The following is a 121,896-nucleotide window of genomic DNA, read 5'->3' as shown; positions in this document are numbered from 1 at the left end:
TTTTGAGATCTGGTGAAAGTAAATTCAATTTATATGTTTAAGTGAACGAATGATGTTTAACACACTGATTTTATATAAAGTTAAACAGTCACTAAAGAGTGACCCACAGTATATGATCAACATTTAGCGACAGTAGTATTTGTTTGGGTATAGGGGACTAGACTAAATAAATTACTAAAGCTAGTTTTTTTAAATACATTTATTAACCAATGTTAACACATTAAATGAATCTATATATTGCTAGTCAGAGCAGCTTACAAAATGCCAGAATGCATCATAGAACTGGACAGCCACAATGAATAATTACAATGTGCAGAGTGGCTAAGCTCAACACCTCGATATAGCTTTATGATTTGCAGAAAATTTTTAATAATGATTCCTAAAACAATCAATTGTAATTTTACCTAAAACTTTTACAAAACCAGGCCACAATCTCTTTTTTTAATTTTGTTTTTTTTTAAACACACAGTTTTCACGCTGTAGTAACTTGGAAATGTGCAACCGTGTCAACAGAGACAAAAAAGCCAAAGTAACACGAATCTCACTTTCATGCAGCTATCAGTTAAATATTACATACTCTGGAATGATTTTACACCAAAAATATTTCCACAATTACTTGCTCTCATAGGGGTGGATCGAAGTCTTAAAACTTGAAAAACAATCAAAGAAGGTTAAGTGTTCTCGGTTCTGACATCTCCATCAGCGCCACACACTGTGGCAACACTGACTAATTACACAGCAACAAGGAGGGAACGATGATGCCAAGTTACTGCATAATTTAGGTACATTGTATGAAATGGGGCTACTGGGTACTTTTTACAAAATATTGTGCACCATTTGGCAGTAGTTTGTCAATTAACTTGTGTCACCACCATCTGCAACAGCATCGAGATTAGATGGACGATATTTCACAGAAGACTTAGTTACATTTTTATCTTTAGAGTGACCCTGACAAACCTGGAGAAAACTTTTTAAAAGGCTTTTCTCCTGATTCTTTCACTCCCATTGTGAGTAATTGCTTTAATAAATATCAAAGGTCTAAATAAATATGTACAAATTATTTCTCTAACCTCAAAAAATAACTAAATGATAAATGGGAATTTGACTTGGTCTAAGATCAGGCTTTAAAAAAAAACATATAAATTGTGAGATATTTTAAAAGAAAAGTAATTTAAGTTTTCCTGGCTGTATTTTATATATCTATGTATAAAAAATCATTATTCAACTATCGATCCATTCCTATTGGTAATGCTTCTTAATCCAGACATTCCGCAAAATACAGACTTTTTACAAATCACGGCATCTTTAATACAAGAAAATTAACATGCATTATTCTTCATTCTGTGTACAGTGATGGAGTTCATTAGTAGGCAATGACCCATTACCACAAACATAACGGCTTCTGTGAAACTTAAGTGCTTTCTCTTCTTTTAGTATTAACTTACGATACATGAGGTGACACCAGATAATAGGCAGTGAGATGATATGTGGGAAGGGAAGGGAAGCATTAAACAAATTCGTATGCCTCATCTATAATTTCACATATGGATAAAGGTAGTTTTTGGCTTTGTTTTTGTTGTTTATTTTGTTACAAGCACTCATGTTAGGACAAAGATGAAATGTGCAAACTTTAAAATTTAAATATTCATTTTCTCTAAGATCCAGCTCAGTAAAAGATTACCCCAGTTCCCTGCAATTTTAAACTACAAGATCAAAGCTAATAATTTGTTATAAAAGTTATATATTGAAAAGAAATAATGAAAAACACAATTGGGAAATATTTAAGAAAAAATATGCAGGACTAGCCCTGCTGTGTCAACCCTGTTCCCTAAATTCAATCATATACCGACTGGTGTGACCAACAGATAATGCCTTTGAACAGTAAATTAAGCTGAACAAAACCAGCTCAACAAGGTTAAGAAAAAAATGTCACATCAAGGTAGTATGTTTTATTTCTGAAACAGTTCTGTAGTTCTTACATTCAGATCTATTCTAAATGTTTCTTTGTTAAACTCACTTGTATTCACCTGTTTTTTAAAGATCTGTTGTTTAAAGGTTAAAATCTCTGTAAAACCTAAAAATGTTTTAAAATTTGCTGAAAATGCAACAAATTCTCAATTAAAATTTATTTAAAATAATACCCTCCACTGATGTTACTTTTACCCCCTGAAAAACTTCGGAGGAGCATTAACAAAAGATTTAAACTACTGTGCAAAATTTCTTCACGAAAAGTGTTTAAAGGCTGGTGCAAAATGGGAAGCAAATTCTAAACAATTTTGGCTTCTTGGAAACAAAAACCGCTGTGTCTGAAAAGAGTAATCATCGGGGTGACTCCGGGAAGGGCCAGCTTCATCTTTTCCGGCGGCAGGTGCGCTTGTGCTCCGCGTGCCAGTGCTCCTGCTGGCACTTGATGGAGCAGTAGGACGTGTTCCAGCAGCAGTGGTACATGGCCTCCTCCTCACAGTTGTAGCACTGCAGGTAAGAAATCGGGGCAGTCTTTAGACTTGGGTGTGGATGTGTAAGAGACTGGTTAAAATGGCAAACTCTTGAGGTGGTGCTTTTAAAAGATCTTTCTGGCTCAACCTTTTGTGGAATCTGAATACGTACGCACAGAAGATGGAAAGGGAGCCCTGGGGATGACTGCAGCTCATGCCTGGTTGTCAGCAAACTCAAGCTGCTGTCAGGTGGTACCTGACACTTCCCGTTTTTTCCATCTCTATGGGAGTCATTCCCGTTTCTTTTCTTAAAATGCTCTTGACTTCACATCCCTTTCCAGCTACCACTTGCATTTCTCTGCTCTCCACAAGCTCCTTGAAAGACTTGCCTAAACTCCCTATTTCAAATCCTTCTCTCATTAACATACGCTGCAGTCTTCACTCATCCCATGCCACTAATATACTGCTAGCAAGGTCACTTACAACCTCAAATCTAGTGGCCAAGTCTCAGTCTTCATCTTATTTGGCAATGTCTGGAGATATTTTTGACTGTAACAACTTTGGGGCAGAAGGTACTAAGGCGGACAGAGGCCTGGGATGCTGTTAAACATCCCACAATGTACACCTCCCACAAAGAATGTTCTAGTGCAAGGGTCCATAGTACCATGGTTGAACTCTGGTCATGGGAGAAGAGAAGAGTGAAAAAAGTGAAGCTAAAGTTCCAAGCTGGGTTGGTGAACTAATGGTAGTACCATGAACAGACACCCACAGTGAGGCAAGGAAGATGAGAGACGTTCTGGATGCAAACACTTGACAACAACAGGTCAGTATAAATATGAAAGTTCTGTAGATAGACACATGCAGATTTGATGGCTGTGAGAGCCCTGGAGGAAGAACCCAGGGACAGTAGCCTACATTTGATACCTAAACATTCTAATTTCCTTCCTGTGTATTGTATGCATTATTATGCATTATGTCAGCAAGTGCACCTTCAGTAAAATCCCCATTAGGTGCAGAGTCAGTTTTGGAAACGGCTTGGATGAGGCGTGTCGGGATTCACATCTGGGGTGTGTACCACCCACTGGTCATGTGGCTTCAGATCAAGTTATTTAACTTCTTAGTTTCCTCATCTTTAAGACTTTACACAGCACCACCATCCCTTCTCCCAAATATCCTATTATTTCGCTTTCAATTTCTCCCTTTCTGTGGATATATTTAATGGATGCATCTATCTGTGTTTCTCGTGACATCCATTATTCGGCATCTGGCATACCTACATGCTTTCTGTCCTATTAATACTATTCTATTTCTTACAACAATGTAAGATGTAATTGGGAAGAAAGAATTCTTTATTCTTTGAGACAGAGTCTTGCTCTGTCGCCCAGGCTGCAGTGCAATGGCACAATCTCAGCTCATTTTGATCTCTGCCTCCTGGGTTCAAGAGATTCTCCTGCCTGAGCCTCCCCAGTAGCTGGGGTTTCAGGCACACGCCACCACGCCCGGCTAATTTTTGTATTTTTTGTAGAGATGGGGTTTCACCATGTTGTCCAGGCTGGTCTCAAGTGATCTGCCCGCCTCGGCCTTCCCAAGTGCTGGGATTACAGGTGTGAGCACCGAGCCCGGCCGAGAAGAAAGAATTCTAACCCTTTTACTAGAATGTGATGAGCACAAAAAGCTCAGCTCTGCCAACTAGGTTTTTAATCATTCTGTTTAATCTCATAAGCCTCAAATTCTTCATCTTAAAAAAGAGTACAAAAATACCCACTTTAGCTGTTTCACAAATGGTAAAGTGCTATATACAGTATTATAATTATAGCCTCCTCTTCCCATTTTCTTGATTCTTTAGTAAACTTAAGAGATTTCTACTCATAAGAATTTTTTGGGACAGGGTCTTGCTCCATCGCCCAGGCTGGAGTGCAGTGGTGCAATCACACCTCTCTGCAACCTTGTACTCCTGGGCCCAACGAATCCTTCCGCCTTGGCCTCCCAAAGCACTGGAACTACAGGCATCAGCCACTACCCCTGGCGTATTTGGGTGTTGTGCTTCTGTTATCTTCAGCACACCTTAATTCCCATCTAATGATATTGTGAGAGTTGATCACACAAATTCGGTCATTCTTGTCATACTCAACTAAAACTGAGTTGAGAAGCTGGGGGGAAAGGCACCTGGAACACAAAATGTTGGCTGCAACTCTCAGACTAGTTTTGCCGACTGCCATCCCTCACCAATCAGAGCTTCTCAGCTCCTCAAAACCTTACGAGCACCAATGAAATTTCTTAAAGAACATGGAAAAGTTCTTCTTCGGAGAGCATGCTTTCACTTGTACTGAAGGCTGTAACACCCAATGTGCAGGTTGTTTTTTTAACAGAAAATAAAGCTCTCTTTTTCCCTCCACAGATCTCCTGGTCTTTTGTTAACAATATTTATTTTGTTATTCACCAGCTCTTCCTACCAAGTTATCTTCATCTATTCGAAGTTTCCATTTTCCTTCTTGCCAAATCTTTGTCACAGATTTAAAAATATTTCTTTCATGAAAAGTTTGTGTGTATTTATATAATATAGGCTAGATAAAATGAAGAATTAGTTTATCACAAAACTTTATATAGTCAATTTATTAAAACTGAAACCAAGTTATGAGCTTTCGGGAGCAAAACTTTTCCCTAATTCACTGAGCACTGTGGCGGCTGTAAGACGAGCACTTGGACCCTGTGCACTCAGAAGCTCCCACTCTAGTGGGGAGGATGAGACTCGCGAGCAGGACACAATGACGAATGACACTAGTCAGGGATAAGGGAGGGTAGTTAGAGACCAATGAGATGTCACTACTATAAAGTAAAAGTAATTGATTTCTTTAACAAAATTTAATATATAAATGTTAAGTGCAGGGAAATCTGAAACTCTTTAATTTATTGTGATAATTACATTTATAATTTCACCATTTGAATGTTACCCATCTGAAATCACCAGGTAAAAGTCAGGGCCAGCCAATTTGCCCAAATAAAATATTTGCATAGATGGAGAAATTATATAAGTTAATTGTAATAAATATGTACTAAGGTATTATAATCTCAATTTAACAAAATAATCCTGAGCAGTACACAGTAATATGGGATCTGGGGTTGAGAGATCATAGGACTTTTAATAAAATTTTTAAAACTAAAGCTGACCATTTCACATTTGATCTTATTTCAGAAACATCTTCTGCATGTGCCACAGCTACCTTCTGAATTAACTGGCATCATACCTGTGGTACATTTTCAGAAATAAGAGTCTAAAAAAGACTGGTATTTACCCACTGCTTCTTCTTGGTCTGAGAAATCAGTTGCTTGTGCTGTGTTGCCAGCTTCTTGATTTCTTCTACAAATTCCTCCTTACACTTTTCCTTTACTTGCTTACATTTTCTGTCCATCTCACCCTGCATGTTGGCTACAGCTTTATTTACAGCTTGTCTCTTTTCTTCTTCCATTTCAGAACGCAGCTGGAACAAAAAGACAACCCACAGTAAGTCAGCGCACAACTTAACACAGACCGTCTACACTGGAACAGAAACTTAACAATTTGCATGAGGTACCTTTTCCCCCTTCATTACATGTGTAAAAAATTTAGGTGAGAAAAGTATCATTATTACTTGAAATGCTGTAACAGATACTGGTGTCATTATATTGCTACATTTAAAAGCTGCTACTGGGTTGATGCATGAGTGAAAGGAGCCTAACCATGACAGGAGTGCTGGCTGCAGCAGGGCACCCACAGTGGCGACAAGCATTACCTTCTCCAGAGCTTCTCGGACAACACGCTCTGTCTCCCGCTTGTGGTCCGACTTCATCCGGTCTTTGAAGTCATTGAAGATCTTCGTGTATTTGTCATGGCACATGCTCTGACACACGCCATCATTTGTGGTCTGGGTGCTCCGATGCAGCATTCTTGGTGAAGAGGCACTTAACTTCTTGGTCTGAGTTGACACGGAGACTTTTTCGATTGGCTGAGGCATCGTGGGTATTTCCTGGCTAGAACTTACTGCTTCTGTTTCAGGCTCTGGTTCCTAAAAGGTAAGACAAGAGTTTAGATGCAAAACAAAGCAATATAATTCACTAGTTCAAGAACTACTCTATTAGGATAAAAATACAGTGATATACATAAATAGCCATATAATAAACTGCTGTTAAAAAATGTGGTTAGGATGGTAGATTTCATGTATATTTTGCCACAATTTAACAATAAACAAATCTCCCCCATCAGTGAATGAAAAGAACATGCAATTAACAGCTACAATAATTATAAACATAAGCTTCATTTATAATTTTACGTAAGTTTTGTTGTAAAATAAACACAAAAATTTATAGAATATAAAAATTATTGTCAACTTATAATTACTTCATTGGACTAGATTCATTAACAAATTTCCTAAAATCCTAAACCACTTCTCACTGAATATGTGTTTGAAATGTGCCCAGATTTACACAGTTTTAAAACATGCGGGACTTATATCACTTAAAACGGCTGAGCTCAACCACAGTCTCCTTCAAGTTTTTAAATGTTGGCACAACTGATATACTGCATAAATGTGTTGTTTTTAATAATACTTAGGAAAAATATCAGAGCTCCCAGGAAATGTATTAATAGCAACGTGCCCTTCCTACTTAGCCAAGCTTTGGTCAGTGGCTGTTTAATTAAGATGGAGACTTGGAGCATGTATGCTATTCCAGGGTAACAGATAATGACAGGGAAGCCAGAAGACTGGTTTCAACTTGATGGATATTATTTGACTGACAGCAACTGAATTTCACAAGTATCCACCAAGAGTGATTGTCTTTGAAATACAAAATACTTTGAAAATATTTCCTGTTTCATTTGCCACCTGGATACTGCGAGGTGGGCAACTTACTTCCTTTTTGGGCTCCACACTTTGATTACGTCGTCCTTTCTTTGCTCTTGGTTCTTGAGTGACCTTTAGCTGTGGGCATTATAAAAGTAATATATTATTCCAGACACTAGGAAATACTTCTCTGCTGAAAACACTCATAGTGGACCCACAGGTGAGAAGTGAATACATTTCTACCTTTTGCATCCTTCCATCCACTCAGTTACCACTGACTTAATTACTGTTCTGGTAACTGCAGGCTTGAAAGAGCCAGCGCACCTTCAGAGAGGAGCAGTTGTACTTAACTCTCTTGGTACTGGCAGGGTCAAGGTCATTGATTGTTACATCCATGTATTTGAACTGGTTTTGGTTTACTTTTGCAGAGCACTTTACAAATGTAAAAAAGGGAAGGAGAATGTCAAAATCTGTTCATTACAGTGAGGAGTGTACACTAAGATTTCTGCATTTAAAAGTAATAATGAATAGGCACTTCCTTCCTGAGACACACTCACCTGCTCATTACTGGTGGAGGAGATACTGGATTCTGCCTCTTCCTCACCTCGGTCCTCATTCTTAGATTTCCAGAATCTCCCTTCTCGTAGGAAACGCTGATGCAGCTCCAGCTCATCACAGGCCTTTTTCCAACCCATACTGCGCTTCACGTGCAGCCGATGAATGTTGACTGTGATATCTTGAATGTTTTCAGAAGGGATCCAGGCCCTAGGAAAAACACGTAAAGGTACCGTTAGAAACATCCCAAGAGGGCTTCAGTGGACCCTGCCTGCCATGAAGTGCGACCTGTGGCAGTTCTCGTCTGTTAGCTCGGTGCAAAAGCCGTTACTTTTAATTGCAAAAACCACAATCACTTAGGCTTCGTCATAGGCTTTGTCATAGCTTGAATAAATAAACTGTTACCAAGCGGAAAATAAATGAGATTTGTTTTGTCTTTCACAGTCGACAAAAGTTCTCAGAATTGGATTCACAAATGACTCCCAATTGTTCACAATTTAATCAGCTTAGCTTGTCCTAGTTCATATCTGTATTCTTCATAAGTCCTTTTAAAGTTATTTGTTGTTCTGAATACTGTAAACTAATATAACCCATCTAGCTATTTGCAGTTAGCACTAAAGAATCACTTGAAAATGCCCAGAAATTTTCATAAGATACATACATATATTCATATAAAATGGGAACATCTAAAAATATTATTCAGTAAGTCATATTTGTATCATGTCCTCTACTCATTAGAGAAACCAGATTAACAAACAGAGCCACTGATTATTTAGCCACAATGTACTTAGCTGTGAACAGAAGTGCAATACATATCTGAAACTAGAGAATGAAAACTGCATTTGGTTCTGTTGGAAAGAATGCTAAAAATTCAAGAACATTTTTTTCTGGGCACTGGTCTCTTTCTCTGTTTAAATTCGTATCCAACCCAAATGTTGTATTCAACAGACGTTTGCTGTGTCCCAGGGGAAGGCACTAAGAAGATGGAAAAGTGAATGGGGTCTATTTGCCTCCTTTGACAGCAGCAAGAGATGCTGCCCACAGGGGTTAGGGTTAGGGTTAGGGTAAGCTATTAGTGGCTGGAATCTCTCGGGTCTTCTGATTATTAGGATGGCACTTCCTACACTGCGTCTGCCTTTGAGGGACTTACACTTTTGTCAGAAAGAACTAAGGAATAATTATAATGCAATGCAGCAGGTGGTAAGGTACTCTACGGTGCTATGGAGAGGAAGAGTTAACATTTGGTTGTGAGTGGTCAGAACATTTTATTCGGCCTTGGTCTTGGAAGATAAGATTTAGACAGCAGACAGTGTGAGTGGAGAGATTCCAGGCAGAGGGAACATCACAAATGAGGTAGGAAACTGTATGGATGCATGAGTAACAGACATTTTCTACGGTAGAGCACAAGTTGCGATATGGTACTATAAACACACGTATTTATGCTTTTCAGTTTTCTGTTAAAGATTTTTGTTCTGCTATAAGTATATATGATATCACAGTTTTCATCCCTGGCCTGTAATTATAGAGCTCCAGAAATACTGGGCCTATGACTGTTGGAAGGAATCTCTTAGGGAATCATGGCCACATGTGCCTCAGCCATAAGTAACGATTTCTACTTCCTTGTACAAGCCAAGCTTTATAATCTAGAAGCACACTTTAAATATACAATACTCTATACCATTAGATGCTAACAGCAGCTAAAATTGTTAGATTTGAACTTCCATAATGTTATTTATGAATATATTGGTTAATATTATATCAACTATGTCTCATCTGGCATAAGTACTTTGTGAAAAACTAAACTCTAATGCGGAGTACAAATGAAATCATGCTTGTGGAATAGTTTCTTGCCATTAGATTTTGAATATATTTACTCTTCCAATCAACAGATATTTACTGATTTCCTATTATGTAGTAGGAATTCAATAAAAGTGGTTTGTTCACTTTTTCAAAGTAGTTTGCTTTTGAGAGAGAATTCTGTTACAAGCAGTGCTGACTACCTGGAATGAACTTGTATCTGTAAGAGTATTTTCCTTATTTATCTTAAATAAAATGGATTCACATCTGTTCTTTAAATGTACTTCTATTCTCTTTTAGTCAGCTCCAGTACTGTAGATAATCAGATTTCAGTTTAAAAAATTATCACAGGGTATGTTGATCTACAAAAAAATAAAAATAAAAAAGCAAACAAACACCCCACAATTTAAGGTAAGTCTAATAAAAAGAGGACTAGTCTAATTTGGCTCTATGTCTGTCAATGCTCTGACTATACATGCAGAATAAAATGGTTCTGTCATCTGATGTCAGTGAGCCCAAAGTGCTCTACCTCTTTTTTGTCTGTACCTGGTTTCCTAGCTTGGGCCATGCCATCCAGCAGCCACTTGCAGCAGAGAGATTCAGCCCCCTTAAGACAGGTCTTATGAGCTACTTTTCTTTGGCACGCAACATCTTGCAAATCCTACAAAAACCTCACCAAAGCGGCCTCACATGTAAACACAATCATACTCGACTCTTTTGCTGGAGATGTACAACGTGCTCATTGTCTATGAAGGAGCAGCATATTCTATTCGCGTGTATAGGAGGGAACGGTACAAAACCTTTCCTTTTTTTTTTCCTGCCACTTACATGTCATGATATGATGGACTAGCAGAAGAAGAATTATTAGCCAAACCTTGCAACCAGTGGCTCATCAACCAGAACCTTTTGAGCATACGTTGCTTAAATAATTAAAAATTCATGATTATAATTTCATCAAAAATTTTAAAACATTCTATCAAATTTTTTACAATAAACATTCCAATATGGAAGACTATAAAGTATATCCTAACCAATCTTTCACTTCAAATTGTTCACATTGTATCCAGGAAAAAGGAAAATGATTTTATTTTCTAAAATAAAGTCCTTAAGAGTCCCATCTGTCTAGAACTATTTAGATAAAATCTTCCAGGACCTAAGAAGCTTGAGGGAAAAAAAATAAATACCTCTGAAAATGTAATCTGATGTTTCCTAATTCTCTCTTCAGGTGACAGACTACTCTAGGACTGCTGCAGATTAGCACAAATATTATTATCTTTTTGAGACGGAGTCTCGCTGTGTCGCCCAGGCTGGAGTGAAGTGGCACAATCTCGGCTCACTGTAAGCTCCATCTCCCGGATTCACGCCATTCTCCTGCCTCAGCCTCCCGCGTAGCTGGGACTACAGGCACCCGCCACCATGACCAGCTAATTTTTTGTATTTTTAGTAGAGACGGGGTTTCACTGTGTTATCCAGGATGGTCTCGATCTCCTGACCTCGTGATCCACCCGCCTCGGCCTCCGAAAGTGCTGGGATTACAGGCGTGAGCCACCGCACCTGGCCTAGCCCAAATATTCTTTAAAAATATTTTCTGCATAGTATACTGAATGACATCTAACAAGTTAACTCGTTATTAATATCACTCATGGTTGAAGACACTATAAAGCTACTTGCAAGTTGATGAAAAAGAAAAATATATAGATAAAAAGTTCTAATTATCAGTTTATTCTTACCTATTAGTATGGCTATAAAAATAACTGAATTCTTGTTTTTTATAAGTTAACTGTGTTTTATTTAATGTGAAAAACATTGAAGCAAACTTTCCCCCGTTATTCCTTGAATATCTGTTGTATTATAAAAGCTGACCTTTATTGAGTATTCACTATGTGCTAGGTACTATGCTCAGGTCTCTCTATATAAACATTTCTTTAAACCTTACAAAAACTCTTATGAGGCCCTTATTGTGCTAAGGCTCAGAGAAACTGACTAATGTATCAAGATTAGTGTAGAAGACGGTGAAGCAAGGACACAATCTCACATAAAGACTTACCCTAACCTACCAAAAATACATTACTTCTTTGCCTATTCTGACAAGAAACTGAAATCATCTGAGTATGATGTATTAAGCATATGTTAAAAATTACCACTTAATAATGTAATTAAAACATTCATTTTGTATTGAGTTATTTTATTGGATCATTATTTAATGTTTCTTGACGTGACAGTGTCAGGTAAGTGTGTATCTACCTATGAAAGAACAGAACTACCTTCTGGGAAATTTACAGTATTTATAGGTTTCTTATAACTATACTTCTGTTGGTTTAAATTAATAAAGACTAAGTAAAAATTTACCACAGGGAGGAGTAAGGTCCCTCATTGTGTAGCTTCTCTATGCACTAATAACCTCCTGGCATGACAGGAGACACCTCATGGACTGTTCATTTAAATCCTTGCAAAGTATGACTTTTTTGTAGCTGACTTCTGTCACTTCCACCTTATCTCAATATCTGTGTTAAATGAACCAAATAAACTGCATGTGAATTCTTTATTCCTATTGTGGCTTATTTTTACGCACACTTCAGGTATTTACACACATTCTAAGATCACAAGATTGATGATTTAGTCTACGTCTTTAACTGAGCCTTGAAGATGGCTGGAGCAACTAGAGTAACTGTGAATACAGTAATGGTAATTCCGTTACCGTATTATGGAATGGACATATTCTGAGGCCCTTCTGCCCACTGTACTATAAATTCAGTCTTAACACTAATGTGCTTCTGAAGTTCAACAGTGTCAGTTATTAAAAATTCCTGTTTAGTACACAATATCTGAAAAATATCTGGAAGCAATTTATCTTGGAACGTATTCTTGGATGCATAATGTGCTTTTTTTTTTTTCAATTTAAAATAAACTTCATGCATCTGTGATGGAGAAATCATCAAACTTTCTTAAGGACTTCATAAGCACAGCTGTGACCGCTGAACATGGGGTCACAAATTACCTCTGGTGGTGGTGGCCAAAGAAGCGAACGTCAACTTGATTGTCTTCTTTCTGCATGACTTTGGCTGGCCAAAACCCAAAACCTTTCATTTTAGCCCAAACCAGCTCATGATTAGGTATCTGGAAATTAAAAGTAATATAACAAGGTAAAACGTTTAAAGTATTAAATGCAAGTGTACCATTAATATTAAACTAGTCACGTATAATGCATTATTTCTAAAATATTTCTTTCGTAACTCCTAAACACATACAAGATTTTTTTCTGGGATTGACTGATTTTATATTTGCATCAGAGTGCCAACATGAACCTTATTCCTCAGAAGAGGTCGGGACTGGAGCATGGCCGCCCCTGAAACCAAGGCCATCCACATGTATGATAGTGGCAAACAAGAGCACCCACTTTGCCAAGTGCAGCCAGGGGAGCCAGCAGCTTCAGCACCCCCTGGGAATTTGTTAGAAATGCGGAAATTTTAGGCTGGCACAGCACTGTCTTCACAGGGCTGGCTTCTCTCAGGCAGCCAAGGCTGCCGGCCAAGAACGCTCAGAATTCCCTTTGTCAGTGCCCGGTTTGAAGACGTATCATTTTGGGGAAATTATACAGCTACAGACAAAGGCAAAGCCTTAGGTCTCTTGTGAAAGAATGAAAGGAGAAACAAAAATTCACTTTATTAAGGGACCCAGATGCTGGGTGTGGTGGCTCATGCCTGTAATCCCAGCACTTTGGAAGGCCGAGGCGGGAGGACTACTTGAACTCAGGAGTTTGAGACCAGCCTGAGCAACATGGTGAAACCCCATCTCTACCAAAAATACAAAAATTAGCCAGGTGTGGTGGCGTGTGCCTGTGGTCCCAGCTACTCTGGAGGCTGAGGTGGGAGAATCACTTGAGCCTGGGGGAGGTCGAGGCTACGGTGAGCCGAGATCACACCACTGTACTCAAGCCTGGGCGACGGAGTGAGACCCTGTCTCAAAAAGAAAAAGGACCCAATATTTATTTTTATTCAGTATCTCATTTTAAAATCAGAAATGGATAACAAGCCCTGTTACTTTTTTTTCATTTCAGTTGTTTATACTCATTAAACCCATATATACTATGATATTTTAAAAATTTAGGAAGAAAATTATAATCTTTAACCAAACTGGAAATAAACTTCCTTAGAGCTGTATGTTACACACTTGAGGTAAAAAACAAAAATCACAAAATTTCACATACACAAGGATAACAGAACCAGTTGTCAGGACGAGCATTTGACAAGTAAAAGCAATTCTTGCAAAGCTGCAGTTCATCCAGCTGAAAAAGAAAAGAAACTACTTTAGCCTACATAAAATATACATACACATTAAACTATATAAAATGTATCCATGTAAATTAACATTCACGTATATAAATAGTGTTGAATTTTGTTCCTTAATCTTTTAAGCTTAAATTTTAAAGTTTTCAATAAATGGTACTGGAAGACCCTGTCACTGTCCTCTTAGAACCATGTCGCTGGTCTCAGGCCACAGCTGGAACAGAAGCCGAGGCTGGTCTGACTGGGCCCTGCCCGGACCTCACTGGTTAGCACTTCAGACTGAATATTCCTCAGGAAGGTAACAATATCTGCTGCCAATCACAGCAGTCCTTACCTTTGCCTCATTCTCTATTTTAGTTCCTTGTTTGTTTTCTTTCACAACATTCTTTTACAACTTGTAAACAGACATATTTTATCTGTTTCTTTTTTCTTTTTCCCAGTCTCCCTCTTCAGAATGTGGCTCTATGAGCAGGAGGCCTGCACTGTGATCACCTTTTACTCCTCACATACTGCCTGGCACATAGGAGGCACCCAGTAAATGCTTATTGAACAAATAAAAAACAAAAGTCAAATTTGAAATGAATTCAAGAAACAAAACTTTTTGCATAAACTGAGGAACTTCTGCAAAGATAGTATGGTTACAGGTGAGTGTTTTAAGTCAGACCACCAAAAAATATACTTCCTTAAATGTACTTCATTTATTGTATGAATATGTACTTTGTTGTTTGGTTGGGTTTGCTTTTTGCCTATGTAGTTTAGAAGGGATGCAAATCTGGATCCTTCATTACAAGAGGGTAATGTTTATTGCACATCTGCCCAGCAAGATACATTTGCATGCAGCATCTAGCTAACACTCACAACAGTTCTGAAGGTGGCTGAGAGTTTCCTTGTAGAAGTTAATTAGTAACTAAATCTGACTCCCAGGATTTCTCTTTGAACAGTTTTGCCAGAATTTTTTTTTCTATTTGCATTATTTCCCATGTATGTCAAACGTGAAAATAAAAGACCTTGTTTTGGTTTGTTTTGAGACAGAATCTCATTTTGTCACCAGGCTGGAGTGCAGTGGCGCAATCTTGGCTCACTGCAACCTCCACCTCCCAAGTTCAAGCGATTCTCCTGCCTCAGCCTCCCGAGTAGCTGGGACTACAGGCGTACACCACCACGCCCAGCTAATTTTTGTATTTTTAGTAGAGACAGGGTTTCACCATGTTGGCCAGGATGGTCTCGATCTCTTGATCTCATGATCCGCCCAACTTGGCCTCCCAAAGTGCTGGGATTACAGGCGTGAGCCACTGTGCCCGGCAATAAAAGACATTTAAAGGAAATGACACAATTAAAATGTAGATAAGAGTGGAATCCTGAAGTAAATTTATTTCAGTTATAGAAAGAGTATAATTATTGGGCAATGAATAGTACCTCATGACATGTGTCTTTATATAGCATCCTCGCAATGTCAGCTTGCTCACTGTCTGCTGTAATTAAAAATAGATATTACCTATAAGCAATAGTCTGCAAATATAAGACTCAAAGTTAGTATCCTTTTCTTTCAGTTTGCAAAAGTAGACATCTACCATTTCAAACCAAAATGTCCATTTAAAATAACGATAGCAAAATAAAATTACACAGGCAGCTTTTGTTTTCCATCCAATACAACCACTAATTCTCTAGGTATAGAGAGTGACCTTACCTTTGGATGATGTGATACTAGTGGGGAAATGATCAGAATTAATCATAGTGCTTATTAAAAACCTCTCAGCTAAAACAAACACATATAAAACTGTAAAGAATAATTGTGTTTTCATCATTTAGTATACTATGATTTTGTTTTTGGCCAGTCCGTTCCATAATCTATATCACCAGATATTCCTAACCTTATACTCTGTCACTTACTTGTAGATCATTAAGGTATTAATTCTTTGAAAGTAATGTTTTATAAAAGATAGTGTTCAACATGGAATGTAAATGGTGTGTTTAAAAATGCATACACAAAAAAACACAAAAATATTCAACCTCCATAGAAAATCACGGTATTGTGGAGAAGCAGCTGGGCATCAGCTTTGAACTCTTCATAACTTCGGTATTTCCCTTCATTCACTTTCTGCAGAGGGCAAAAACAGAATGACGAAAAGTTACCAGTGAAAATACTTGTCTGGACTAAGTTCATAGGACAAGCAGACTTTTCTAGGATGGCATCGGGATGACCACTGCCATCCCACAGTATTGACAGAGAATGTGTGTAAAAGAAGCCAACAACTCCACCTGCGGTTTTAATAATACAGTATAATGAAGCATGGCAGGTCGGATATCCCACAGCCACAAAGACACTACGTTAATTTACCAGAGTGAACTTTAATGGCTTGAACATCTCATTTGACAATAATGTAGAAAGCTGCTGCTAAGCTTTGTTTGGGCCAGTGTGGGTGATGAGACCCTAAGCACAAACCTGTCATTCTTTACAACACAGGAAGATCGAGATTGAAAAACAGAACTGTTAGCCTCTGTGACAGTTTACCATAACTACTAAGATATATTTATAATTCTGAATTGGGGCTAGGAATTGGTTTAAAATATTTTAAAATAATATCTCAGGTGTCCCTCTCTGTGCCAAATCTTAGAGGATTTCAACAGGAGGGAACCTGCATGAGTAAAGGCAGCAGGGAGGAAGGGACGTCTGGGTTCTTACATATTCTGTAGAGGTCTTATAGTTTAGAAGGGGCTGTGGCTGGGGCTAGGAAATCTGGGGGTAGGAGGTAAAATTAAAACTACTTGGTTTTGTTCCAGGATTTACCAGTTACTTTAACGGAAAAACCTTCATTTACCCTTATCTTATATTGAAATAATATAGCTATAGTCTTTCTCGGGTACTAAAGAAACTTGTGGCCGGGCGCGGTGACTCACGCCTGTAATCCCAGCACTTTGGGAGGCCGAGGCGGGCGGATCATGAGGTCAGGAGATCGAGACCATCCTGGCTAAAACGGTGAAACCCCATCTCTACTAAAAATACAAAAAATTAGCTGGGCGTGGTGGCAGGCGCCTGTAGTCCCAGCTACTCAGGAGGCTGAGACAGGAGAATGGCGTGAACCCGGGAGGCGGAGCTTGCAGTGAGCCGAGATCGCGCCACTACACTCCAGCCGGGGCGACAGAGCGAGACTCCATCTCAAAAAAAAAAAAAGAAACTTGCAAGATGATTTAAAATTATTCCTGTGGTCTCCCTATAGGCTATAATGACCAAGCGTAAGATTTTAAATTTCCAACATGACACATGAGGTGCAAAATCAGAAATTCAGTAACCCTGACTGCAAATATGTCTATGTGTTCTACTGGATTTTGTTGCAATTTGTTACTGGACATGAACAACTAACAATCCTCAGCTATAGTCGGTAAAATTAAGACCTTTAAGAATAATTAACTTTTCTAATCATAATTTTTTTTTGTTCATTTTATTGTTTCCCAAGACTGCAGATCAGTTCTATGCTTTACTTTTTTTTCTGAGAGGAACTCTCAGGTACCACTGCTAAACCTGGAAAACATTCTTTACATCTGAAATGCTAAATTGCCCAGGCTGTAAGGCATTTTCTTAAATCAACAAGGATCAAGAAGCTATAAGCTGCTCATCTTTAAAACCAGGCCTTTTAAAGATGACACCTAATTTGCATTAGAGTAAGCACATGAAATTTACAAGTTAATAATGCTTCATTTGGTAGTTATGCCTGTCTTTTATTTTAGGAAGTGGAAAAAAGTACACTTTCAAGGAAAGAAGAGCAACCAAAATCTGCTTAACTGCTACATTATTCTTTAACTTGTTAGTTAAGAAAATGTACTTGAAGTGGAAATAAAAGAAACCGACTTTACCTCTTGAATGGTGGGAACGTCCACAGCTGAGTGCACCAGCCTCCTGTACATCGGGTGTTTATTGTCCTTCCCCTTTTTATTTAGATCTATAGCCTAAGAGGGTGTTAGTACATCAATTTAAATGTGGTTAAAGGAAGGCAGGTAAGACATCAATTCCTAAAGCTCAAAATATTTTCTACCTTTTTATTTTTTATTTTTGTAGAGACAGGGTCTTGCCATCTTGCCCAGGCTGGTCTTGAACTCCTGGGCTCAAGCAATCCTCCTGCCTCGGCCTCCCAAAGTGCTGGGATTACAGGCGGGAGCCACGGCGCCCGGCCAATATTTTCTACCTTTAAAGCAAAATCTCAGAGGAAGTACTTTAAAACTTAACAGAAAAAAATGTACATATACTACTATATAGTTTAATATGACATTCCTTAAAGTTGTGATAGTTATTCTGAAAAATTATTTTCAAGTTATTTTGAAAAATTGCCTTTCATTTTAAAGAGTCATCATCAATGAAAATGTTCATTCTGATGAATGAAATTCAAAAATGTAAATATTTCTAATCTCATGTAGCTTATGTCAAAATGTCTATGTCCAAAACAGACAAAACAAAAAAATCTAACCGCCTGCTATAGAACTGTTCACTGCAGAAAAGAAATATGACATGACGGGGTACTCTCCACACTTCATATTGCTATGTACAGATTTGTTACTTCTTGATCATTCAACTTGAAAGAATGAACCACAGTAAAATATGTTTTGGGATATTCTGAAAGATTCCCTGAGCAGGACTCACCCTCTCCTTCATGCGGGAGACAATGAATCTCAGGTATGTGCCCATCTCCTGTTTGTTTGTATTCTTCTTCTTAATGCTCTATTGGAAAAAAAAGAATAAAAAAATGGTACAAAATCTGATCATTCTTATGTCTATATTCATGTAAAAGACATATATGAAACACTTAGATAGTATGCAAAGAGTTTATTAAAAGATGCTCTTTTTCCAACATATCTGACAGAGAGAAATCTTTGACATTTGCATAAAAAAACAGCATCTAATGTAACAAGGTGAGAATTTTAAAATATTATGTTGTGCCTGATATAATATCCTTACAGGATTATATATTTTTTCCTTTCTTGGTATTTTAAAACTTAATTTTTAGATAAACAAATAATAGACATAAGGGAGAATCGCTTATTTTACAAACAATATCAATGGCTAAAGTCCTTTGAGGGAACATCTTAAATTAGCAATAATGAATGGTGAATTTCAATACAACATTATTCTTTGTTTAAAAGGTAATTTTAAAAATCTGTGTCACTTACTTTGTACAGCGCAGCTGCATACTAACATCTCCATTTCTTAGCATCATGGATCTACTCAGTAATAACTCCAATTCTTAGTCTAGCCTGCAAGCTAATTAGGTTCCTCAATTTATTGCACCAAAAAAAGTCTAACTTCACATGAAGAAAATATAGGATTCTACACATGTTATTTCTAAACAGCTAGGAAACAAGGACAAGTGTGCCTATTTCCTTAGTTAAAGTCCCTGATATTACAACAGCCTAAAGGAAGCAAAGGCAAAACTCCAGGCACGCGAACATCATCAGTTCATACTGCAGAGGAAATGAGTGGGTGTGGCCACTATTTTAATAGATGCTTTAACTTTTTCAGGTCACTAGATGATGATTCTCTGCCCAATGGTATAATTCTTCCTAAAAGAACTGTAAGCATAGGAAGTCACTTCTGTACACTAAATACAGTAGAGGAAAGGACAAATATTTCTCACATAACTGAGAACTTTTAGCTAGGGCTTCAGTGAATTGATTATACGTATGTACACTGTTTATATACACATAAAATATCTAAATAACAAGTGGAAACACATTTTATTAGTGAGAAACTAAACTGAATTTCATTTACCTCATGTCTGCACTGCACCTTCCTGACCCCACTTCTCACCTAGGGTCTCTGGCAACGCAGTCAGTGCTCTCTCCTTATGCCACTTTGTGGCCTGTGCCCACAGCTGCTCCGTTTACGCCAATTACAGAGCAGTTCTTCTCAACCCTGGCCTTGCATCAGAGATATGGACTAAACTTTTATACAACGCGGCTGGGCTTCACTCGCTGAGCATCTGGGTTGTGATTTCTGGAGGCAGGGCCTGTGATTTGTATTTGCTTGTTCATTTGTTTATTCCTCAGGTCACTGATGCATGGCCAAGACAGAGTGCCCATGGCATAGATATGGAATATAAAGTGCAATGAAATTTCCTGAGCCCCGGGTTTATAATCTTTTTTTCTGGTGGGGGCGGGGGGAGAGAAATTGATATAACTTGAGAATTCTCTTTTTGAAAACTAACAGAAGAACTTAACTGAATTTAAAATGAGTGACACAGCCACATGAAGGAGGATATGAAGAACTCACGTAATTTATTAGCACAGTATTTGGCCATATGCACTGTTTAGAGATAAAACTTTAAACAAACACTGAACTCTAGTTATTAAGTTTGTTTAATCAGCAGCATTGGTTAGCAACTCTTTAAAAAACTTTGTAAAAATTTTAATCGGCAAAATGAAATTATATATACTTAATGGTGTACAATCTGATGTTTTGAAATACGTGCAATGGCGAAATAGAGCTAATTGGTTTTTGTAGTGAGAACACTTAAAACCACTCTCATTTTTAACAAGATCCCCGGTGCTTTTCACACACACACATTTGCGAAATACTAGCAGGCACCTCTTGTACACTAGACTACAGTAAAAAATGATCCTCCATTTTTGCATTCAGCATGTCTCACAGGAATGCAGAAGGCGCGCTCTCTCCCTGGATCTGAAGCACAATCAGCTACTTACTAGTATGGACATCCTTCAGTGCACTGCTTTCTGTACTAAATAAGCAGTTTGATGAACCGTCAGATACAGGGAAGAGAAAACATAAGAAGGCTGGAGATTGCTATGTTGTTCTTGGCGCTTATAAAATGTACATTCTTCTTAAAAGGAGAATAAAAACACATGCTTCTAGCTACATGGCCTTCTCTCATGCCAACTCAAACTCTGGGTGCACTATTAAAACTGATTTCAAATATCAATGTCATTAAAGTTTGAATTTATTTAAATTCAGACATAATAGCAATCTACACCAGGTTAGAAGTCTTGTAATACTATCAGTGGGGTTATGGTTCCTTTAATAGGAAACATATTATTCAAAGGAAAGATACAACCAACACTGTTAGGTAGCACTGAAATATAATTTTAATATTCACTAAATATCATGCACAGCCTTCCATCAATTCAACAGGGCAGGAATCCCTTCCCCTCTGGATCTTAGCTCTAGGCTCTGTGGTCCCTTGAGTAGTGACAGTGGGAGAGGAGGCCTGAGCCCTGCTGACCAGCCTGGCTCCATCCAGCACAAGGCCTCTTGCTTCTGTCTCAAGGCACTGTGTGCTGCCTTATGTGCAGGAGTTGTTGTTGTTGTTGTTGTTTCCTTTCTGCGCTTTCACCTCTCTTGTTTCTAACTCTTTAGAAAATAAAGCCATCCACTGTTTCTATATGGGCAAAGATAATGCACTGCTAGAATCAGAATTTTATATCAGAATTAATATCACTATAGCTAAAACATCTTAACTAGATTGTTCTTACTTTGAAATGGTAGTACGGAAGTTTAGGTAACACTTGTTCATGTAATTACCCAGTTTAAATAAAGGTCTATATTCAGGTTCTATCTTTTTAAATAGAGAATTAACATAAATTGTGGATATTACACGCTCTCATAAACTTGGTTCTATCTGTTTAAACATTTTTAAATGAATTGCTAATTTGGTGTAACCATGTGCAAGCAACATTTCCTTATTTTTGGAAAGACAGAATGCATACAGTTCATGCTGAGTGCCTTAATTTCACAAAACTAAATGGTATAATAGAGGATGAAAGTCTGATTTTGTCTGTTTAAATTTGCTTAGAACTAGTTTGCTAGAGTATCTGTCTCCTTCTGAGTGCAATCAAAAGTGGTAATCTGCGCCTGGAAAAATGAGTGAGTAAAGCATGACAGGAAACAAAGTCATCTGGGTAGGGCCCACCCCATCTTCTCAACTCTGATGAAACTTCCAGAATTCTTTGAAGATATTACCTTCATAACTACCCCAGGAATGTCTTCTACCTCATTTTAACAGAGCACCATTCAGGTTCAGGTATGCTACTTAAGTGTTCATTACGTTAGAACCACCTGGGAACCCTTTAAGAAACATCAACATCTACTTCTATGAAGTTCTAAACAGGCCAAACTCATCCCTCATGGAAAATAATCAGAGGAATGGTTGTCTGGGGAGAGGACGTGGCAGCTGGGATCTACTGGCCCAGGGACAAGAGCGAGCTTCCCCGTAGCTTGATGGGACTTGGGCTGCACCAGTGCTCGCCCTTGTCCGTTCTTCAAACGGCACACCTAAGACTTGTGCGTGTCAGTGTGTATGTGAATTTTACCTCCAAGGAAAAAGCCCACCAATGTCTTAGGTGCCGCCCCCAGAAATTCTGATGCAATCGGCTGTGGGATGGCGTCTAGGCATTCACAGCCCTAAAAGCCCCCAGAGGTTTCTGATAGGTGTGATTAAGAGCACTGCCCCAACTTCCTAAGAGACCTCATCATATAAACACGGACGAGCACACGCTGGTGCAGCAGCCCTGATTTTAACCTTTGCTGGTGTGCTGAGAAGATGTAAAGTGGTGTATCTTCAAATGCTCTTTTAAAGGGATCTTGAGGTTAACCTGAGTTTTTATTTTGAACCCTAACGTATCAGCTCTAGGATGGTCTCAATCTACTTAATTGCATAAAGAGGAATACTTCTTTCATTTATATGCTAAGGGTGCTATGGGAGTTATGTTTTAAGTATTTGGGTTGGTTTTCTCTTCAGTTATCATAGTTAGAAACGTCAATGATTTGGGCTGTATAGAAGGACCTACCAAAAGGAATTTCACAGTCAAAGGAGATTATTTTGTTGAAAGCTTCTATGTTCCTTTTATTTACTTGTTGCCCCATCCACCTTTTTGGTGATAAATGAGGGATCTATTCCAGACACCATGAAGCGCTTCTCAAGCACTGCTCTGTGATGGGCCTCACACTACCCAAGGGAAGGCCACAGAGGCTGACAGAAGCTGCTCCCAGATTCACAGGCTGAGGAGCTTTCTCGGTGAACTGACACAAACAAAAAAGAGGACTCTTGACAGAACCAAAATCCCTCCCAGTGATTTGCAGGAACAAAACATTTGCTGTAAGATGCTTTCACATTTGATAAACTTGAGGGTTTTCTTTCCAAGACTTTCCAGTTATAATTTAGAGACTTGGTATTTCACAAAAGAAATCAACAGGACATTGCACATTCTGTCCCAGGGCTGTACAAGGAGATTTCTGGGGATTTCTGAGGTAACAAGCTGTGGAGCGACTTTCTGTGACGTTCACACTGAAGTGCTTCAGCTGGTACCTGTCAGCCAGACCAAAACATTTTCAATGACTTGAGAAAAAGCTACAACTAAGAAAGAGGTAGCTTCTGAAGTAAACTAAGCAGATAGCTCTTGACAAGGTCAGAAAAACATAAAAACAATGCTTTATAATATGTACAGATTATTTCTGATCCAATTCTTTCTCAGGCTTAGAAGAATTATTCCTATTCTCTATTTGCAGGCCTGAGGATTCTTCAACCAAGGCCTCCCTGTAACAGGGTCCAGGTCAGAATCCAGAGTTCGTATCACCTGGTGGCATATGGGAGTGATTGTGGTTAAGTTTTACAAATAATCAAGAAAGAAACATTCTATGAGATGGCAAAGTTGTTGTATTTAAAAGTGACAGTAATCACATGCCTGAAGCAGTGTTGTAGATGTTTGTGTAAGAACTAAAGCAGATGTTGGGGCTGCCTCCTTTAAGAAAAAATAACAGAAAATTTGAACATCTTGAACAAGGGATTCTTAAGCCAGTTGTAAGTAACTGCCAGGCTACACTGAATCAGATGACTCTAGGTAGAAACCACAGACAAACCATGGTGCCCTTCGGTGTTTCTGCCTGGAAGACACTATTGGCCACTCCTGATCTTGTCCAAGTTTATCCATAGCTGATTATTGATAATGATGCCCAAGGATCATTACTTAAAGGAGAATTCAGGACTAAATACCTTTATTAGTACAGAATTTTCAGCTCTTTATAGAGATACAGTTTTTCAGTCATAGAAACCTATTTTGGCAGAAAATGAACTTGTGGAGATCTTGGTCATTTTGGTTCACTGACTATCCAAAAGCAGGAAAGAAGTGCAAAATTGGAAATCTAGACTTCTTTTTTCAGACATATTTATCTATGCAGCTAGAGTTCACCTCAGCCAAGTCCCCATGTCTATGATTAAATGAGACAAGGGCTTCAAACTTTCTTGGGTGTTCCCAATACCCAGAATATTCTTTACACAACAAACTAGACCAAAAGTCAACAAACATTTTGTGTAAAGGGCCAGATAGCAAATATTTTAGGCTTTGTGACCATGTGGTTGGTCTCTGTCTCAACTACTTAAAGCAATCGTGAATAATGCATACATCACATGAGTGTGGCTGTGTTCTGATAAAACTTTTGGATACTAAAATTTGAATTTTTTATAATTTTCATGTCACAAAGTATTATTTCTCGTCATTTTTCTTCAACAATCTAAAAACGTAAAAGCCATTCTTAGCTCACGGGCAGTACAAATACACGGGTTGACCCCTAGAGGGACTAAGTTTTGTGAAAGCAGGGTCCATAATGTCAATTTTAGCTGTGCATAGCATCTGGCACATAGTAAACGTTCGATACGTATCAGTTGAATCGAACTGGTGCCACTCATTACTGTCTTCATTGCCTACTAGAGAAACTATTCCATGCAGCTAAACTCAAGAATATGAGGACCCATCTAAAATGTGAAGCAGTTATACCCAAGTCTGTGTCAGCATATTCTGACCAACATAAATAATTTTATTTCTGATGTATGAACCATTTTATTGCCAGATGACACTGAAATATCAATTGCTGACTTCTAACAATCAAGAATAATGTCACCAACAGCTCACTGAAGTATTAGTGAGCATAGCCACCTACAGCACTTACTGGAAATGTAGATTCCTGAGCCTTACCCCCAGAGCCTGTCTGGGGTGGAACCCTGGAGGCTGTGGTTTTTTTTTTTGAGACTGAGTCTCGCTCTGTCGTCCAGGCTGGAGTGCAGTGGTACGATCTCAACTCACTACAACCTCCGCCTCCAGGGTTCAAGCAATCTTTCTGCCTCAGCCTCCTGAGTGGCTGGGACTACAGGCACGCACCACCATGCCGGGCTAATTTTTGTATTTTTAGTAGAGACGGAGTTTCACCACATTGGCCAGGATGGTCTTGAACTCCTGACCTCATGATCCGCCCGCCTCGGCCTCCCACAGTGCTGGGATTACAGGCGTGAGCCACCGCGCTCGGTGGGAGACTGTGTTTTAAACAAGCACACCAGGTGATTCCTGTACAGGTGGCCTCTAGATCTTATTTGGAGAAATACTAATCTACACATAAATTACCTGTATCATTTTAGGGATTAAACAGCTCCTAAATCTCCTCTATAATTGTAATAGCAGAAAACAAAAGAATCAAAATAAATTATCTTAGATAAAATTCTCTTAAAATTTATTTTGATTCTTTTGTGTTCTGCGATTATAATCATAGAGGAGATCTAGGAGCTGTTTTTTTTATTTATTTTGATTCTATGTTGTTACAGAAATCAAGACACTCTGTAATATCCTCTAGGCCCACTTGCAACAATGGAATATAAAGGAATTACACATAATTTATAAGAAGTCCCAATAATTGAGAAGTTAAAAGTGAAGCTGGTCCAGCAGAAGTGGTGATGAGTTACCCTGTCCTGCCACTTCTCCCTTCAAACCACTAAGACTCAAGTAGCCCATCAATGAAAATCATTTTCTAAAACTATTTTCTAAAAATATACTCCTGTTCGATTTTTTTCACTCCCAGTACTGACACACTGAAATCGCCTACCTATTAGACCTGAAGAACAGTACATCACACTAATTGCTAGTATTAATGGTAGAAAACTCGACCTACCCACTTCTGTCTATGGAATGAATCACATTAAACTACACAGGATTCCACAGAGCTGCATCCTAACTCCCACAGATTATCTGCCAACAGGTTTTTGCACTTTAGCTTCTGAGAGTAGTTTTTTTAACTTATAAGAAGTTTAAAAACCTCCTCTAAGCTATCACAAATATGCCTTATTACAGGTAAAAGTAGGAACTCAAGATAAATGCAAACTACTAAGAACGTCTCGAGGTGGATTCTTAGAGCATCCTGGCAAACAAGACTCCAGTCACAGGCCACTCCTTAGTCAATAAGTTAGTCCTGTAGAATTACTAACGCACAAGAATTGTTCATCCAGATTTACAAAATGCCACTGAATGCCACTGTGGCTGTATCTATATTTATTAATTTTTACAAGGCCAACTCTTTCTTCTCTAAAGGAAGATAACAAATTTTGACTAAGATCAAGAGTTCACATGATATGAGCAGCTTTGTAGCAGCCAGTCTACTACTGGGCTGACTTAGTAACTATGAAAGCATCTCTCAAATATAGTCTACAAAACAAACCATGATAGAAAAAACATGTAGTATTTCTAAATCCACTATGCCCACAGGTTCACTCACACACACACACACACACACACACACACACACACACACACAACTGCTAAAATAGTATTTATCTACAGAGAGAAGGGTGCTATGCATGTCAGAAATTTTATCATTCAATATTAATGCACTTTTTCTGGTAACTTTAAGCCCCTCGGTGGCTTGCTATATGACTTAGGAATAGGAAAGGGAAGTGAGAAAAATTTTATGGAACACAGGTTTGGTATCTACTTGTTCCTTTCCCCTTCTACATAACACTAGTCTCTAAAGGAAGAACAAGACTGAACGGCAGAGGCAGAATGCGTTCCTCAGCGAAATAAATCTTTGCATTCTTTTCAGAAAATAACTTAAATGTCTCTGTCTTCAGGTCGAGGCATGAATATTACTTGTTCTTTGATTAACGGGGCTGACATCTAGCCAATGTAAGTACTACCTACCTTCCCACTCCCTCTCATCCCTTCTGCACTGCAGAGGTAGCACAAGGAAACTGTGTGTACTTTGTAAGTATTTTCCGTTCATCAACTTTGGAAACACTGAGTGAGCTTTCCATTTAACCTACATTAAGTTGTAAGCATCCTGATATAGGAAACACCCCAACTATCACCTTCTCAATCCCTTAGAGTGAAAATAAAAGATAAACTTCAAATAAGATTCTAAACAAACCACCAAAAGATAGATCACAAAGGCCAAATACACCAACATACAAAACATTTCACAGTCATATCCCTTCTGATCATAACCACTGTTAAATTCACCACAGGAAGGTAATACAGAAAATTATATGAGCTTTTTTTCTTCTTCTTTGGGCCTAGGTAACAATACATAGGATTTTATAGTTTTATATTGTAGATCCAATTTTTAAAATCCTCTGGCTTTATCAGTGTTCCCATTATTTTTTCCTCTGATTAAGCTTGTGGTGAACTGCAAATTTGCCTTATAAAAGTGCCTGGCTCTGACACAATCTTTCTAAAATTAATTTTCTACTTTTGTTAGTATAAAATTATAAGTTGTCTTAAAAATTGTAAAAATATTTGATTAATGTTCATTAGTTGTTTTCAATACTATGTCTACTATTTAAGAAAATAATGGCTTCAATTTCTACTTATTTAAAAATCAAATCTCCATCTAGATTTGTTAATATGTATCTTGAAGGTGTAAAGGTACTTACATTTGGGGTGAAAATATTAATAAATTTCCCACACTAAAAGATGGCTGATCAGAAAGCAAGAGCAGTTATAGCTTCATAGATACATAAGGAATTTATGTTCAAAGTATTTTCATTCAGCATTTGATCCCATTTTTCATTCTAAACATTATATGTGCATTCTCTTCACTGTTGGAATTTAAACAGACTGTACTGCCTACATACCCAAAAGCATGAAAACTATATCCAGAAACAAATTTCTCTAATTTCAACTGAGAGATTTCATCATGATTTTTTTTTTAACTATCTCAACAAAAAGTTACAGTACAAATGGCTCAAACATAACCTACCCAGACCTAAGTCAACACTGACATGCCAGTCTGTACCCAATTGATAAAGCTCCAGGTGGACTCCCAATGGTGAGTTTTTAAAAAGTACATGAGGCTTAACATTCCAAGTTAAAATTTAATTTTAAATGCTTTCTATAGACTCCTATGAGTCTATTTTTAAAGTATTAACTTTCCTGCAAAACATGTATCATTCTGAGTATTTTTAAAAGGGCAGGAGCAAATAAATTTTAGGAATAGTTCCTACTAACGTGGAAGAACCACCAAATAGCTCTTCTGGCTTAAGAACATGAGTCAGAGAATTAAGTGCTGCAAATTTGGGAAAGCTTTTTGGATTAGATGTAGAACCAAAGTATTTTGAAATTAGTAATAAAATTCTTCCACATAGATTCTTCTTTATTTCCTCATCTGCATTTTCTTGTGTTTCTACATCTTGTTAAGTGGGCTGATTTTGATTCACCCTACAATTTGTACATTAACATAAAATTTAAAACTTGTGATCCTTAAACAGAGAAAAATGCCACCTGAAACATTTGTAGGGGATGAGTCTTTTCCAGTTTTTAAAGACATACTGGAATAATATGTCACCTCTGTATTACCTTGACTTATTTGTCTTTTGTGACTTAATTTGATCCTTTTATTTCAAAGTGGGATGTACACCAAAGTTTGTTAATGATATAAAGAATAGTAATATGAAATGTTAATATTATAAAGCAATTGTAAAAATCCAAGACAAAACTCTTTGGAGGGATTTCAGTGGAGCAGTATTCCATTTCAGCGGGCCAAGTATGGAAAAGAAAACACGTGGCTCACTGTGATTTTCCCATTTACTCACTTTCTCTGTAACTCACTTACTGTAAAAGCACATCATACAAAATTTAAAGCCCTAGATTCTATTTCCTAATGATAATTTTAGTCCAAATATGAAAACTGCATTTATCTGAATTTAAATAGGGGCAATAACATGAATCCACAACTCCTCTAAGTTATGAAATCAAAATTCATTTATGTAAGAAACATGCACATATTAAAGAGGAGGAAATAGGGGCCTACTTTCAAACCATGTCTGCAAATTCTTAACCTAAAAAGTGCCAATTGTTTTAGGAAAAAAATCTACACTTTGTTTTGCTATAGAGTTTTTAAAAAAGCTATTCTGCTGACTTTTTTATGAGGCATTAGAGCAAAAGCAACACTATCAGATATTATAGCCACTAATCTGTGCAGGGCAGTGTTTGCTATAGAATCTGCTGTGTATACTAGGGAGAGGAAGGGTGGGGAGTCAAGTAGTTATATGCTTCTTTAAGAACTCTCCAAGTCACAACTCTGGTGTAATGGGGAGACAAATGCCAGGCACTCTCAAGAGATCAGTATTTTATACCTAAAGATGCTTTCTTGGAGTGGTATAGGCATGTAGAACATGAATGTTCTAAAACTGCACTATCTAACATGGTAGCCACAAGCCCCATGTGGCAAATTGAAATCCAGTTCTTCAGTCTACAAGTCACATTCAAGGGCTCCACAGACACACAAGGTCAGTGGCTCACACTGCACAGCACAGAGACCCTTTCCACCACCAAAGAAGCTCTCGAACAGCCCTGCTCTACAAGGCAGTGTGCCAGCCCAGCAGGCTGGCTGCCCAGGGGCTTCTTATGACAGACTGCCTTGCCCATGAATTACAGTATCATGATTTTCACCAGTAGGCTTGCAAGTCAGCAAGCATGGGGCACACGGACACATACACACGTCCAAGCACACGTCTGTCTCTAACCATGCCTTCAAAGTATAAAATGACTTTGTAATTTGGGAACTATATATATGAAAATGAAGCAAAATTAAAATGAGACAGCCGGTATGGTGGCACATGCCTCTAATCCCAGCACTTTGGGAGGCCAAGGCAGGAGGGTCACTTGAACTCTGGAATTCAAGATCAGCCAGGGCAATACAGCAAGACCCTGTCACCAGAAAAAAATTTAAAAATGAGCCACAGATACTGGTGTGCACCTATAGTCCTAGCTACTCAGAAGCTGAGGCAGGAGGAGGCTGGCTTGAGCCCAGGAGGTTGAGGCTGCAGTGAGCCATGATTGTGCCACTGCACTCCAGCCTGGGTGACAGAACAAGATCCTGCCTAAAAACAAACACACAAAAAACAAAAAAAAAAACCCAAAAAACAACAACAAAAAATTCATCTTATCAAATAGGCAACAAAAAATTGACAAATAGTTTCATGTGCTGTTGATGTACATGGGTATAATATTCTGAAGAACAAGTCTGATTTTTATCAAAAATTTAAACGTGTACACTATCCTTTAAACCTAAAAATCCCATGTTAATAAACTTATCCTACCAAAGGTGTTCAGACAGAATTACATAAATGTATATAATTTTCTATCTTAAAAAAATGCAATGGACTATATTGTGTTTTAAAAGTATATCTTTTTTGTAAACAAAATCTTAAAAGCACTTTTCACAAAAGAGTATGATTTTCTCATTTTTTTTCCTGGAAAATTCATGGCTATTTCAGGAAAATAAAATTCAAATAAAACAAAATATAAACTTCAGTTTCATGCAGAAATAAATGATAATGAGAAGACTCCTCCTCAGAAGTTGGAAATGTGGCATGATTTCCAGGATAGCATTTGCATGTCACCTTTGACCGGTGTTTCCATACCAAACAGCGGAAATGATGAACACCTGCTACATGGGGAACTGGTCACATAAGTTACAGCATGCCCTCTCAAATCATAACAGGTGCCAAAAAAAGGTCATTCTGGGATACTGTCGAGTACATACACACTAGCCACATCCAGTAATTAATGTAAAGTCATGTGGACACAGATACAAACAAAATGACACACACACCAACACAGGAAGAAGTCTGTGAGAATATTACCTACTATGGAATATGGTTTCTGGGAATTTTGTTTTTCTTATCCTATTCTATATTATTTGAATTTTTTATAGCAAATTTTAGAATCTCTTTTCTAAAACTTAATGAGAGAGATCTCAGTAAAAGTGTGAAACTGGACAGTATTTAAATCTTTCTCAAAGCAAAATCTAATCTGATATTAATAAGCTACTTTTCAATAATAATCTACTGTGTCCATAAAGCAAAAGTTTATTTTTTAGAAAGGCAGACATTCCGAAGAACTATTCTCAGGGTTATAAGATTCTAGAGATTATGAAAAGTCACAAAATTATTTTTGAGAAAAATGCCTATTACTGTCCTGTTAAAATATTTCAGAAATAGATACATAACATAAAGCTGCTTGAGCTGAATTAAATCTGTTAACACAGGTGACAGCTAGGAGACAGAACACCTGTTCTCAGTGACTTTTTCAACACTGTAAGGGAGAGAAAGGAATGTAGAGTGAATAGTATTCCAATCACTGCAAACTCTTAGAAAAGGGCTTCTTTTCATTGGCAGTTTTAGGTAGTAATGGTTAGCTTCCATTTATTATTTTTACCGTATGGAAATTTGGGTATGGCACCTTATCTTCAACATTCTTTATCAACATATCTAATTAATCCATATTTTTCCAAACATTTAAAAAAAAAAAACAGAGTAGAAAGTTATTCTGATTCGGAACCACAGTTCTTGAGTTTCTGTCTATAGACTCTAGGTTCTCTTAGTCCATGATTACTTAAATCTGGTCACTCTCCTAAAAAACGGCTTTACTCAAAGTTTTGACACTATATTTAAAATTTAAAATAAATCAACCAATAACTTCACCTTAAAGATATGAAAAACTCCATTACAATTTCAAGATTATTATTACCCTTCTCAAAGGAAAAGAATTGTTAGCACTTATCTTTTTCTTGAATACCATAAAACAACAGAATGGATCTAAAAGGAGTAACTATTTCTTTGGAAAATTTAAAGCTCAAGATAAAACTCTCCATCCTCACCCTAGAAAACAGGGTTTTTGAGCCTTAGCAGGGAGTAGCTCACATACCATAAAATGAATGAAAAATTCAAATTTTTATTGACAGCATCATTTCAGTAAGCACAATTATATAGCAGTATAAACATATCTAGATTGACAAAGGCAAAAAGAAAGGAAAAGAGAAGAAAAGAACAGAATAGGGTAATTATGTTTCTGTGTGAGCCAATAACAGTGTAAAAATTTTTTAAATTTCATCTATTCAGTAAAGAGTAGAGGAAACACAGGCCGGGCATGATGGCTCACAACAGTAATCTCAGCACTTTGGGAGGGCCAGGTGGGTGGATCACTTGAGGTCAGGAGTTCAAGACCAACCAGCCTGGCCAAACCAACATGACAAAACCCTGTCTCTACTAAAAATACAAAAATTAGCCAGGTGTGGTGGCACGCACCTGTAATCCCAGCTACTCGGGAGGCTGAGGCAGAAGAATCGCTTGAACCCAGGAAGTGGAGGTTGCAGTGAGCCGAGATCACGCCACTGCACTCCAGCCTGGATGACAGAGAGAGACTCCGTCTCAAAAAAAAAAAAAAAAAAAAAAAAGAGTAAAGGAAACACAAAATGGAATCAGACAACTTGATAGTGAATTCTGACGGAAGAAGTATTAAACATTTTCTTCAAGGGTATAATAATTGTTCAATTCCCATTCTTACCATAAGAAATACAAAATATCTACAAAGAAGCTTAACCTGTCCTCAGAAGTCCCAGTATTTTCGTTTGTTATTTACTATGAAAATAAGAATTAAATATTAAATACAAAAGAGCAATGGCTGTAGAGATACAGACATACCCAGAGCTGTATTTCCTCCTTCCTGCATCCATATTAGGATCCCCATGTGACCAGTAACATTGCCTCTTTTTTTTTTTGATCTCACTAATTTTTTACTTCCCCTAGGGTAAACTTCTACCAGAAAATGGAAGATGTATATTTGCTTTTAAAATGTACAATCGAAATCCACAAGAGAATAAAATATGAATATTAATACAGCTCCTTTGCTCAAAATTGTGAAACTCAGAGCACCACTTACACTAATTTCTTACAGACATTCTTGTAGACCTCAAAGAGGAGGTCTACATATTGAAAACTGATACTGATTTACTCAGACTTAGGGAACTGACATGACTTATTTGGCACCCAGGTGTTTGAGTGGCAAGTCATCATTAAACATTTTTTAAAATGCTAACCCAACTGCCTGTTGCATGCCTAATGAATACGTATAACATATATGGCAAGGTTAAGTACACTTAGGCAATACAAAGCCAGTTAGAAGACTAGAACATATACTGTAGTTTGCTTATGATGCTAAGAGGAAATTTTTGACTGATGCCAGAGAGGGAAAAAATTATGAAAAAATGATTTTGAAAAAGAAATACTTAAATTATGCAAGTTATTATAAGGCATATTAACAAACTGGAAATCACAAGTAATCTCAACAACGTGCATGGTTCCAAATAAGTATTTTAATAGTTAAGTATAAAATAATAGAGGTTGCAATCAAATAATTCCTTATTACCATCAATGCCATATGTAATAAGTCACCACATATCACTCGTATACACACACATACCACATTCTGCAACTAACAATCACAGTATGTTTATTCCTTAGTGGGATCAATGAATAAAAGTAATTGTGGAAAGTACCTATTTTACATATGGGGCAATTTCATTTTACTTTAAAAAAATAATTAGAATTCTTTATACACAATGTCTCATCCCTCCACCCTCCAAATAAAATATAAGCAAAAAAAAAAAAAAAAAAAAAACAAACTCATGATATGACAAAAATAAAGGCAACATTACATGGATATAAAATGGGAAATAGATACAGAATGCCCCCAACAACATGCCTTTTGCTAACTGTTTCCTGAATACCATATATTGTACAGTTTATTACAAAGTAGTTATTGAACAGATGTTAGTAGGTTTCGTAATTTCTGATGTCCAAAGGCCATCCATTAAAGTAGTCACATAAGCCAGAGGCAGGTAAGGGAAGGGAAGAGGATATATTTTTACGTGATTAAAACTTTCTAAAATCCACACCCTGAAATACGGTATATGCGTTCTGTGATGTCCATTTATGAGTATCATCATTTCATTAGATAACCCCCACCCTCCAGTCCTTTATCCGTTCACCTGGCAAGACCACCTGGGATATCTTTTTGAAGCTATTATGAATTAATTCCAACCCTCTAACCAGCACAGGAAAGCTCATAGGTACTCACCCTGCAAACTGGGCACTGCCAGGGACTACTGCTGTCTCTAAGCCTGAACTCATCAGACAAACACTTGGAATGATACACACGAAAACACAGGTCACATATCAACACCTCTCCAGGCAAATGGCATTCAAAACAATACCAGTCATGATTTTCTGTTTCCCAGTCCTACAAAAAATACAAAATAGTTTTGTATGACATTTTGTCAACATCTGCAATGACTAAGAACAAAATTGAAACTAATGTCCATCAGAAGTTAGGCATCATAAACAATTTAAAGACATTTACTGTGTTAAAACAAGAGGGAAAATACCTAGAAAGTTGCTGCTTTAAATTTTAAAATCTTTCCTAAACAGTGGTAATATTCAGAAATATCTTAAGATAATCTGATAGCAAAACCAGTCCAAAATGAAGTACGTCTAAAGCCAACTCCAGTTCTAATGTTATCTTTCATTTTGAAATATAATCTAAGGAATAATTTCTTTAGTAAACTGAGAACCCCAAACCAACCTATAGCTTCGTATTTCAAATAAACAAACCTTTGTTTTGTTCTGCTTTAAATATATGTATATAACAGTCCTTGACACACTGTGGGAACAGAGAGAATAGTAACAAGTGGTGATGCTCACTATTCTTATCTTCTCATCTGTGGCACTGGATGTTTTATTGAAAATAACCATTAATCAGAATGTCCATGTTCTGATAGGATGTCAGATTTTCAGAGCTGTTGAATTTGGAAAAATAAATTGAAATTGTGAAACTAAAGGTTTAATCACATTATCCAAAGGAGATTACCACAGAAAACAAAAAAGGAAGTAGGCTTATTTCCTGACTGGGGCTATTCCTAGAAATAAAAGAACACAACTGCAGGTACACAGGCATTCTTCAACATGTTCTTATTTTTGACACCTTTTTTTTTTTGGTACAGCTAATACCCTTTAAATATACAAAACAAGAGTGTTAGAAGTTCTCTTAATTTAGAATTCATTATTTATAAATATTACTCTTAGCTTTTCTTAAAATATATTTATGCTAAGAGTGATGGGTTAATTCTCAACTTTATTTGTAGATGTAGTAACCAAATGAACAAGGGTAAAGTCCACAGTTAGTATAAACAGGGCCACTTCCAGTAGGGACCCTGACATTCCAAATTTGGGTTCCACCGTCAATTTTATTTCTATAAATTGTTATCTATACGGTTTCCAAGGTGGAACAGCTTTACTGTTTTCTCTGATGTCAATACTCCCCCAATAAATGGGCTTTCATGTAGCACTCACTCCATAAGCAGCAACTTCTTTGGAAACTAGGTTCAAACGTGTTACTGCTTGACCATATCTGAGTGCCAGATATGAAGGACTACCCAGTCCTTCAAAAGAGAAGAGGTACATGAATGTTCAAAAATTCATGTCTTCCAACCCACATCCAGAGTCATGGCTAGAGTGCGGCAGTAAATCCTGCAAAAATGTAAACTTTCTGGTTTGCTTTTTATTAAGAAATCGGCAGTCTGTGTTGACCAAAGTAATAAAGAAAAAGACAATGACCATTTTTAGTTATTTGCTACAGATGTATACACTCTGCAAACTTCCTTTGGTAGGGTAATTTCGGTTGGGCTGGAATCTTAAAATACTGATTTTAACATAAAACCCTGATTGCACATGGCACAAAATAATGTATTCCACAAAGTTGGGCACACTGGCATCACACAGACCACAATATATGTGTGTGGCGCTTGGCTGTATTAAAACAGTCATCCTTGGTGTATCCATTTGAGATGGGCTCATATGTAAGCTGCATTTTAGCTATTTCAATTTATCAATTATTATATTTTAAAAATCATTGACAAATTAGGTTTTGGTGGAAATAAGATATCTTATTCTATTTTTAATTAACAGTACTCTTTCCAAATTTAAGACAAAATATTTCAGGATATTTTCTTCATACTCATAGCTGTTTTAAAAACATCTTAAGGGATTTTGGTGGCTTATATTTGACTCAATATTAAAAAGAGAAATTGCCATCATTCATCACTTGAATTTTTTACATTAATTCATCTTCATGTGCTGGGCAAAATATTATAGTAGTTACTAGGTTAATTAACAAAAGGAAGCAAGAGTATAACTCCTGTGCATACCTCTGGCCTCTCCACATTACCTTTACCTCTTTGCATCCCTACCCTTTCCCCATCCACCCATGAAATGAAGATAAAAATGGATCTTTCTTTGATAGGGTGTTTAATTCCTGACCTAGCTTTTCATAACCAATTATAGAAATGAAAGTATAACTCAAATGAAGTAAAAGAGAAACATCTGGACACGTTTATATGATGGCATATAACCAACTCTATTCTCAGACACAAAGTATGGGCTGGGGAAGCAGTGCTGTCGATTGTTTTAATCATGGCAATAGCTGTTCAGAATATGCAAAACATGCAAAAGTCAAGTCCAAAGTTACTAGACTCTGAATCCAGGAAACATTTTCCTGAGGGATGAATCATACAGGCATGTTTATTATAGGACAGGTTGCCTACAATTTGTCTTTTGGTAAATAGAAATCCTTTACATAATGCTTTTGACTAGCACTCAAACATGTATGTCAAAGAACCTAAGTTTGCATTTTCACTGGATTCCCCCAGATGTCATCAGCTACTCTAGAGGTAGCCTGAGTAACAGCATATGTGAAATGCCAATTCAAAACATGAAAGCTTTTAAATAGCAAACCTACTAGCACGAAATTCGCGTAAAGATAGTATGGTTTTAACAAACAAATCTAGCAAGAGTTAACTAAGCTAGCCTAAGGTAAAAGAGAAATATAATACAAAAAATAAAGCAGAATTATAGTAAAATAACATAGTGCAAAATTAGTTCACCTTGTTTGGGGCTGCTGTCCTGGAGAAAGGCTGCATACTGTAGGCCTTTCAAAATAAAAACAAAATAATCTTGGTCTCGCTACTTAACTTTGCCAAATATCAGGCAATACACAGGGCTAAAGGGATTTCACACAGGGCCAAACTGTTTATTATTTCCTATATGACTTATACTGTTTTACAGATGATATTAACTGGTAATCTATCAATGTGCTAATCAATAACGAAAAGACAGAAGCATGCAAACGTAAGAGTCATTACTAGTTGTAGAGGAAACTTTTCAACTAACAAACACAAAAGCTACAAATGGACATAGAGAAAATCTCCCCCCAATGTACCATGAAAACTATAATGATATTAGAAAAATATTTTGCTAATAAATAAATTCAGTGCCATTATAAACTTGCACAAGACATGACTGTATGTCTTACTGATTTAAAACTGGTTCACACTGGATTCTCTAAAAATCGGAAATGATGAATGTGAGTGTGGTCAACTCAATACCTCACCATAACATGAAATTTATACAGGCTGTCCTCAGAATCTAGTAGAAAAATCCACCTCTAGCAGCAGCCTATTGATCTAAGTCTCTGTCATTCATATAGCATTCGGTTAAGACTCTAGCACTCGACTGGTTCAAATCCTGGCCCTGGCATTCGCAGCTGTATAATCTTGGGCAGAATGCTGAGCTTCTCTATATAATTTTCTACCTATATAATGAACAAAATGATAGTACCCAGTCTACACGGTTTTTCTATGAATCAAATTAGTTAATACGCAGACAGTCCTTACAGGAGTGCCTGGCACAATGTGAGCACCCAGGAAGTGTTATTATTGTTATCTACTCAGTGCACAGAACAGGAACTGACCAAGTCACAAAATGATATAACATGCTTATAATTATATATGTGTGCACATTTCTTTGCTAGGCATTTTAAATTCATTATCACATCTGTATTTCACAACAATTTTTTTTTTTTTGAGACAGAATCTCGCCAGGCTGGAGTGCAATGGCGAAATCTCAGCTCACTGCAACCTCCACCTCCCAGGTTCCAGCAATTCTTGCGCCTCGGCCTCCCGAGTAGCTGGAATTACAGGCGTGCACCACCATACCCAGCTAATTTTTTGTGTTTTTAGTAGAGACAGGATTTCGCCATGTTACCCAGGCTGATCTCAAACTCCTCAGCTTGGGCAATCTGCCCAAAGTGCTAGGATTACAGGTGTGAGCTACTGCACCCAGCCCACAATGCTTCTATATGCTAGATAGAGCAAGAAATATTAACTCTGATCTAGAGACCAAACCGAAGCACAGAAAGAGAGTTGCTCAGTCAAGTCAGAAGGGAGATATGTGGAAGAACTGTTCGAATAAAGTGTTCTAAAGTATAATCTGCCCTCATCAATAATCCAAAAGCAATTTTTAATTTACTCTTTCTACTTAATGAGCAGATAAATATTACACAACCAAGTATGTGTGTTTGAGATAGCATTTTAATATAGATGCAATGTAAAAATAATTCTCTACAATTCTAGGTTTAGCTTAATTAACAAATTCTGTTAATCATTAGGAGATAATAATCTGATGGTTACATATTTCCAGTAATTTTAAATATTACTTATATTTAAAATAAAAATATTACAACATTGCTCAGTGCAACAGAATTCAGACAGAAGGAAAAAGAAAAAAAGAAACATATACACACACAATCATAATAAACTTAAAAGAGTATATAACAAGACAGCATGACCCAAAAAAATCCTACTGAATAAGAAGGAAATTATTTTACCAAAGCAAGAATAATTTCTAAGTATATTATAGTTTACATGCACACAGAACCACAGTATAAATGATTTCTAATAATCACCAATACTTTACCTGGCAAATGATTATATTTTTGTAACTAAGATAGGGCATGGACATTTGGAAGAAATATGTGGTTCTGCAGTAAGTAACATAAATAGAGTAAGTTATATTTCACACCCCATAAACATATACACCTATCCATAAAAATTAAAAATTAACAAAAGGTATATTTCATATTAAATAAATCAACAGTATCCAAGGGGCATCAAATTTTGCACTAAGGGCACTTAAAACATATGATTGATTAATTTATGACAACTATTGTAACTATAATTTTATCAAGACAAAGACCTAAAACTTTAAAAAGAAATTCTTACTGTAATATGCCATATATATACAAAAGGGTTGTGGGGGTTGGGGGAGTCAGACTCAATTTGAATTTAGCCTCACTTAGTATTTTTCTCAAGAACAACGCAAGGGAGCCCCTGCTTGCCATGGCTGCTTATGGTGGTAGTTCTGAAGAATAAAGCCATAAATTCCAATCCTATCTCTTATCTAAAAGATGTGAGCTAAGCTAAATTTCAAGAGAAATAATAACCCAAAATTTTTTTTAGACTGGGCATTTTGAGGTGGGAGGAACAGATGATGACAGAAAAGAAGTGTCTGTCTTGCCCCTCTTTAAGATTTAAGTTTGTTTATCCCCAATGGGTTAATCTCTTTAAGAAGACAGAAAATATATATTTTCATTAATTATGCTTTTTTAATGTGTGTCAAAAGCCTTAAATGAGAAAAAGCAAAAGATACAGAATTCTACTTTTTCATTTGAAAAGATACAGGCATGGTGGCTCATGCAATTCCAGCACTTTGGGTCACTGAGGCAGGAGGATCACTTGAAGCCAGGAGTTCAAGACCACCCTAGGCCACATAGCAAGACCCCGTCTCTACAAAAAATGAAAAAATTAGCTGGGTGTGGTAGTGCATGCCTGTAGTCCCAGCTACTTCAGAAGCTGAGGCAGGAGGATTGCTTGAGGCCAGGAGGCCAAGGCTGTAGTGAACCATGATTGCGCCACTGTACTCCAGCCTGGGTGACAAAGGGAGACCCTGTCTCAAAAAAAAAAAGAAAGAAAAAAGATGCCCCCTAGGCCTATTTAAAAGTAGTATAAGATCATGTGCGCAGTTGCTCTTGAGTCACAAGCAGCAAAACATACTGGTTGAAGGACTTTAACCAAAAGTATCAACTGTGGTTCCTAAACTCATACATTACTTTTGTCCTGGCATTAACTATGACAAGGAAATGAGGCTGTAGGTAAGTAAAGGGAGAAGTAGTTTTACAGCAAACATCACTTTTTAATATTTCAAGTCATCCTCAACACTCTTGACTAAATTATTAAATGTGAGATCAAAAGTATCTGTCAAATAATATTCTAGCTTTGTGCCGAGGGCTGTAAATAAAGTTGGAAGTCACCAAATTAACACTAACCGCCTCAATTGCAAATGACATATTTGATATGCTTTATCTGTAAATGATCCATAATTTAAGGTGACCTGCCTTACTGTATTACATTAAAGACTTTGGTAAGACCTTCTCACCTTTAGTGAGTATCTTATTGCTTAAGAGTATAACTCGTAAGATATTAACTTATATTTATCACAGAGAGCTACTAAATACCAAATGTAACTTAGCCCAGCAAATGGTAAAATTCTGTCCAAGAAATACACTTCTCACATTTTAAGAATAAAGGTGGTGAAATACTGTGAAGAAATAAGGGTTTAGTGCAGCCATCCACGTGTCTTGCTCTAGAGCAAGCAGATGAAGCAACGTATGAGCCTACAAGGACATAGAGCATTTCTTTTAAAAAATCAAAAGAAAAAAAGTCTTGAAATAACAAAACATTGAATGACCAGATAGCACAAAATTTCACTCGGTGGCCTGGTCTTGCGGTCTTTTTCCAATATAATTTTAAAAGCTTATGAAAATACCTTTAAATGAATTATGTGGACCCTATGAGTAAATGGTAATGACAGACCAATCTGGAAGTGTGAGATGACCATAGAAAATTTACAAGAGTGTAGAAACTAGTTGGCACACACACTTTTTTATGCATTTACTTTCTTAAGAGACAAGTCTTGCTATGCTGCCCAGGCTAGACTCAAACTCCTGGGCTCAAGCAATCCTCCTGCCACAGCCTCCCAAGTAGCTGGGACTACAGGTGTGTGCCATCACACCTGGCTCCTCAGTACGTATACTTCTGTTTGCTTGACTACTATTTGAGCAAACCATTTAAAATTGGGAGTGGCCTTATTTTAAATAACTACTTTTTTCATTCTACCATTTCATATGGTCATATTTAAAACATTACCACAAAGATGCTTATTTATTACCTAATTTTACCACAGTTTCTCCAAATGAATGATCACTCATGTGATCATTAGGGCTGCAAACGGTGGCTGAGATCAGCATCCCAAAATGCCTAAAATAACTGCAGTCTAGAAAAAGGAATCTCAGCACCATGAGGTCACTATCTTGGCCTTAAAATATATAGGGTTCCACTTGGATTATTTATAACTATATCCTGACATATTATAGTTAGGCTTTTGTTACATGATTGCTAGATTTAACAAAAGTAATCTTGTTCAATATATGCATATTTCTCAATTGCTTCAAATTTTTAAAAATAAGCATTGAAAAAAGTAGCAGAGGTGAAATAAAAATGTAACACCAACAAACTCTGACTTTTAAATTCCATCAATAATAGGCAGCATAGAGAAAACTACACTTTTGTCTACTTTCTCTTTATCAACAGAATTGTGGAATTGAAGACAAGAGTCCAGACTCTTTGCTGATACAAAGTATCTCAGGAGATATAACTTGCGGCACTTATCAAGATAAATACACCTTTTCCCCACCTGAGTTTACAGCAACTTTTAGAGATAACAGAAGGAAAAAAAAGGGCTTTACCACCCATTTAAAAAATAACAGAACTGCCGAAGTAAAGAATATTTGTAACTTTGACTTAAATGTTTAAAAATAGATAACCAAAAACATCCTATGCCTTCCCTTCCGAAGGCCATATACATCTACTTGTCATGTTCCTTTCTTGATGGATAAATTACAACATACATCTTTCAGTTTAAAAAGTCAAGTTTTTAGAGACATCAAAGTGATTCATCCTATATACAAGGTGGTAAAACTATAAAGCATGGGCCCCAGACTCAAATGCTGGCATGCAGGACAATCATTAGCCCACAGAACACCATGTGCAAACTAGAAAAGATGGCCCTTCCATAAGATACTCTTGTTGTTGTATGTTCATTTATTAGAATGAATGCACTGGTGACTGTTGAATAAATAGGCAAATATACAATGTCTGTGATGTGGATGGGGCTTCCTAAATTGTACAGTTCACATCTGGCATCCCCATATGCAACGGCCTCCACGCACTGGCCATACATTAAAAAAAGTACACAAAGCTGGTCAGTACGAGATGTATGTGCTGTGCCCAGTGGGAAACAATTATATGTCCTCCTCCTAGAGTGTTATCAGGGCATGAAAACTGTGGCACATAGACAGCCGCTGAGTAGCCAGGTGGGACCCCAGCCAAGGTAACAAAATACACATATAATCTGTCTCATTATTTTAGAGTTACACTTTAAATAAAGATCCAGTGTTCTAATGGAAAACCTCTTTACAAGTCTTGTGTTTGAGAATACAGGTTGAAAAGTAAAAAGACCCTGATTAGAATTTTTGCTTGTGTAATTAGTAAGAAACTAATGTGCTTTTACTATATTATATACAGGCATTTTTTGTTATAAGCATATTTATTCATTGGTCAAAAACTTGCTTTTGAGTACCTGGTTATATACTTTATGTAGATAATCTCATTTAATCTTTCAAACAATCAAATGAAATAGATATTACTATGCCCATATGACAGCTGAGGGCTGAGGATCAGAGGCTAAGAAATTTCCTCAAGGTTGCATAACTAAATAAAGGCTTGAATTGGATCTGAAACCCTTGTTTATTTGTGACATATGAGATCTTACCTCTTTCTAATAAACTACATTACCTCTGAATTTTAAATATTTACATATTTTATAAACCAGGCAGAATTTTGATATATTCAGTTGTGCTTATATTATACAGCCATATTTAGAATAAAAATGTTTGCAAGAAAGAACCAATCAGAATTAAACCTGTATACTATATGTTTGGTTTACATATAATATTTCATCTAGACAGAAGAAAAAAGGATGATTCTATAAATATATGCAAGAACAACATATAAAAATAAAAATTAGAACATAGGACCCAATACAGTGGTAAAAATATAATGTGCTCATTAACGACTTATTGAATTAAACTAAACAAAAAAAATTCAACTTGAGGAGGAAGAAAGCATATGGAAAAGTACCAATCTAAACAGTAAAGAGAAATAAAATCGCTTTTATGAAAAAATGTACACATGATCCACAAACCAAAATCCTATAGATTAAGTTGCACTTACTGTTAGTTCATTACTATACAAATCTTGGATATTATCAGTATAGTCTTCTATACTATCTATAAATTCCTAAGTGTTTTAAGATTAGAAATTTTACATTATCTGGATTATTCTGAGTATATAATAAGGTAACAACAATTAATGGCCCTCCTTTAAATACCTGAGGCAATAGATTGATACCACTTGACATTACTTTTATTATGTCTTGGCACCCTAAGTTTCCTCACTGGCAGCAAAGCTTTACTTTTCTGTAAGGCAACTCAATAGAAAAATTCTTCTTATATAAAGATTTCCACTTAACTTTTCAAGAATACTTCCAGTGCACAAATGAAATTACACCAGTGAAAGTAAAGATTTTTTCTTCCATGTTTTCTGTTGCTGGAAAATGTGAATGTTCTTTCCTGAAGCTTTGAAGGTGCAGATTAAATTGACAAAAACAAAGTTAAAAAAGTGAACAGCTTTTCTAAGTTTATACCTTATCACAGCTGTTGCTATAAACCACCTCTCCACAGGCACTTGCTAGTTAGTTTACTGCTCTCAGCCTTCACAGGTTAGTATGTTTGCTGGCTCATCTGCTGTAGAGCCAGAAAAGAAAATAAACTCAAACTTTTTGGAAAACTTTTCCACAAAGAACCAATTATAAGATTCTATGTCATTTTTATAATTTTAGATTTTAGAGAATTTATGATAAAACACTCTCAAAGTATTCAATTACTAAATCTATCCCTTTCACAAACTGAATCTATAGAAAGAGATAGATTTTTGAAAGGGATATGTCTATCTATATCTATAGATAGATTTTTTTTTTCTTTTTAAGAGACTTTTTTCTTTTTCTTTTTTTCTTTTTTTTTCTTTTTGCTCTGTCGCCCAGGCTACAGTACAGTAGGGGCATGACCATAGCTCATTGCAGCCCTAAACTCCTGGGCTCAAGTGATCCTCCTACCTCAGCCTCCTGGGTATCTGGTACTACAGGCATGTGCCACCTCACCCAGCTAATTTTTTATTTTTTTGTAGAGATGGGGTTGTGTATTTTACTTTTTTTGTAGAGATGGGGGCTATGTTGCCCAGGCTAGTGTTGAACTCCTGGGCTCAAGTGATCCTCCTGCTTTAGCCTTCCAAAGTGCTAGGACTACAGGCATGAGCCACCACACCTGGCCACATCTGTTATATTTGAAACCTATCATCTTAAATGATGTTCCCTTGTAAAAATTAAGACATTTTTAATCAAGGTATTAGAAATAGCAAAATAAAATAAGGTAGGAAGATAGAAATATTACACATGAAATCAATCTTTACGTTAAGAAAAAAATGTACTTCGATATGTGCCTCTGAGTTTAAAGGTACATAATGAAAGGAAATAGAAGAAGATTAAAATATCAACATTTAAAAGAGGAGTCAAAGTGAGAACTAGGTAAAAATGTAAAGAGAATTAATGTTCTGTCTTTCCTATTTGATTTCTGTTCCAGTATACAAAACCTGCAATTGTCATTAGTCAACATAGGCACTGGCCAGGGGAACTAAACGTTTGGAACCTTTGTACTCTGCCACAAAATTTCTACTGAAGCCTGCCTTTGGGCTGTGATACCATCCTACCTGAACTGAGACTGTTTCCCTAGGAAGACGGTTCATCCCCTTCTACCTGTCTAGATGGTATCAACATTATCTGGCATGGAAACATTTTTTGCTAATATTTATCGAGGAAAACACTTAGGAATGCCATGAAGCGTGGGTACATCAAAAGAGCTTTGGTTTGCTTTCTTTTTTAGATTCAAGGTAATATACAGAGAAACAGGATCTTTGTAAAAGTGAGTCATCTCCTAAATAATTAGTAAGGAAAGTATCCATACTACCAATGTAGAGCCTTAATGTTGATAAAAATGTGAAAATGAAATATTAAACTTCTGAAAATGATCTTCTATAGGTTGTATCTAAATAATGTTTAAAAGCTAAAAGTTCACATCTCTATGTTTATCAAATAAAATGTACTTACAATCTCATCTCCTGGCAACCAATATCCTTCTTGTTCAATACCAGCTTTTGAACCTTTGCAGCCCACTGTTAGAGTTTCGACAATAAGACCATCTTTCACAGCTAAGCTCAGCTGACGGGTGGTCTCTTTAGGATGCATACCGTGGACTCGAGACATATACCTGAACACACAGGAAAAACAAATTTAAAAATCTTTCAGTACTGAAAACTAAAAATGAATGAAAATAAGAAAATGGAGGTAATTTCTTTCATTATGACTTCTATTTATGAGAGTCCTGTTGAGATAAAGAACAAGATAAAGAACGAACACAATAAATAGAAAAGAAAGGAAAAGTCTTCAATATGCAACTCTTCCAATTATCATGCTATTTTAAACTCAAATTCTCTTCTGTAATGATTAGACCAAGATATGTTCAAAATAGTCCCAAATCAGCAAATATAAATCACTTAAGAGATTGTAGTCAAACATCCCATTTAGTTTTAGCCTCTGGAGCAATTACCACTAACTTCTACTCTACAGATTCTACATTTAGAATTTTATAATCCCCAACCATAGGACTTTAGAATTACAAACATATTTTGTAATACTTTTACCTAAAACTTAGGAAATGACATCAGAGAACATTTAGAAATTACATGAGTGCTTGTCAACATATAAGGAAAGCATGGACGCATGTTGTGATCAGTCAGGCAAAAACGTGATTTTCAGTGAAATATACTTTGAGTCACCGAAGCACGCAAACATTCCCTGATTTACAGTTACAAGGTATTTTTTTAAAACAAAAAAGTGAAATATATCCAACACACCCTGGATCACTGAGAATAATATTGCAGATTCCCTTGTATTCACCAACTACATTCAACTCATGTTAATATTTGGCATATTTGCTTTGTATCTTTTTTGTTTAATAAAGAAATAAATGTTATAAAGTTGGATTTGTGCCATTTTCCACTCTCCTCCAAATAAACCTCAACACTGATCTCTCTCTCTCTATACACACACAAACACACACACACATATATCAATGTCAATGTATCCACCTGTATCTCCAGTTAACCACTAAACTTCAAAGAGATCTTTGGATATCCAGATAAAAAACATAGTGTGAGCTAAATCAGACTGGCTTCAGACTTCTCCAGAGAAACATTCCATGCTAGAAGTCAGGGGAGTAATGCCTCGTAAGTCCTCAAGGAAATAAAGGTGACAAAACTAGCGTGTTTGGACTAGCTCCCACCTTCTTCCTTCTCCACCTCGTTGTTACAGACGTTGTCACTGTCAGGGCTAACGTTCTGTTCTCTGATCATAATTCCCACCTCTCTTTCTGTCTTAGTCCTTCTATTAACTGCATTGACAGAACAAGCAGTGTTGAAGGGGAAAATGTGCTAATGTCCTCGACGCTCACAGTGCAGAGTCATGAACAACTATCTCAGGGACTGAGTGCGCTATCCGAATATATAAACATCACCCTTAAAACAAGAAACATTTCTAAGCTATCTGAAGAAACTCAAAGAAAATGTGTTACGTAGTGATAAAACAAAGTGATAAAAACAGAAGGCATAGTACGTATGAGAAGACCAAAACCAGACATGTTTGTCTTTTTAGTAAATACAAATGGGCTAAACTCAACAATTTAAAAACAGTGACTCAGAAAGACTGAAAACAAATAGGAAAAGGCATATCATAAAAATGCTACCTAAATGAAGCAGGGGTCAAGATGGAAATGTATAGGATTTGGAAAACAAGGCAAAAATCATTCTTAAAAAAGACAGAGCATAGTTCTAATGCAAACAACTATAGGAAATAAAAGAAATATTGACAGAAATATAAAATTATGAGATTTTAATTCAATTCTCTCAGTTCACAAACAAGTCAACTGGACAAAAAACTATGGCTATAGAAGACATAACTATTGATTATTATTTTTGAGCTATTGATTTATTATTATTTTTGAGATGGAATCTCACTCTGTTGCCCAGGCTGGCGCACAGTGGCATGATCTCGGCTCACTGCAACCTCTGCCTCCTGGGTTCAAGTGATTCTCCTGCCTCAGCCTCCCAAGTAGCTGGGACTACAGGTGCTGGCCACCACGCCTGGCTAATTTTTGTATTTTTAGTAGAGATGGGGTTTCACCATGTTGGTCAGGCTAGTCTTGAAGTCCTGACCTCAGGTGATCCGCCCACCTCAGCCTCCCAAAGTGCTGGGATTACAGGCGTGAGCCACCGCGCCCATCCTGATTTTTTATTTGTTGATTATTTATCTAGTTGATTTATTCTGAAACCAAAAAAAAAAAAAAAAAAAAAAAAACAAGCAAACCTTAGGACAGGTCTATTGATTTATCCTGACACCAAAAAAACACCTTTAATAGGTCCAGAAGACATACAAACAACTGACCACAAAATCACCACAAAGACGACTTGAAGAGATTCCAAAAGTGATACACGCCATTGTTAATCATGGTGAAATTAAACCAGATATTAATAACAAAACCAGAAAACCCTCATAAACAACCACTGAGTCAAAAAAAGTTACTTAAAAATCACAAAAGATCTAAATGAAACGCTAAAGCAATGCTGTTAAAAAAGAAAATTTGTAGAATCCAGGAAGTTTTTTTTATTTTTTGTACAGGGTCTCACTCTGCCACCCAGGCTGGAGTACAGTAGCACAATCATGGCTCACTGCAGACTTGACCTCCCATCCTCAAGTGCTCCTCCCACCTTAGCCTCCTGAGAAGCTGGGACTACAGCCACACACCACCACACCTGACTAACTTTTTAATTTTTTGTAGAAACAAGGTCTCACTATGTTGCCCATGCTGGTCTCAAACTCTCAGCCTCAAGTGATCCTCCCACCTCAGCCTCTCAAAGTGCTAGAATTACAGGCATGAGCTAACCATGCCTGGCCCAAGAACTCCTTCTTAGGGAAAAATAAAAGAGGTATCATTACCTAATCTAATCAACAGTGAAGACACAAAGCACAAACATACAAAAAAATGCTACAGGGAGACAGCTATATATAAAAAGGAAGTTAAAATAGAAGCAACTACTTTGTTCAGTTCTGTGCAAAAATATAAACACTATGATTTATAAGAAAATATAAATAACCAAAGCCTGAACACAGAATAAAACAGAACCTTTAAAAGGCCAATTTCCAAAGAAATAAATAGAGGAAGTTTGCAAAGAACTTCCCCAGAAAAACATCAGCTACGGACATATTCGTAAGTTACTTCTGTCAAACCTATAATGACCGGGTAACTGCAATGAGACTCAAACTCTTCCAGTGCACAATCATAGGAAAGCAAGGAATCTAGCATGTAATGATAAGAAAACCCCACAAAATAGCATCGACAAAGAAAATCAGTGACCTGTAGAAATATTGATATAAAAATCCTACATAAAATATTTGAATATAATCTAATATTAAATATAAATATATAAATATTAATATATTCAAATGTCAAAATAATATACTAATTCTAGGAATTGAAGGAAGATTTAATATGAAGACATTTAAAAATATAATTTACTCCATTAACAGGTCAAAAATATATTATAAATATATAAATTATATTATTTAAATTAATATAAATTATCATGAAGATTCTGATAACATGTTAAAAGGCATTTAGTAAAATTCAATACCTAGCCCCTAACAAAACAAGAATGACTAAATACTTCCGTAACCTAATCAAGAATATTCAAAGATGTCTGTGGTTGTTACTTTTCCTTAACACTCCGCAAAGGTAATAACCAACATAATTGAACTAGTTATAAAAGTTGATAAGGAGTTTGCAAATCATGTATCTACAAAACCCAAGAAAATCAGCTGATATGCTCTTTTAAGTAATTTAAATTAAGTATATAGTTCAATAAATTCTTTGGGTACAAACTAATTTACTAAGATTAACAGCATTCATATACAGAAACCAAAAAGACAGGTGACTGAAAAGAAGACCAAAACTCAATTATTTACAACAACAGTAAGAAACATAAAATTTCCAGGAAGAAATAGAATGACAAAATTTGTGTAAAGAAAATTCTGAAATGCTACTGATGCAAAGAAAAAAGATGAACAAATAGGAATTTTCATTACAATAAAAGTGACATTTCACATTACTGGTAGAAAGACTGATTAATCAATGCAGGACATTGGGACAACTGGTTATCTAACCTGGGAAAGGAGAGGGAGCCCTACCTTAGATTGTATCTATAAATTATAGATAGATCAGATTTAAACACTGACAACAAAACCACACAATTGTTCAGCATGTGTGAAATAACACACATACAAGGAAGGAAATTCATTTTAGTATTGCTGGCAGCAAGAAACAATTAGAAATAATGTAAATATATATCTTAGGGGACTGGTTAAATAACTGATAGCTGTACCAAGGATTATTATACAGTTTTCACAAGAAATGAAGCAATGTTATAGGTGTTAAGATGACATAAGCTCTATATTACATTTTTTAAAAAAAATCGTGGTATAAGACACTACTATTTCTCAAAACACCATATAAATGATATGCACAAAAGAGTTCTAGAGCTTGATTCCTTCCAGAAACTGCAGAGAGGGGCTCAGGGAACAAGGGATGGGAGAGGACTTTTTTCCACAGTATGCCCCTTGGAATTTCATTTGCATCTATTAGCTAGACGATTTTAACTTTTAAAAAAGTAGCTAGCATTTACCATTCCTCCAGAACATACAAGTTTCCTGCTCCCATGTAAGCCTGCCAGCCTTAGGGAGTTCCTCTCCTCCTTTTTCAGACTCATTGTGGCTCTTCTTGGTCCCATATTCATCCACAGTAATTTTAAAGTCAGTTTGCCAAAATCCACAAAAATAGTTAAATCTCCATAACCAATTTAAGAATATCCACTGACGAAATTGGTACAGATGCTCATTTATTTATATATTTTTCTATGTCTTTAATATGGTTTTATAATTTGTACCCATAAGATTCTTATATATCTTTTGGGTTTTTCCTAGATATTTCACATTTACTGTTTTTTTTTTTTTTAAATGGGATTTTATTTTATATAGCATTTCCTGGTTGGTGGTTGCTGGTATTTATTGGGCAATCTGCTTACCTCTCTTATTAGCTTCAGGTTTGTCTGTAAATTCTACTGGACTTGTTTCTTAGCAAGCTGATTAGGACTTCTAGTAAAGTGCAGACCATAAGGAGTCACGATGGGTATCCTTATCTTGTTTTAGATTTTGTACGGGATTCTTATAACAGTTCACCATTAAACATGACTCTTGAGGATGCTTATTGGTAAACATATCTTATAAATATAAAATGATAAATATAAACGCAAATATGATACTTGCTATACGATTTTGGTGCATAACTTTTATTGAGGACTTTTCTTTCCAGTTTGCTAAGTGTTTTTTTTTTTAATGGCACTGCATTTTATTATTCCTTGATATATTTTTATCCACAGACTTTCACCACACAATGGGTTTTCTTAGCCACTAAGAAACAACCATAGAGCATGGATTAACACACAACACAAGAAGAGGTCTGCTTTGTTGTTAGTCCTAGCATGTTGGGCTCAACTTTCTTATTTTAAAGTGAAATGAAGTCAGTTAAAACAATACATTCTGGTCATTTCGTTCTCTATCTTTGGTCTTTGAGGGACTAAAAAAGATGTATGCCATGAAGAGCAGGTTGGAATCAGGGAGCCCTTTCACAGAGACAAAGGTCAGGAGAGGGTATGGCTGAAGGATTAGTCGCAACTAGAACACACGAATGACAACAACGCAAAACTAAGTGCTTCCTCCTATACTGATGCACCTTGAGAATGTAACAAAGGAGTCAATAACTTTGTTTTCTGGATGGAAAGTTTTGAGTTTAGGCAAATTAGAATAAAGAATAACTGATCTAGTATATATTAAAAGTGTCATCTAAGGGCTAAGAACGTGTTCATTATTTATAACGGTTGTGTCAAGAAATACAAGCTCATAAAGTAATGTCTAAACTTGATGAATTTGTTTTCTTGTTCACTCTTCTATTCTTTAAAAATATATATTGTTAAGTTCTTAAGAAATAAGTTCAAAGAGATTCACACCTATTTTTCTTCAAAAGTAAAGCAAAAGGTTAGAACTGAGCCAGAACACTGTAAATATTAAGTAACTAGAGGAGTACTGTGATCCTACTGCACATTACAGGCCAAATATATTTGATAAGGCTTAAGATTTTCTGGAATTAATGATAAACTCTGAAGGCTGATTTATACAATACCTCAAATATAACAATGGGTCCCAATTCATTATTCATTTTCTTAGATCATCAAGTACTCAGGCAGGTTTGCATCATGTGAAAACATATTTGTTAGTATTCAGATAAAGAATACTCCAGGTCTCTCATTTTCTTATAAACTGCTTAATCTATAACAAGAACTTTTCTTCTTCCAATAAAGAGAAAACATAGCAATTTGGGTTTGAGATACACTGATAAGTAGCCTTCTAGTCCGCTATTTTAATTTCACTTAATACTGTAAGTCACAAAATGGCATGTAAATGTCTAATATTAAAGTATACATTCCATTTCTCTGAACTTTTTCAATAACTTCCTCCTCATTTTCTCCCACCCCACTCCATTCCCACAACTTTCCACCGTCTGGCACCCCAGAGCGCTCCCTTCTCTCCCAGGGTGTGAGCTTCCATGCGATGCTGAGCACTCAAGTGCCGCCAAGCCACAGGCCTGAGATGATCCCCTCCCTGAGATCACTCTGAGAGTTCCAAGACAAATACATATATATATAATGTGTGTGTGTGTGTGTGTGTGTGTGTGTGTGTGTATTTCATGGTAACAGCCACTGATTATTTAACATTTTTACAAAAGTAAGAAATCTCATGAGTCATAATTTCCTGAAAGTAATTACCTACTTTTAAGCCTTCTAACAATGATTCAATCTCAGAAACTTCTGCCATCTCATTTGAAATGAATATATTGGAAAATGAGCACATTAAAAAAACAGTATAAAAACAGCCACAACCAGTGGAAGAACCAATCACCACAGAATGCAGCGATGTGTTTTCTATCAACGAAAAACGTAACAAATGCCTGTGATGTCTTCTCGTCCCTCATAAATAGTTCACACCACTGTGGAGTCTAGAGGCCTTTTACAATGTTGATGGTAACATAAATTTATTTTAAGTGTATTCTAGGTAATCTGGATAACCACCTTAAGACTTAGGACTGCTCCCCAATTTCAGTAACTTATGGCCCCCTACTGGCTCAGTGTACTGGCTCAGAGGACTGAAAACATCAGAATCATAAAATTTGAGATATAAATTTAGATGAATATTGATCTAGTATCTTGCTGTCAAAAGACTTTATGAGAATAAAAGCTATGGAAGTATAACAGGAGGAGATCCAAAATACCTGACTAGATTAGAAATGTTGAATTTCTGTATGACACAAACACCTGAAACTCATTTTTTCTTGCCTCTGAAGCAATTATCACTAATTTCCATTTTGTAAATTAAAAGAAAACAATACAATGGAAAAACATTTATGACAAATACGACAAAAAGTTTATATTCTAAAAATGTGAAACTAAAACAGGAAAACAATTTTTCCTTCTTAAATCAGCAAGATATTTAAAATAATTATTCTCAATGTAGTAAAGAGGCATCAAGACAGCCACCCTCAACATACCGCTATTGAAAGCACTTTCTAGAAAGCAGTCCAGCATTACACATCAACAGCCTTACAGATAATCCTATCACTTGACAGCCATTCTATTTCTAAGTAAATAACCTGAGATGGGGCAAGACTTATGTCTTAATAGAAAAATGTTCCCAGCCGGAAGTGGTGGCCCATGCTTGTAATCTCAGCACTTTGGGAGGCCAAGGTGAGATCACTTGAGCTCAGCAGTTCAAGAGCAGCCTGGGCAATATAGCAAGACCCTGTCTCTAAAAAAAAATATACACACAAATGTATTATAACATATTATATATATAGTGTATATATAATATATAAAATATAACATTTATATATTATATATAATATATAATATACATTTTATACATATTATATATAATTATATATAATAGATATTTTATTTTTTTTATAATATTATATATATTTTATATATATTATACACACACACACACACACACACACACACACACACACACACACACACACACACACACACACAAAGCCAGGCATGGCAGCACATGTCTGCAGTCTCAGGTAACCCTAACTCGAACCCTTCCCTCCCTGCCAAAACCTCTGTTAGAGTGTTTTAGAAAAGGAAAAATGGTGTGTATTCATCATTCCTATGGGCCAGGGAAGTGGTGACCCTTTTAGAAAATCTGAGGTATTTTCTTATTTAGCCAGGCATGGTAGTGCACACCTGTAGTCCCAACTACTCAGGAGGCTGAGGTGGGAGGATTGCTTGAGCCCAGGAGGTGGAGGCTGCAATGAGTCATGTTCACACCACTGCACTCCAGCCTGGATGACATAACAAGACTCTGTCTCAAAAAAAAGAAAAAATGTTCCCCACATCATAAAATTTTATAGTTAAAAAAAGGAACTAAGTGTTAATACTAGTAAAATAAGTTAAAGTATATCCACTTGATAGAATACTATGCAGTTAATAAAATTAATGTTTCAAAAAACAATGTTGGGGCAGGCCACAGTGGCTCAGACCTATAATCCCAGCACTTTAGGAGGCTGAGACAGGAGGGTCACTTTAGCCCAGGATTTTGATACCAGCTGGGCAGCATAGTAAGACCTAGTCTCTACAAAAAAATTTTTAAAAATTAGCCAAGCATGGTGGCATGCACCTGTAGTCCCAGTTAAGAAGGAGGCTGACACGGGAGGACCACTTAAGCCCAGAAAGTCAAAGCTGCAAGAGAGCTGTGATTGCACCACTGCATTTCTGCCTAGGCGACACTGTCTCCAAGAAAAACAACAATGGTGTGAGAAAATGCTCACAGTGTATATAGTAAAGATAAGATTTAAAATTATATATGCATATACATATGTACATGCATACAGAGAAAGAAAGAGACAGAGACGGAGGGAGAGAGAGTGAGAGAGGCAGAGAGTGAGAGAGGGAGGGAGTGAGAAAGGGAGGGAGGGATGGGGAGGGGGAATGGGGTGGGGGAAGGGAGAGAGAGAGAGTTCTGCTACCAATAATAATTTATTGGGTTGTTCAGATCAATCCTTCCATTGAAAACTAGAAAAACCAAAGAAAATACTAAAAAATAATTCATTTAGCAGCATCTGCCAATTCTGGAAAAGGCAAGTGAGAGGCTTAAAAGCTAGGCAGAGCTTTTGACAATCTCATGGGGACAGGGAGACAAAAACTGTAATTCAGGCGCACCAAGAAACGGAGCCTTGGCAAGAACCCACAGACTAGGTTGTGATCCTGAAAGACTCTGCTTAAAGCTAACCTAGAAAGAGCTTGGTCTGCATACGCACTAAAAGCCCAGCTTCAATCATGTCAATTCCTGATTCGATTAAGGTGATTTGAAATTGGTGGTCCACCAGACATCATCATCCTAGCGCCTGTATCTCTCTAATCTATATTTCAAATAGATATATGGCACACAATAAAAACACTCACATGGGAGTTGAAAGAACATGCAATATGCAAGTACCTATTTGTATGTAAAGTCCTAGGCTAGAGTGTAATAATCCTTCTTTTCAGTTCTGTCCCACTGTCTAAATATCAAGCACAGAAATACTTATCATGGACCTCCAGTGACTCTAGGAAAAATGCCAACGAGAGGTGAAATATTTTAGTTTTCATAACACTAAAATATGAACCCTTTTCATAATTTCTATTTAATAAAAACTGTTGAGTCTTAATTTCCCTTATTTCTGAATTAAAAATAATTTACAGTATTTGCTGAATACAGATACACTGTAAAGATTTTATAGAGATTAACCAAAAAATCCCTTCCTTTCAATTATATTTTTGTTAACAGTAAAGGTATTATACTTTTTCTTTAAAAATGTTCTCCATTATGATTACCCCAAATGTTACACTGTAAAGAATTACTTTAGATTTTGATTTCTATTATTTATGCAGTGACCATATTTAAACTGGTAAAGTAAAACATTTAGTAATTTTAAAGCTAGGTAGAGACCTAGATACCCCTTCAAATAACAGGCAAAGTTTTCATTTGGGGAGAAAATAACATTTTTACTGTGACATATATAACTACTTATTTTATTAACTTTGGTTCCATTTTATAAAAAGGAAATATTTTTAATTTAAAATCTCAATTTCAGCCATTATGAATTATATATTTTACAGCTTGCTTGAATCTTTTTACATTATTAAATTAGACCTATCCCCAAATTTTACCAACTTTTTAAAAACTTACTTACCAGTTTATAACAATGATACAACTAATGAAAATGACATATCTGTGTAATGATGCAAAAATCACCATAGGTTCAAGAATAATGTAGTTGTTTCACATCTGAAATTGAAATATATTGTAAGTTTGATAGTCAATTTCCTTTGTAGTTGGAAAAAAGTAAAAGTAACAGCAGAGTACTGTTTTGGCATATTGTTTATTATATAACAATAACATTTCAATTAAAATTGCCTCTGAAATCTCAACCATGACTTCTCAAGACATAGGACTACACTCTGCCACCTGACACGAGCTTTGCAACTTAGAAAATGGTTAACTTTCTGAAAACCCTAAAGATTTCTTTCTGGTTTTAGTACTATTAGAAGTAGCTACGCTTTACCTAGGCAACTGATTTGCTTTATGGACATCACCAAAATGTTGAGGCTTCTCCTTTGCGTTAGCTGCTAGAAAACGGAAAGCCAAATCTGCAACACATCCTCAGCAGGCTGTCGGACTTTATAAAGGTATAGAAGTCTTTCTTATATTAGCCTTACTTGTGGCTCTATTTCATATACTAAACTTCACTCTCCTTTTCTTCATCCTGCTCATCCCCTTCTGATATATATAACCTTCTTCTATTCTATCTTTTTTCTAATCGTCCCCAAAATATTTTTGAAACAAAAGAGAAGTTCCAATGAAATATACCATGTGTATGTATTGATACACATACATGAATACAATGCGCATGTGGGCACACACATGAACCAAAAGCACTCCACCTTCCATTCTTTCTTCATGATGAAAGGGGGACTGTGCTTCCTGGACTGTTGCATTTACATGTTGTACCGGCAGAACTATTAATAGTTCCTCTTTTACTCTTACCCCAGTTTCAGACATTCTCTTCCCTCCTTTTTCTCTGTTTCCCAGCAGTTGAAAACATGAATTAATCAATGTCTTACTATGAAACAGGATGTTTCAAATTTTTATATTAAAATTGAATTCCAGTATTTAAAATGTTATACTTTCCTTTTTAATATTCATTTACTAGCTCCAAACTAAATCTAACTTTATTTGTACAATGCTTCTTAGTATATTAGTACACAATCTATATTAACACAACTCTTAAGACAAAATTTCAATGATTATCAAATTTTATGATGTATAACCTACTAATTTTGTTGAATGGATTTTCCTTCAAAATAAGTTGTGCAGTTAAAAATTATAATATCATGTCTTTTCAAATTATATACATCTTAAAAACTTCCATTTTCATTTTTAATTCGATTATAAAAAATGGTCATAATAAAATTATATACTTTATCCAGTTTGTTGGAGAAAAAGAATTAAAAGCCAAATAACTAGGTCTTCTCTTTCACTTCCATATAAAATTCCTCTTGATAACACTAAATAGAATTCTACTTACAACAATACTTAGCAGAAAAAATCTTCCATAGTATTACCAGAAATGTTTAGAAGCGAACAGCATGTCAATAACGTAACTTCCATGTGATTAGGATATTCTTTGCATTTTGATAATCTGGCATAGAAAAGTCTTCAGTAGAAGAAAAGAGAAATAGCCAAAAAGAAACAGCTGACTTAAATTATGATAATTACTGCTGAATGAAATGAATTACCTAAAACAGTGGAATCGGTCATCAATAGACCTGAATGTGATTGAGATATACGTTATCAGGGAACAGTACAACAGTGATTAGACAATGCAGAACAATTAATCCTTCTCAGTTATATGCCCCGCCTTCCTTACCCTTCTGTATCATCTACTTTCCCCAACAAACTTCCATGCCTCCCATTTACTTCTTCTTGGTTTAAATTTTTCAATTTAGAAATTACACATATAAGAAATTATTTTAAAATATGTGTAGTGTGAAGAACAAGACAAACACAAGTTAAATCACCTCCTATGTTAGGAAAGAAAGCAGAAACCAACTCTGACAAAAGCCCCTAGAATGTGCCCATTGTGGTGGCACTCACCCCCACAGCTGGTTACCACTGTCCTTAATTTTGTGTTCACCATTTCCCCTTCTGTGTCTTCATGCTGTTGGCCCCTATGTATACCTATCCCTTAAAAACATGCTGTGCAGTGTTGTCTGTTTTTGAAGTTTACAGAAATGGAATCATACTGCATGTATTCTTTTGTAATTTGATTACTTTCTTAATATTATGTATCTGAAATTAACCCATATTGATGTGTGAGGCTATAGTTTATTTTTACTGTAGTTTTTGAAGTTTACAGAAATGGAATCATACTGCATGTATTCTTTTGTAATTTGATTACTTTCTTAATATTATGTATCTGAAATTAACCCATATTGATGTGTGAGGCTATAGTTTATTTTTACTGTAGTATAATAGTCTGTTATAGAAATATATGACTATCCATTCTACTGTCAATGATCACTATTATGGTGGCACCAGCCTAATTTTTTTCACAACTTGAACATTATTTTTATTTTTTACAGTTAATGTTTTAATTTTAAACACATATTTATCAAGTCTTTGCTCATTATTCGTTCTTGTATTTCAGAACTTTCACTGAAATTTTTTTTTTCTGCCTGATGTTAGCCACTGAGAACTTCTTTTCTCTCAGATTGTTATTTGTCTACAAAAGTCTTTATTTGAATCTCCCTCCTCCTTGAAAGGTAAATAAATCTAGGCTGAGAGTTACTGTCTCTTAACACACATTGAAGCTATTATTTCAGTTTTGCAGTATTCCAGTATTGCAGTTCAGAAGTCAGTTTGTGAGTCTAACTACCACATCTGTACATATGATGTCTCATAAAAAATCTATTGGCTACACTTAAGATCTTCTCTTTCCCTTTAGTAAATACTGCAGTTTTTAAACAATACAGCTAAATGTGGATATCATTTTAAATTTGGTTTGCAATGGGCTTCCTGGAATGAGTATTAGTACCTTTCAATAATTCCAGAAAGTTTTTAGCCAGTATCTCTATAAATGTTGATTGTTCCTCATTTCCTCCATTACATCCCTCCAGAACTCTAGATATGCAGGTCTGTGAGTGATCTTGTATCTGGAATATATATAGAGCTCTATAACACTTCAGTAATACTGAAATAAACTAACTCCATAAAAAAATGGGCAAAGGATTTGAATACTTTGTGAAAGAAGTTATAATTGGTCAATAAGCACATTAAAATATGCTTGTATCAGGGAAATGCAAATTTCAACCACCATGAGATCCTAGTATAAATCGGGTGGAATGACTCGAACTTTTAAAAACTGACAATACCAGGTATTGGAGAGAATGTGGAAAATTTGGAACTCTCATAGATTGCAGTGGGAAATGTAAAACAGTCACTTTGGATAATAGTTTTGCCATTTCTAATAAAGTTAAACATACACTTATCACATAGCCTAGCAATTCCACTCCTAAGTAGTTCTCAAAACATATGCCTACAACACCTGTACATGAAACGATATTGTAGCTTTTGCCATAATTGCCTCCTAATGAAAACACCAGCCGGGCATGGTGGCTCACACCTGTAGTCCCGGCACTTTGGGAGGCTGAGGTGGGTAGATCGCCTGAGCCCAGGAGTTCGAGACCAGCCTGGGTCCCGGCACTTTGGGAGGCTGAGGTGGGTAGATCGCCTGAGCCCTGGAGTTTGAGACCAGCCTGGGCAACATGGAGAAACCCCAACTCTACAAAAAAAAAAATTCAAAAATTAGCCAGGCGTGGTGGCATACACTTGTAGTCCCAGCTACTCGAGAGGCTGAATTGGGAGGATTGCTTGAGCCCAGGAGGTTGAGGCTGTAGTGAGCTGAGATTGTACCATTGCACTCCATCCTGGTTAACAGGGTGAGACCCTATCTCCCCACTAAAAAAAACCACCCCAAATATCCCTCCAGTAGATTAATGAATTTTTTAAATTGTGGTATATCCACACAATGAAATACTACTCAGCAATGAAAACAAATGAACTACCAATATACGTAGCAAATGAATCACAAAACATGCTAACCAAGAAAAGATTATCATGGAAAATAATATGTTTCCATTCAAATAAAATTCTAAAACAGGGGAAGCTAATCACAGTGACCATAGGCAAATCAATGATGGAAGGGAGCAGAAGGCAGTACAAAGGAGTACAATGAACTTTTGGGGTGATAAAAACTTCCTGTAATCTTAATGGAGATGGTGGTTGCACAGAGCATTAGTTTACAGAGGAAGGAAAGAAAATGACTTCCTCAAGAAAACACAGCTGGTTAACAGCAGAGCTATTAGTCTGGTTTTATTAAAGATTTCAAGCTTTTTGTTAGAATGACTAACTAGCTGCAGGAAAAAGCCTATGTTCACCTAGCACTCAACAAATATCGTTGAAGACTGTTGAGTGAATGTCACACGTCAGTCACTAGTTCTAGGTGTTTGGGATACCCCATACCCAAGAGATCCTTACTCCGTACAGAGATTGCAGGGGCAGAGGGCACACAAGTAATGGTACTGCTAATAAATAATTTAACTATATGGAATGCTGTAAGGGCCCCTAAAATATCTCCCAAAAGAGTTTTTGATTTTCAAGTTTAAATCCCAAAGAAAAAGGCAGACTTACTATGGAGTGAAACATAAGATTATAAGGTAAAGTAGATCCTTACCTACCACATAAAAAGGGAACTACAGATGCATTGCAGACCTATCTGATAATGATAAAACTATACAATTAGTAAAAGAAAATGTAGGCAATATTCTGTGGCCTTCTTAAGGAGGACTTCTTAAAATACAATTTCAAAAGCATAAAACATTAGGCAGAAGAGATTGAATATGATCATTTCAAAACTTAAAATTTCTGTTCAAGAAATAAAACTATGGAAAAAGTTAAATAAACAGATGACAGAATGAGAAAAGATGTTTACAAAGCATAAAACCTATAAGGGAATTAATGTTTAGAATAAAGAGCACCACCTGTAAATCAACAGAAAAAGGTAACAATATCCCAGTGGAAAACAAGTAGAGTTACAGGGACTCACAGAAGAGGAAACCCAAAACCTTATAAGAACACCAAGAGCTGCCTAAACTCATTAACAGATAAAGAAATGCAAGTTCAAACATCCAAGTGACAAAATGTGGGCAAGTGAACAGCACTAAGCAAATGCAGATACGCAGGAAAATAAAACCCCCTGTGCACAACACTACCCAGCATGAAGACGGAGGTGGCCCTTCTTGAGAGCTCAGTCAGATTAGGCACCTGTGTGCATACCCTGAAATCAGGGAGGAATTTCTGTTTCTGGACAGACAGACCAACAAGTTCCTTGTAGTATCATCTGTGGTACTGAAAAGTCGGGCAAGTCGTAGTAATTTATGGTGGAAGGAAACTTAAAACATCTTGAGTGTCCATAGCAAGGAAATAATTCAAAACGGGGAAAAAGTACAAAGAGATAATGGAGCACAATGAAAAACTTGAAAACATTCAAGTTATTCTAGACTGTAACACTGGCAGCATGATGGTCAGAAGGCAGGCAATACTACAGGGCTGCAGTAGGAGCCAAATGATATCACGGATGCAAAATGTAGTCCAGTGCCTCACACTTAATACTTAAATAAGTAGTTCCTGCTACTTAGCACACTTTACCCCTCTAAGCTCTCGCCTCATTCTTCATTTGTATAACTGGAATATGTAGTGCTGTTATAAGAATTTAACAGATGACACATAGAGGGACCGTGAAAGCAGAGTGGAAAAGCACGGCCTGCAAAGTCACACAGATCCGTTCTGCAACTGACTAGCTATATAACTTTGAACAAGTCACTTACCCTCACTGCATCTCGATTTGCATATCTATGAAGTAAAATTAGTAAAGTCAACCCCATGCTGTTGTTTTGAGGGTAAATAATATAACATAAGTCATATAACAAATATTCATTCATCTTGTTTCTCCTCCTGCCCAGCTCATATTACAGTGCAATCTTGCCAGATGAAACACTGTGCATTGTGCAACCACTACAAATAATAACTTACAGTGGCCAAGCAATGACATGGAAAAAGGTTGAATGATGCTGACACAACAACTACATGTAGGAAAATGAATGAGGGAAAAAAATCAAAATGAGTATCTGATTTGAATTCGGGTAGAGAAATTACAGAGGGTTATTTTTCTGTTTTCTATCTTCCAAGTATCTTGTAATATGTTTATGTTACTTTTAGAAATAAAACAAAATATTTCATGGCAAACAAATATTTCAAAATTGCATGGAACAAAGAGCAATACACTTCAAAACCTAAAATAGCATTGTTATGGCTCCTTCATCAATGCAGTCATTTTAACATTTCAGAATACATTCTGAAGCACTAGGTTCTTCCTAATTCTAAACACATAACCTGGGATAAGTCATTTACCCTGATAGCCTCACATTCCCTACCTATAAGGTGGGGCTAACTTAAACTTCACAGTTGTTGTGAGGATGAAATGAGATAATGTGTTAGTTCCATGTAGATGATCATGTTTTGAAAACTTCAAAGTTTGCAAAGATACAAATCCATTAAAATACCGGAAGGAAACATTTAATGGTTAAGAGCTTGGACTCCAATATCAGATAGACCTATATTAAAATTTTAGTTCTGCCACCAACTTTGGGCCATCCATTTTACCTTCCTAAGCTTTATCAACAAAATGAGACTCATGACAACATAACTCACACAGTTGTTGTGAAAATTAAATAATTATATAAAGCACAGTGCTTTTCACAAAATAATGACTATTTAATGTTATCAATTATTATAACCCTCCTTCAAACCACTTCTACAGTTCACACAGCTGAATATTATTATTAAAGTTCCAATTACTATGCCTCACACTAAGATACAAAGATAGAAAATATATATACCCTACCCTCAAGGTGCTCACCATCAAAAGGAAGCAGAATGCTCTTCAAAGATCCTAAGAGACTAATAAATAATGAAATCAAATTATATATATATATACATATATTACTAAGGGAACAAAGAGAAAGGAAAATGGGCTTGAATAAGGAACATCTCAAAAATTTCAAAGGAGACTTGAGTTGGATCCTAAAAGAATGGGTATGATTTTGTCCACTGATGAAGGAAAAATACAAAATGAAGAATCCATAAAGTGCTCAGGCAATTGAGAATAGTCTCATCAGATGGAACACTGAGTAGGGAGATGCTGGGTATGAAAAGAGGAAATGTCAGGGACTCATTGTAAAGAGCTTTGTACAAATGCCTTGCTCAGGTATTTGGACTTTATCAATAATGAGGAAATCAAAAGAGAATTTTAAGAGCACAACCAGACCTAAAATTTAGAAAAATAACTGATAGAATTAGGTTGACTTAAAGGTGTCAGGAGATAACACCAACACCTGAAGGAGGAGTCTGGGAAGGGCGTCCCAGGCAGAGCGTGGGAAACGCAGATCTGAGGGCCTGCGAGAGCCCAGCTGGAGCGTAAGGAGAGTGGGGAGTTGCAGGAGAGTGTGCAGAAGAGGCAGGCCGAGACAGCAACACCTATGCATGGGAATGTGGACTTCACAGGCAGCAGGAAAACGTTTGCAACAGTGGACCAATCTGATGATGTTTTTGAAAAGCATCTCTAACACCAACGATGGGAAGAAACAGAGACTAGCAAAGCTAGGGGCTGGAAAAACAGGCAAGAAAGTCATAAGGATGAAAACCCAGGCCAGAACAGAGAAGAGCAGATAGACTCGAGTCAATCCAGCTGCGGTGGAAAAAAATGACTGTTTTACTTTTACCATTTCTATATTCAAAAAATATTTGCTATTCCCCTCTCGCTACAGGATAAAAATTTCAATGCTAGCATTAAAGACCCTGCTGGTCTAACTCTTTCTGCCTTTTTATCCACTTTCCCTTAAGCCCTACAGTCCCTCTGCTTGATCCAGACAGTCTATGCTTTGACTCGCCTCTCTGCCTTGTCGAATCCCATCCAACTATCAAGGCCTGACTATTTCTGTACCCTTCACAAGGCATCCCAAGCATTCTCACAGTGACTGTTCCCTCAAATAAGGTCTATAGTGTTGTAAACTGATAGACTCCGATCTGTGGTACTGACCCTCTCCTGTTATTTGGTACTACTGTCTTATTCTTTTATGTGCCTTGTATGTTTCCTTCATAGACATGCAAAGAAATGTGAAATACATGAAAACAGCTAGACAACAACCCAAGGTAAGGTGAATGTCCTAAGAATTTGCCATGCTGGAAAAAACTCACTGTGGACTCTACTTATTCGGAATCAGTTACTTCTTCTGTAAGGCCATTATTGTATAAAATAATAACAGTATACCTGCCAATCTGGTTTCATAGTAAGACATGTAAGAAACACTAAATCAATATAGATGGAAATGAGAATACAACGAGCAATTCTGTGGAGAATCCTTGGGATTACATAAACGGTATAATACTAATCAGTTGTTTTTCTAATCAACTTATTTCCAAAGAAGTAACTTAGGCAATGGCTATTCTCTTCCTCTCCAATAATTCCAGTGAAGGAACAGAAATTGACAGTGAGACATAGCAAAATTTAACTTACATAAATAAACAGTTCCTGGAAAGTGTTTTCAAAAAGTTAAAGAAATAATGTGTACCTAGTTGAAACTTCAAACGCAACCTACACACGAAGAGGACTTACAGTTTGGGTTTATGTATATCTGTAGCGACAGGAAGAACTCCAGGAGAACTCAGAAATTTCAATGCCAAACATGTCACAAGAGGTCAGAGGTCACATTTTCTAACTGGGGTTTGACCCTAAAGTAAGCAATACAAGTAATTAATTGATGCCCTAATCTGAAACATTCACTTGAATGGGACTACTCTACCAATCCAATGCTAGTTTAATCATACTAGTCACAGTGTAATCACCACTAGAAACACAAAATTAAAGTTGCCCAAGACAGGAAGGAAATATATAGGTCAAATACTTCAATTGCTTTTTCTAGTAGTCCATAATTAACAAGCTAACCTCCCTCAATCACACAGTCTAGCCAACAATGCCAGTAGAGACTAGTATAAAATCTGTACTTATTTCAAAAGTATGTCTTTAAACTATCTTATAACCATTACTTAAAATAATTATAAACCTCTAAAGCCAAGTCATAATAGTCCAAATCAGATGTGAATAATTTATTTGGATTAAAGAAGAAAAGGAAGTGATATATGTAACTTGTTTTTAATGGATACTAAAATAGACATGGCATCTAGAGAAATAACATGACAATGAGTTATGAATCATACTGGGAAATTTTTTTTTTTTTTTTTTTTTTTGAGACAGGGTCTCATTCTGTTGCCCAGGCCAGAGCACAGTGGCACAATCATGGCTCACTGTAACCTCAACCTTCCAGGCTCAAGCCATCCTCCCTCCTCAGCCTCCTGAGTAGCTGGGACTACAGGCATACACCACCACACCCAGCTAATTTTGTGGGTTTTTTTGTAGAGATGGAGTCTCACTATGTTGCCCAGGCTGGTTTTGAAGCTCCTGAGCTCAAGGGATCCACCCGCCTCAGCCTCCCAAAGTGCCGGGATTACAGGTGTGAACCACAGCACATGGCCTCATACTGGGAAAGTCAGTGATTAAAAGTTTAAATTTCACTTGTTACTGATTTTGTTGTTACATGATTCTTCATCCTTTACTTCTTGATTTATAATGTGTAAAACGAGGGCTAACATCTTAGGCATAAAAATATTTTATAAATATTTAATATTACTGTTAAATAACTTTCAAAAGTTTATTATGATACCATTCAAATTGCACAAAACTGATTAATTCATATGTGCTAGCTATAATTTAGCATTTACAGACATTTAAACTGAAAAGAGAAGCTACTATTGCCTGTGCTTATCTTCACACATAACCCTCAACTTACTACTGCATTTTCTTCTTCATGATAAAATGACTAATTTGTTTCCATTTTATAATGATTAAATATCACATAATATCCTCCAGTTTCAAAAAATGTAAAACGTTTTTGCTGATAGGCCAAAATTTATTTGTGCTTATTTAGCTCCCAAATGCGGTCATCTATAGAATTTCATATTATCATTAAATCAAATTTATAAATATAGCTTTAAATCAGAGGGACAGTTTCATCGTTAATAAAAAATCAGACTTAACCACATATACATATTTTTATTTCAGACTGACTCTTTTAATATTTTCCATGCCAAAATGTTGGAGCTTGTTAAAGAAGTTTATCTTGGGTATGGTTTTTAAATATCTGAAATATTCAAAACATCTTAGCAGTGATTATCTAACTTACAGTACCTTCCCTACTACCTTCTTGGATATAAGACTAGCAGGTTTTTTTTGTTTCATTTTGTTTTTGTTTTGAGACAGGGTCTCACTCTGTCTCCCAGGCTGGAGTGCAGTGGCACAATCACAGCTCACTGCAGCCTTGATCTCCTGGGCTCAAGCGATCCTCCCTCAGCCTCCCAAGAAGCTGAGACTACAGGCACGCACCACCATGCTTGGCTAATTTTTTAGATTTTTTGTAGAGATAGGGTCTCAATATGTTGCTCAGGCTGGTCTCAAACTCCTACTCTCAAGCGATCCCCCAACCTCAGCCTCCCAAAATGCTGGCATTTCAGGAATGAGCCACTGCACCTAGCCAATACCAGCAGTTTTTTAAAAAGGAAAATTAAAAGAATGTGGAGAAAAAAAGACTCGGAACTCTCTTTCTTGGGGAGATATCGTGACAACTAATGACTACTCCTATGAACTCCAAAGTTAAACACCATCACAATTAGATGGAACAAACGTTCAGAACAGATAAGTTCTCCTATTTTGTTACAGAGATAAGAGAATTATTAGTCCCTAAGAATTCAATTAATTATGAGGATCTGAGACTTAAATCCTTCAAATGGTCACAAATTCTACTTGTGGGATTTCTTTTTTTTTTTTTTTTTTCTGAGACAGAGTCCTGCTCTGTTGCCCAGGCTGGCGTGCAGTGGCCCGAACTCAGCTCACCACAACCTCCGCCTCCCAGGTTCAAGTGATTCTCTTGCCTCAGCCTCCCAAGTAGCTGGGACTACAGGCGTGCGCCACCATGCCTGGCTAATTTTTGTATTTTTAGTAGAGACAAGGTTTCACTATGTTGGCCAGGCTGGTCTCGAACTCCTGACCTCGTGATCTGCCTGCCTCCGTCTCCCTAAGTGCTGGGATTATAGGCGTGAGCCACGGCGCCCGGCCGGAATTTCTTTTTTAAACTGCAACCCAAGTCTTGCTATGTTAAGAATCCTGGCCGGGCGTGGTGGCTCACGCCTCTAATCCCAGCACTTTGGGAGGCCGAGGAGGGCAGATCAGAAGGTCAGGAGATTGAGACCATCCCGGCTAACACAGTGAAAGCCCGTCTCTACTAAAAATACAAAAAAAATTAGCCGGGCATCCTGGTGGGCGCCTGTAGTCCCAGCTACTTTGGAGGCTGAGGCAGGAGAATGGCGTGAACCCAGGAGGCGGAGCTTGCAGTGAGCTGAGATCGCTCCACTGCACTCCCACCTGGGCGAAAGAGCGAGACTCCGTCTCAAAAAAAAAAAAAAAAAAAAGAAAGAATCCTGTGTTTGAAGATGATACTGCCATTTATTCTGATGTGTCCAGTGTAGTACACAACATGGAGAACACTCCTTTGATTTACCTCTGTCAGAAGGAATTATTTGCTTTTGCCTCCACTTTTAAACTGCAGAAAATATTCTGTGCCTTTAGCAACCGTCTTTTTTTTTTTTTTTTTTGGGACGGAGTTTCACTCTTGTTGACCAGGCTGGAGTGCAATTGCGCAATCTTGGCTCACTGCAACCTCCGCCTCCCGGGTTCAAGTGACTCTCCTGCCTCAGCCTCCCCAGTAGCTGGGAGCACAGGTGCCCACCACCAAGCCCAGCTAATTTTTTGTATTTTTAGTAGAGACACGGTTTCACTATGTTGGCAAGGCTGGTCTCGAACCCCTGACCTCAGGCAATCCACCCACCTCAGCCTCCCAAGGTGCGGGGATTACAGGCGTGAGCCACTGTGCCCGCCCCCCACCCCTGCTTTTTTTTTTTTTTTAAAGAAAAACCACAAGATTGTTGTGAGATGGGATGATTATGATGGTAACATAGTTTTTAAATCTCCCCAAACCTACTAGATAGAGTTACTGGAAGAATACCAAATAAAACAAAGCAAAATGCCTTTGGACAACATACACAGTACAACAAAATTAGGTCATGCGAACTCCTATGCATCCCAAAATTTGAGCAGGTGAGAACAAATCTCTGAGAGCTACAATCCTGATTGGTATTGATACCCTTACAGGAGAAAGAGAGGCACAACAGATACTAATGGAACAGAGAGTATAGGAGGGTAAAATACCCAGCAAAGACTCACTGGAAAGCACAGTAGGCCCACTTGATAATAGCATTAAAACTGGTCAGGATTTTACACACTCCCATTTGCAGATGACTCATGGTAATTCATGATTGTGGTAAATTCTTAAGGAGCTAGAGCTTAATAGGGCCTACAAACACTCAAAATTAAGCAGTCACAGTTCCCTTCCAGGACAAAGCCCGGTATTACAGAAAAAGGCTACGAATAAAAGTAACAACTACTACTGCAGTCAGTTGAAAAGACCCTAAGTATAAGAAAAGGTGATTCCACAAAAAAACAGGGAAAAGATGGAGAAAAACCTAGAAAATCTCCGGAAAAATTAGGCTCTATTTTTAGTACTTCATAAAAATGGCATAAGAAGAACTTTAGAGCCATAAATCTGGAAAGAGTATTCAGAACCACTCTGCTCTGCCACAAGTTTAGGAAAAGTGATTTCAAGTAAGAATGACCAACAGAGAGGACTATGGCACATGGAGCAGAATGACATCCTGATGGTTAGAAACATGCCAGAAAGATAAGCCTACAAAACAGAAGGAAGCTAGAATCTACTGTCCCAAGACATGAGAAAAGAAATGAAGAAAATGATATAAGGTAAACAAGCTACAAATCAGAAGAAAAATTCAGAATTCTGAGTTAAACATTTGAAGTAAATGGAAAAAAAATCACTTCAGAAGTTAAGTCTAAACTAGAGGGTACACAAAAATGATTATACACCAGATAATGTTACATAAAAAGAGGTTGCAGTGAAGGAAAAATACTAAAAATCAAAAAGAAAAAAGATGAAAAGAATTAAAAAGTACAAATAAAGAAGACAGGAAAAGAAGATCCAACACTCTAAGAGAGGCTCCAAACTAAATAAGGATGTGTGTAGATAAGAAAATAATAACATAATCATAACTATACATGGTATATAGAATATTTAAGATTTTCTTATTCTAATAGCTGTGTATTTAATGTTGCATAAAATAACTGACCACACGAAATTCTAAAATTTTATCACAGATGATGTCCCTGAGAACCATGATTCTCACCATGTCAGAAAGTAGATAAAGATTTTAGATAGAAGAGTTAAGTAAATAAAACCCAGTAGCCACAAAGTTCAATGGAAAATATCAGCATGAACTCAGGAGGTGTTTTTATCTTTTAAAAGTATGTGCATTTCATAACTCTGTCCAAAGGCCTAGAAAGAGAGACCCACCCAGTAGCAACACTGAGTAGCCAGGAAGTGCTCTTAAAATACATTTTAAAACTGAAAGAAACCAGAGCACCTGGGAGAAATCAATGGTTCCGGGCCTGGGGCAGGATATGTACAAGAGGATCCCAAAACATCTTGTTCATAACAAGCAGAAAGTAGTTCAGAAGCCAGCACTGCAGAGGCTCCAACTGGTCAAAGATAGCATCAATAAGGGGTATGTCGAAAATGGACTGAAACATATAAAATGTAATTAAAGGCATGAATTCCAAAGGGCAATTTGTTTTTAAATCTAATTGGTTACCATTAAAGGATACTACTTTTAAAACTGCTAAATACATAAAGAGAATGAATTATTCTACTTTTCTCATATGAACCATACCACATGGTAACCAAATGGCAGATGATGGGAAGCTATGTCCTTATAGAAGTAGTCCAGTTAGAAAAGGAAAGATAGATTGGATGATTATCATTTGGCAGTCCTTAATGAGTTACTGGATCTAGCGTCAATTGCTATGTACATCACAAAATGAGAAACAACTGACATCATATGTGTCTCCTGATAGTAGAACACACCACTCCCAGGGAATAGTCTTGCCCCCTCCCCCAAGCCACCAGATGCAGCTATCAATCTCCATGAAATAAAAAGGACTGAGCAACAGGTTAAACTAGACTACAGGGATACAATCGGCAAAAGTCAGACAATGGAAAAATCACAACCAATGGCCAGGTTTCTTCAATCAGTTCCAAAAAAAAAAAAAAAAAAAAACAACAACAAAAAAGAAGAGAAAACTAGAGATTAAAAGAACAAAAGCAAGCAGAACTAAACCATTATACAGAAGTAAACTAGAGTGTTTAGGGTTTACCAGGCTAAGAGCCAGTCACCCCAAAGCCCACAACTTTTAATGCTTGACAAAAACCGTGTAGCTTTTTTTATAATGGCATCACTCATCAGTCAAAATAAGAAATGAAACTTAATGACTAACATGCATTCTTGACAGTAACCCTACTACAGCCTTCAGTACCTTAAGATATCTGCAAAGTTTAAAAGATTATCTTTATGTTTGGACTTGACTAAGCAGAGCGACTTGATTGAAAATGAATCTAAGGCTTGAAAAGTATTTACCTATCGAGAGTACAGAATAGGAGTATCAGGCTTTAGAGCAAAAGATCTGACTTCCTGCCATAGTGCAATGCTACTTCCTAACTTATCTTAGGCAAGTTTAGCAAACAAGGAAATTAATATTAGCCAAGAAGCAAAGGCACTGGCCGGGTTAGGCAATTTTCTAGACAGTTCTTTCTTGGAGCTGTCTAGCAGGGAAACAATGACAAATGTGATTAATGTTATGAAGGAAGTACAGGATGCTCTGATGTGAGCCACATAATAAAAATAAACATGGCATACCTCTCAGATGAGATGAGGAAGAGGAAACACTGGGACCCAGTCTTAAGCACTTAACCTCTGATTCTTTTTCTTTCTTTTCATCTTTAGATGAGACTAATAAAACCAAGACTATCTGGTAATCTGGTAGGTAAATAAATTTATTCATATTTAATTGTAAAACTATGGACCTTACAACATGAAGAAAAATAAGCCTTGGCATCAATTAAGGCTATGCTGATGAAGAAAGGAGAGAAAAGAATGCTTATCAATAATACATAATGCAAAATGAGATGTAGGCAATCCTGTTAATCTCCATGTCTTTTACTACAGTTTAACATGTGTATACATGTACACACACGTGTTGTAATAATCCAACAGGTATCTGCCACCCATTATTGTGGGAGTTAATTCTCTTACTCCCAGATTAGAAGGTGGTCACAATCTAACAGCAACATTCACACTGGGAGATTCTGATAGCTGCTTAGAGAAATGTCCTTAAAGCTTCTAGAGAAACATGCTACAGATGAACAAAGGTCATCTGAAAAACTGAAATAGTTGTCATGTTTACATGATTTTAATTTAAAAAGCTGAATCCCAAGAAAAGTATTTTATTTAAACATTCTTCTCTAAGCAATTTTTATATAAAGGATGGTTTTTTAAAAATCTCAACCATAAGAAAATACTGTTTTGTACTCTGATTTTAAAATGTCTTACAACAACATCATTTGCATTTAGTTATCATACCCCAAATTATGTGCTTTATTTAAAAGCATAATAATTAAAATAATGTACTATGTATTTTATTCTTATTGTTCACATAGTATTATCCTTTTTTTTCTTCTACTATCTTATAGGAGCAAGGAGTTGTACATAGTCAGCTTTAAAATACCACAAGGGCGAGTACAGAATTGGAGCCACATATATCCTCACCCCTTCTCTATCTCCTTTTTTCTTCCCTCTTAAGTAGCCTTTGGGTTTCTCTGTTGTTTTGTTGTGAGACGGGGGTCTCACTGTTACCCAGGTTGGAGTGCAGTGGCCTTACCTCGGCTCACTGCAACCTCTGCCTCCCAGGCTCAAGTGATTTTCCCACCTCAGCCTCCTGAGTGGTTGGGACCACAGGTGTGCACCACCACACCAGGCTAATTTTTGTATTTTTGGCAGAGATGGGGTTTCACCATGTTGGCCAGGCTGGTCTCAAACTCAGGTGATCCACCAGCCTTGGCCTGCTGAAGTGCTGGGATTACAGGCATGAGCCACTGAGCCCATCGTTAAGTAGTACTCTTCTTCACCAGCATACAGGGAAAGGACAAAAATACATGGAACTCAATTGTATTACTTATTAATAAAGGCCAAAAAAAGCATTTATTTAAGTGAGTTTTGTAAATTACTCCCATTCTCCATTTCTACCCATAGCATCTAAAGAATGTGAAAAGTATCAAGACATTTTCTCTAAATTATTTTTAAAATTCCAAACACTTAAAAGATAAATTTAGCTTTATTTCTTGAAGAATACCCAGAGAAACAAAACAAAACCAAGTTCCTAATTGAAGACTCCCTTATAATTAGCATACAACATGTAAATAGAAGCTTCATAAGGTACTTTAATTTTTTTTTTTTTTTGGTATCCTAAATCTGTCTACCCACATAAATAGCATGAGAAACTAAGGGATGGGGGTGGAGAATTTTCTTCTTTAAAACTGAATGTTTATTTAACATGATTTCTAAAATACAGAAGGAAATTGTTAAAAATTCTGTTAGTGGGCTATAAAGTAGTAAGATGTTTCTTACTACACATACCATGCCTATCCTATATTAAAATTAGTAATGAACAGTAGACTGTTTTTAGATAGCTTCGCTACATAAAAGTGATTCACTAAAGGTGTTTTTAATAAAAGAATCTCTGGCCGGGTACAGTGGCTCACGCCTGTAAATCCCAGCACTTTGGGAAGCCAAGGCGGGCGAATCATGAGGTCAGGAGTTTGAGATCAGCCTGGCCAACATGGTGAAACCCTCTCTCTACTAAAAATACAAAAAATTAGCTGGGCGTGGTGGCAGGTGCCTGTAATCCCAGCTACTTGGGAGGCTGAGGCTGGAGAATCACTTGAACCTGGGAAGCGGAGGTTGCCATGAGCCGAGATCGGGTCACCGCACTCCAGCCTGGGCAACAGAATGAGACTCCGTCTCAAAATAAATAAATCAATAAATAGAGTTAAAAAGTTTGTTAACTAAAAAACTATTATAAATAGTATATAGTGATATTTTCCTTATCTAATTTTTCTATGAAACTTCTAAACACAAGTTGCTTGTGTATGTTTCTGTGTTTGTTTTTCTAACAATACTCCTGCAAAGCAAAAAGTGTCTTCAGTTCTTTGTAATATATGTTGATTAGCATAACACACAAAAATTTTTTTTGGCCTTTCTCCCAAAGTCTTCTACAAAATTTTACAGAGATATTTTTGTTTAAATTTACTTACTTTGTAATACGGTCAATGTTGGCAATTTGCTTCTGGTTCCGTATAATCTCAATGGCTGCCCAAAGATGCTGGATAGCTTTTGTATCCGCCTGTCGTCTTTTTGTTAAACGTGCCATGACCTGTTTACTTCTTTAGCTGCAGTAATAAACAAAAACATAAGGGAAAAAAACAGATTACAAAATGAATTATCAGTATACGTAACATTATCAGGACCTCTCAACTATTGATTATACTTAGTATGTAGTATTGCCCACTTTCTATTTTTTTCTACCATCCACATCACCAGTTACTTCATATAAAGTATCATTCATTTCATTACATCATGAAGAATGACATTCTAAAAGCCAAAAAGTTACAAAGGTTATCCCAAGAAGGATAAGTGGTCACTTCATACCAATAGACTGTTAGAAAATGCACTTAAGTTTATTCTAGACACAGAAATGCTGCAAAAGATAAAACTTCATTTGTTGACATCGCATTGTTTGTAATTTGATCAATACAAAATGCAATTTAAATATTCTAATTGGTACTTTGGTTTATTATAATCATGGCTTAAAAATCAAATTTTATATACATCTCATAGATATATGAAAACAATATTATTTTAAATCAAACCATGAACATTAAATATAAGAAAGTTACTCCTGGGACGAGATGTGAAAAGTTGAGGGAAAGAATACTAGAAGGTCACAAATTAAGAAGAATGGTAACATTCTTGGATTAGGTCTAAGTTTCGGGGGTATTTATTACACTATTAGGAAACAGCATTTTTATTTTACTCAAATTTTAGTATTCCAGACGAACTGAAGAAAATTGCCACCACACCTCCCACCTCCCAATAATTTTCCTGCTGTCTCCTGGCAAGATGGGGAAAGAAAAGAGGTTAAACCCTGGATGTCCGGAGAGCAGTGGTATCACAGAGAGGATTCTCTTAACTCAGCATGGAGAGACGTGTCTGTAGGAATCTGGTAAGCGTTTGTCATGAATCCTAGCATTGGGGACGCATTGAAACATCTCTCTAGATCATACATGCTATCATGCTGAGTTTAAAATCTAGGTTCTCAAATATACGGTGAACATTAAGCCTTCTGAGATTGCTGAAATCTCCTTGATCTGCCCTTTCCTATCTTTTAAGTTTAGAGAATGAGGGAGGGAAGCACTTTGCTGTGTTCCATGACTGGCCAAGAGAGCCATAGGAATCTCCTTTTTCTCTACCTCTGTGTTTCTTCACAGCCTAATCAGTTCCCCTCCTTTCTCAGACAAACACAAATAAACCCTATAGTTGCTATCAAAACTTGAGAAAACTGGGTCAGTGAGGCTCCTAAAATAAGATGTTTTTCACAATTACACTACCATCAGAATACATTTTGAACATGTTTAAAGGTATTCCTGAATATTCTCACACTATTACTTCTAATAGTTCCAAGCTGCTCCACAGAGCAAATAATTCAAAAATAATACCAGTATTCAAGTTCTAAAGAAAACTTTAGGAAAATCAGTTGGTTCTGTATAAATTTATACATAATGAAAATATAAAAATTATAACTTAGGAACACTTTCATTTTAGACAGTAATCACTTTTAAATGTACAAAAATTTCTCTGTTTAAGTGCACTTGTGTTGGAGCACCGACTTTCAGAATCTGATATGCCTTAATGGAAGGAATTCATTGGTAAGGATTTAACATATGTCAGAAAGTGACATCTAACGGTGAACTGTAATAATACAACTCAATCCTGTGAGATTATATAAATACTCAGATAAATGAACAAAGTTTCACTCATTCTTACATAGTTAAAAATATATACAGGTGTCCACTTTATCTAAGGCACTGTGCTAGACACAATGAAGTAGTTAAAACTGTATAAACAGCGACCCTTGCCAAAAAAATAATCTAAAACTGGCAGAGGAAATTTGACATATACATGGAACTAACTGTAAGGTCATATATGACATATAAATGGTCCACAATATGTGCTATAAAAATTCAGACAAGGGAGACACTACTTCTCACTGAGGTAAAATTTCATCAGAAAGAGATGAGGAACTCTGCAAAATGGTAAATATGTAGGAAAATGTAAAAGCCAATTTTTCCCTTTCTTAATTTCTTTAAAAGATAATTGGCAGTTTAAAGCAAAGATAAAAATAATTGATAGATGTCATTAGGCTTATAACACACGTAGAAATAAAATATATAACAACCAAAGCACAAAGGAAGGGAGGAGAGAGTAAGCAGAAATATATTATTATAAATCTCCTATATTTTATGCAAGTAGCATTATATTAATTCAAGGGAGGCTATTGTAAATTAAGGATGCATATTATAATTTATAGAGCAAACATTGAAGAATAATACGAATAGGTATAGGTAACAAGTCAACTTGTAAATTTTTTTTCACAATTCATGATATGTAAGAATATGAATAATTTATTCAGAACTATAAAAAATACAGCAAAGCTGTAAAATGTAAAATGTCCAATTTAATAGCAAAGCTAACATTTTAAAATAATACCATAATAAATAGTAAATATAACTATTTATATAACATAACCAGAAGAATGTAGTGGGGACTAAGTAGCAGAAACTCTAAGTGATGTCACAGATTCCTAGAAATGATTAAAATCAAGATTAAAGAATGAAGCAATGCTACATCTCAGAAAAACAGATGTAAAGTTAAAAATCAAAGGTTTTGAGAACTACCTGAATCAGGTCACAGAAAATAAACATACCTTGTCATACAGGTACACTATAAGGAGGATGATCATTAGTTATAAGAGCCCACGTAGAACATTGCAAAAAATGCCAGGGAGAGACAAATCCAAGTGACAGAAATGCAATGAAGTCTGAGGCATATTACAAAGGTACCAAAAACAACTTGACCCATGGAGGCAAGATCTCTTTAAAGTTCAACCATAAACTATCCTTTCTTATGAAATCTAAATTCATTCCCTCATTTAACATATAATTCACATATGCCTGTTACACACCAGGTGCTCATCTATGCTCTAGTGATATAGCAATAAGCGAAACGGACTAAAATCCTTCTCTCATCCAGTACATGACTAGTGATGTGACCAGATATAAGAAAAGAACAGCAATTTGGGTGTTCATCAATAAAAAGAAAGTCTTAGAATCCTGGGTACAGAGAGCTGATTATTTAAGGTCCTTGTTGATATGGCCAAACCAAATCTTACAGTCCATCCTTATCTGAGTGCACATTGCATTACTGCTCACAATTATGCTCCCAAACTTCACACCGACATCTCTTTGTTTATGCAGTTCTCTCTCCCTGGAATGTTCTCCCTTGCCCCTTACCAATTATTAAAAATTTCCCTGTCCTTTCTAGGATCTACTTTAATGCAATTTTCCCTGACCAGCCTTTTCTCCTGGAATCAAACCAAATAAAACTCAATTGTCCTCTGTATTCTAATACCAATTTGTTTATACATCTCTTACAAATGTATTGCTTGTACAAATACTTACAAATGCCTCAAAAGAATTGTTTTAATTCAACTAAGACAAGATACGTCTTATTCATTTTTATAACTCATGTTTTTCAAGGTGTCTAGCAGTTTTGAACATACTAAATCTTCAATATAAAATTATTAAATTCACTTTTTTTCAGCTGTTATGTAAATAACAAGAGCCCAGAGTGAACCTTCATTTATGTTTTATCAAAGATTGAGATATCAAAAAGAAAGATCAGAAGACACTTTGTAGAGATCATTAATACAGTCTTCAATCTTTGTTCTGCTCCAACACATTTGAGAAATATTACAGGCTCCTATTGGTAAAAGTAGACAATGATTCTCAAGAAGGCTGTAATTAAAAAAAAAATAAAAAGTAGCAAAAACTTCTGAGTAACTTTAATAAGCCCCTAGGTGATACTGATGTTCTCTATCCCAACAAATCCAGATGTACTGCAATCTCCTCAGTCTACAGAAGTGTCATTTTATATCCACACTACTTCTACACAAACCGGGGTGAGGGCAAAAGGGAGAATAAAGGAGAAAACCTGACAGAAAAAAACTTAAGAATAAGCAAAATTAAACAAGACGTTGCTTGGTGATACATACGTATTTGTGAAAACTGCTTTAAGGAAATGATAAACACAATAGTTAACAAGAACAGCTGAGGGGGCGGGGAAGAGAGATGGAGGAGCACAGTATGAGAATTCAAAACACCAAATAGGTTCTGATTTTTACTTCTGGTGGTAGGTTCAGGTTTTTTATCAGTACATTGCATAAAATGTTTTCAAATATTTGCATCAAATATTATTACTTTTCCCCAAAGTATATTAGCACTTTTAAATTATTTTTCATTGTCTATTCATACCATTTTCCCATTTATATATTAATTTTTATATTAGGTTTATCCATAAAATGCTTTTCTCTTTGCCTCTTAATAAACATTAAATACAATTTTACTGAAATCTAGCTATGTATTCCTTTATCATTGCTTTTGTGATCAGAAGTCCTTCTACACTCAAATCAGAAAAATACGCAATTATATTTTGTAGTTTTTTATTTTTATTTTTTATTTTTTGAGGCAGAGTTTCGCTCGTCACCCAGGCTGGAGTGCAATGGTGTGATTTCGGCTCACTGCAACCTCCACCTCCCAGGTTCAAGTGATTCTCCTGCATCAGCCTCCCGTTGCAGCTAGGATTACAGGCGTGTGCCACCACAGCCGGGTAATTTTTGTATTTTTAGTAGAGAGGGGGTTTCGCCATGTTGGCCAGGCTGGTCTTGAACTCCTGACCTCAGGTGATCCGCCCACCTAGGCCTCGCAAAGTGCTGGAGAGAATTACTTTTTTAAAATTATGATTAGTAAACTTTATTTTTTAGAGCAATTTTAAGTTCACAGCAAAATTGAGTGGAAAATACAGAGTTCCCATATACTCCCTGGCCCCACAAATGCACATGCATAGCCTCCCCTATTATCAACATCCCACACCAGAGCAATACGTTTGTTAAAAATCAACAAACCCACACTGACATATCATTATGACCCAAGGTCCACAGTATACATTAGGGTTCACTCTTGGTGTTGTACATTCCGTGGGTTTTGACCAATGTATGAACGACAAGCATGTGCCACTGCAGTACCCATGGGTTTTGACCAATGTATGAACGACAAGCATGTGCCACTGTAGTGCCCATACAGAATAGTTCCACTGACTTAAAAATTATCTGTGCGCCACCTATTCATCCCTTCCTTCCCTAACCCTTGGCAACCACTGGTCTTTTTACTACTGTCTCCATAGTTTTGCCTTTTCCAGGATGTCACAGAGTTGGAATCATACAGTATGTGGCCTTTTCAGGTTGGCTTCCTTCACTTAGTAATATGCATTAAGTTTCCTCCATAGCTTTTTGTGGCTTGATAGACTGTTACTTTTTAGTACTGAATAATATTCCACTGGCTGCATATAACACAGTTCATCCATTCACCTACTCGAGGAAAGGCTGCTTCTAAGTTTTGGCAATCAAAACAAAGCTGCTATAAACATCCATGTGCATGTTTTTATATGCACATAAGTTCTCAATTCATAAGGGTAAATACCAAGGAGTGTAGCTGCTGGTTCGTATGATTTGAAAATGTTCAGTTGTATAATAAAGTGCCAAACTGTCTTCCCAAGTGACTGGACCATTTTGCACTTCCACCAGCAATGACTGAGAGCTTCTGTTGTTCCACATCCTCATCAACATTTGGTATTGTCAGTGTTTTGGAACTGGGCCATTCTAGTAAGTGTGTGGTAATACCTCATTGATGTTTTAATTTTTAATTCCCTAATGATATATGATATTGAATGTATTTTCATATATTTATTTGTCATCCATATTTCTTTGGTGAGGTGTCCAGCCAGGTCTTTTGCCCTTAAAACAAAAATTTTTTTTAGTATTTTTGAAACAGGGTCTCACTCTGTCACCTAGTCTGAAGTGCAGTCATAGCTAACTATAACCTCAAATTCCTGGGCTCAAGCGATCCTCCTGCCTTAGACTCTAGAGTAGCTAGGACTACAGGCATGCACCACCATGCCCTGCTCATGTTTTATTTGTTAATGTTTTGGAGAGGCAGGATTATGCTATGTTGCCCAGGTTGGTCTCCAACTCTGGGCCTCAAGTGATCCTCCCACCTTTGCCCTTCTGCCCATTTCTAGAACATGTTCTTCATTTTCTTATTATTTAATGTTAGATGTTCTTTGTATGTTTTGCTTGATGGTCCTTTACCAGATGTGTCTTTTGCTAGTATTTCTCCCAGTCTGTGGCCTGTCATCGCAATTTCTTGACATGATCTTTCACAGAACAAAAGTATTAAATTTTAACGAAGTCCAGCTTATCAATTCTCTCCTTCATGGATCATGCCTTTGCTGTCGTACCTAAAACATTATCACCACATAAAAGGTAATCTAGGTTTCCTCCTATGCTATTGCCTAAGAGTTTTACAGTTTTGTATTTTACATTTAGGTCTCTGATCCATTTTCAGTAAATTTTTGTGAGGGATGTAAGGTCTGTGCCTAGATGATTCTTCTTTTTCTTTTTTCTTTTTTTTTTTTTTTTCTGAAAGTGGATGTCCATTTGTTCCAGCACCATTTCCTCAAGGGGTATTTTTTGCTTCAATGTATTGCCTCTGCTCCTTGGTAAAAGTTGAACTGACTGTATTTATGTGAGTATTTCTGGGTTCTCTGTTCTGTTCCATCCATCTATTTGTCTGTCCTATCACCAATGCCACATTGTCTTGGTCACTAAAGTTTACAGTAAGTCTTGAAGTCAGGTAGTATCAGTCCTCAGACTTTGTCCTTCAATAGTATGATGACTATTTTGGGTATTTTGTCTCTGCATATAAACTTTAGAATCAGTTTGTTGATATCCATGAAATAACTTGCTGGGATTCTGATTGAGACTACATGAATCTATACATAAAAGTGGGAAGAATGGACATCTTGACAATATTGTTTTCCTATCCATGAACATGGAATATCTCATCATTTATTTAATCTTTTATATCTATCATCAGAGCTCTGCAGTATTCCTGATATACATCTTGTCCACAATTTATTAGATTTCTACCTAAGCATTTCATTTCGGGGGTACTAATGTAAATGATACTATGCTTTCAATTTCACATTACACTTGTTCATTGCTGATAAATAGGAAAGTGACAGATTTTTGTATATTACCCTCATATCCTGCAACTTGGCTATAACCACTTAGTAGTTCCAGGAGTTTTTTTGTTAATTCTTTTGGATTTGCTATATAAATGATCATGTCATTTGTCAACAGTTTTATTTCTTTCTTCCCAATCTATTTGCCTCTTATTTCTGTTTATTATCTTATTGCATTAGCTAGTACTGCAGTTTGAATGTTCTCATTTCTCCAAAATTCATGTGGGAAATTAAACCCCAAGGTGACGGCATTACGAGGTGGAGACTTTGGGAGGTGATTGGGCCCTGGGGGCTCTGCCCTCATGAATGGGATTAATGCCCTTATAAAAGAGGCTTCAGAGACCTGCCTGGCCATTCCATCTCTTCTGCCATGTGAGGACACAGCAATAAAGTATCATCTTGGAAGCAGAGTAACCCTTACCAGACACTGAATCTGCTGATGGTTTTGATCTTGGACTTCCCAGCATGCAGAACTGTGAGAAATAAACTTCTGTTATTTATAAATTACCCAGTCTGTGGTATTTTGTTATAGCAGCAGGAACAGAGTAAGACAGCTAGTACTTCCTATATGACGTTGAAAGGCAGTGTGGTGAGGGGACATTCTTGCCTTCTTCCTGATCTTAATGGAAAAGCTTCAAGTTCCTTACCATTAAGTATGATGTTAGTTGTAGGGTTTGTATAGATATTCTTCAACAAGTCAAGGAAGCTCTCTTTTATTCCTAGTTTCTTGGGAGTTTTTAAGAATGTTGGGTTTTGTCAAATTCTCCTTCTGTACCTGTTGGTAAGATCATGTGATTTTGATAAACGATTTTTATTCTCATTTAGTTCCAAATATTTAAAAGTTCCTCAAGATTTATTCTTTGAGCCCTGTTATTCAGAAGTGTGTGTTTAATCTCAATATATCTGGGGATTTCCCAGCGATCTTTCTGTTATTAATTTCAATCTTCACTCCACTATGGTCTGACAGCAGATATATTATTTCTATTAAGTTTATTAAGGTCTGTTTTATGGCATCCAATGTGGTCTATGTTGGTGAACGTTCTGTGTGACCGTCAGAAGAATGTGTGATTTGCTATTATTGAATAACGTAATCTATAGATGTCAATTATATCCAGTTGATTGATGTTTCTGAGTTCAACTACGTCCTTACCAACTTTCTGCCTGCTAGATCAGTCTATTTTTGCTAGAGGCATATTGATATCTCCAACTATAGTAGTGGATTCATTTATTTCTCCTTGCAGTTGTATCAGTATTTGCCTCATATATTCTGATGCTTGGTTGTTAGGTGCGTACACATTAAGCACTGTTATGCCTTCTTAGAATATTGACTCCTTTATCATTATGTACTGCCCTCCTTTATCCCTGATAACTTCCCTACCTCTGAAGTCCTTTGTCTGAAACTGATATAGCTATTCTGATTTTCTTTTCATTAGTGTTACCACGCTATATTCTTTATCTCTTCAATCTGTATATTTAAAGTGGGTTTTTGGCAGTCAAGATATTGTTGGGTCGAGTTTTTTGATCCACTCTCACAATCTCTGTCTTTTAATGGCTGTGTTTAGGCCATATTTCAAGTGATTATTAATACAGTTAGATTAATATCTACCATGTTTGTCACTATGTTCTAGTGGTTGACTTTGTTATTCTTATTTCTGTCTTCCGCACTTTTTCTACCTTTTGTGGTTTTAGTTGAGCATTCTATGCAATTCAAGTTTCTCTCCTTTCTTATCAATTATACTTCTTGCTTTACTATTTGTAGTGGTTTCCCTAGAGTTTGCAACATACATTACAATTAACCCAAGTCCACTTTCGAATAACATTATACCGCTTCATGGGCAGTGCAAGTACCTTATAGTAACAAAATATTCTGAATTCTTCCCTCTAGTCCCTTGTGCCATTTCACTTATAAACTGTCATTCATTTTACTTACACATAAACTGTCATTCATCTTACTTACACATAAGCACCCACACACACACACACATACAATCAAATACACAGTTACTATTATTGTTTTGAAAAATTATCTGTTAGTAGGAAGAAAAAATTTTTATTTTACATTTCCTTATTCCTTCTTGAATGGTCTTCCTTTCTTCATCTACATCCAGGTTTCTAACTGAAATAATTTGCCTTCTTTCTGAAGAACTTTTTTTTAACATTTATTACAAGGCAAAAAATTCCCTTAATTTTGTCTGAGAACGTCTGTATTTTTACTTTTTATGAAAGATATAGTTTTGCTGGATACAGAATCCTAGGTTGGTGGGGTTTTTTCTTTCAACATTTTATTTCATTCCAACTCATCCTGCTTGCATGGTTTCTGAAGAAAAGTCAGATGTAACTCTTAACTGTGCTCCTCTATAGGTAAAGTGTTTATTCCTCTGGCTTTGAAAGTTTAATTTTCTGACATTTGAATATGGTATGCTTAGGTATAATATTATTGGCACTTAGCCTGCTTGGTGTTTTCTGAACTTCCTTGATCTTTGGTTGGTGTCTGATACTGGTGAAATTGTCAAGCATTTTTGACTCAAATATTGCTTCCGTCCCTTTCGCTCCTTCTTCCCTTCTGGTATTCCCATTATACATATATTACATCTTTCACAGCTTTCCTGTAGTTCTTGAATATTCTGTTGTCGACTGGTTTTTTCCCAGACTTGTCTCTCTTTGCTTTTCAGTTCTGAAGATTTCTAGTTGTCATATCCTCACATTCAGAGATTCTCTCCTTAGTCATGTCCAGTCTACTGATAAGCCCACCAAAGGCTTTTTACGTTTTGTTACAGTGTTTTTGATCTCTCGCACTTCTTGATTCCTTCTTAGAATTTCCATCTCTATGTTTATATCGTCCATTTATTCTTGTTGCCCATGTTTTGGCATTAAAACTCTTAGCATTTTAATCATAGTTTTTAATAACCCCTGGTCTGATTATTCCAACATTCCTGCCATATCTGACTCTAGTTCTGATGCTTGTTCAGTTTCTTCACACTGTTGTTTTTTGCTTTTTAGTAGGCCTTGTAATTTTTTGCTGAAAGGTCAACGTGATGTACTGGGTAAAAGGAACCTTGCTAAATAGGACTTTAATAACATAGTGTAAGGTGTGGGAAAGGGAAGTCTTCTTAGTCCTATGATTAGATTCAGTCTTTAGGCAGCCTGTGCCACTGGACTGTAAACTTCACCAGGGCTGCACAGTTTCCCCCCTTATGTGGGACAGGATGACTGGAGGGGGTTGAAGTTGTATATTTCCCTTTCCCCACGAACAAAGCTACAGTAGGCTGGAGTTAGATATTTCCCTTCCCCCAGGTAGGTTAGGCTTTGGTAATACCATGTCTCCTGAGGGTAGGCTTTGTTAAGAACAGAAAGCTCTTGTATACTTCAAAATGATCCCTTTCCCCCTCCAGCTGCAAGAAGCACAAAGAGATTTTTCTCCAATATTCACTGTGAGGTCAAGCTGCTAGAGGTAAAAACTCAAAACTGTGGCAGCCCTCCCCCATGACTGGGTCCCTCTGAAGTTTCTGACACTCAGAGTTGTCCATACTGGGCATCTAGCGATTCATCAGTTACGGTTCAGCCTTTCCTACTCCAGCACTGGTCCCCACAGAGGTTTTTGCTTGTGAGTTTGTGCTCCAGTAAGTTGCTATTCTTTATATCTACCTATCTGTCTCTCCAATTTTTGGTGCAGCAGTATGCCCCATGGTTTCACTTCCCTGACGGATCTAAAAGAGCTTTTTTGTTTATTATTTTTGCTTGTTCAGCTTTTTACTTGTTGTTAGGACAGCACGGTTACTTATGAGCTCCTTACATGCCAGGCTGGAAATCATGGAATTACTTTTTGAATGTGGCATTAAATGAAAATACAGAATGTTTCCCTGAAGAAGCAACCACTGAACTAGTATGATTCACTGAAGGATTTTTCTCTTCTCCAACAAAATGTGATACATTCCTAATCATATGTTAAATTTTCTTTTAAGAGACAGAGTTTTACTATGTTGCCCAGGCTGGACTCCATTCTCCTGGGCTCAAGTAATCCTCCTACCTCAGCCTCCCGAGGGACCACAGGTACACGTACCACCATGCCTGGCATTATATATTAAATTCTTATCAATACTAGCATTAGTTTTTTTTAAGGTGTTTGGTCTTTTATTGGTGCCCCACAATTTTCATTATAACTTGCATGTATAAGCTACATATATACAAGGTATAATTATAATAAATTCCATGTTATCATTGATTCCTATACAATTATTGCATATGTAGTATTGTCTGCCCAGCAGTATTGTCAGTTTTTTAAAGCATCGCATATTTTAAACCTTCTTCATGCCCCTAATAACTTTTACCATAAAGTAGATGCTAAATAAATACTTACTGATTCAATACTCTCCCCAGCCAAACCTGAGATGTTAAAAAATTAGTTGTTGGTTGCCAGGGGGCATCAAGAGTTATTGTTTAATGGGTATAGAGTTTAAGTTTTACAAAATAAAAAGAATCATGGAGATGGATGATGGTGAGAATTGCACATTATAAATGCATTTAAATACACTGAACTGTACTCCTAAAAATGATAAAGATAATAAATTTTATGTTATGTGTACTCTGCCACATTAAAAAAAACTCAAAAAATAGGAGGAGAAATTAATCTAGTCTATAATAATAAATGGTTAACTACCAGGTCATAAGAAAAGTAAAGATCAATAATACTGCCCCAAGAGCCCCCAAGATAATCAATCTGCTGTATGCTTTCCATATGTGGCAGGCATAGAACATGGATAACTGGCAATACAGAGCCCTTAGAATGGATCTCCTGGTAGCTTTTTGTTTGTCTGGATCAAAGTACATTAGATTAAGAATGGGAAATATTGGTATGTAACACATTGATCAAGGTTCCTGATAGTAAAACAGGTCATTATGAACCCTTTATTCACCTTTTAAAAAATGTTTTAATTACTTTTTTAGTTATACTAGTAAAGCAAAAGGATATTTCAGGACTTTTCAATTTGACAAAACAGTTTATAAAACAAAATGGTGGGTGAGAAAATTGTTACCCTTTTTATTTTTTGAAAAGCTTTATTGAGGTATAATTCACATATAATTCACCCATTTGAAGTGTACAATTCAGTGGTTTTTGGAACATTACATTATTTATTTTTAAAACTGTAGCAAAATATATATTAATATAGAATTTGCCATCTTAACCATTTTTGAGTACACAATCTGGCAGCACTAACTACTTTACACTCCCAGTGTTTTGCAACCATCACCATTTCCTATTTCTAAAACATTTTTATCACCCCAAACTACAGACCATTAAATAATACTTCCCCATTCTCCGCTCTTCCAAGTCCCTAGCATTCTCAAATCCACTTTCTGTATCACCTATTTTAGTTTTCTTTTTTGGGTCTTACCTCTGTATTTACAAACCCTACCCTTATGTAATTATCTTCCTACTTAAGTCAATTAATCTCTTTCACATATACCTCCCCAACACACATACACTGTCCTTCCTTTTTTCTTCTCAAGAAAGTCATTCTCCAATTTCTAGTGAAATCAAAATACACTGTTAATTAGGACAATGCACTTCCCCACCACACTGAAATTAGGCGAGGCCACGTGTGGATTTGACAAATGGAATCTGAGTAAAAGAGATTTATACCACTTGCACAATGGATGATTTAAGAAAGTTCACTATGATTTGCTATGCTTTCTTTTTCTTTATACTATGGGTAATGGCAATCCCCAACTGCTGGCTGCTCTGGTCAGCCTACATACTAGAATGAGGACAAATGACAGCAGAGCTCCCAGCTCATCTGTGACGGACATGTATTATGAGCAACAATCACTGTTTTAAACCACTGAGATTTTGAGGTTGCTTGGTATCACAGCATCACCTAACCAACCCTGCCTATCCTAGGAAGTCAAGGAAATTATACATGAGGAAAGACTTAAATAGTGAAAGAGAGCTAGCCATGCAAAGGGGAAGCGCGTGCAAAAGCCATTAGGTGAGAAAGAACTCGGTATGTCTGAAGCAGAAAGGACAGTGGAATGTGGTAAACAGAACTATGAAAAGCAGAGGAGAGCTATACTGAGATTAAATCATACAGAATCTAAAGCTACAGTAAGTAGCTTGGATTGCAATATGACAGCAATACACAGCAATTGAAGGGATTTTAAGCTGGAGTAGGGTGTGAGGGGAACACGGTGTTAAGAAAAAAACATAATCAAAAATAGTTGGCATTCCCTTTCTACAGCCAAATTCCAGATCTCAGGCTCAGGTAAGAAACCAAACAATACCTTTCTGGAGAAATTAAATGTTCCCACAGAAAGACTCTTTAGACATTGACATTTGAAGGTATCTAAAGAAAAAGCCATCTGGCCACCTGACATCCCAACAGTAAATCCAACTCACACAGAATAGGTATAGGTATGTGTTAAGTCCAAGACAACTGTTCACACTAGCTTTCTAGTGTCTCACCCTTAAATGTGAACAGACAGCCACAGATAACCAGGCATTTGAGACTAGCTTCTCAATAAAGAAAGAGGACACATCAGGCAAACGGAAGAGGTAAAGGATGGGGGAGAAGGAGGAATTAAAAACAGAAAATGCAGAAACAGTAAAGATTTTAAAAATATATGTAATTAATATGAAAGAGTTAGAAATAGAATTTTATCTATAAACCATAAATAGGACACTATAAGTAGGAATATTCAGGAAAATTTAAAATATGAGGAGTAACAAATTCAGTTAAAGGGTTAGAAAATAAAGTTGAGGCAATCTCCCAAAAAGTAGAACAAAAAAATAAGGAATGCACAATAGGAGACAAGAAAAATACATGATATAATATCTGAATAATAAAACGGAAGGAAAAAATTATTCAAGAAGAGTTCCTAGCCCTGAAAAATAGCCATTTGCAAATAGAAAGGGCCCATCAACTGTCCAACATATGAATGGAAAGAAGGCCAAAGCACATCAGCTTAGAATATCAAAACACTGAGAGTTGCTTCCCAGGTAGTGGGGGGTGATGGGGAGAGGTCATAAAACAAAATGGAAGCTAGAAAATGATAGATGAAAACCTTCTAAATTCTTTAGAAAAAGTATTTTCAACCTAAATGTCTAATCCCTCTAAATGATCAACTAGTGAAGGCCAACTAAAGACATTTCAGTCATGTAGATATTAAAAAAATTTATGCACCTTTTCTCAGGAAGCTACTAATATGAATAAATAAATCAGGAGAAACAAAAACCTGCAATCTTGCCTTGTCCGGGAAAACAGGACTCAACACAGAAGAAGGGAGGGAACGGGAATTCCCAAACCAAGAGCTTTACACCAGACCTGTAAAAAAAGTCCAGTCACCGTTAGAGCAAAAGCAGGCCAGGCTTAGGAAAGGGGTTCCAGGGAACAAATATGAAACTGAGCAACTGCCTTGGACTCAACACATATATATACCAATAAACATATAAATTTATGCTACAAACAAATTTATTAATGTCCATGCCAAAATCTTAAATAAACTTTGGCAAACAGAATAAAAATAGCATATTTTTTTAATGTATCATTACAGGAACGCAATGATGGTTCAATACTAGGAAATACATTAATATAATAAATGATATCAGAAGAACTAAGAAGAATATGATCACCTCTAGAGATACTGAAAAAGCACTTGACAAAATTCAACATTCATTCATATAAAAAACCCCTCAATAACTAAAAATTGAGGGATACTGCTTTAGTATACAGGCATAACTCATTGTTTTACAAGTTGCTTTATTGTGCTCCACAAGTATTGCTTCTTTAAAAAAAAAAAAAAAAATCTGATGTGGCAACCCTGAGTCAAGCAAGTCTACTGCCCTTTTTCCAACAGTATGTGCCCAGTTCATGTCTCTGGATAACATTTTGTTAAGTGTCATAATATTTCAGACTTTTCCATTATTGTTATTGTGTTATGGTGATCTGTGATCAGTGATCTTTGCTGTTACTAATTATTTTGGGGTACCACAAACCACACCTATGTAAGATAGTGAACTTAATCAATAAATGTTGTGTGTGTTCTGACTGCCCCACCAACTGCTCATTCTCCCAGCTATCTCCCTCTGCTCGGGCCTCCTTGAGACACAACAATAATGAAATCCGGCGCATTAATAGCCCTACAATTGCCTCAAAGCATTCAAGTGAATGAAGAGTCACATCTCTCTCACTTTAAGTCAAAAACTAAAAATGATTAAGCTTAGTGAGGAAGGCATGTCGAAAGCCAAGACAGGCTGAAAGCTGGGCCTCTTAAGCCAAACAGCTATCCCAGCTGCGAATGTAAAGGAAAAGTTCTTGAAGGAAATTAAAAGCACTCTTTCAGTGAACACATGAATAAGAAAGCAAAACAGCCTTATTGCTGCTTTGGAAAATATTTTAGTGGTCTGAATAGAACACCAGACCAGCCACAATATTCCCTTAAGCCAAAACCTAATCCAGAACAAGGACCTAAAACTCTCTTCGGTTCTATGAAGGCTGAGAGAGGCGAGGAAGCTGCAGAAGAAAAGTCTGAAGATTGCAGAGGTAGATTCATGAGGTTATTCATGAGGAAAGAAGCTGTCTCCATGAAAGTACAGGAGGAAACAGCAAGTTATCCAGAAGATTTAGCTAAGATAACTGATTAAGGTGGCTACACTAAACAACAGATTTTCAATGAAGACAAAATAGTCTCATATTGGAAGAAAGGCCATCTAGGACTTTCATAGCTACAGAGGTGATGATGCCTGGGTTCAAATCATCAAAGGACAGGCTGACTCTTAATGCAGCTGGTAACATTAATTTGAAGCCAATGCTCATTTACCATTCTGAAAATCCTAGGGCCCTTAAGAATTATGCTAAATCTACTCTGCCCGTGTTGTGTAGATGGAGCAACAAAACCTAGATGACAGCATGTCTGTTTACAGAATGGTTTACAGAATATTTTAATCTCACTGTTGAGACTTACTGCCCAGAAAAATAGATTCCTTTCAAAATATTACTGCTCACTAGCAATCCACCTGGTTACCCCAGCACTCTAATGGAGATGTACAGGGAGATTAGTGTTATTTTCATGTGGCTAACATGACATCCCTTCTGCAGTCCATTGATCAAGAAGTAATTTCAGCTGGGCGCAGCGGCTCACACCTGTAATCCCAGCACTTTGGGAGGCCGAGGCAGGAGGATCACTTGAGCCCAGGAGTTCAAGGCTGCAGTGAGCCCCATTTGTGCCACTGCACTCCAGCCCAGGTGACAGAGCACGACCCTGTCTCAAAAAAAAAAAAAAAATTAAGTAATTAAGTAATTTCAACTTTCAAGTCTTATTAAAGAATACATTTCCTAAATCTAAAGCTAATATAGTGATTCCTCTGATGGATCCGGGCAAATTAACTCCAGATGTGGTAGAAATGGGAGGAGCCCTAGAATTTGAAGTCGAGCATGAAGATGTAACTGAATTGCTATAATCTCAGGATAAAACTTTAATGAATGAGGAGCTGCTTCTTATGGATAAGCAAAGAAAGTAGTTTCTTGAGATGGAAACTAATCCTGATGACGATGTTGTGAACATTGCTGAAATGACAACACAGGTTTCAGAATATTCCATAAACTTAGTTGATAAAGCAGCAGTAGGGTTGGAGACGAGTGACTTTAATTTTGAAAAGAGGTTCCACTATGGGTAAAATGCTACCAAACAGCATTACAAATGACAGAGAAATCTTTCATGAAAGGAAAAGCCAATCGATGTGGCAAACTTTATTGCTGTCCTTATTTTAAGGAACTGCCACAGATATCCCAACTTCCAGCAGCCACTACCCTAATCAGTCAGCAGCCATCAACATGAAGGCAAGACCCTCCACCAGCAAAAAGACCACAATTCCCTGAAGGCTCAGATGATTAACATTTTTAGCAATAAAGTATTTTTTAATTAAGGTCTGTACATTTGTCTTGTTAAGACATACTGTTGTTGCACACTTAACAGACTATGGTGTAAGTGTAAACATAACTTTTATCCATATTGGGAAGCCAAAAAAATTTGTGCAACTCACTTTGCTGTGATATTCACTTTGTTGTGGCGGTCTGGAACCAAACCCACAATATATCCAAGGTATGCCTGTATACGTATCAGCTTCAAAGCCATCATTTTACTTAATGGAGAAATATTAGAAGATTTTGTGCTAAAATAAGGAAACAATTAAGGATCCTCACTATATCTCTTCTTACTTAATACTGCTTTGGGGGTATTTACCAATACAATTACATAAGAGAAGGCAATCAGAGGAATCAGAACTGGAAAAAAGAGGTAAAACATCTTCTATTTGCAGATGGCACCGATGATATGACTATATATCCAGAAAACTCAAAAGAATGAAAAATACAATAAAAAATGAGAAAATCAAAATCACCAAGTATTAGATGAAAATATAAGTAAATTCCTTTAAAACCAAAGAGTAGAAACAGACAAGCAAACAAACACAAAACCCAAAAATAAGCAAAAGTAAACCCTTTGCACATCCCAAATACACCGTAAACAAAGTAAAAATATAAGTGACAAATTGAATAGGCAAAAGTAAGAAATACTTGCAACTTATAAATTCAGGGCTAATATCCCCAATATATAAAGAACCTCTAAAATTTCAGAATACACTCCAAAATCCAATTTAAAAAAATGAGCAAACTATATGGACAAGCAGAAAACACAAAAAGTAATGCAAAAGGCCCATAAATTTATTGAAAGATGCTTAATTTATCTCATCATTAGCGAAGAGCAATTTTTAGATTACATGTAATATATCATTTCCACATATTAGACTAGCAAAACTCTAAAAGCCTGGCAATGTACTCTGCTCTACAGGCTGCAGGGAAATAGGGATTCTCATACACTACTGGTGGGAACACAAAATGTCACCATCTTTAGAGAGGAGAATATGGCAATAATCACCAAAATTACATATACATTTACTCTTTGACCCACCAATCTCACTGGCAAAAATCACAAAGTGATGTATACATAAAGTCATTTATCATAGCCCTATCTGTAATAGTAAATCAATAAGGAACTGGTTGAATACGGTATGTGGCATCCATACAGTGAAGTACAGTCAGCTATTAGGAAAAAAAAAAAAAAAAAAAAAAAGAGGGATCATGTCAAAATGCAACTAAAGAAAAAATACAGTGGACTTCAACATTAAAAAGTTTTGTGTTTCAAAGAACACCATTAAGTGAAAAGACAACCATATAATGTAAAAAAAACAAAAAAAAAACCAAAAAAAACCCCTGCAAATCATATATCTGATAAAGAAGTTCTATTCGGAATAAAATTATTACAACAACAGAAATACAGATAACCCAATTAAAACATGGATAAAGGATCTGAACAGGTGTTTCTCCAAAAAAGATACACAAATGGCCAGTAAGTAAATAAAAGATGCTTAACATTAGTCATTACAGAAATGCAAATCAAAATCACAATGAGATGCCAGTTCATAACCACTAGGATAGCTTCAATCAAGAAATCATACAATAGGCTGGGTGCGGTGGCTCACGCCTGTAATGCCAGCACTTTAGGAGGCCGAAGAAGGCAGATCACTTGAGCCCAGGAGTTCAAGACCAGCCTGGCCAACATGGTGAAACCCCATCTCTACAAAAAAAAAAACAAAAATTAGCTGGGTATGGTGGCAAACACCTATAGTCCCAGCTACTCAGGAGGCTGAAGTCAGAGGATCACTTGAGCCCAGGAGCAAAGGCTGCAGTGAGCCAAGATCTCACCACTGTACTCCAACCTGGGTGACACAGCGAGACTTTGTCTCAAAAAAAAAAGGAAAAGAAAAAAAGGAATAATAGAACAATAGAAACTGGTGCAATAACAGAAACCGGTGTTTTCATACATTGCTGGTGGTACTGTAAAATGGTACAGCTGCTTTCAAAAACAGTATGGCAGTTCCTCAAAAAGAAAACATTGAGTACCCAAATGACCCAGCAATTCCACTCCTACACATATACACGAAAGAATTGAAAACATACATCCACACAAAAACATGTACATGTACATTCACGCAGTATTACTGATATTAGCCTAAAAGTGGAAAAAACCCAAATGTCCATCAACTGATGAATGGATAAACAAAATGTGTTATATCCAATGGAATATTATTCATACAATGAAATGTTATTTGGCCAGAAAAAGGAATAAGGTACTGACACATGCTACAACATGGATGAACCTTGAAAACATTCTAAGTGAAAGAAGCCGGAAACAAAAGGCCACATATTATATGATTTCATTTATATGAAACGTCCAGAACAGACAAATCCACAGAAAAACTGGTAGGTGCCAGGGGATGGGGTGAGAAGAAAATGGGAAATGACTGCTATTGGATCTGGGGTTTCTTTTTGGGGTATTGAAAATGCTCTGGAATTAGACGGTGGTAATGGCTACAATTCCTTGTAAATACAGTAGAAACCACTGATTTGTATACTTTTTCTAAAAGTCACTGGAGCAAATTTATCTGTCACTTTGTTCAAGTGAGGAGTCAGCAGAGGACTATTTTTATAGCGTCTACTAAAATTATGAACTTACAAAGAATTACAAAGAATTTCCAAACCAGGATTCCTGATTTTTAAACATGTTGCCCCTTCCTTTCCTCGAGACCTCCCCCACCTTCTAGGAAAGTAGCTTATGTGTGCTTTCATTGTCATTACTGTTAATTATTAACTTTTAAAAATAGCTATTATGCCAGGCGCAATGGCTCACGTCTGTCATCCCAGCACTTTGGGAGGCTGAGGCAGGTGGATCACTTGAGGTCAGGAGTTTGAGACCAGCCTGGCCAACATGGTGACACCCCGTCTCTACAAAAAATACAAAAATTAGCCAAGTGCGGTAGCATGCACCTATAATCCAAGCTACTTGGGAGGCTGAGGCAGGAGAATCGCTTGAACCTGGGAGGCAGAGGTTGCAGTGAGCCGAGATTGCACCAGTGCATTCCAGCCTGGGCGACAGAGCAAGACTCTGTCTCCAAAAATAAAAATTAAAAAAGCTATTATGGAAATTTTCAAATATACTAGAGAAAATTATATAAACCTTTTATGCTACAATTTAACATTTTACCATATTTTAAATCTAAACTATTTTCCTGAAATTGCCAAGTCCTAGGCATCAAAAGTTCACTATGGCATGCAGTAATTTATCCATAAAAATAACTGCTTAAGTGTTAATTGTAAAATTCAGTTAAAAAAACAAACTTGACTCTTTCTAATACCCTCTTGTCTGCCATCAGAAATATCAAAGAACGTAAGACAGCCTATACTGCCAGTCCTCAAATACCAGTGAGGAGATCTGTGCCTAGATCATTGAAAATAGGTAAGTAATAGAAAGGTATTTTTTGTTTGTATTTTTAATGTAGCTCTTTTTTTGTTTTTATTAAATAAGTACTCAGAATCATGACCTGGATATGTATGAAAACTCAGACCAAACAACCTGAAATTCTCCACTCCACAAATAAGTTACTTCTCAAGTGAATATAATCCACTAGTTTACTTCCAAATTTATGGTTCTCACATTATCTGAAGGTTAGGGAACTAGTTATTTTGTTTTGTTTTTACTTAAGAAGGGCCTTTAAGCTAAAGTATATAACATCTTTGTGATTAGAACTTTAAAGCATGTAGCATATTTATGCTAAGAAATTAATCACATGAACAGAAGAAAAAGGATCTACCATCCATAAGTTTTAGTTATGTGCTTTGTGTAAGTAAAACACCAAAATACAGTAAGGTTTGATTTATCCTAATTTAAAAATACATTCTATAAATTTTCCAAGTAAGTGATTTCTTTAAGCATCAAAAGTTTTCTTAAGATGTGATTGCAACTGTAACGTTTATTTGAAATGCCCATATCTGCTTAAACAGAGTATAAATAAACATGTTTTCTAACTCCCCAGGGTCATCATATGCAACAATACAGAAAAACCGACTCAGTTGCACAGGGGCTGCTTCTCTCTACAGCAGGTTCTCTCAACCTTGGAGCTATTTGAGGCCAATGGTTCTTGGTTGTGGGGCCATCCTGTGCATCATCAGATGTTCAGCGGCATCCCTGGCCTTTACCCAGTTGATACCTATAGTATCCTCCAAAGCATGCTGATCAAAATTGTCTCCACACAGAGACAAATAGCCCCTGCAGGGTAAAGTCCACCAGCCTTGAAAAATCCCTGCTGTAAATTAAATGGTCAGGCTTTTGCACTCATGTGCTTGAAATTTGTTGTTTTCTATCTCCTCCCTCAAGGTTTGCCACTTGATGGCCCAGTAACTGTATATAGGTTTCTCAAAGGATTCCCTTGTCCTTTTAGAACTGGTTTAAGTCTCTTGTACACCAAAATGTCAATACATCACCATGATGACAGCCAGTCTCCCAAAGAGCACCTCTTTGATTATGGTAAAAGAGGGTGGAAGTTCCCCTCTGAATAAAGGCATGAGTTTTTAAATTATAAATATTATGGCTAATAGTTAATCTTTTTAGATTTTTGGTCTTTTTTAAATCTTGGCCAAAACCAAAAGTGCAAAAATCATACCATGTCTCAATTTGCTTTTTAAAAAATTACTAGTGAAGCCAAACAACATTTCAAGCAAAACCTTTTTTGTGTGTTTGTAGCTCTTCTTTAGAAAAGTACCACTTGTGTTCCCACTGTATTGTTTGCTATTTTCTTAATGATTCTTCAAAATTCCTTTTTTTGTTTCTCATTGTTGTTGCTGTTTTGGTAGAGATGGGGTCTCACTATATTGCCCAGGCTGGTCTCAAACTCCTGGCTTCAAGAGATCCTCCTGCTTTGGTCTCCCAAAGTGCTGGGATTACAGGTGTGGGCTACCATACCCAGCCAAAAATTCTTTATATACCATAAGAATATTATCCTTTGGGTTACCATCTATGTTGCCAATACATTTCCAGTTCCCTTCTTTGTTAACAACAGGGTTTTTCATTTTTAAATTGTATGTAGTCAAATTTGTCCATCTTTTCCTTCAAGATTTTTGCGTACACTTTTCTCAACCTAAAATTTTAAAGCTACATACCAAAAAAGTACCTTTTTCAGCATAAAAATCTCAATTTCTTTTTAACCATATGAGATGCTTTCTGAAAATAAATAAATAAATAAATACAATAAAAAGCCAAAGCCAAAAGCCAAACACTGATTCTTCTTTTAAAGTCATATACACCAAGAGCATATTATATACTAAGCCACTACTGCCTAGGTTGGAAAGAGAGATAAAATTACATGGAAAAAAAGATGTCCAATTAATAGAATACAAAATACGGTCATATCACCCTGAACACGCCTGATCTCATCTGATCTTGGAAGCTAAGCAGGATTGGGCCTGGTGAGTACTTGGATGGGAGAGAAAATAAGAGAAATGTTCTTATATTTCATTTGTAGCCATGAAATTCAGTACAAAATTGATTTTTTAATAAAATGAGATATTAAAAGATGTGAAAATCTTTTTATCTTTATATCTATTAAAATCTTTACATCTATTAAAAGATATAAAAATCCTGATATAGAAAAGCTGTAGCTATTTTATCTACATCGATTCTCATTATTTGCAGGTTATTTGCAAATGTTCCTACTTGCTAAAATTATTTGTAATCCCAAAATCAATCCTCACGGTGTTCTGACATCATATGACCACAGACACGCATGGAGCAGCTGAAAATTGAGTCATTCAGCATGCACACTCCCAGCTGGGGCCCCTGTGACCACGCTCTGCCTTCTTGTTTCAATTCTCATACTGTAATAACAGGCATCCATCTCGACATCTATGACGCCAGGTTTTTCGCTTTTTTGTGCTTTTTGTTGTGATTTTGCTGTTTATGGTGGCCCCCAAGTGTAAAGCTGAAGTGCTAGTGTTCCTAAGTGCAAGAAGGCTGTGATGTGCCTTACAGAGACACTATAACACCATACATGTGTATGTATTACATGAGCTTTTGTTCAGGTATGAATTATAGTGCTACTGGCCTTGAGTTCAATGTCAATGATTCAACAATATGATACATCCAGAAAAATGAAAAGAAAATGTGCTAATCTGTGTATGAGGCCATTCCCAAAAGTGCTACGTAACATCTATAGCATGTGGTGAAGTTATAGAAAAGTGGCTAACTTTGTGGATTCATGGGATGACGATCAATTAAACAGTAAGTGTGGTGAACAGCAATGTTGTGAAGCTGAAAGCCAAAGAAATTCATGGTCTCTTTACACAGGGTCAGGAAAACGTTAAACCCTTCTTGGCTAGTGCTGGCTGTCTCATGTTCAAAAGGTGATATGGCATGAAACCGTTAAATTTGAAGGCAAGGCAGCTTCTGTAGATCAGGAGGCTGCAAAAGAAATTTTTTAATATTTGCTAAAGGTTACACAGGGAATGGGTTATGTGGAAGAAACTGGCTTGTTTTACAACAACACTGGCAAATGAACCCATCTAATGCAAATGGCACTTTGGTTTATAAAAATGTTGTGACCAGAGGCTCACAGGAACCAAACTCTATTTCCCCTAGGACAACAGGTCAGCATTCATCAATTCAGTGCATAACTATGGTGAATAATGAGACTCAACTATAATAAAGTATGTAATCTTTGCTTTTTAAATGCTTTGAATCGCCATTTCTATAACATACAATAAACATTCTGTAGATGTTACTGATATAAATAGAATGTATGCCAATAAAAGAGGTAGATTTAAAAAAGAAAAGGAAACTCTTTGTGATATTTCTAGTTTGAGACAGCCAACTTTGAGTAATTACCAGCATGGCAGATCAGGGATTACCGTGATCCTGTCATCTGCTATAACATTTCCTAACAAGTTAATTACAACAACATAATCACTGTCTACTAGGAACTTAAAAATTGAAGAAACAGGATATGTTAACATTTTTATTAATATTCATTTTAATTGGTTATTCACTTATTATATAGGAATCACACTAGTCTGTGCTAAATTTAACCAGAATGTTTCATTTCTCAAATTTTTTGAGAGATTTGTCATAATTTGTAGGTTGTATAACAGTAAACTTCATATCTGATAAAAATAGCAAATAACAATTCTGTACTTCAAAACTGGTGGAATGTGAATTACCTAGAGAACATATCAGTACCTCAGTACCATGGCTAAAGGTATTCAAGGGCAGAGACACAACAGGAAATTTCAATCTGTTCCAATACAAACAGCTTACACCAAAAGTTATACATCTTGCTTAATAAAGGAATGAATTTATTTCTGCCTTCATTTCGTTATGTACCCAGTAGCAGGTTGTTCAGTTTCCACGTAGCTAAGCGGTTTTGAGTGAGTTCTTAATCCTGAGCTCTAGTTTGACTGCACTGTGGTCTGAGAGACAGTTTGTTATAATTTCTGTTCTTTTACATTTGCTGAGGAGTGCTTTACTTCCAACTATGTGGTCAGTTTTGGAATAAGTGCAACGTGGTGTTGAGAAGAATGCATATTCTGTTGATTTGGGGTGAAGAGTTCTGTAGATGTCTATTGGGTCCGCTTGGTGCAGAGCTGAGTTCAATTCCTGGATATCCTTGTTAACTTTCTGTCTCGTTGATATGTCTAATGTTGACAGTGGGGTGTTAAAGTCTCCCATTATTATTGTGTGGGAGTCTAAGCCTTTTTGTAGGTCTCTAAGGACTTGCTTTACGAATCTGGGTGCTCCTGTATTGGGTGCATATATACTTAGGATAGTTAGCTCTTCTTGTTGAATTGATCCCTTTACCAATATGTAATGGCTTTGTCTCTTTTGATTTTTGTTGGTTTAAAGTCTGTTTTATCAGAGACTAGGATTGCAACCCTTGCGTTTTTTTGTTTTCCATTTGCTTGGTAGATATTCCTCCATCCCTTTATTTTGAGCCTATATGTGTCTCTGCATGTGAGATGGGTCTCCTGAATATAGCACACTGATGGGTCTTGATTCTTTATCCAATTTGCCAGTCTGTGTCTTTTAATTGGAGCATTTAGCCCATTTACATTTAAAGTTAATATTGTTAATTTTGTGAATGTGATCCTGTCATTATGATGTTAGCTGGTTGTTTTCCTCATTAGTTGATGCAGTTTCTTCCTAGCATCGATGGTCTTTACAATTTGGCATGTTTTTGCAATGACTGGTACCAGCTGTTCCTTTCCATGTTTAGTGCTTCCTTCAGGAGCTCTTGTAGGGCAGGCCTGGTGGTGACAAAATCTCTCAGCATTTGCTTGTCTGTAAAGGATTTTATTTCTTCTTCACTTATGAAGCTTAGTTTGGCTGGATATGAAATTCTGGGTTGAAAATTCTTTTCTTTATGAATGTTGAATATTGGCCCCCACTCTCTTCTGGCTTGATAGAGTTTCTGCTGAGAGATCAGCTGTTAGTCTGGTGGGCTTCCCTTTGTGGGTAACCTGACCTTTCTCTCTGGCTGCCCTTAACATTTTTTCCTTCATTTCAACTTTGGTGAATCTGACCATTATGTGTCTTGGAGTTGCTCTTCTCGAGGAGTATCTTTGTGGCATTCTCTGTATTTCCTGAATTTGAATGTTGGCCTGCCTTGCCAGGTTGGGGAAGCTCTCCTGGATAATATCCTGCAGAGTGTTTTCCAACTTGGTTCCATTCTCCCCATCACTTTCAGGTACACCAATCAGACGTAGATTTGGTCTTTTCACATAGTCCCATATTTCTTGGAGGCTTTGTTCACTTTTACTCTCTTTTCTCTAAACTTCTCTTCTTGCTTCATTTCATTCATTTGATCTTCCATCACTGATACCCTTTCTTCCAGTTGATCGAATTGGCTACTGAAGCTTGTGCATTCGTCACGTAGTTCTCATGCCATGGTTTTCAGCTCCATCAGGTCATTTAAGGACTTCTCTACACTGGTTATTCTAGTTAGCCATCCGTCTAATCTTTTTTCAAGGTTTTTAGCTTCTTTGTGATGGGTTCGAACTTCCTCCTTTAGCTTGGAGAAGTTTGATCATCTAAAGCCTTCTCTCAACTCGTCAAAGTCATTCCCATTCAGCTTTGTTCTGTCGCTGGTGAGGACTGCGTTCCTTTGGAGGGGGAGAGGTGCTCTGATTTTTAGAATTTTCAGCTTTTCTGCTCTGTTTTTTCCCCATCTTTGTGGTTTTATCTACCTTTGGTCTTTGATGATGGTGACGTACAGATGGGGTTTTGGTGTGGATGTCCTTTCTGTTTATTAGTTTTCCTTCTAACAGTCAGGACCTTCAGCTGCAGGTCTGTTGGAGTTTGCTGGAGGCCCACTCCAGATCCTGTTTGCCTGGGTATCAGCAGCGGAAGCTGCAGAACAGCAAATGTTGCTGCCTGATCGTTCCTCTGGAAGCTTTGTCTCAGAGGGGTACCCAGCCGTGTGAGGTGTCAGTCTGCCCCTACTGGGGGTGCCTCCCAGTTTGGCTACTCGGGAGTTAGGGACCCACTTGAGGAGGCAGTCTGTCCATTCTCAGATCTCAAACTCTGTGCTGGGAGAACCACTACTCTCTTCAAAGCTGTCAGACAGGGACATTTAAGTGTGCAGACGTTTCTGCTGCCTTTTGTTCGGCTATGCCCTGCCCCCAGAGGTGGTCTACAGAGGCCGGCAGGCCTCCTTGAGCTGCAGTGGGTTCCACCCAGTTTGAGCCTCCAGGCCACTTTGTTTACCTACTCAAGCCTCAGCAATGGCAATCAACAAAATTGATAGGCCGCTAGCAAGACTAATAAAGAAGAAAAAAAAGAATCAAATAGACGCAATTAAAAATGATAAAGGGGATATCACCACTGATCACAAAGAAATACAAACTACCATCAGAGAATACTATAAACACTTCTATGCAAATAGACTAGAAAATCTAGAAGAAATGGATAAATTCCTGGACACATACACCCTCCCAAGACTAAACCAGGAAGAAGCTGAATCCCTGAATAGACCAATAACAGGCTCTGAAATTGAGGCAATAATTAATAGCCTACCAACCAAAAAAAGTCCAGGACAAGACGGATTCACAGCCGAATTCTACCAGAGGTACAAGGAGGAGCTGGTACCATTCCTTCTGAAACTATTCTAATCAATAGAAAAAGAGGGAATCATTTTATGAAGGCAGCATCATCCTGATACCAAAGCCTGGCAGAGACACAACAAAAAAAGAGAATTTTAGACCAATATCCCTGATGAACATCGATGCAAAAATCCTCAATAAAATACTGGCAAACCGAATCCAGCAGCACATCAAAAAGCTTATCCACCATGATCAAGTGGGCTTCAACCCTGGGATGCAAGGTTGGTTCAACATACACAAATCAATAAACGTAATCCAGCGTATAAACAGAACCAAAGACAAAAACCACTCTATCTGAGGAGCAGGGTTCCATTAAAAAGGAAGAGAAAGAAGTGTAGAAATAATGTACTTCATTAGACTCTGTTTCAGCCTTTCTTCTCCACTCCCACAACAGAATAATTGCCCTTCTCCTAAGTGATACAATGTCTATTTAAAGTGTGAGACTGGCTAAAGTATAAAATTAGTGCCCATTTATACTAAAACATACCCACAATTTAATATGCAAATATTATTAACAGTACATGTATTAAGTATTTACTATTGTGTTGTTCTTTCAAAAGTAAACTATATTTAAAAAATAATAATACATTTTGGGATGCCAAGGTGGGTGGATCACAAGGTCAGGAGATCAAGACCATCCTGGCTAACATGGTGAAACCCCGACTCTACTAAAAATACAAAAAATTAGCCAGGCATGGTGACGGGTGCCTGTAGTCCCAGCTACTTGGGAGGCTGACGCAGGAGAATGGCGTGAACCCGGGAGGCGGAGCTTGCAGTGAGCCAAGATCGTGCCACTGCACTCCAGCCTGGGCGACAGAGCGAGACTGGTCTGAAAAAAAAAAAATAAATAAAATAATAATAATAATAATAACCACCTCAGTGTTCTGCCTCACAGCAATTCCCAGGCCACAGTGCAGGGATGCAGATCCAAAGGGAGTGTGTGATCTCACTGAGCTGAGGAGAATGAGATCAGAGACTGGAGTGGACAAGTTTTGGTTCAGCCTTTCTTTTTAGAAAATGTGTATTTTTCAAACTCAGTTAATTTCTATGAGTCAGACTCAGATCCTCTTCCCTTCCTATTATTTACAATGTTTAGGGTAAACATCTAACATTTTCTACTCTATTCTTCAAGTTCAAATTTCATAAAACTATTCTCTTTAAAATGCAATTCTAACACAGCAGCAATTAATATAATTCTTGAATGTTATCTGGTAATTTAAAACTGACAAAATTATGTATATTTAAGAAAATTTGACTTAGCACACTTTAAAAACACAGCCGTTGTATGTTATCACCTGAGGTCTAACCCGGAAGACAGTAAGGACACTGACACCAGTGGAAAATCAATGGTGGACAAGGCTGTGCTGTACCGTGAGAAGAGCAAACGAAGAGCCCTGATGAGGCCCTGGTGAGCACCCCGTCAACAGTCAGCACCAAGCCCAGGGAGGCTTACCTGGTCACTCCCTAAAACTCCACCTGCCATGCATCTTGGCTTTTGTGGAATCAGTGAAGAATTATGAACACTATGTTAAAGAGAAAATAAACCTGTGGAAATTATCAGGCACTGCCTAGGTACTGGGATACCTGTGAAGCCTCAAAATGCTAGTGTGAGTAATAAAATTACTAAGGAGTGAATGCAAATATTGGACGGTAGGGGTTGGAGCCACAGTGAGTCTTACACCTCAAGGACTTCTTCCCAGAGCAAAGGAAGTTAAGACATACTCTTCTGACACTCAGTTTAAAGACTCTAATCTACTCCTGCAGATGGCCAAACCTGTAGAACCACCTGTAGATGGAAATAATACCCCCAGCCTGGAGGAATACCAATAATCACCTGAAATCCAGATAAACACCAGGGATAAAGAGGAGGCTAGCCAGAGACCTAGGCAGAGCCTGAAAAACTTTCTCAGGTGGTCTCACTATTGACTGAAGACATAACCCCAGGATGGTTGATCTGACTGCCCCAGGGAAAGACATTCAAGTTTTTCTGATGCCTATCAGGATTAGGAGACATCCTGGAGAGCTGACTACAGGACAGGCAGAACACTTTTGTATTGCTGCTTTTCAAATTACCAGAACGCCCAGACATTCAAACTGGATGGCAGCCCATATCCTGACTATAACGTATCTCAAGATCTGATGTGCATTTACCTGTGATTATAGTTATATCTGTGACCATCAGGGAATATCAGCCGATGATACCTTCGATATCCATCTTCCCTGGCAATACAGTAGCATGTTTGAGGAATCCGAAAAGATTTAAAGGCTTTCATCTAGGATGCATTTACTTTTCAGGTTATTTTAATTATCCTCTTTCTAAGGGAACTTCATGGATCTGATTCTTGAAAGAATTTCTGAGGCTTGGAGCTAAAAATCCTAGGGTATGACATTTTATATAAGCTATTCCAAAAAAAAAAATTAAAAAGGCACATATACCTCTGCCCACTTCAAAAAATAAAAATTTGAAACTTGAAAAGCTAGAATAAAACTGTTTACTTTTAAAAATTAGAGCTCAATAGGAGGAACATACCTCAAAATATGAAAAGCCATCTATGACAAACCCAGAGCCAACATCATACTGAACGGGGAAAAGTTGAAAGCATTACCCCTAAGAACTGGAACAAGACAAGGATACCTACTTTCAACACTTCTATTCAACACAGTACTGGAAGTCCTAGTCAGAGTAATCTGACAAGAAAAAGAAATAAAGGGCATCCAAATTGGACAAGAGAAAGTCAGACTATCTGTTTGCCAATGATATGCTCATATACCTAGAAAACCCTGAAGACTCTTCCAGAAGAATCCTAGATTTGATAAATGAATTCAGTGAAGTCTCATGCTACAGAATCAATGTACACAAATTGGTAGTGCTGCTATATACCAACAACGACCAAGCTGAGTGTATTAGTCCGTTCTCACACTGCTAAGAAAGACATACCTGAGACTGGGTAATATATAAAGAAAAAGAGGTTTAATGAACTCACAGTTCCACATGGCTGGGGAGACCTCACAATCATGGTGGAAGCCAAAGGAGGAGCAAAGGCATGTCTTACATACTGGCAGGCAGGAGAACCTGTGCAGGTGAACTGCCCTTTATAAAGCCATCAGATCGTGCGAGACTTATTCACTATGATGAGAACAGCATGGGAAAAACCCGCCACCATGATTCAATTACCTCCCACTGGCTCCCTCCCACAACACGTGGGGATTATGGGAGCTACAATTCAAGATGAGATTTGCAGAGGGGACATGGCCAAACCATATCACTAAGAAATCAAATCAAGAACTCAATCCCTTTTATGATAGCTGCAAAAACAAAACAACACAACAAAACCCTAGGAGTATATTAACAGAGGAGGTGGAAGATTGCTACAAGGAGAACTACAAAACACTACTGAAAGAAATCACAGATGATACAAACAAATGGAAATACATCCCATGTTCATGGATTGGAAAAATCAATATCATGAAAACAACCATGCTGCTCAAAACACTCTATAGATTCAATGCAATTCCTATCAAAATACGAACATCGTTTTAATAGAAATATAGAAGAATCCTAAAATTCTTATGGAACCAAAAAATGGCTCAAATAGCCAAAGCAATCCTATGCAAAAGAACTAATCTGGAGGCATCACATTACCTGACTTTATACTACAAGGCTATAGTAAGCGAAACAGCATGGTACTGATATAAAAGTAGACACACAGAATGGAAAAGAATAGAGAACCTAGAAATAAGGCCAAATACTTACAACCAACTGATCCTTGACAAAGCATACAGAAACAAAATCGGGGAAAGGACACATTATCTAATAAATGGTACTCAGAAAACTGGATAGCCACATGTAGAAGAATGAAACTGGATCCCTATCTCCCACCTTATACAAAAATCAACTCAAGATGGATTAAATACTTAAAATATAAAACCAAAAACAATAAAAATTCTAGAAGAAACCATAGGAAAAACTCTTCTGGACAATGGTCTAGACAAAGAATTTATGACTAAGACCCCAAAAGCAAATGCCACAAAAACAAAAATAAGACCTAATTAAACTAAAAAGCTTCTGCACAGCAAAGAAAATAATCATCAGAGTAAACAACCCACAAAATGGGAGAAAATATTTGGAAACTATGCATCTGACAAAGGACTGGTATCCAGAATCTACAAGGAACTCAAATCAGCAAGAAAAAAAATCCCATCAAAAAGTGGACAAATGACATGAATAGACACTTCTCAAAGAAAGATATACAAATAACCAACAAACATGTAAGAAAATGCTAAATATGACTAATCATCAGGGAAATGCAAATTAAAACCACAGTGAGATACCACCTTACCCCCACCAGAATGGTGACTATCAGAAAGTGAAAAACCAATAGGTGTTGGCATGGATGTGGAGAAAAGGGAATGCTTATGAGAATGTATAGGAATGTAAATCAGTACAACCTCTACGGAAAACAGCACGGACATTCCTTCAAGTACTAAAAGTAAATCTACCATTTGATCCAGCAATCCCACTGCTGGGCATCTACCCACAGGAAAAGGAGTCATTACATCAAAAAGACACCTGCGTGCATGTTTATTGTGGCACAATTCACAATTGCAAAGATACGGAACCAACCTAAGTGCCCATCAACCAATAAATGGAAAAAGAAAAAGTGATATATATATATATATATATATGGAATACTCTCAGCCATAAAAGAAAATAAATAAAATAATGTCTTTTGCAGAAACTTGAATGAAGCTAGAGGCCATTATTCTAAATGAAATAACTCAGGAATGGAAAACCAAATACTGCATGTTCTCACTTGTAAGTGAGAACTAAGCTATGGGTACACAAAGGCATACACAGTAGTATCATGAACACTGGAGACTCAGAATGGGGAAGAGTGGAAGAGGAGTAAGAGATTTTAAAAATCTCTTTAATATTTAATATTTTAAAAATATTGGGTACATTGTAAACTACTCAGGTGATGGGTGCACTAAAATCTCAGACTTCACCACTATGCAATTTATCCATGTAACCAAAAACCACTTGTACCCAAAGCTAATGAGATATGTATGCATATATATTATATACACATTTTATATGTAGAAATAAAAAATTAGAGCCCAGACCCAACCCCTGAGATTCTGATTTAATGTTTTTGTTTAAAAAAAAAAAAAAAAAAGGTATTCAGATGCCCAGCCAGCCATAACTAAGAACCAGTATAATAAATTACTCCTGGTTCCTAATGTGAGTTGTGTAACCCTGTCATCTAAAATTCTAAACAGTTTATTTAAAAAAATAGGCCAGGCGAGGTGGCTCACATCTGTAATCTCAACACTTTGGGAGGCCGAGATGGGCAGAACACTTGAGCCTAGGTGTTCGAGATGATCCTGAGCAACATGGCAAAACTCTTCCCCTCTGCCAAAAAAATACAAAAATTAGCCAGGTGTGGTGGCATGCACCTATAGACCCAGCTACTCGAGAAGTTGAGGCAGGAGGATCGCCTGACCCCAGGAAACCAAGGCTGCAGTGAGCAGTTATGGTGCTACTGCACTCCAGCCTGGGCAACAGAGCAAGATTCTGTCTTAAAAAACAAAATTAAATTAAAATAAATAAACGAGGTACAAATACTACTGCAATGATAGTAAATTTTTCCTCAGCATGAGTGGAGAGAAAGTCTAACTTTAAATTGGACTGCTGGCTGTTCAGCTTTTAATTCACTTGAAAATAACTAAGACTAAAATTATTTTTATTTGAATAGTCCTTAAAATATTAAAAAAACAAACTTTCAAATGATTCAAATGGCAGTTTTTTTAATTGAGGCAGGGTCTTGCTCTGTTGCCCAGGCTATAGTGCAGTGGCATGATCTCCACTCACTGCAACCTCTGCCTCCTGGGCTCAAGTGGTCCGCCCGCCTCGGCCTCCCAAAGTGTTGTGATTACAGGCATGAGCCACCTGACCCTGCCTCAAATGGCAGTTTCTTACCTGAAACAATCCAACATGAATATTGATCACAAGTGAAAGGCTTCGTAAAGTTATACCTGTAAAACATATATGTGTAGACTGGTAAAATAAGTATTGTGAAATAAAAGATCTCTGGTACTTTGATATTAAATTTGATATTTCTAAACATACAAGCAAATGCCAAATTATAAGTACAGTAGAAAAAAACACTGTAGACTTATATCCTCTATAATTTAAAAAGACAACATCTCTAATGGTAAATAACCTCCTCTCAAAACCTATTAAATTTGACATCAATGGAAAGCCCAAATAAATTTTTCTCATTTTTTTTGTATTGCAATAACTGAGCAGTGAAAGTAGGTATATTTTATATTAATTGAGGAAGGGCTCCATGTCAAAATTCAATAGAAAATTAAGGACCTGCTCTCTAAAACAGCATTTCTCAGACATACTTTCGAGATAGAAAAACAAGCAAGAGGCAGATAAACCAAGAATCTACAAGAAGAGAAAACTAAAAAATTCATAATAGCTTTCAAAAGTTGAGAGAGCTTCCCCCATGCTTAGCCCTCAATTATCCCGTTGCAGCATCACTGCTAAGTGTCAGGATGATCTCAATCTGTGGGTGCTACCACTCGATTATTTCTCTCTTTACCACATGCTTCTCACAAAATGGTATTATTTTATGTTAGATGACGGCACACCCAGTGGAATGCTGAAGCCTTAGCATTTAATACAGCTTTCCAGAAATTAGCTCTCTGAATCCAAATTGAACTTATACAAGATTCCTCAAGACAATGACTTCCCTTTCCAAGACAGCAAGAATATTTTAGTGTTGGAGTTAATTCCAAATATTTTCAAACAATTTTCTCCATTACGTAAGTATTAAAATGAAGACCTGCAGGTGCCCCGCCTCCAGTGCTCCTGCCCCTGAACCAAGTTATCTTCCTAATGTGAGCTACCATAGTGACAGCAAGAAAATGAACCAATTATCTATGCTTGTTCTCAGATTACTAGCTGTCATTACCAGTGAGTTGGCATTAACCAGAACTTCATAGATAGAATGTTTTGATTGCCCGGAGTTTCCTAATACTCCTGTCTTTCATAAGCAGAGTGGGCATAGTTTTACACTTTGTTAATATTACGTACTTTTGCAGACTTATAAAAGTGCATTGGGAAAATAAAGGAATATCACTATAAAGATTTAAGAAGTTGATGGGTTTTAGGGAGACAGAGTAGCATAGCAGATTACAGGTATGGTAGTCATACATTGGAATTCAGACCAATTTGATTACGTCTCTATGAACTTGGGCACCAGTAACTTAACCCTTCTAAGTCTATTCCCTTATTATAAATTGTTACAATGACACATCCCTCACGATGCTTTTGTGAGGACTAAATGGGATATGCAAATTGCCTAGTACGTCAGATGCTCAAAAAGTGACACCTTTAAAAAAACAGGCCGGGCAAGGTGGGTCACACCTGTAATCTTAGCACTTTGGGAGATCGAGTCAGGTGGTTCGCTTGAGCTCAGGAGTTTGGGACCAGCCTGGGTAACATGGTGAAACCCCATCACTACAAAAAATTAGCCAGGCATGGTGGCACAGACCTATAGTTCTAGCTCCTGGGGAGGCTGAGGTGTGAGGATCAGTTGAGCCCAGGAAGTGGAGGCGGCAGTGACCAGAGTTCTCGCCACTGCACTCCCTATAGAATGAGACCCCGTCTAAAAGCAAAACAAAACACAAATAACACAAATGGTGCTGCCACAAACAACTCTCATGATTAAACCCAGCTTCCTAAAAACTGCTTACAAAGTAGACTCATAAAGCAACCTAATGTATACAGCCAAATTAAAATGTATACAAATCAGATTATCTTGCTATAAACCAAAATATGTTCCCAATTTTTAAAAATAGCCTTTTTAACCCGAGTTATGAGAGCTAATATTATATGACAAGCTCTCAACAGAAATCCTTTGAATTTTTTAATATCTTTCATGGTCACATGATAAATGTTTAAACTAGGAATGAAGATCTTTTGCTCTTAACCTATATTTTAAATTAACATAACATGCAGACCAAACCACAGAGAACAAAAAACTAAAAATTTAAATTGGATCTACCTTTCATTTAAATGCTCAGATAATATCTGGAGAACACAATATATGTTTGATATTTAATACAGCTCTACTTTTCAATAGAGTACTTTAAAAGTTACCAATCATAATAAACTTGCTTTTAAAAACCCTCAGGTTGTTAATATAGTAAAATCTCAAAGTTACAAATTGGGATAAATTTTAAATCATCAGTGGTAAGACTTTGCAAGTAATCTTAACACAAATACGACTTATCTTAATTCATACACTGTCCTACAGTACCCAGGTCGGAGTGCAGTGGCTGATTTAGCTCACTGTAGCCTCAAACTCCTGGGCTCAAGCAGTCCTCTTGCCTTTACATTTTATTGTGCTTGCTTCAGCAAATGTGTTACTCTGAACTGTAAACTCTACAATGGCAAGAACCCTCCCCATCTTGCTCGCCTCGGCATCTAAGATATGGCACATACCAGAGTTTCGATAAATACCAATGTATTAATAAATGGGGTCAAGATAATAAAATTGCATATATTCTCCTTATATGAAAATAGACAATATTTTAGTGTGATCTTATGAAACAAATTATGAAGTAACTTGAACTATAAACGCACTGATGTAAAACTAGTTTACCTACTATACCTAAATATTAAGTTTACAGAAAAATGAAAATACTGTGTGTATTTCAGCAAAACACATTTTCCAATTAATGTGTAAGCTAATGTGGTCTGTAAATATATTCCTCTCATCTCTGAAAAACAAACAGATCGAAGAGTCTATATGATTCCTTTAAAACTCTGATACAGCAGTATTCTATTACTTTTGTCATTTCTACTTCTTTAGTTTTACATAAAAGTGAGCAAACTTTTACACATTTATGAAGCAAACACTCTGGACATTTGCAGATGTTACCAACATTAAATGAAATGTGCCACATACTCAGTGCAACTGTAACTTTACAATTACTTAATAGTGTGAATAGCTTAAGTATGTGCACGTAAGGGTATTTCTACTTCTATCTGATTGAATACATTTTAAAAGAATTTACCCAGCACTTTAATTATGAAAATATTTTCCAATATGCTAAATTCTCTTTAAAAGAAAACTGAGATAAAAATCAGGAAATTACTGCTGAACAGGAAAAATATATATGCAATGAAAGATTAAATATCTAATTAGGTTATTTGTTGAATTAAGTTAAATATTTATGTCTAATAATTTGCCAAATTTCTCTCCTAAGACCTAATAATGGATTACACAAACACTAAAAATATTTTTTATTTTACAGATTTCTTTGCATTTGCAAATAATTTTGATACTAAAACTTCTATAGCATTTCCATGATACAAACTAAATAACTCTCTGGATTTTCTAATGGAAAAACAGTAACAGCAGGTGCACACACACAAAATCTTTCCTTAAGCAATAAATCATTTCTGCATATGTTTTTAAAACCACAGCTAAGCCATGATTATTCAAAAAGACTACTGTATTGGGTATTTTGATTTGGGTTCTTATCTCCCTCACATTACCTTCATTTCTATCATTGACCTCTTATCCCAGAGACTCTCAAACTTTTATGTTATACAAATCACATTCTGTTTCAAAAAATATCTCACCCACTTCTCTTCTGTTTCTGCGTGTGTGTGTGTGTGTGTGTGTGTGTGTGTGTGTCTGGGACGGATGTAATTAAGGGTGTGCTACAAGGTGAACCTTCCGTAATTAAAAGGAAGACTGACTGCTATGCTTTTAAGATGACAATGTGTGGCTGGGCACGGTGGTTCATGCCTGTAATCCCTGCATTTTGGGAGGCCAAGACGGGCAGATCACCTACAAGTTTGAGAAGAGCCTGGCCAACATGGCAAAACCCCAACTCTACTAAAAATACAAAAATTAGCCAGGCGTGGTGGCTCCTGCCTGTAGTCCCAGCTACTTGGCAGGCTAAGGCATGAGAATCACTTGAACCCAGGAGGTGGAGGTTGCAGTGAGCCGAGATGGCACCACTGCACTCCAGCCTGGGCAACAGAGCAAGACCCTATCTCCAAAAAAAAAAAAACAAGGACCATGTGTAAGTTTAAGTTGGAGAGTGTACCTGTAAGTAACTTTGCACAGTGGCTGACATACAGTAGACAGACAATACATGATACATTATTATTATGGTCCTCATTTATGTTATAAAACTGTAGCTACTAAACATTTCAAAAGTGGAGACTAAGAGAAGACAAAACACTGAAAACCTGAAGAACAACCTCCAGGTCACTAATATCTGCACAAATCACTGTATCAAAGCAGATTTACATTTGTTTTGAAAACTTGATAATGGCACTGCAAGTAACTGAAAGTATATAAGAGATATTGGTAAAAATTAAACTCACATATACTGAATTCCTAGTAGAAATGTTGGTGAGGGTTTAATGAAGATCAAATGAAGAGAAAACACCAGTTTTCCTTTATTCAGAAAGTCTATCTGCTTCAAGCAAATATAGAAAATGCAACCTGAAGCAGTTATGGACAGAGTGCCAGATATGAAAAAAAGAAAAATATTAACGTAAAACCAATGGTTAAAATAAGAACTCTCACACTGTGTATTTTAGTTATTTGTATTATTCAAATGAATTAAAATAGATGAATAATAATATCATTCATCAAAGTAATGATAGGCCAGGCACAGTGGCTCATGCCTATAGTCCCAGCGCTTTGGGAGGCCAAGGCAGGCGGATCACTTGAGGCCAGGAGTTTAAGACCGGCATGGCGAAATAGAAAAATTAGCCGGGCATAGTGGCGGGCGCCTGTAATCCCAGGCTGAAGCAGGAGAATCACATGAACCCAGGAGGCAGAGGCTGCAGTGAGCCAAGATTGTGCCACTGCACTCCAGCCTGGGCGACAGAGCGAGAGTGAGTGTCTCAAAACAAGAAAAAAGAAAATTCAGTGTTAAATCCAATTTAAGGTTTTCAAACAGTGAAAAGTTTTAACTATCATAAGGCTAAGTCTATTTTCTCTTTTTTTTTTTTTTTCCAAGATACATCCTCTTTGCTGAAATGTAATGATGTTCTCCATGTAGAATTCAACTGAAGGACAAGAAAGTTACCAAAAATCTGACACCAGAGGGTTAGGGCTTTAAGTAAGCAAGTTACAGCAGCATTTGATACTTTTATAGCAAGTATTAAAATTCTTAGTTAGGTCCCAATAGTGTCTCAATTAAGGTATGCCAAAGAGTATGAATGCCTCTATTATACACTACTGTAACAACCCTAAGAAGAAAAAACTCAGAGGGTTACCGAAGGATGAGAGTCCAAATAAACATATGTCGTTCATTGAAACATGCATGACATCCATTCAAAACGCCAGCAGGGCCGGGTGCGGTGGCTCACATCTGTAATCCCAGCACTTTGGGAGGCCAAGGCAGGTGGATCATTTGAGGCCAGGAGTTTGAGACCTGGCCAACATGGCAAACCATCTCCACCCCGGCCCCCTACTAAAAATACAAAAAATTATCCAGGTGTGGTGGCACATGCCTGTAGTCCGAGCTACCCGGGAGGCTGAGGCATAAGAATCGCTTAAGCCTGGGAGGCAGGGGTTGCAGTAAGCCGAGATCACACCACTGCACTCCAGCCTGAGCGACAGAGCAAGACTCCATCTCAAAAAAAAAAAAAAAAACGCCAACAGAATGGTATTCAGTATGAATGAAAGAACTAAATTTTAACATTTTAATTGACTTCTTTTTATGAAGCTGGAAGCTCGTACATGTACATTTATTTAAACACCTCACAAATGGTAATTGCAAAAATAAATTGTCCAATTTAGAGACTGTAAAAGGAAGATTTGGTTTTCATATGAGCAATCTCTATGGGGGAAAAGCACCATGTGAAATACAGAAATCCTTTAAGTCACAGAGTTAAGCAAGACAAATATTTTGATTCTGTCATAATCACATCCCATATCCTCTGATCTCTGATTCTCTAGCCTGGTCATCTTATAAAGATGAGTCAACCAAAAATAACAACTATAATGTAACCTGTGCCAATTAGTCAAAGACAAGGCAAATTAAATGCCTCTACAGACATTCATATTTTTTCTCCTGCTTGTAAAAAATAAGACATTCAGAAAAACCACAAAGATGACCCTGCCTACCAGAAAGCACTCTAACTTTTCAACTTTCAAAATACAACCAACACTATCTCCCTGATAACATCCAACCATTAATTAAAATCAACGACCTCAAAAATCTGAAAACGTTGTGCACACCATAATTACTAAGCTAAAATTACTATATTTCTCAGTTTACAGGAAAACAAGTAAACATTTACTTTCTGCTTTTGGACAAACAGATTAAATTATTTTTAAGAATGCTCTTGCCTCCATATGACTCAGCTTACTGTGGGATGCAGAACACCTAAGTGAGGCAGACCAAGGGCTCTAGACCTCCCTAAAAACCCAACCTGCACCACTCCCTCCTACCAGCAGGGCCCTGAATGGGCCACCTGGGTATCTCCTCCAGGCTCACAGATATTCTTGACACCAGAAATCATGTACACACCGTATATGACCCAGGGTACTACGTACCCTGGATATGACAGCGGGTACTGTGTACACAGTACATATGACACTCGGTAGTAGGTACGCACTGCATCTGACACTGGGTACAGCTTATGTGACAAGGATAGTGCATGCATGGTGCATATGACATTGGGTACTATATATGCATGGCATATGACATTGGGTACTACCTACACACCATATATAACACTACGTAATGTATACACACTGTACATGCCACCAGATATATATACAAAACACAGATAACACCACGTAGTGTATATACACTGTATATGACACCAGATACTATATACCTAACGTATATGACATTGAATACTGCATACACACCGCATATAGCAGCACGGTACCGTGCACATACAGCACAGAACACCGGGAACCGCGTAAGGGCTGTATATGACACTGGGTGCTGCATACAACAGTGTGAAAGGATACTATGTACACACCATACATGACCCCAAGTACTGTGTGCACACAGTATATGACACCTGGTACTATACACACCGCATATATGAGACCAGGTACCACATACACACTGTATGTGACACCAAGTAAGGTAAATATATTCAATACTATCCAGATACTATATACACTCGTATATAACATGGAGTACCACACACACAGCTCATATGGCAGCAGGGTACCATGCACATACTGCACACAATACCGGGGGCTGAGTGCACAGCCTAAGTGAGGAAGATACATGTACACACCGTGTATGATAGCTGGTACGACACCGGGTACTTCGAGCACACTGCATATGACACAGAGTACACCCCATATATAATCCCCGGTACTGCGTACCCACCGCATAGGACACCGCACTGCACAACGAGCACTGGTACACACGAATAAAACAGGTACAGCGGTCACTCTGCAAAAGACACCGGGCACGGCGCACACATCGCCAGCTCCTCCTCCTCCCGGCTCGGGAGAAAAGCGCGAGGGGAGACTGCAAGTGAAAGTCCGGGTCCCGGCGCCCCCCCTCGTCCCAGCCGCGTCCTCAGCAGCTTCTCCCCGGAGCTCTGGGGGGAGGAGGGCGGCGGACCCCGCAGGACCGTCCTGGAGGTCCGCGAGGACCTGTTGAGGCGGCGGCCTCGCTGCCGGGGGTCGCTCACAGCCCCGGGGGACCGACGAATCTCCGCCCCGGGCCGCGGGGCCAGCCCTGCCCGCCGCTCCGGGGCTAGCACACGACGTGCCGCGCCGACAAACGCTTCCTCTTCGCCCGCCACACGCCCGGTGCCGCGTTCCCCGCCGGCCCGGACTGCGCACGGGCCCAGGAGGCCTGACCGAAAGAGGGGCACGGGGCCCGGCGGGCGGTGCTCACGCGACTCCGCGGCTTCCCGGCCCGAGCAGGCCCCGCGCGGTCCTCCGGGGCCTCATCCCGGGGCCTCCTCCGCGGCCGCCCAAGGCGAGTGGGCGCGGGCCGGCAGCCTCCGCAGGCCCCGCCGGCCCGGCCCGCCCCGCCATCCACAAAGCTCCCCGGCAGCTCGGAGCTCTTCGCGAGCGGGCGAGCGACCGTCAGCACCCACCGGTGCCGCCGCCGCCCCAGAGGCCGCGGCCAGGCAGGCTCCACCGCGCGGGCCGCGCCATCTCCACGGACGCCCCCGCCCGCCCCGCCGCCCCGCCGCCCCGCCGCCGAGCTTTCCCCACCATTATGCTCCGGCTCCTCTACCGCCGCCGCCGCCGCCGCACCCGGCCCTCCCCTCCGGTGCCGCCTCCTTCCCGCCGCCCGGCGCCTCTCGGGCCTGAGCCGGCGACGGGCGCGGGGGGCGGGGGGGACGCTCAGGCCGCCTCCTCCTCCTCCCTGCCGGCCTCCTCCCTCCTCCCCGGCTCCCCCCCGCCCGGACCCCGCCGCCGGCTCCGCGCGAAGGGCTCCGGGCTCGAGGGGCGCCATGTTTGTAATACTCCACCTCAGAGAACGCCGCGGTCGCGCCTGAGCGAGGGAGGCGAGGCGGCCGGGTCGCCGCGTGCGGGGTGAGGGCCGGGAGGGCACCGCCACCCGCACTTACTCGCGTCTACCCGTGGCGCCGCGGGTCTGCGGGGCCGGAGCGGGCGGCGGGAAGTTGGGCGCCGCCGCCCGGGAAAGTTGGGTCCCCGCGAGGCCGCGGCAGCCGCTCACATGGCGATGCTGCGCGGGGCGGCCGCTCGGCCCCACCGGCCCCTCGGCCCGCCCGCCCTCGGAGTTTATTGTGTCGGGTCGAGGCGCCCCGCGGCCGGGCCGCGCACTGGGGGCTCTAGCGGCTGGCACCGGACTTGCGCGCGGCCGGCCCGGCTCGCGGCCGCCTCCCGCCCGGGGCCGGAGCCGTGCACGCGGCTCCTACCTTCCCCACGTCCTGTCCTCGGCGCCTCTATCCGAAATTTGTTGGAGCATATTCCTCTGTCTCCACACATGCACTCCGTATCCACACACACGTGAAGGCTACGTACGTGCAGGCGCGCTGGAGCCGGGAGCGGGCGCCGAGGCCGGGGCGCGAGGGGGCATCGTCAGGCGCCGCCGCAGCTCAGCCCCGGGTGGACCCGGTGCCTGCCCCTGGCTCTCGGGGTCCGGAACAGCGAAGTCTGAGAAGTACGAGTGCTTCTCTTAACAACATTGTTTAGGTAGTCTGAACAGCCCTTTACTCCTGTCATCAAAAAGAGTGGTGGGGATACGCTAAGTTCCCCGTTCCATCTCTGCGCAAACAGGACTGCGAAAAGAACAGGACCACCCATCAGCAGCCCTGCAAGAACACTGCAGATTTGCGCGAGAAGTAGGTTATCTTCTATGAAGAAGAATTCTAGACCTAATCAGAGACGATCCCTTAAAACTGTGGTTTAAGACAGGTTCGGAGATAAGCATACTTTGATAGCGTTCACCTGTTTTCCCTGAGGACCTTTCGCCACTGGGAGTCGGGGAACACCTGTCAGAGTCCTCTCTGAAATTCGGTGAGTACAGGACAGCGAGATGTTTTCAGGGAGACCGCATTCTCATAACTTTTACTACAGTATAGTGTTATAATTGTTCTGGTTTATTATTAGTGTTGTTAATCTCTCATTGTGCCTGACTTATAAATTAAACTTTATTATAGGCAGGTACGTATAGGAGAAAACGTAGTGTAAGTAAGGTTCAGCACTACCCCGAGTTTCAGGTATCTTTTGGCCATCTTGGCACGTGTCCCCACCTGAAAAATCATTAGGAAGAGACGGTTGTAGGAATTTGGGGATTCTGATAAAATATATCAATCTGCTTCTACAGCTGGTTTCTAAGACTGTTAGAATTTAGAAATGGGTGGTACTTGAATAGGTCTGTGATATACACTAGTCAAATAAACACAATCTTTCATGCTATTCATAGCCCTCAATCTGATACATCCCAGAGAGTTTTTGATTATCTCAAAGAACATCACAGAATAATTTTAATTCATTTTAAGAGTAAGTATATATCGTTAAAATTTAGTAGAGAGGTTAAAACGTGTCAGAAGAAAAGCAAGCCATGCCTGGCTTGAAAGTTGGGACAGGAATTCCAACAATGAAGCTTTCAGTGAGTCACCTTTTTAAAAAGTCTGTTACTTCATCTGTAAAATAGAGGACTGCATGGTTCTGTGTATTTTACAGAAGGCACTCGAGTAAGACAACATCATATCAATAAAGGAAGCTTACCTTTTAGGAAAGAAGTGGCAGCATAACTCCACATTTTTTTCCAGTTATACTTTGTAGGGATCATTTTAAATTTTATACCCAGATACCATCTCTCATTCAACCTAATATAAGTTAGATAACTTACCCTGATTTTCCTGTTGGTTTTGCCTAGAATATAACCCTTGGCTCTATTTTCCAAGTAAGATGGTATTTATCCACTAAGATGAATACGAATATCCCTCCCCACATAAAACGCAAAAGCCATGGATAATTTGCAAAAGAAGAAATAAAACTATTAATAAATACTGACAGCTATTCAAATTCACTAGTAATGACACATTCAAACAATATAACATTGCTTTTCTTCAAAAGACAGAATTCTTTTCCAGTGATAATGCTACTGAGGGTTAGCGAAATGAACGCTTATATACACTGCTGGCAGAAAATTGGGTTGATCTTAACTCTCTTGAAATGCATACCAAGAGGCCATTAAAACAGTTTGATTTATCTCATTTGCCCCTCAGCTGAATGACTGTGTGTGTGTCGGTCTGGGGGCCAACAGTTTGAGGGTTGGAGGAAGCCCAGAAGACCAGTAACTAATTGCTGTGCTAGTATCTTACATGACAAAGCTATACTCTTTATAGAATTGAATACAGACAGATTTTTACTTCTTGATTCTCCTTTTTGGATTGGTGAGTTTCAAAGTGGGTGCCACTGAGCCCTGGGGCTTCTCAGAGCTGTCGGGGAGCTGTCTCTGCAGGACCAACACGTGGGAATACCCCTCCCGCCCCCAATCAGAGAGCACTGCTCTATTTTCTAGAATGAGTGTCCAGATCAGATTTCATTACCTGGCTATTGGGACAGTATAGTGTGTGTAAGATAATAATTGCTCAAACTCATTTGACATGAGTTAGGGTTTAGTCTCATTATTTATTTTGTTAAATATCAGGAAATACTGTGGAAGAAAATGTTAACTGTAACTGTAATAAAGTGTGGACTGCTGCAGATGGCTGTGAGTGTAAATGTCACAGCACCTTTATTGGCCCATGGCCTCCAGAGCCGCTTCCTGATGCGGGGCAGCCCTCAAAAATGTGTGCCTAGTGAGTGTCATCTCTTACACATGCTACAGCCCCCCATCCTCAGACCCCCAAGAAAGCAAGAGGATAAGAAACATTCAGTAAGAGACAGATGCTGAAGTGAGCAGTCATGATCTAGCCACTCCACAAGGTTAGTTCGTACTGCAAAGGGAGACTTTCTCAGAGACCAATAAAATATATATATATAAAATATATTATATAATATATATTATTATATATATTATTATATATAATATGTTATATATAATATATATAATATAATATAATATATTATATATAATGTATTATATAATATATTATATTATATAATATATATTTTATATATATATATATATTTTGAGCAGCAGCAAGATTTATTGTGAAGAGTGAAAGAACAAAGCTTCCACAGCGTGGAAGGGGACCTGAACGGGTTGCCCCAATAAAATATTTTCTAAGACTATACAATGTTCTTTGATTTCATTCCATGCCTTTCTGACTTCTGATTACAGTTTTCCATAGTCTTTAGTATTAGATATTAATGTTTTGAATATGATTGTCGTTTCTCCTTATCTTCTCCTCTATTAGATTAACATTCTGGCATATAAGTTACTATATAACAAGTTTATTAACGTTGCTTAAGGATTTTCAGTCACCTGTGGATGCTTTTAAAAATCATGTTTTTGAAACTAGAAAGTTGTGGTCCGAACTCTGTAACAGCAGTTACCATTCACTGATGCTGCCACCCTCTGTGGCTCAGACTGAAACTGCTACTATCCATATTTTAATTTTAAAAAACTTTCAGCCAGGAATAGTGGCTCACATCTATAACCCCAACACTTTGGGAGGCCGAGGTGGGAGGTACGCTTGAGGCCAGGAGTTCGAGAACAGCCTAAGCTACATAACGAGGACCCACCTCTACAAAATTTAAAAAAAAAAAAAAAAAAAGCCAGATGTGGTGGCTCACTCCTGTAGTCCCAGCTACTCGAGAAGCTGAGGGAGGAGGATCGCTTGAGCACAAGAGGTCAGGGCTGCAGTGAGCTATGATTGCACCCCTGCACTCCAGCTTGGACAACAGAGCAAAACGTTCTCCAGGAGAAACTGTCAGTATAAGAAATCCATTTCCATTGAAAGCCATGATTCCTCCAATACTTAAGTGGCAGTTTTTTACTACACAGCAACTGAGGAGCTGAGCTGACAGTTCTTGCCAGGCCTAGTTCCAGTGCCTGTGGGCCTTGAAACCCAGGCTCCGGGCATCTCTTCAGGGCTCCATAGCTCTGGCTCCTGAAATTCAGTTCCCCACTTCTGTCCATGAATGTACACTATTTGTCAGAAGTAGGTCCTCCCACACCCAGGTTAATATGCTTCATAACATTTAAAGAAAAGTAGGATCCTGTCTTTTCAAGGGCAACTCATCACACAAGATGGAAAACAGATGTTTGTGTATGTGTGCGCCTTCTTTCCTTCAAAATTGTGATTCTGACCTTTTCCCTGTCTCCCTGTTCCCTGTTTTCCTTTTTTTGAGATAGGGCTCACTCTGTCACCCAGACTGGAGTGCAGTGGCACCATCTTGGCTCACCGTAACGTCCACTCCTAGGCTCAAGCGATCCTCCCACTTCAGCCTCCCAAGTAGCTGGGACCACAGGTGCATGCCACCACGCCCAGCTAATTTTGTATTTTTGGTAGAGATGGGCTTTCGCCATGTTGCTTACACTGGTCTCGAACTCCTGAGCTCAAGTGATCTGCCCGTCTTGGCCTCCCAAGTGCTGGAATTACAGGTGCGAGCCACCGTGCCCAGCCCTGTCTCTCTTCTATAGCATGATGTAGAAGAATATGCACTAGTGCACCTGAGTCCAAATTCCAACTCACTGTGAGACATTCAAGTGATTTCACCTTTTTGAACCTTGGTTTCCCTGTTTTTCAGGAGTATGATTTTCTAACATCAGATTGCTTGGATTAGAGTCCTAACTGCACCATTCTCTAGCTATTGACCTTGGACAAGTAATTTACCAATTTATGTCTCATTTCCCTCATCTGTAAAATGGGAATAATACACAATTTCATAGTGGTAATTGAGAGGATTAAATGAGAAAATGCATGTAAAATTATAATACTGCCTGATTGGAATAACTGTTCAGTATTAGTGGCTACAATTATTATTATCTGTAAAATGGTAATGATGAATATTAAATGGGCCAAATATTGTGAAATGCCTGACACAAAAGGAGCTCCCCTTCTACCACGTCCCATAGTCGAGCACACAAAGTGAAGACATCTAAGGACACAAGAATGTACGTGATTAATCGCAGGTACATCTCCAATTCCTCATTGCTCCCCACAGATCCAGCAGCCCAACCCAGGCTGGATCCTGGGGATTTCCTCCTGGCTTTTGATCTTTAGCTCCAGGTGAATTGCCATTATCTGGAACAGAAGAAACAATTTCAGCCTGTGTTGACTCTCTTAGGTTTTTTGTTTGTTTGTTTGTTGTTTGTTTTTCAGAACTGCAGTTCCAGCAGCCACTTCCCCAGACTCTGCTTCTGACTAGTTATGTAACTTTTGGCACGTAGCAACCTCTCCCAGCTTCAGTTCCCTTCTCTGTAAATGATGGAGGTTTACAATTCGCACAAGGTTCCCATTAGTACTAAAATTCTATGAATTCCAATGCTATACCGGCCTCTGTTCCTGGAAATCCTGTTGTTTCTGCTCTGTTCTTCAAAAGCTCTCTTATCAGATATACTTTCTGGCCTATTTCTCTTTTCCCCTGGCTTCCTTTCTTCCCCACTGCACTTAATGATGCTTGGCCTCTCTGCAGGCACTATCACACCAGTGCTTCCCTGTAGAAAACTTCTTCCCCTGGGATGGAAGCCAGGACTCTTTAAGAGACTTATTCTTGGATTCACAATATACAGAGGCATGGGGATAATTGCTGTTATATCTTGAGAAGTTATTCTCTTCTTCATTTAAACATTTAAAGTACCAGAAAATTCAAACTTACATGTTTATATACTTCCTCCAGCCTCTTGTCAGGGATACCTTTCCAACATCTTTTCACTTTTTAGGAAGGACAAAATTTAGTCATAGGTTCCACTCTCAGCTTATGGAGAGTTTCATGCAGTGAACTTACGTTAAAACAAAAAGAGGCACCTGCACTTGGCCATCATTGCTAAGGTCTATACACACATGTCAATGATCATGTCTGAACACAGAGCTGTGAACTTGCCTCTTCCATGTTACATTTTACAGAAATTCCCTTCCCATTGCCACCTATTTGTGGCAATGGCAAATGAGAATCTGTGCGGGAATTTTTTTACTTTCTTTTTTGAGACGGAGTCTCGCTCTGCTGCCAGGCTGGAGTGCAGTGGTGCAATCTCAGCTCGCTGCAACTTCCACCTCCCAGGTTCAAGCGATTCTGCTGCCTGGGCCTCCCGAGCAGCTGGGACTACAGGAGCGCGCCACCATGCCCAGCTAATTTTTGTATTTTTAGTAGAGACGGGGTTTCACCATGTTGACCAGGTTGGTCGCTATCTCTTGACCTCGTGATCCGCCCACCTCGGCCTCCCAGAGTGCTGGGATTACAGGCGTGAGCCACTGGGCCCGGCCTTTTAGTTTCTTTAAAACCCAGTACTGTGGTATATAGCATTTAAGATTTTCATTCTCTTCCTTCGGCTTTCTCACAGTTGTGATTACTCATGTTCCCATGTAAATTAATGTTTAAGAAATCATCACAGTATTTACCACTGATGCCTTTGGAATTTTATCTTGTTCTAAAGGATTCTCCCTTTTGTTAATTTTCAGAAAAGCTTTCTTTAGGTTTGGTTAATTGGCATAAAATTAAAACTGATGTTATCTTCTTGTATGTTTTAGGTTTTTAATACAAATAAAGCTGAGAGAAATTGTAAAAAGGCTGATGGGATAGGAACATTTAAATAAATAAACATTTATAAACACTTATAAATAAATAGTTCATAGGAAACTGTCTTCTAGAAGTAGTAAAGTATAAAACGCCCATTTGTATTCTTCTTTCTATTATTTAAAGAAAACTATGTCTCAATAAATTGTCCAGTGATAAATCCCTTAAAGACCTAGAGAAAAATATAGTAAACACATTAGCTCTCCCAGGGGAAATGGTAGAAAGTAAATATCTAGGAGAACAATAAAATGAAATGTAAATAATTACAGTGCCAAATTATACTTTCTACAAAATAATTATATTTCAAAAATATTTCCTACATTATTTGGCCATTGTCTCTGCATTTACAGTTTGATTGGTTTCTTTTGCTTATGTGCAGTATTGAGATAAAGTCAAAGAAAAGTTGGAGGCCAGTCATGGTGGTGCGCACCTGTGGTCCCAGCTACTGTGGAGGCTGAGGCAGGAGGATTGCTCAAGCATAGGAGTTCGAGGCTGCAGTGAGCCATGATTGTGCCACTGCACTCCAGCCTGGGCAACAGAGCAAGACCCAGTCTCAAAAAACAC

The 121,896-nt window shown here is 37.6% G+C and overlaps 1 protein-coding gene across 28 annotated transcripts; it reads right to left on the bottom strand.

Moving 5' to 3' along the window:
* Nucleotides 1-345: 345 nt before the first annotated feature.
* On the bottom strand, nt 346-115,283 carry ZMYND11 (zinc finger MYND-type containing 11). 28 transcript variants are annotated; one of them, XM_063669479.1, is made up of 17 exons: nt 114,385-114,470; nt 106,113-106,168; nt 72,935-73,069; nt 45,216-45,375; nt 36,926-36,970; nt 34,066-34,227; nt 18,524-18,601; nt 17,743-17,835; nt 15,901-15,988; nt 15,307-15,362; nt 13,812-13,889; nt 12,603-12,721; nt 7,810-8,017; nt 7,322-7,390; nt 6,206-6,478; nt 5,729-5,914; nt 346-2,472 (listed from the first exon to the last, which is right to left on the bottom strand). In XM_063669479.1, the coding sequence occupies exons 3-17, from the start codon at nt 73,048-73,050 to the stop codon at nt 2,350-2,352; spliced, it is 1,854 nt and encodes a 617-aa protein (XP_063525549.1). In that variant the 5' UTR covers nt 73,051-73,069; nt 106,113-106,168; nt 114,385-114,470; the 3' UTR covers nt 346-2,349. The 28 variants fall into 28 exon arrangements, with proteins under 28 accessions (XP_063525549.1, XP_063525550.1, XP_063525548.1 ...); XM_063669480.1 differs by lacking the exons at nt 106,113-106,168; nt 114,385-114,470 and adding an exon at nt 115,162-115,283; XM_063669478.1 differs by lacking the exons at nt 106,113-106,168; nt 114,385-114,470 and adding an exon at nt 115,056-115,193.
* Between the last annotated feature and the right edge of the window lie 6,613 nt (nt 115,284-121,896).

The sequence above is a fragment of the Pongo pygmaeus genome, chromosome 8, assembly GCF_028885625.2.
Source record: "Pongo pygmaeus isolate AG05252 chromosome 8, NHGRI_mPonPyg2-v2.0_pri, whole genome shotgun sequence".
In the NCBI taxonomy this organism is placed as follows: Eukaryota; Metazoa; Chordata; class Mammalia; order Primates; family Hominidae; genus Pongo; species Pongo pygmaeus.
This window is presented reverse-complemented; position numbering and strand designations above follow the sequence as displayed.

Coding starts and splice junctions, on each gene's coding strand:
- ZMYND11 (XM_063669480.1), bottom strand. CDS start 73,050: ATGGCACGTTTAACAAAAAGACGACAGGCGGATACAAAAGCTATCCAG. Junction 36,971..45,215: donor GGTTGCCAGGAGATGAGATT/GTAAGTACATTT, acceptor TTATTTTGAAAG/GCCTACAGTATGCAGCCTTT. Junction 13,890..15,306: donor ATAAAGACACATGTCATGAG/GTACTATTCATT, acceptor TTTCTTTTTCAG/CTGGATGAACTGCAGCTTTG.